At 28.7% G+C, this 141242-nt stretch overlaps 2 protein-coding genes across 7 annotated transcripts; one reads left to right on the forward strand and one right to left on the reverse strand.

Moving 5' to 3' along the window:
• Window positions 1–46091: 46091 nt before the first annotated feature.
• Window positions 46092–68866, reverse strand: LOC129965636 (zinc finger FYVE domain-containing protein 1-like). Of its 3 annotated transcripts, none has more exons than XM_056079701.1 (13): window positions 68031–68866; window positions 66965–67243; window positions 64108–64330; window positions 62802–63013; window positions 61580–61642; window positions 60728–60825; window positions 59784–59892; window positions 59590–59687; window positions 56816–56933; window positions 55759–55929; window positions 53057–53216; window positions 52825–52941; window positions 46092–51924 (listed from the first exon to the last, which is right to left on the reverse strand). In XM_056079701.1, the coding sequence occupies exons 1-13, from the start codon at window positions 68661–68663 to the stop codon at window positions 51698–51700; spliced, it is 2508 nt and encodes an 835-aa protein (XP_055935676.1). In that variant the 5' UTR covers window positions 68664–68866; the 3' UTR covers window positions 46092–51697. The 3 variants fall into 3 exon arrangements, with proteins under 3 accessions (XP_055935676.1, XP_055935675.1, XP_055935677.1); XM_056079700.1 differs by having other exon boundaries at window positions 52825–52965; window positions 68031–68865; XM_056079702.1 differs by lacking the exon at window positions 61580–61642 and having other exon boundaries at window positions 52825–52965; window positions 68031–68864.
• A 411-nt stretch (window positions 68867–69277) lies between these two features.
• LOC129965738 (ubiquitin thioesterase zranb1-B-like) lies at window positions 69278–91199 on the forward strand. 4 transcript variants are annotated; one of them, XR_008784235.1, is made up of 14 exons: window positions 69278–69488; window positions 71728–71786; window positions 72771–72960; window positions 73782–74123; window positions 76741–76926; window positions 79548–79832; window positions 83013–83205; window positions 83294–83365; window positions 84017–84215; window positions 84810–85054; window positions 86183–86412; window positions 87485–87721; window positions 89613–89726; window positions 90902–91199. XR_008784235.1 is itself a non-coding variant. In XM_056079872.1 (14 exons), exons 3-12 carry the CDS (start codon window positions 72796–72798, stop codon window positions 87713–87715), a joined length of 2148 nt encoding a protein of 715 aa, XP_055935847.1. In that variant the 5' UTR covers window positions 69278–69488; window positions 71728–71786; window positions 72771–72795; the 3' UTR covers window positions 87716–87721; window positions 89613–89649; window positions 90902–91199. The 4 variants fall into 4 exon arrangements, 3 of the variants coding, with proteins under 3 accessions (XP_055935847.1, XP_055935846.1, XP_055935848.1); XM_056079872.1 differs by having other exon boundaries at window positions 89613–89649; XM_056079871.1 differs by lacking the exon at window positions 89613–89726.
• The last annotated feature ends 50043 nt before the right edge of the window (window positions 91200–141242 follow it).

The following is a 141242-nucleotide window of genomic DNA, read 5'->3' on the forward strand; positions in this document are numbered from 1 at the left end:
TCCGATGTCGCGCCAATGCAAAGGTGACATTGGCAAAATACGGGCGGTGTATATCAGATGGATGCGATGCTTGGCCAATCGTTTAGCGACTTCTCTTGCTGCTTGGGATATATCTTATATATATATATATATATTCAGAGAAAGAAGGATAGAGACTGATAGGGAAGTCTCGTGATTGTTTGAAACCAGTTTGAACTGGTTAATGACTTAAATTAATTAAGACAAATTATGACTTAAAAATAATAATGTTCTCAAATGATAACTTGAAATGTACTGTTGGGACAAGAGTAATTGTTATTTTGGCCACTAGATGGCTGCACCTGTCAAGCTGTTGTCTGCAAATCGGCTGAATCATGTTTGACATGGTCATAATGAAATCGCATAAATTCTATTTCATAAAGTAACAAATGTCACATTTATTTTATTTAAAAGCAATTAATTATTGTTAATTTTTATATTGATTTTCATAATTTATATTTCTGGTTTTGTATTTTTACTTGTATATCTTTTTAACTGTGATGCAAGGTTAACTGTAAACCAAACGGTGTTTGTAAAAAACGTGGGTTTTTTTTGAACCACTTGCAGTCGCTGTACTAGTGTGCGAGGTGTTGGTAGCTGAATAAAGATCCAGTAGATGCTGAGAAAGTTTTGTTGATTTATTTAAACAAATCACGCAACCTAATCAATGAATTAATATTTAATTGAGTGCTAGTAATTGAGCACCTAATAACTGGTGACCACCTAATAGTACAATCGTAGATTTCCTTTTAATTTTACTTTATTATTTTTCTTTTTAAATAAATTCACAGTAAGAGAAAAAAAATTATTCCCTTACCTTTAGAGATTTCGGCACGATATCCGTTGGCTTCAGCTATGTATCTAACTGTCATGTGCCTTTTTCTGTCTTCTCCAACTGCATAGAGTCCTACTACCGTTCCATTTTCAAATCTTCGTTGAATATGCAAATGTAAATCCCCATTTGGTTCTTTGACCAGATAATCAAAATAAAAAGTCCCAGAAAAATTCTGGGAAAAAAGTGTAAATGGATTACACGTTTCGTAGATCATTTCTAAATGATTAGCTTTAAAATATTATTTCTGATTATTTAAAGCAATTTTATAGACTTCAATTGGATTAAAAAATTTTCGATAAATGTCTCGTTAATGATTTATATTTGTTTAATTCTGCTCAATATTTTTAAGTCAAAAAAGAATGTGGTATTGGAAGTAAATTGGAGAATGTATTAGAGAATTATTGGAGAATTATAAGTTTCTTTCCTATTTCTAATATGAAATGAATACACAATATTTACTGTTAAAGATATTATTTATTTTGTTTATAAAAACCCTTTTACTGCATTACCTTCTTCCATCTCTCAGGAAGCCTCATTATACCATCTTTCCAATATTGTTATGTTTTGGACAAGAAAGAATCCTCGAGGTGCACTTTCATTCCGCTAATGGATTTAAAGCGCTTATCGCGAAAAAAATTTTTTAAGGGCAGAAAGAAGTAATAATTAGTTGGTACGATATCTGGAGAGTATGCAGGATGCAGTAAAACATCCCAATCTAACTATAAGAGCTTCTCTCTTACGACTAATGCAATTTGTGGCCCTGCGTTGTCATTATGAAAAACAACGCCATGTCGGTTCATTAATTATGGCCGTATTTTTGCTGTGGCAGCTCCAGTTGATCTGGGGGCACGGCAGTGCCCCCGCCAAGTCCAGCAAAAACAAGCGGCATGCCGTACCATCCTTTTCTCGAAATAGTTCAGGCTATTTTAGACCCCCTATAACTTTGTTGTGAATAAAACTAGAAGCCTGAATCTTCAAAAACTAAACAGGCATTATATAAACACGGTATATTTCAAATTTCATTAAATTTGAACCGGTAGTTTAAGAATTGTAACTAGTCAAAGTTTGTGAATTTTGTCACTCACTGACTGACCGATCATCAAAACTCTAAGGCACTTCTAGCAGACATAGAAACTTCAAATTCAGAATACAATTAGTGTTTAGTGTATAAATCAAGAAAAAACTAAAATATGCGTGTAATAATGGACTGATCGATAAATTTCTCGAAATTTCGAGCATTATCCATTTTGTCGGCAAATTCGTCGCCAAGTCGCCAAACGGTCGCCAAGTTTGTCACCAAAATCTGGGATCAGTGGCTCGGCATCCGACAGCATCCAGTACAGATTACTGTTAAACGGTCTTTCTTATGATGATACTATTCGCGCTGGAAGCAAAATTACAGGTTTGTAACAATATCTAATTTGAAATAATTCAATTTGAAGCTGTGGAAGCTGCAAGCGCAATTGGTGACTTTCAGAGAATCAATCTGGAAGAAGAAGAGCAAACTGATCTTCAAAGTGTGATCGTAAAACTTAATGCCGATCAAAAAAGAGTCTTCGATATGATCACAAATAAAATGAACACAACTGATAATAACGCTGACGTTTTACGCTATTTTGTGAGTGGAACTGGTGGCACTGGAAAGAGCTTTTTAATAAAAACTCTGAAAGTTTGGGTTAAGACGTATTTAAACAAAAAAAAGTGGCAGTCAGTGCTCTAACAGGAATAGCTGCATTCATTGTGAATGGATCGACTATACATAGACTATTGCAGCTACCTGTAGAACACAAGCAAACACCAAAGTACAAGCCACTTTCTGATGAAGTGCTTCAAGTTCTGAGATCAGATTTGAAAGAAGTAATGTTGTTTATTATAGACGAAGTGTCGATGATATCCAATGTTACTTTAGCATATATTCATTTACACTTATCTGAAATATTCGACACAAGCGACGATCAAAATGGGTGGTTTGGAAAAAAACATCTCGTAGTTTTTGGAGATCTCTTACAGCTTCCGCCGGTAAGAGAATAGTCACCTTTTGAAAAACTATCAACTGCTGAAACTAACAAGTTGTTAGGTTCCCTCAGTATACCGAATCTGTGGATTGAACTCTTCATATACGATGAACTTACAATTAACATGCGACAGTTCAATGATTCTGACTTTGTTGAAATGCTAAATAGAATAAGATTAGGTGTGACTACACAAAAAGACCATGACTTACTCTCGACTAGATTAATAACTCTCAAATCCAATTCAAATGAAAACAGATTAATTGAAATAACTGAACACCTCTCCAAACTTCCTGATGATACCGTTTGCTTATTACCTACAAAAAACATGTGTCAACAATTAAATACTGCAATGCTTTAATCTCTTCCACAGCCCGAAATAAAACTTACAGCTGTAGATAGCATAGATTGCCCCAGATACCTAACAAAAAGAGCTCGTGAATACATAAAAAATATGAAGACGATGCTTCTATGACTGCAGGCCTGGAAGAGAATAAAATTATAAAAATAGGAGCAAAAGTCATGTTAAGGCGAAATATCGTTATAGTGCAAAGAGTAAAGGTTGATCCGGAAAATACAAAAATAATTAAGAAAATATACATTACATTTAATAAAGAACATGTTTACGAGCTTAGTCCGGTCAAAACTAAATTTGAAATTATTAATAGAGCTTATGTTCATCGCGAATAGTTTCCCATATGTATAGCCTATGCTATAACTATACACAAAAGTCAGAGCCTAAATCTAAATAATGCACTGATGGATATCGGTTCTGCAATATTCACATCCGGTCAAGCTTATGTGGCACTTTCGAGAGTTACAAGTCTAGATGGCTTACATCTAATTAATGTCGACTTTGGAAGTATTAAAGTGCAGAAATCCTCAATTTGTGAATACAACAGACTAAGAAGCATTTACCGTCCAGACTTGTCAAAAATAGTATCATCAAAGCTTACGAGAAAAACCCATAGAGACAGGGAGTGGGCTTTGAGAAAAACTGTAGCTGAAGCTCAAGAAGTAGTACCGGAAAAGAAAAAAGAGGAAGACTACATACAAAAATAAGAAAAGGACTATCTACAAAAAGAAATGAGATGCCATCAAAAACATAACTTGTAAAAAAACCAAGTCTCGCAACTCAGTTCTTCTATTGTAAAAAGTTGTGAGATCCATGTAATACCAAGTCGGTCAATTTATTCAGTGCCTACTTAAGGGTCCTTCTGTCTTAAGTTATTACGTAATTAGCTAACCTAACAACATCTTATAGTGACCATATCGATATTGAAAATCTTTTATGGTTTAAATAAATAGATTGACTTGGCCATCGCATGCAAACACAATGTATCTTTACATTAAATTAGATTACATTAACATATTATATTAAATTAGATTGTTTAGTGCGATTGCCAAGTCAATCTATTTATTTAAACCATAAAAGATTATCAATATCGATATGGTCACTATAAGATGTTGTTAGGTTAGCTAATTACGTAATAACTTAAGACAGAAGGACCCTTAAGTAGGGACTGCATAAATTGACCGACTTGGTATTACATGGATCTCACAACTTTTTACGATAGAAGAACTCAGTTGCGAGACGGTTTTTTTACAAGTTATGTTTTTGATGGCATTACAGTATTTCGCATAATTTATGGTTTCACTTTGAGGAAGGAGCTCGTAGAAAGTTGCTCCTTTCCTATTCCACCAAATGGATAAAAGAACTTTTTTGGACTGTAGTCCCGGCTTTGCGACAATTGAAGGCCTATTGTCCTTACACTAAGCGCGTTTTCTGTGCACATTTTCATATAAAATTCAAGTATCGTCTCCAGTGGCAAGCCTCTTTTAAAACGGCCATTCATAGCGAGATGAGAAAGAAACTTTTGTTACACCCTAATATTATGTAATTTATAAAATACAATTAATGTGAAATGTTTATTAATATATTGTTCAATATCCTTTATTATTATTAACTGAATTTTGCAAGAACATACTTTTGAGTACCATCTATTTATGTCGTATATTCTACTAAACCTTAGATTCACCCTGAAACATTTCATAATATTGCTCACACGATTTAATTTAAACCTCTCAACTTAACAATTTTTGTAAAAAACGCAAACGATAATTTAAAGAAATTCTTTCAGAACTCTTTTTTTTTCATAAATATTTGTTTTTTTCATTAAAAATTCTTTTCTTACAACTGTGAGTGTTATTTTGTTCCACAAGCAAATTTTTCTAGTTCCATATCAATTTTACGAAATAAAAGAATCTGATGTTGCAGCATTTGGTAATTACAGAAGTTTTATTTACAATATTTTGTCGATACTAAATGCTGATGCAACACATAAAGTCAATCTGAATAGTAAAGCAATTTGGCTGCAGAATTAACATAATATGAATGGTCATCGATGAATTCATTTTACCATCGATGTATATAATTTTTAATTAATTATAAATAAATTTTATTTGTAACTAAGTAATAATTTTTTTGGCTTCAAAAGTAAAAATATAAATATTTTTAATCGAATTTTAACTGTTCAGTTTTTAAAAATAAATTCTGTAATATAAATAAAGCGATGTTTTTTTTCTCTCCACTAGAGGTCGCTAAGAGACCTTGGAGAATGTCTTGTTGGCAGTTATAGGCCCTTCCCTTCAGTTTCTTGTTGATCTTTAAAAAAATTGGGAAAAATTATTTAGCATAGAAATAAAGAGTGCGCGTGAATTCTCAATTAATAATTTTACTTCAAGTTTTTTTGTCTTGTTTTAAGGGAAAAAATAATGTTTAGTAATCTTCAGCAGTGATTTTTTCCAAAAATAATATTTTCCATATTTTCTAAGAAAAAATACTTCCTTATTATAAAATTATCTATGAAAATAAAATGAAACAATTCTCATACTTGTTTTACTTGACATAAATGTATTTAATATTAGTATAATAACAAATAATTAATTACAAAATTATTGATTATGCTTCTAATTACCAACTAATTACATTATTAGAATGATTAATATGATTTAAGTCATCAAAAATGAAAAAAAAAGAAGTGAAAACAAGGAAACATTTTAAAATTAATTTTAAAAAAGTTATTAAACCTATTCCTGATATTCAATAGTATACATTTTACTTTTCAGTTACATATACTAAGAAAATGTTTTAGTAGTAATTTTTTTAGAAAATATACAAAATATTTTAATTGAGAAAGTTGAAATATTTGATTACTGATATCCTATTTTTACTCACACAAATTTACCGTTTTACTGAATTTTATCAAGTTAACGTCTTGAACAATTGATTGTAATAATCAATTGTTCAATTGCTTTGAATACTGTTCTTACGTTTTTTCTCATTCTCCCTGATGAATTGCTGTTCGTTGCTGCTCGTATAAATCTCCCAGGTTCACTTTCTTTATGTTTCTCAGAAACATGTCTATTTGATCTGTATTTATAAGCAAGCTCTGACGATTCTCTCACGTAAGCCACAATGTTGTCTTCATGCTGAAACAAACTTTGATCTGCCGCCGAAGGATAAGTTACAACCATCAAGATGACTGAAATCTGAAAAAAATATATATATACTTATATAATGTATGTGAATCCAAAATTTACTATACCGGCATAGAAATGAAATATAATTTATCAAAAACAACTTGTTTATCTTAAATATACGTTTTTACTGTTAAAAATAAGATTTAAAATTTCAGATTACCGCATAAAAAAATCTAACACATATAAGTATTGCATGGATTTAAATAAATAGGGTTTTAATATATCACGCAGTTTTTAATTTTAAGTATATTTCGATGTTATTGTATGTCTTTAATTCAAAGAAATTTTCTGTGACACAGTTTATTTACAATAATATAAATACCACAAATTTAAACACACATGTTTGTTTTAACTCAATATTTTATAGATTTGCTATTTTTTTAATTTTAATAGTTATTTGAAGTCTATCTTAGGAATACTAGATTATTTTTAATGTATATTGTAGCATCTACATTCAACAGCGTATGAATTCTGTATATTTAAAGGTAAATTTTGAAATATTATCGGTAAAAATTCTATCCTAAAGTTGCTTCAAATAAATATAAAATAATAGAAAGAATTAAGGATTTCTTTCATAGTTTGGTGAATAAGGCATATATCTCATATTAACAACTATTTATGTAAACTACTTTTTCCATCTCCATCAAAGGATTGCAATTTTCGGAAAATTTAATAAAAATTGAATATAAGAGAAAATTATTAGAGAGCAAAAGAGAAAACACTAACGGCAAATTTTTGTTGACAATTTTAACGATAAAAGTTTATTTTAAATTTCTGAATTTTTAAATTTCCATAAGATTTGACGAAATTTCTCAGCGATCAACCGAATAACAAAATCGAAAACATTGCATAAATTAGAAAATTATAGAATTATAGTTTAATATAATTTCTTTTATTTTGTTCCTTATTAGATTGCAATAGAAGACTGATAAATTAAATATGATGGAATTATACTAAAAATATAATTGTTGCAAAAATATTCATTTGAGATAAATCGATTGTAAAAATAAGTTTATTAGGAAAAAAACGGAAATTTCCAAGAGAAAAAAAAAATTTAAATGTTTAATAGATATTATATAATACATTAATAAACAACTACAATTTTAATAATTTTTTAATATATAAATTCGTAATTATAATATAAATTTTAATTTATATTATACAATTATTTATATAATTATATCATTTCAATAGGTAAGTAATTTAATAAAACATAGTATATCACATTTTGGAAACAAGAATTCTTCTTTTAGGCATCAAAATAAGCATTGTAATCCTTATCTAACATATTGAAATCTTTGAAAATTTCATAATTCATTTTCGCTTAATTGTGTGCATTGTACGCCAGTTAAGCTCTCAAATGAGTTATTGATCCTAAGAAATATTGACTTGCGCTCCTTGAAAGCATGAACCTACTTAAATAACAAAAATAATTCAGAAATACGAGTAATAATTTGAAATTTTTTATTCTTCGACTGAAACAAAATAAAGTCACATTTTGAATCAAAGTCACATTTTGGGAAAAAGAATTCTTTAGTAAGACATCAAAATAAGCAATATGATCCTTATATAACATATTGAAATTTTGAAAAGTTTAGAATTCATTTTTGCTGAATTGTGTGCATTGTTCATCAGTTAAGCTCTCAAATGAATTATTTACCTTAAGAAATATTGACTTGCGCTCACTGAAAGCATGAACCTATTTATATTAATAAAAATAATCCAGTAACATAAATAATATTTTAAAATTTTTGATTCTGTTTCTAACTGAACAGAAATAAATTCGAAATACAGACAATATTTTAATATTCCGTTAATAGGAAACAAAAGGGTCGAAGGATTAATACCATCTGGAGATATTCTGAGATCGCACTGTTTAATATAGCAGATGTGATGTTTTCATGCTCTTTATAGGATTTTTTTCAAATTATTACTTTCAAAAAATTTGAAATTACAAAAATTAAAATTTTTAACATTTTTAACAGTATATTTATTAACTCACTCAACATAAAATATAATCTTTATGTTTAGATAGATTTATGGATCATCGGAAGTATAACCTATCGCTAATGGTTTAGAAATTAGCTATTGAGCTAAGGTTAGAGTGGGTATTCTGCATATTAACGACTATAAATGATTAAAAGAGAAACAGGGAAGTAATTTATGAAAATATCAGTCAAAACATCACAAAATCTCAATATACAAAATCTCTGTTTATTTCTAGCGTAAGTGGCACAGAAATCGCTTTTATTTCTAATTACGTGATGGCAGCAATGAAATGTAAACATATCGAAGTGCGAAAGTTTCATCAGACTGCTTTATACAGCATTTTTATAGTTATTCTTAAATCAAAACTCTCTAATTAAATAAAATTATTATATTATAAATGCTGCTCGCTGTGTCAAACACTTTATTCAGTCAGAAAATGTAAAATAAATTAAGGAATAAACTTTAATCGGAAAATTTAAGAATCGAATCTGAAAATAGGCTTACTCATCACTATGGATACTCGCTATGACTTACCTACTGGAAATAAATGAATTCTAAAACTATTAATTTCCCAAAAAGGTTTTTGCATTATCTTAAAACTGAAAAAAAATTATATCTATAAAGATATCGATTTCATTTCTATACAGTTTCTTCTATTCTTTTAATAAACAATTCAAGTTTTATTTACAATGTTACGATGCTTTTATTGTTGGGTTTGACTAAGTTTGATTCGAAAAAAGCATTTTAAGAGAAATGCTCTCTTTAGTTGTTTTTTTAATGTTATGTTAAATTCAAACTCATCCATCAAAATATTCAATCGCGTGCTTTTGCTAGTGTTAAAATTAAGATTAAAAATTTACTTTTTTATCATTAATTTCGAAATAGTATTTTAATTTCCGCTTATATTTTATAATATATTGTCACAAGTGCGTAACAATAATTTGCTGCAGAATGATTCTTTTAAAGTCCTCATTTTAAGTCGTATCAAATAAATTGAAATTTTGAAAAATGATTTCCATATTAATCATTTAATAAGCTAAAAAATCAAAACTCTTGTCCAGCAAGCTGGTCGCTAAAGGTGGCTAGTATCGCATAATACAAATATCTTTTAATAAACTAAAAAGTTCGAAAAATTTACCTTAATGAGTACCATTATGATCAAGTAATCCAGATTCCAATAGATAATAGTCTTTGATATATTTCTACAACTCTTATTGGTCTGAAGACATAACTCCGTTGCTTCCTTCTTGTATATGAATGTTCAAAGGTTAATCTGAGCAATGGAATAATCACTAATATGCAATACCCAAACACATTCTGATTCGATACCTGAAAATGAAGTTTCCTTCTTGAACTTAAAGGTCGGCACCTTCAGAATATGTAAAAATTTTATTTGCATTTTAAATTTGAAAGGCTTGACTAATGTCTTCCTAACTATATAATGTCTTTTTTTTTTGTTAAATTATGTACGCTGTGGAAAAAAAATGTCTTCAAACTCTATATAAGAATTTCAACATTGTTATGAGTTTGAGGAAAGATTGTTTCTGATGTATGCTAATAATTTCAATAAAAAAGAAGATTCAAGAAAAGAAAACACGTGACAAAGAAATTGAGCACAGCTATGTACGATGCAATTAATTGTCCGCTTCTATGAAAATGAACAGAAAAGTGTTGTCGATATGTATTTAAAAAATGAGAACCTTTCAGATAGAAATTTAAACGATTATTGAACACTAGCCGCCTTTGACGATTATTTGGTTTATAGGGATAAATAATTGCTAAAATTTTCAATTAAATATTTTATCGAACTTTATTTTATTGGCTTCTTTAAGAAAATATTTTTTAATATCAGAGTTTGATTGGTATGTAATACATACTGTTTTAAATGATTTATCCGGTTTTGTTAATTGTATTGTGGATGTCCTTAATTTCCTGTCATCCCGATTGAAATTTGAGTTTAAATTTCAAACTGAAGTATTGAATCTTCAATTAACGGAAAATCTTTTTGTTGAAACTAAATATGTTTTTAAAGAAAATATGAAAACAGAAAATAGCATCATTAATTCCTATGCGAACGGCAGAATATTTTTATAATGTATGCAATATTATTCAATAAAAATTTCTCTAATTCAACATAGAATTCAATTTACTACAAAAAATAATGCAATTCTCATGTGATAAGAACATAATATATTCTTATTCATACAATTATATCATAGGAAAGAGCAGCAGTCTTAAATACACAAAATAAATACATTTAAAAATTAAACATTGTGAATTTAAACCTTAGCTGTAAGTACAACATAGTTTCAAAAAACACATTAAAACGCGCACTTTAAACAGAAATTTACCCATATGGGAAAATAAGTCATGTCTTCATACCTACATCATGAACAACGGTGGAAGAATCCAGGATGAAATATTCATAGAATCAATGAAAACGATTTGAGTTTCATTCCAATAGATAAATATATTGGTAATTATGCCTGTGAATTCTCGTTGTCTATTGGACGTTAATAAAGCTGAAAAAATAATATTGGCAGAAAAAGAAAAAAAATGTTCAAACAAATAATTTGTTTCTTTTATATAAATAATGCTTAATAATGTTAAATAATAATTTTTTTTCCTTCAAAGTATACTCTCTAGAAAATGTCTGCGTACAAATCATAATTCTGGCTACTGTACAATATCAAAAATCAGTTGCATACTTCCCTACAATCGTCAGACTGAAACCCCATTGAACATTTATGGAACTTATTGGAACGTATGTTTCGGCAACGTAACAAAACGTCGAAAGATAAACTGAAAAGAGTGATTATGATGGAATGTAATACTTCTTTCATTCACACAAACATTTTATCTTCTGTTTAAAACTATTTGAGTTTTTAACTGTCGATAGAATACTAATGTGCAACGAAATGCATATTCGGTTCTTTATACAAAGGATATGTATAAAGAAAATTTTTCTAATATTATCCTATTATCTTTGATGAAAAGAAAAAAAAATCTGTTGTTTATACATTATATAATCTCGAAATTAAAGAACATGTATATAGAAGAATTTCTAATATCTTATTATCTCTGATGAAAAGGAAAAAAATTCATTCATACCTCAAATGAAAATGCAAAAATGATCACTTCTTAATATACATGTTGTCGATAGTCCTTGCGCATGTTAGAATATGTAGGAAAAACAGCGCTGCCCTAGCAGCTGAATTTTCGAATTTCGTATTTTTCGAAATGTATTATAATAGTAAAACTGGTTTGTGGTTTTTTTTTCCGAATTTCGATCTAAACCATTTCATTTCTTTCCAAAATTCAACGTTTTTATATTCATCAATTTCACTATAGTACAGTTACAAACAATAACGGATTGAAGTACTTTGCTGTCCTAGACACATTATCAAACCTTGTTTCAATAAATTTGGTAATTTAGGTTCACATTTCACTTCTTTTTTGACATGCTAAAGCCCTATTATAGATTATTTTTAAAAGTTCTTATTAATTTTATGAAAATACATTTTTTTTAACTTATTTTTTATGATGGTATTCTCGTGGTATACCGTGGTCTCTGCATAGTATTTTCGTTTATGTTTCACATTGTGTTGAATGTGTTTATGACTGATCTAATAACAAAGTTAATGTAATGAAACATATAAGAATCTGATCAATTACATTTAATAAAGCATTAATATTTTATAATTATTAGAATATTTATAAATTTATTTATTTGCAAGTTTATTTATTTGGCAACTAGAAAAACAAAGTTGTGTAATTGACCCACCGGGAGCCCTTTTTCATGATGTTCGTCTTAAGCTGTGATCTATTCTGCCTTGTTGGGAATCGGCCATGATTACAAAAGTGGAAACACTAAAAATTGTTACAGGTCTCTATTGAAAAAGTCAATGAAATTCATGTTATCTCACCTATTTAAATTTCAAACATATAATTTTTACAGACTGGCATTATATCTGTAATTTATAGTATATTTGATTTAAAATCAAGTGAAACATTCTGTAAAATAGATAGTTAGACCAAAAGCAACCAGACTTTACTTGGACGTTGACTACTCATTTAAAAAAAATTTCAAATTATTAATTCAATTTTTAATTAGAAATTAAAAATAATGAAATTAGTACATAGAAAATTACATTAGTATTAGAAATACAATAATGAAATTAGAGATTATTCTATCTTATCCTAGTGCCATTTATTCAATTGCTGCTGAATTAAGATCAAAGAATGGAAGATCTGACCTCACCCAGAAGGAACAGTGTACGTAGGTCTAGTGCAATTTCGTAACATGCTCTTTTAAAGATATGGAGAAATCAGCGAGGATAATCTTCCTTTAACTTTCTTACTTACTTGCATCCCCCCCCAGAAAGGCATAAAATTGTGGATCTTGAGTTAAGACACAATTTATATCCCAACGGAAAACAATAGTTAAGAAATAGAGAATTTTATCGAGAATTTAGCAGTTCCACTTAATTTAGCGTACTGATGTGTATTTTGAAGATTCTTTCTCTCATCGATTGAAAATCTCCCATCGATCACAAAATCGCATGCCAGTATCACAAGCCCTTATGAATTATTGCTTTTGCATATGTGATACAGACTATCAACCATTTGATAGACTTGGTTCAAAATTTGTGGTATCTACCTTTTACATGCTAAACTTAAGTATCAAATTTATCTAATTAATTCTTTGCCTTTTGTTTTTTTCTAGTTCTCTTGCAGTCAAACAATTAGACAGACGTTTCGTTGTTATATGAATGGATTTCGTTCTAAATTTGATACATCTACTAATTTGGTTTAAAATCACTACTGCCGAATTTCATCCGCAAGTTTTCAACATTTTCCAATACTACGTTTATAGATAGAATGCTGAAACAGGTTTCTTTTTTACGTAAGGCAGACATAATGCCAAAGTGAAGATATTAAATAGTTATCATAATCTTCACTGTAGAATAATTTATAATCATTTTATTCCCAATTATGTAGAAGAAAAGTCTAGAGTGCCTTTTTATAAAAATAGAAACGACTAATTTTATGAGATATGAGAAATGAATTTCTAAGATTTATAAACGCAGTTTAAAATGAATAGAGATTACTAGTTCAAGTTAATGGTACAATGCATAGCTTTCAAGTAGAACGTTCGATATCTTATTCAATTAATTTTTTTCTTTAACATTTAAGCATTTCAACATTTTAGTAAGTGATAGGATTAAACTTTAGAATGTGATATATATACTTTTGTCTAACTCTCGGAAATCTCAAACTATCATTATAGACCAAAATAAATGTTGACTTATTCAAATTGAGTCTGTTATATTCAGTTGATCATCGCGAACTCTTTCAATGCATCAAACTTGTGATTAACAAATGTTCATTCTGTAATTTGCAAACATAATCGATCAAAAATAATATTTACTAATAAAAAAATCATTCATGAATGATTCGAGATAAAGTACTTCCTCTATATTCACAACTAGGGATTGCAATACCGGACCAAAATTTCAATACCGGTATTCGGTATTTTTTAGACCTCAATACCGGGATACCGGTTTTAATACCGGTATTAGAAATTTTAGAAAAAGAAAGAAAACGCAGGTGTTTCTTTTGTTTTATTTGCCAGTTTTATTAGAGAGGGTAAATATCAAAAAAAAATTGTAACTTATAAATTATAACAGCATATAAAGAATCACAAAAAAGTAAAGGAACAACTTATTTATTTAAATCACAAAAAAAGTGTAAATATCACTATTCAGTCTGTGGTACTATTACAAATTTTTGAAATGCGATCTTAAAAAACATAATGTATCAATTGTACTGCCTTTAAGCCTGAAAAGTAATTTTGTGTGAAAATGACCAGCTGTCGAAAACGCTCTTTCGGCATCTACGCTAGTTGGTGATACTGTTAGCAATGCGCGATATACTTTTTCCAAGTATTTACCTCTAAATCCCTCATTTTCAAATAAATCAATTTCTTGTCGGATGGTTTTGGATATAGCTGATTTCTGTATTGTATTTTAGTTCGTTGATTTTTTTAAATTTATTTATCGCTAATTCTAATTTTTGTTCTAGAGACAATTCCTTTTCATTATCCACATTAGTGTCATCATAATCTTCGATAACTACCGAATTCTTCCGAATGTGGATAGATTTGTGAGTAAAAAATTTTAAGAAAATTTACTATAAAAATCAAATTTAAATTATTTTCTTTTCATCTTTCTCATTTTTATTTTAAAAATCATTATAATTATGTAAATACCATAAGACATTTTCTATTTCCGTATGCCTTTCTTCTGTGCGATTTTTCAATGTAATACATAATTCTTCTGATAATGATGTGTGCTGTTATTTCATGACTGCAACATGAAATTTATTGTTGCATTAGCTGTTAATAAATTAAAATCTCTCCGACATAATGCCTCTATAGTCAGTTTTATTGGAAGTAGAGCTGATATAGTTCTGGATATTAAGTCGAATTCACTATCTGAAATTTAATTTACAGGTTTAAATCGATTATTGCTTTTTGGATTGGGTTTCTAAATTTCAAAAATCGGGAATTCTAAATTTCAAAAATCATTAGGAGTAAACTGTTCCAACGTGTCTTAGAATCTATTATTAACATATATTCCGTTTTATTTTCAGTTAGTATATATTTTTGTAATATGGCATTTTTTGTAGGGGAAAGTTTAAATATCTTAACAATTTTTCGGACTTTATAAATTATAGGAAGCAATTTTTGATGGGTTAATATTTCATCCTCATTAGCAATATCGTCTTCAACAGTTATATTGTCATTATCTTCATTGTCAATATCACTCTCATTCTCTTCAAAGTCGGAATCCGAAGTTTCTATATCCACAGTATTTGGATTCTTCTGTTCTTTATTTTTTTTTTTGGACATCTATTACTCCTATTTGAATTCCATGAGAAAAGCACAATTGCTAATTTGCACCAATCAACTTTCCAACTTTTTTCATAACTGTTGCTCCATTAGTTGTTACGGATACAATATCTTCTTTCAGGGATAATCCATGTTTCGCTAATTTAGATTTAAGCAATTCATTAAGCCATTAATTAGTTAATTAATTTCGCCCTTTAGAGAGACATAAAAACAAAAACGTATACTATTTTGCTATGTTGGCGATCCCTGAACATATAGTGGAGACAATTTAAAAAATTTCTAGTAAGTACCGAAAAACCGGTATTTAAACTTGTGAATACCGGTATTACGAAATTGTAAAATGGCTCAAAATACCGGTATTCGGTATCCCGGTATACCGGTATTGCAATCCCTATTCACAACTTCCATTTCTTATTGAAAAGAGTTAAAATAATCATCTTCAGACTCCAGTTTCAACTCCAGATAGATAGACTCCAGATAGAATTTATTTTCTATATCTTTTGTTTTCTTCCGCAATTGACATCAAATAGCATCACATAGTTATTAATAATCAATTTTCAGTCGTTCAAGGTAACATGTATGTAGATCAGATAACAGATTCTTCAAAAAGTCAGTTCTTTATTTGATATAACATAATGAACATTATGGAATGCTGCTGAGTTCTTTGAGTGAATATAACTCCCAATTACATAATAAATGATTTCAAATTACTGATTCATAATAAATGATGAAATCTATAGTATTTTTTAACATTAAAGGCCTATTACTAATTACTCCAAGAAACATATTGTTCGAGGTAGCTGAGAATCTTTTCCTGTCTCTCAGGAGAAAAATCCAAAAATGGAAATTAATTATTATTCTTAATCCTTGGAACCTAAGATACAAGAAAGTAAATGGATTTGGTATCTGTGGCAGCCAAATAATAACGTGTGGGTCTCAACGAGGAGGGGGGGAGGGGGAATTTCAAGTACATCTAAGAATCACTCTATTAGCGGACCTGAGGCAAGCAAAATAATTCTGTGTTAAATAATTGGGACATATTGGTGCTGAGGGGAATGTTAACCGACGCATTGTCTTCGCGGCTCAAAATTACAATTCCTGTACCAAAATAACACTACCGTTGTTTAAGACAGAATTTAATATAACTGAATAATGAAGTGCTTCTGATATGATTTTTCAGATTATAATTGCATACACTTTAACATTGCGAAGTATATATTTGATTTCTCCATATAAATTTCTGTAAGTATCTGAACATTTTACTTTATAAAAACTGATTATATACGGCGTCTAGAGATATTAAAATGTTTGAAGAATTAGAAAAAATTACTATTTCGGAAAAGGAAGTTAATCAAGCTCAAAATCATTAATATTACTGTAGTCATTTCCTAAGTTATTTCACATAAAACACACCGAAAGAAACTTTTCTCCCAACATATCAAACGAAATGGCGGAATTGTTACTTCCAAGTGTAATATGAGCTTTTATTAAGTTAGTTAACCTTCTGATCACACGAAAGAAACTGATTACAAGTAATCTCCAAAATATTAAATCTTTCAAAAAACAGAAGTTCATTTTCAGTTAAATATAAACTTCCTCTTTCTCTTCTCGGCCATTCCCCGGCTTCCCCTACCTCCTATCTATCCCTTGCTTTCTTCGTCTTAGTACCGGATAGAGAAAGATACTTTTTGTAGCCTTTGAATAAAGAAATCAAAATATTATTTTTATGTTTTGCGTGCATTTTCATTAAGCTATATTATGTTTTCTCCAATAAAAGTCATATTATTTATAATGCAATAAGTAATTGCACAAATATTTAAAAAATCATTTAGATATCAATTACAACTTTTTTGTCCTTCCCTTCCCTTTCTAATCGGTATTATTGACAATCATTCATTTGTTGGCTTGACAATAATTATTGCTCATATTTTGATTGTTAATGTATAGAAAATATTTCATCAGTCTCTTTTGTTATTGTTGTCAACAGCAATGTAACATCTTAAATGTTTAACAAAGTTATAAATTCTAAACAATCTAACAGAATAAACAATGGATTCCAGTTCTGTTGCTTTCTGCTAAAATTCATTCACTGTTTTACAACCGAACGTTGTGCGACTTTCTTTGCTGAGTAATAATGCTTAGTGCGCTTTTCGAGAACTTCAATGAGGCTTCGGCCCTCGTTGTGTTCCTCGTCTTAATGACGATTTGGGAAATACTAAAATATTTCCTTACCCCCAATTCACCATCTATTGGGGATGTAGATTCAAATCTCGTTTTGGATCTTGATACAGTTGTATCATCTGACCCGCCTGTACCCAGAGTTGCTGTAGTGCGCTCGCTTGTCGTTTATAAGATCTGCCGAGCTCTGGAGCTACCTGTTGAATTGGCTCCAATTCAAGTCCAAAAGGCTGAGACTCCGATCGTAAAATCTGTCATGGTTTACGAAATGTGCTGTGCGTTAAAGTTGCCAGCACGACTGGCTCCTATTGGAGTGCCAGTTGTGGAGTCATTTGCAGTTTACCAACTTTGCGTGGCCTTGGACTTGCCGGCTGAATCGTAGCCGTCGAGAGATAAGGCCTCAGTGCTGCTTCGTGACGTCATCATCACTAGGGTTATTCTCTACCGATTCGGGAATAGCGAACTGTTGCATACATCGTTTTGTCTCCATTTTAGATGGGGATTTATTTCCTTTTATTTTCAAAATTTGTTGGAAATTTTATTTTAAGTTCAAAGGAGATATACTAAAATCATAACGTTCTTTTTTCGTTGATATTAAAAATGCTAACTAAATAGAAATAAAAACTTACTTTGAACTTTAACAAACATGGGAATTTTTTTTATTGTCTATCTTTAATATAACGATTATTTAAGGAAAAGGGAGTATTTTTAATCTTTTTAAAGTAAAAATTTATGATAAAAGTATTTCTTTAGAATATAAATTTCAAATTTTTCAATGCATTTAAAGAATTTTGCCTGTTTTCTTGAGGGGGAAAGATAATAAATTTCTTCCATTATCAATTACATAATTTGAGAACTAAAAATTATTATAAATATTTGTTCTATTTTATTATTAAAGTGTTATTTGATTTCAAATATATTTTTCCGGAGAGAATATTTACAAATATGATAAACATATTTAAACTATTAGTGATTAAGAGTTAAAAGACCAAGATCTTGACGAAAAATAACAGAAGTGTTTTCTTACATTACTCTGTGAAATGCTTAACAAAACAAATCACACAGTTTACAAATTATCAGATCATGACATTCATGCAAACTCTATCTCTCCCCATGTCAAATGCTATGCCTTAAATAATGCATAAGTGAAAAATTTTACAGCATAATTTTATTAACTTCAAAACATCAGTGAAAGATTTTAGATTTTCTCGTTGATTTTACTATAGGCAACATTTTAAAATTATTTCTAATGTCAACATTCTTTTTTTCCTCACAAACACAAGGTCTACAGTGACAATCAGTTGATATAGCTTTTTTACCAACCTCTTTAAAATATAAAAATAAATTATTTAAATTTCTCAAAGAGGAAATTCAAACATAATATACAAAGATTTATTGTAAAGATAATCTTTGATAAATTGTCTTTATATTTCAGTGAAGTCTATATAATTTAATAAGAGAATAAAAATTCACTAACCTTATAAAAAGCCAGAAATTTCTGCTCAGTATTTGAAGATAATAGAAATGATAAAGTCCTAAAAGACTAGAGCTCAAGTGAAAGCCAGATATGCCTGGTCTATCACTTAAGCCAGACCATTGGGACATTTCTTTCAAGCAGCATATAATATGCAAAATAGAATATGTAATTAAAAGTATCTCCTGTATAAAAGAAAAATTTACATAAAAGCTAAACTGTAATTTCTTACAAACCAGACACGTCTTCTACATATGAAATAATGTATGTGCAAAGAATTTACAATAATCAGATTATTATGTCAGGAATGCTAAATTTTTGCTTGAAAGAAAGCTATTAAAACCAAGGACAATCTCTTAAAATATGGGGAATTTTAAATCCTTTATTGTAACTTTAAAATTTAAACTAAGTAAACAAAATTAATTTTTTTAGATACAATTTATAATATTAAAAAAAATTATTTTAGAGTTTGAAGTTTACGATTTTTTTTTTTTTTTTTGTTTTGCAGTTTGTTTCCTACACTGATTTTTTTCTTTACAGTAATTATTTAAAAATATATTTGTAGATGACCCCAGTAACATTTTGAGAATTTTTTCATCACTATGTTTATTATCACAATAATGTTCAAATTAAGTTTTCAGAATTTAAATAATTTTCAGGTAGTCCCAAAGCAATCTTTCTTGGATTTTCAGATGCAATAAAATCATCTTCAAAATTAAAACAGAGGTTTTTAATAATAATATAATTATGTACAATAGCATTAACTATATTTGGTGTAGGACAAAGAAGCTGGCCCCTGTCTAATTTAAAAATGAGCCCATATCTTTCATCAATTTCAATTGTCTTATCTACTGTTAAATTACTTTTGAAGATATCACATTTTATTTTCTTAACAGCAATAAATACACAATATCCTGCTATGTAGGTTAATGGACCTACAGGGGTGTTTGTGGGACCCCAAAAAATCCCCGGAAACTTTTACGGACTTACTACCGGCATTTTGGAGTTTCGAGAAGGGGGGGGGGGGGGGAGAAATGAAAAATTACAATTATGAAGTATTGAATGACCTAATTATAAAAATTCAATGAATTACTTTTTTTGCAAAATTAATAACCATAAATTTTCAAACATATAAACTACTACATTTTATGCAAATCTTTTAAATTACCTGAATTAATTCTTTTAAAAAAAATTATCTAATTTCTGCTGCTTTTTTTTTTATTTTCTGATGTTTGTGGGCTTGTCTTTCTTTTGTGGTGAACTTCATAATTGCAGGAAGGTTGACTTTTATTTTCCTCATTTACAGTTGAAGAAATTTCCTCGGGAACTGCACATGCAGAGGTAGAAGCAGTTTGCTTTTCTGCTAATGTAGAAGGTTTTTCAGAGACTTTTATAGGTGACTCATCTGAAATACATGTTTTTAAGTCCTCTTGATATGTTTTCCAACTTCTGTTCATATTAAGTAAGAGATCTTTGTGAATTGGATCAGTCATTGGATTTTTTGAGCCATATTTTTCACATGAGGTGTCTTTAGAAGCCATTAAATCATATTTAATAGTCTGCACTGCATCTATTGAATCAATCTTAAGAGAGGTTCTATAGTCAGTGACAAGTGTATCCATTAAGTTGAATGCACTTTCCACTAATGGGCCATGGAAGCAGCTAAGGCAGGCTTTGACCAATTTAGCCAATGTAGGATACTTATAATCATTTGTGAAATCATCTTTTAAATTAAAAACTTTAGACCAATATTTATCAATTGTACACTTGACTTGATTTCCACTTTCATCAGATGTGTAGAGCATTTCTTTTTTGATATCAATATCACTCTGGTATAACCTTATTTCAGCTTCTACTTTTGACTTTTCATTATCACTAAAAATATGGGACATAAAAGATGATAATTTTTCAAAAGCTAATATTGTACTGGTTTTACCTCTTAGCTCTGGATCTAATGCTGTAAAACTAATTAGATATGAATTTTTAAGGGGTAATTTCTGTTTCATATGCTGAAATTTCTAAATGAAATTCTCTTGCGTACATAAATAAAAAAATATTTCAATAAGCGAAACGAAAAATTTACACGTGCATCAATAAATGAAACGAAAATTTTACACAGCGAAGAAAAAAAAGTTCCGAAGCGATCAATGACAAATAGCTAATACGGCGAAAAATCCCCCTTCTCTACTTATTGGCGCCACGCCAGTAGAGATAAGATCTTTGAACCCAGAGTCACGTTATCGCACATCTGGTCGAACGAAATCTCCCCCTTTTTTTTCTGCCGCGCCTACTTGCCGAAAAGAATCCAGAAGAGAATGTCCGAGAACCGGGGGAATGAGTCATAACTCGCAATAAGGAAAGAACAAAAAAGAAGTTTTTTCCCCCTTTTCACGCATTATCACTGCCTTTGGAGAAAGAAAGGAAAAGTTTTCACCACACACACTGACCTTGCGTTTTCTACTTTAAAAGCAAACAAAATTACCCAGATCAAAATAAATAATTCATTAATATTCCTACTTCCTTTTGAACGACGAATTCCGGGGTTTCCCCGGAGCACAAACACCCCTGGACCTAAAACCTCCCTAACTTCTTCTATATCCTCATCATTAACTTGAATATTTGGCCAAAATGAAAGAACTACACTTTCTTCATCTACATCACCAAAATCTTGCAAATCATTATTTGTAATTAAAACTTGACCAAAAGTTTTGGAAGATATACCTAATTTTAATAAAGAACGTATTCTAATCTTTTTTTCAGTTTCAAACAGCTGCCTTATAGATATATGATAATTGCCACCTGACATTTGTCGATACAGACCAAACCTACTTTCTAAATTATCTGTATGAAATTTTCCTGGCAAAATAAAATCTAATCCAAACTTTTCTTTACAGTAAACAGCTATCTCTGCAATAGCATTTGTGGTTACTTTTAAGGCAGCATGTGTTTCATTTGACAATCCACCAGTTGTACAGCCCATTTCTTCCCATTTGTTCAACCAATTTAAAAATTTGTCAAGAAATTGAACTTTTTCATCATTAACCATGTACAATAGAGGTTACTTAAATTTATCATTTTCTCTTAAACCTATACTAGGGGATTTTAAATTCATAACCTTCCACCAAGTCAAGATTATTTTAATAAACTCAGCTGTATCTGCAAAATGTTGAATTTCATATTTATTGCCAACCTCCTGCAATGCCCCAACAGTATGGTCATTAAAAACCTGTTAAGGCAAGACTGACATTTTGTCTCTCAAGACTTGAAGGAGATAATGCTTTTAATGTTAATTTACAGTTATGTTTAACTAAGTTATTAGCATCAACATTATGTAATTTTCTAAGTGACGCAAAAGAAGCTTGGTGAAAACTTCTCTTCATGTCTTTTCAAAATTTGGGGGAAAAAATGAATTACCATCATTTTTTTGGTTCAACTAATTGTTTCGTACACTTTTAAGTAAATGCACTGGATCAATCATGTAAAACAAAGGCCTTTCTTTATCACATGGATGAAGATAAACCATTCGAAATTGTTTTTTCTTTTTTGGATCAACCTGAGTATCAAATTGGGACATTGCACTTCTGTTAATGGAATTGTTATCACTAACAACAGCAAAGACAGAAAAGCGAATGTTTTCTAACTTATTGATTATTTTCCTTATCATGCAATGCAAATCATCATATTTTATGCTTTTAACTGGCCACACATGTACAACATCTTTGTAAGAAGAGGTCACACTTGAAATCAGAAATACATGTGCTGAGTTAGCCAACTGGCCATTATTTTTTGAGAGACCAACAATGTTTCCTGCTTTATAATCAACATATGGTTTTATGTGAATCTCATCAAACTGCAATATAACTTTTTTTATCTAAATCAGATAAATACAGAACCCTCTGACTTAAATAATTTAAAAAGTATTTTTCATTTTGTTCTAACTGAGGGTTAATGCCTGGTGATGAGCATAGATTTTGCATTGTTGTTCGGTGGGGCAAAATAAGTTTACTACTTTTTCTAATAAATTGATATGCATTTGGAGCCAAGCCATACAAAAGTGTACAAAACACCAACATCTCTGGGGAATATGTTAATTTTCGCATTTCTTTTAAACATAGCTGCTCACCTATAAATTGGAAAAAAGGATCTTTATCACTATGCATCATGATCTGACCCCAATTCGGAATTATTAGCATTTCAAACTTGATAATGGTAAATACATGTATATTATATAAAATAAATAAACAGCAATAAATGATGCTCAAGAATCAATAATCAAGCAGAGCAAAAATAATTAATAAAGAAAATTATCTTATTAGTACTAGATTCTGTTTAAAAGTAAGACCTATTTCGATATCTCATTTTTGAAGAAAATAAGATAACATAATTCTTACGTTATATCATGAAACGGGGATTTGAATAATATATTAATAAAATTGACGAAATAGTTTACATACCTTGCTGTTCTTGCTGGGTTCAAAATCCTTTCTGTGAATGGCGGCAATCCACCGTTTTCGTAGATTCCCATCTTTCGGGAAATTAAAAACTGAAACTTTGGGCCCAGTTTTATAATTTCCTTTACAGTTGGGTACACAACAAGTGAATGGCATTTTATAATCCACAAAACTAGTGATGAGAAAAACGCAAAATAAAATGGCTAAGATTTCACACTCAAACAGAGCGGGAAAACAACGAAATGAACGAAACAAGAGTCAGAAGAAAGGATCACGGGAGTAACCCTACCGGATATGACGTCAGAGCAATAAAGAAATTCTTCGCTGCAGCCTTATCTCTCGTCGGCTACGGCTGAATACCGGCAGCGGCAGAATGCAGTTTAAGATCAGAACTGTATGTCGATGCTGTCTTAAAATCAGGACTGTCATCGGATGTTGAAGGGAGGGTTGGCGGGCGGGGAACGAGAGTAGCACACCTCCACGTGGTGTTCCCTGGGCAACGGGGCAGTTCATTCAAACTGCAACGGCTAAGATGCTACTCGAATTTGAAAACATAAATAAAGAATTTATTGAAACATAAATAAAGAATTTGTTATTTAGTCTGACAAAGTTTACACTCTTATTTTTATTATTATATTTGTCATAAGTCATTTCATTACTATTATCTTGTTTGGTGTAAAAATTCATATATAGTTAGCACACCATTATATTGGGAACGGATGCAAAGATTCCAATTAAGATTAATTAGAGTAGCTATTGAAATTCAGTGCCTTTTCATTGAAAGAAGGCTTATTATTCTTTGGTATGAAATCTGAGGACCTATGCTTTTTGTTTCAAAAATTATATTTGACACAAAAAAAAAAATCAGAATTTGAAAATCACTTTTGAAAATTACTGATTCCTTTAGAAAAGGTTTTATACAAGATTTACAAACTCAAAAAATGACCAGAAAATTCTAAAACAAAACCTTTAAAAAATTATGAAACAAAAATAGGTTTCTGAACAAGCTTAGTATTATTTCTAATATTCAAATGTTGAACTGAAAATTATCAGTAATTTTGAAACCTCAAAATTAATGTTAATTTTTGAGTGAATACTGAACAAAAGCGATTTGCATTATATACTCTTCTTATCTAGGCAATACAATTCATCAGTTGTTTAAGTTTCTATCAGTTTCCTTAATAGAAATAGAGTTCTTTAAATATTTGAAACTTTCATCCTTTTGTTTGCAGTTTCTTTTAAAAATAGTCTTTTTTGAAACATAACATTTGGTAAATCGTCATTATGAGTTTTAGTGTTTGAGGAGAAATCTTCGTTATTACGTCCAATTTCGATATCATAAGTTAATGAATATAATCCATTCAAAGACGATTATCTGATATATTCCTTGTGTTATCTTTGAATTTATTATATTTCCAATCAATATTTATTTGCAAATGTAGCAAATTGAATATCTAAACATCAAGAAACAAATGACAAAAATGATTAAATTTTCTTATGAGTTTATTTATGTAATGTTTATTTTCTAATTTTTCAATATTTTTTAAAATTTTTTCTGCGCAAAACTTTCTACAACAGATTATATTTTTCACATGAAATTCCAACCGATTTTATTACTTATAAAATATTGAATAGCAAAAGATTAATCTAGTAATGAAAGCTAAAGAGATCTGTTTTATATTTGTGAAGTTTACAAAATGAATAAAAATTGAATTTGCAAAATCAAGAAAGCTCTAGGAGAGATGAATCGGACAACTACGTCTCTAACTACGTTATGTTTCTTGGACCTGTTATCTGTTAAGAAAGTTCCTGTATTCAATGAATAAAAAAATAAGAAACATTATAAAAACAATATGTTTGACAGTGTGACCGAAAAATGGACATAAAATTATGTCTAAGCGATTTAAATGAAATTAAATATAGCCAGTATTCCCGGCGAACAAGCAAGTCACCAACACGGATAATATATGAGTAAAATACAATTCAAATCATACACACAACGTGGATTTTTTATTTCGCTACCTTTACCGACGACTTGAGATTCCTTCTGCAGGTCCTTTGATGGCCCTTAGGACTCCATCATAGTTTCCGCCCATGCTGTCGCTACGTTTCAATCATTCAATTTAATCCCTGTGCCTTCGAGCGATTTAAAACAGCCGCTTATGGTTTTACATCTAATTACATCCAAGGAATCTGCAGCAGTGTTTATAAACGGCCCATTTGAAAAATTACCGCTACTTGATTCGGAAGTTAAGCTTGACTATTTATATCATTATGATATAATTTTTTAAACTCTAGATTCATTTAGACTAATTTTAGGAATGCCGTAGAAGTTGACTGAAAATGTTCTGATGAGAAGGAAAATAAGACTATTATTTTTGAGAGCATAATCATGCTTTGAAAGGCTCTGCAAACATTCCCTTTGTATTCAAATTCATTTATTAACTATCTACTCTCAAAAACATGTGAATTTACTGGGATAAAATTTCATTATTATCCCAGTATATTCAAAAATAGGCATAAATTTTCGGATAATTGGGATAATGGGTTATACGAACGAGCTTATTTGGAAAAGAATATATCGGTAATGATAAGAAATTTTTAACCTTTATTTATAATTATCTTTATTTTCCCACGCGTTTTCAAGTACCCGAAAAAACTATTTTCTTAATGTTCGTCAGTAAAAATGTATTCTATTTCTTGAAATATAATATATGTATTTCTATAACTGTTTAATACCTTCGCTTTGGAATAATTTATAATAATTTTATCCACATTTTTGTCGAGACAAGTCGAGAAATGAGCCCTTATATAAACAGAAATGTCTGAATATTATGAGAGATGAGATAAAAGTATATAATTCTCAAAATTTTACTTTAAAATCTCTGAAGAGATATTGAAGACTCATGACACCTGTAAAAAGATATACATGAGGAGCAAAACCTTGGTACAGTAGGCAGATACCAGAGACTTGATATCCCCATGTTTCAGATATTTTCGGCTATGCAGCATCATATATCTTCAGGCCATAACTCCACTATCTTCAAATTGGTCTTTATTCAATAATGTTGGAGGGATAAATGCATGTTGCATAATGCATGCCAGAATTGTTAATCAGAGAAAAATCAGCTTTTATTAGTGAAGAAGCTCTCACCTCTATTGCTGGTCTTTCGAGTTTCTAGTACACCTGGAAACTCGGTAACTAACGAACAGACTTTAATAGAACATACCATTCTGAGTGTCTTGAAAACAAATTACCTCTCTTTATATACTTTCTTTTGTGTGGAACAAAGTAAAATACAATATATGTTTCCCAGCAGTCTGTTGTATGTATCTTGTGATTTCCTTCGCTTTCTCTCGCATGTCTCTTATCAAAGAACAATATGCCTATGGTACTACATCATTTTAATTCGTGGATAATTTAATAAGGAAAATTGTGCGGACAGTATAGTAGCTCCAAGCTCGAGACATAATGAGATATTCACACTTCACACAATTCACAGTTCACACTAGCCCACTTCATTTTATAATCTTCCTACTGATTCAACTTCGTGTAAAAAGGAATATCATCTGCAGAATTGCCCATTGGAGTAACAGGTAAGGAAGACAATTTTCCTTCAAACACGTAAAAACCCGAAAACAGAAATCTAGAAAATATTAAACATGCAATACCCTTATGTTGTGGCCATCATTAGATAAAATTCAAATATATAAGGGGAAATAAGATGCAGTTTTAAGAGATAATTACTTTTCGATACATTTCGGGAATTGTAGATAACACGAAGACTTTCTGTTCCGGTATGATTCTTAAGAAGTTAATGTGATGAACGGAACAATACTGATGCTCAAACGAAATCTGATTTAATACTCGAAAACTTGTTCTCTTCTTGAATTTGGATTTCAATACCTTGAAGATATGTGAAGGTTAAGCTATTTTTATTCTCAAGGTTTGAGTAATATCCAATTTTGTTAAATTATGGCTACTATGGAAAAAAAGGGCTCACTCTTCTACAAAGAAACGTATTGAAAGTGTTTGCCGAAATCTCCATCAAGAATGATATATGCTTGCGTCTTTAAACACAAGACTGTTTCTGATCAGAAAGCTAATAGATGCGTATGAAAAAAAAATCTTTGGAATCTCTGTTTAGTACTCCGGAGGAAGTGTAAGAATTAAAAAATTCTACAAGAAATGTGTCATTACGGGGTACTATAAAAAAACAAAAACAAAAAAAACAACAACGAAGTATTAGAATGTATCTGAAAATTGAGAACATTTCAAATAAACATTTTATATATGCATACATTATCTTTTTTTTTGTCTTGCTTTTTGAGAGTAAATTAACTTTCATGCTTAAAATAACACCTTTATAATTTAAAAAAGTATACACTTTGATGAACATATAAATACAAGCAAATCAGTTTTCAAAACTTTTCGTAGCATAATTATCTCAAGAAATACAGGTTTTTTTTTATTGTAAATGTTTTTTCTGCTGGATGCTATATGGATTTCTTCAAAGAATTTCTTATTCATAAGTAACATCAAACATTCTGAATATTAATTAATTAAAAGATAAATTAATTAAAAGTTAGAAACCAAATGATGAATTAGCAGTTCCATCTGAAAATGGCCTCACTTTACAGAAAAGACGGTCACTTACCTTTTGTTAATTTTCTCATGCTAAGAATTCCAAAAAAATTATATAAATTACAATTTGGAAGCTATTCGGGAATGATTAAAAATAATTCCAGTGGAAGCAAAAAATCAGGTAAAGTTGAATTAAACGAAATAACCTAATATATAAAGACGGTATGATTGCTTATGCTCAAATATATGAATCATATATTTCTGTTCAGCTAATTGGTTATCTGTCCCCATCTTCCACTGGTTAATATATTTTGCTTAATCTAAATATTTAAAATAATAATGAAAAGTAATGAACCTGTCATTCAGATAAAACTACTTGCTTCATTTTGCCAATTTTTACTTCATATGAACGATCATGACTTCTACATATGTCTACATGGTACCCTCCATTTTAGAAAGAAATAAAAAGAAAACATGGTTCCATAATGCCTTCTATATGGAGAAATCATGCGACAGAGTTCGTCAGCTAAAACCAAGAACCAATTTCGAGAATTTTGGTTTCATACGAAAGCTTATATGTCAGCCCATAGATATGTCATAAACAGTTTTTTGTCTTTCATCATCTCCACTTTCAGAAAAAAATTGAAAAAACAAATATTCCCTGTACCTCCTCTATAGGGAAATCTTATGACAGAATTCCACAGCCCTAACTTTTGAACCAATTTCAAGAAACTTTATTTCCTATGATTGCTTTTTAATATGTCATTAATAGTATTCTGTATTCTTCCCCCCCCCCATTTCGCTAAATTTTGTAAAAGGAAAATTTGGGCCAAATCTGTCATTGTGTTGTTTATTTGTTGGTATGTTTTTTCATAAGCATGTGCATGCAACGACTCGAAATTTCGACAATCTAAATGAGTAGCGAAATTTGGAAGTGATCCATACACTAAAATGTTTCCTCTTTACAGAATTTAAACTATAGTTAATTTCGAGGAAAAACACAGTAGGATTACTTTCTTTGGAAAACAGCAAAAAGTTTCAAAAGAGATTTAAAAAAATTTCTCTTACAATTCCATGAATTATGTCATCATCATCAATCTTAGAATGTCTTCCATTTTAAACCTTTATTTACTGAATGGAAATTAATTCCCGTCAGTTTTTTTTTATCGTAATGTGGTAATTTAAGGACTTTGTGACACCATTGGGAATTACATATCCGCTTTTGAGATGTTTGTTCATCAATTACTAACTGGTAGCAAATGTTTAATTCTTCTTGGAAGCATGTGAATTAGATACATAAAATTCTCATTTGTTTTGCATCTTGATAAGTTATAATTTGTTTCTCGATTTTATGTATTTTTATATTATTAGAGAATTATTTGATAAAATTATTGCTTAACTTTTTGTGTCTTTCAAATTGCCATTAAAATTTCGATTATCTCCGAAAACGAATATTATTATAAGAAGAAAAAGCTTCTGTGTAAAATCCAGTCAGAACTTCGAAATTCCAAATTATTTTTAATGTAGTTAATGACCTCAGTGACGACTTATAAAAATAATTATGCAATATGGGATTGACTTGCACCTAGATGCGCATTAAAAATGGTTAGCGCAAATTTTTAAAACTGTTTAAACAATCTTACAAAATACATTGACCTAAATAACTTATCTTTCTTATAAATGTTATGAGCATAATTTGCGTAATTATTCAAAATAAGTGTCGCAAATATTTTTAAAACTTATGTGTGATATAATTTGGGAAAATGCCAATTCAACTCAAACACAAATTTCGAACGAAGATTTAGTGTTAGGTTCTTGGGACCATGATCTAAGAAATTTTGCAGAATTTTTTTTGGAAGCCGTGTCATACGAACCAATGCAGAATGAATCATTCAATAAAAGAATCTACCTAAAAAAATTGCTTCCGAAACTTATTTCTTTCGTTCTCATAAAATAATCACTCTAAATGTTAAATCCATAGTATATGGACAAATTCTTTACAATTATTATTATTATTGTTTTTGGGTTTCCACTATTATTAACAGACAACAATTCAGAGTAGAAAATATATGGCTTATTCCTAAAATAATGAATTTGGTGGTAAATTTTTTTACCATGGATTAATGGATATCTTTAAAAAAAAATGCAGCCATACAACTAAAGTGGTATAAATTATTGAGTAGTAGACAGCAACTATATTCCTCAACTCACCATACTTATTTGATTTAAGATTAGTCTCCTTTGACGACCAGCTAATTCGCCGAGGATATTGGTTAGATTTAATTCCAATTCCATCCCTCCTGGTGGCGGCTTTCAGATTGCTATCCTTACCGAAAGCGGCACGCCGGAATAACAGGTTCAACCTTAAAAATGTCGCGGTTTGGTCAAAAGGATTGCTTTCCCCTTTTGCGGTCAGTTCAGCGCTGCAGGTGGGAAGTGATTAGCAAATTTCATGCTGTGAGTAGCAGGTGTTTCTTATCGTAGTCTTTCGATTTCTAAGAGCATTTTTCTTTCAGTGCTTAGGAAGAGATTGACAATAACATCGATTGAAAATGCGAAAATGTGATTGGTTTTTTTAGAGGTTTTTCGATTATTTTATAAAACAATACATAAAATTTATGATAGGAATAAGTTATTATCATGTTTATTTTGATACTAGTCTGGTTTTTATAAAATGAAAGTCCTCGTCTAATATTTTTTTCATTGCAATATGTTTCGCAAATTATTTTATTCCGTAGTACTGTGAAATTATTTCTCGACATTACCTGCAAGTGATTTAATTTTTTTAAAAAACTCTTTCAGCACATTGCCAATTTATTTTAATATTTTAAAATGCTTGTTTAAAACATTAATTGTGATAAGTAACACTACGTTATAACTTTGTTTCTTCAGTATTCAAAAAAATAATTGTGTAATTAGGGAATTTCATGCAATGTTTCACTTTCAAATATATCGATTTTCAGTATTTATCTGCATGATTAAAATTTTATAATTAAATATACTGTACAATATTTAATTGGCCAGTTATTTAGTAATGCTGAAATAACTGGTCGATGTGCCTTATGACTGTAACAAATAAAAATAATTGTCAAAATATTTCTTTGTAATATTCATGATACAAATTTGGCCTGGAAAAATGACTCAAATAATACAGATTATTTAGACTCATAATTAACCATTTGCAACTGGAATTTTTTGAATACCTGCAAATCAAGTTCCTACAGAATATTAAGTACTGTTTTAAAATAAATTACAATTTTTGAAAAATCTCATTTTTAAGTTTTTCATGTTAGAATCAAAGCTCTTACTATTTTGCAATCGGATAACGACAAACCGTGGGGTAAACGAATCATTAAAAAGAAAAATCTGAATTTAAAAGCTTTGCAAATACAGTTGCATTGATCTTTTTTACTTATTACTTTTACATTATTTATTACTTTTGGTGATCAGCACATGTGTTACGTCGAGGTTACTAGCCAATATAAAAATTTTAATTAAATGTTTTCTTCAGCAAAACATCTTGAAATTTCAAATTTTGATAGTCATATAATTCATACTATTGCAGACTCATTGTACCATTCTGTATTGCAGATTTTTTGAATTTTCTGTCAGCTCCTTGACAGTAATTCCTTAATTTAAAACGGGAGTGAATAAACTTCAATTAATGCAAAACCTGTTTTGTTGAAACCAATCAGGCTTATTAAATTTCTAAATACAGGGAATAGAATCATTCAGCAATAAAGTTTTATGTATATACTGAATATTTCTTTTTAATTTTTGAAATGACTCAGATGATTTCTCATATCTCTTATTCAATAAAAATTTCCAAAAATTCCTTCTTATTCTGTAATAATTTTGAAAGTTATGATGGAATACACTTGAAAATCTCATTTTATTTTTAATTCATAATTTTTAAAAATTTTCAGAAAAAAAAAACATTTTACACATTTTCATTTTCTAAGATGCATATTCCACTAAGATATATATATAGAAGATCTAATAGACGCCACGCACAAACATTCGTCTAAGTTAATAATAAAGATGGACAAGTGTGTGTGTCATTACTTGTCTGGTTGTATTGGTACTTTTCAGACCAGACAATTTGAAATAGAATTACAAAATCTGCATCTACATACATTGGACAGTGGGAATCATTTCTTTAAAATTTTAATTAACCCTTTCAAGGGACAAGGGAAGTATGCTCATCACCAAATTCAACAATTTTTGAATAAAGTTATGTAAGTTGGCATAAATTCTTACGAATTTTTCAGTAAGGTTTCAATTGTAGGTTAGAGGTTTCAATTGTTTATCTCAAATAAAATGAAGTGTCTTGATTTATTTCTTAGTTATTAATTGGAAAAATTAATTAATAAATCAGATTAAACTGTTCTAATAAGTTGAATGAATTACTTTTCCTAGGTCAATCTTAATTTTAAAAACATTTTACTCCAACATGACTAGGAAAAAAAGGCCCTTTAAAGGGTTAATAAAAATTATTAAAATTTTAAAGTTCATTCGAAAATATCACAGTAGAAAAATAATTTGTACATTAATTGTGAATTCAAATTTTTTCCCCCACTTTTAATTAAATTAAAAATATTTTAGCATATTTTAAAAATATATTTTATTTTTGAATTGAAACTAAACGTTTTCATTGTTATCCTTATATTTCATTCTGGCTTTTTACCCATTGATGATGATTTAGTTAAAAGATTAAAAAGATCTAAGCTAAAAGCAAAGGGGTAAAAATTTCTTTACTGAAATACAAATAAACCATGTGGCTGAAGAGAATACTCCATAATTAGCATCTCAATAAATAAGACACTAAAAGTTCAAGATCTTAATTTTACCTCAAAGAATGATTTTTCTTGGTGATACATTCAAATGTATAAATGACACATTGTATAAATTATATTAGAATAATTTCGTATTTTATCGCTGATAAATGGTAAAATTTTAAATAATTTTTAATTAACAGAAGTTTTAATTAAAATTTTGAAAATTTCCTCTCGAGGTGAACGTTAACAGTTTTCTAATTATTTAATGGCGAAGTGCGTTAGCTCTAAGTCAAACAGTTTGATCTGGAGATCGCCAATACGAACATTCATATTCATTATAATTAGAGATATTCGCTACTTTAATAGAAATATTCGCAAGCGACCTTCATGTCTGACACCCTTGTTCAAACTAGTTCTGTTTTTAAAAAATGAAGATCATATCCCGTCTTGTTTGTTAAAAATCACATCCAGTGAACTCGAACTGACCAAACAGGAGAAGAAAATAGTCTAAATGCCAGTTGTACGCATTAAAAATTTTTTAAATGCTAACATATGAGATAAAATTAGATCAAGGAGTTAAAATAATGGCAACAATTTTAAAATTATTTATTCTCACATTTAACTCACACATTCACTCACTTTCAAGTGGATTAAAATTCGTGGATTAAATTACTCAGCATTAAGAGTAAAAATGTCAATATAAACCACTTTCATATAAACAGAATCGTTCGATGTATATATAAGATTGTTCAGTGAAATAAGATTAATATTTCGATACAAAAAATAGAACCTTTAAAAACTGAACTTATATTAACTTTGAAAATATTATTAAAAACCAGAGGAAAAATATAAAAACAATGAAACTTATATCTCTACAATGCTTACATTTTTTGTTCAAATTCGTCAAAGAGTGTGAAATTCTATAAGGTTTAAAGAATGAAACAAATATTCAATTTTCATATATAGTTTATTACGTTATAAAAATAAGGATTTAATGTAACGAATACTAATCTTTCCGAAAAATCGCACTTTAATATATTGGTTCTATATATCTCCCCGTTTTGAAATACACTTATTAATGAACACTAAAAAAAATAATTCATTAAAAGTTAAAAAGTTTCGTTCGTTAAGTAAATTCTGTAAATAAGTTTAGTGTCTTATTTCCAAAAATAAGTTGCATAAGCAATGTCAATTCTAAAATCCTTAAATGAAAGCACGCTATAAAAAAGAAACTTGTCAAATTTTAATTATATATTTTTTATTTATTTTTTACATTAACTATTTTCTTATGCTAGAAAGCTTTAAAATCTTATGTTTCAAATTATTAATAATAATACGTTTATGTATGTATTCATTCCAGGTATATATTTTCATACTTTCAATTTTATTCTCTTTATTTAAATTTCATTTTGGATACGTAATTATTATCAAAATCTCAAAAGTAACGCCTCAGAACGTAAGCGAGATTTTAAAATGCTTAAAAGGGCGCAAGCAGGAAGACATCAATCATATCGTCCACTGATAACGATTCACTTTTCCTTATCTCACATTCCCTTCTCATTATCTCACAGCTTGAGATTGGGGGTAGGGAAAAACTGGAACCCGTAAAAATACGGGCAGTGACAGTTTTAAGGGAGTTCTTGTTTCCGTCTATAGACGGGTCCGCCGTTTTGAAGGGAGAAAAGATTCCGTCTTTTTCCGGGGTTGCCGCTTGGAGGGTTAAATCGTTTAGATAAAATTCATGCCATGATTGCGTCAAGTTGTCAGACAATAAAATCGCGATGTTTTAACCGTCTTACAAATGTTCTATTTACTGTATATATGAACTTTTACCAATGGAGACAATTCTATTACCTCATAGAGCTATTATGTCCTCTGTCTCTTAAATTTCGCAATATCACTTTTCTTATTCGTCCTGAAAACTAAATAGATATTAAACAGAATCTTTCTTTAGCTTTCAACAGTGAAGAAAGACGCGGGAGTAAATATTTTATAAAACAATGAAAATGATTTCAGTTTCATTCATAACAATGAAAAAAATTGTCGTGAAATACACTTAAAAATATGTTTAAAAGTTAATTAAATCTAAACAAAAAAAAATTGCAGTAGTCAAATTGAAATAAATAAAAAGATTATTTTTTGGATTTTAAAACAATCCAAAAATTATTTTTGTACAGGGATATTTTCAAAAGTTATCCAAAAAAAAAAAATCATCAAAATCTAGCTTATTTTTTAATTAACAAATTCTAATTACATTTAAAAAAAATTGTAATTGCCTTTGAGGTGCACATTTTTACCTCTCAAAGTACAGACAACCAAATATGACAGCTTTAGGTCAAGCAGTCTGGCCTATAGAAAGCCAACACGCACAGACACACACATTTAACTTTTATTATAAGCAAAGAGCGGGATGTGAAAGAAATAGACTAAAAAAATTATATTAGGTTTTATTTATTTATGAGAACTTGAAAAGTTATTTTACAAAACAACTCCAACAAGAATATTTTGAAAATGCTTAATTTGCTACGTGTTATTACAAAGTTTGAATTAAGTTACTTCCAGAACGGCTTTCATCTTTTTCGCAACTGAATACAAGAGAGCTGCTTGTCCAGGAGGAACCCTTTCCAGAATATCATCTGTTAAAACAAGCCATAACATAGTTGCCTTAAATTTATCTTCTACACGGTTGAAACCATTGTAATGAAAATGCCACACTTCTGCTTCACACCAAGCCTGATCGGTATTTGTGGCTTCATCCAAGTAACCTCTCTTAATACAATCCGAAATGAAAGATTGCTGATCCATCTCCTCGTCCGATTCTTTATCAAACTGTCTTGATACTGAGTCTCGTTCTCTTGAAATAAGCTTCTTAACTTTGGCGAGAGACGATTTTCTCAAATTATCCAAAATGGCCAGAGATCTTCTGGAGCTAGAAGATGCGGCAACTTCTGGTTCGGGAGTTTTGGCTTCTTTCTCTTCTTTTGACAATAATTCAAAAAAAGTTATCATGTCCACTTCTGAATTCCAACTGTTGTCACAATGAAACAGTGACTGGATAGTAAAGTATTTATTTTCGGTCGACACATATCCACCTGGTAAAGTCACATCTGAATTTGGCAGATAAAGAACGACATCTAAATAGTTACGATGAGTAATCATTTCGGTTTCATGCCATCTAGTAATAACCACGAAAGCATAATGATTAGGGCCCCATTTTGGCAAAGCTCCTTTGCCTCTAAGGCCAGTCCGGCCAAACGGGTTGAAAGGCAAACCTTCTGCATCTAGTTCGTATTCAAATGGTTTACCGAATTTTCCAACAATCCAAGATTTGCGATCCAAATTCATTCCAGCGGGGCTCAAAGAAGTCTTGTTCCATTTAAAAACAGGCATTTGAAAATCCTCACCTTCAATCTCACGCTTCATTTGAATATCTATATCCACAAAGGTGCGCAATTCAGAAGGAAAATCCTCTTTCGGCATGTTATAAGCAATAGGATCGTAACTTTTCCAGGAACGATCCCAAGTCACATGATTGTCCGAGACAGGAAATCGAGAGATATTTGTGAAAGGATAAGGTGATATCCTAGAAAATATTTGGGGCACATTTTTAGCCAGAAGACGTTCCTTAAGAGATACTTGCATCATACTACTTGTTAAGTACTTGTGGGCGTTTTTTACTTGGATTTGTAACTTTAATAACATGGATTCCAAATCTGTTATAGATTCTCTTTGCTGACGAAGCGCATCTATTAGGGAAAAAATTTGCACCATGTGGTCTTTGGATTTATCATCCTGGTTATTTCCTTCATCGAATTTCATATCATATTCTGAAGCTAAACTTTTCCAATATACATAATCATTTTCATCTAGTAATAATTCCTCATCTTTCTGGAATTTTTTAGGCCGAAAATAATCTCGCAGATACTCAAACAGCATTATACAATAACTTATGGGGCTAAATGGAGCTGGAAAAGCAAGGCGACTGGCAAAAGTTACAACCAGTTCATATCTTTGATATTTCCATATGTAAGTTCCTAATGCTCCCATTTTCATTTCTGTATTGCTGAAAAGAGCAAGCAGTATTGTGAGCAGAACAAGTTTAAGAAAAAGAAAATACTGCAAGCCAAAAATATAAGGCCAGAAACCAGGATTGGGGCACTCCGGTAGATAATACCGTCCAACTTTGCAAACATTTTCGGGTATTCCTAAGAAGCCATTCTTATTCGGATTTCTTGGCAAGCGAATGCATTTCGGATCAGGCACTCCGAAATGATCGGCTGGTGTGAGGAAAAAGGCAATCATAGCATCAAAGAAAGTTCTTCTGACAAGTTCTCCGTTAAGAGGATAATCTGGATAAATCGTTGCATGTATCACGATTCCGTTGCTTATAACAATCAAAGCTGTGACGCGCATAAAACCTGTAAAATCAACCAGCGCCATCCTTTTAATGCGACGCAACATAGGTCCAAGAGCAGGAGAAATTGGATAGGCTATAAAAATGACTCGATAATAAAAATACAATAGAGCTATGCATAACATGACCTTAGCATTATAAGGAGATATAAATGATGGATACCAAACAATTCTACTTAAAACATAGCAAAATAAAAATATAGACATGAAAACAATTTCAGCAGACTTGTACACTAAAGACATGCTTGAATACTTTCTTCCAAGAGTTATGACTTGATAAATAGAATCCATTATAATAACAGAAGTCCAAAAGAATGTGAGAAAATCAAGATATAAACTACCGCAGGCTGGCCAAATAACAGCTAAACTGAAGCAAAATAAAAATATTAAATAGAATACTTGTGAAATCCAAAATTTTGATATAGGAGCGGTATATAAAAAGTAAAGCCTTTGTCTAAAACTATACTGTTTAGGTTTTATTTTATAAGATGATACATTTTTTTTAGATCCAGAGCCTTTGTTTACTGAAGATGAAAGATTTCTAGTAGCATGAACTTTTAATTGCTGTCCATTGTCAACACCAAAATCTATCCATAAATACATGGGAAAAATTAAAAAATTCGTTAGAATTATTTTCAACCATAATGGAATCGTTACATCTCCATAAGGTAAATCCCTCACTTTTATGTTTCCCATAAACATATTGTCTAGATATTTCTGACAACAAGAATTGGCTATAAATCTACGATCTTTTGCAAAAGCTGCTAGTTCAATCAGGGGTTTGTAACACCATATCGGATTCCTTTCACATAAAAGGTCTAAAGCTCTAGCAGGAAGAGTATCATAGCATTTAGTAATTACATCTGTAGCAATAACACTAAATTCCTCTGATTGTTTCTCCATTTCATTTTTTAAACTTAAATCACTCACATATGGTGCGAGGTTACGAAGTATCATAGAAGATATGAGAGCTAAGTGAACTGGTTGTTCTGAGAAAGTCCAAAGATTTTTTACAAGATTCACTCTGTAAGAAAGTATGCCCCACAAAGTTAATACAGCAACTGCTTTTCTTTCTGCCTGCTCAGGGGTCCGATTATCATAAATTCGGCGAGAAAACCAATCTAATTCATAAGTATTTATCAAAGATGGTATACCAGTAAGGTCTTCCAGAAGCAAAATAAGTTTGTTATCAATGAAATGCCTCGATAATTCAGTTGTTGGACCATATCCTAATACACTTTCCCAAATAACACTTCTAAAGAATTCGCGACTTAAAGAATCTTGAAACAACTGAAGCAAAGTTTTGCTGTCGAGAAATTTATGCAACTCAAATCCACGACTGAGGAAAATAGAAACGAACTGTTCTCTTTGAGGTTTAGTAAGTGCTCTGAAAAATGTTTCATTATCGATATGGAATTTGCTTGTTGGGTCTTGAGCAAAAATATTTCTTGAAGCTACATTTGGGCTATTCCAATCCATAGCTAGAAATAGATCATTCTTTATCTGAAAACTGTCTTTAATTTTTTCCGTTTCCACCGATTTGAATAGACTTCTCAAAAGATGAGACGTAAGTGGCATGAGTTCATCTTCTAAATCTCGAAGTGTTAATATGGTTAGAAAAACTTGCTCTTGTTGCTTAAAGTGTCGAAAACAATCAAATATCTTTTCACAAAAGCCCTTTTCCGAGAGGTTGAATTTTGACATGTTTGGATAAAATTGACTTATCTTCTGACATAGCAGAGGTTTAAGGGTGACTTCTGTGAATTCTGCAATATTTGAATTATCTGGACGACAAGTAATATGATGGTACGTAAAAGCCAAAATATCAGCCAGACCTCCACTTCCTTCAACTACTACGACTGGCAAGCGATTCTTTAAGAGACCTAAAACTAAATGAATATCCGAAACTTCTCCTTGAAAAAGAAGTGTTATAATGGGAGTTTCATAAGTTCTAACTGAATCCAAATCGGAATCCATTTCTCCCTTCCGTTCAAAGCGCAGTTTCTCTCTTAGACATTTTGCAAATCTCAGCACAAAATTTTGAACTTCTTTGAGCCGTTTATTATGGTCTTTAACAAAAATAAAATAATTAAAATATTTACTTATTGTATGCTTTTCATTTGTTGCCTCAAATGCACTTGTGTTTGATACATTGTCTATAGGCTCCAACTTCTCAATGAAATTTAGAGAGTCTGAAGGGCTTATGCCTATTAAAGCTGTTTCTGGAAAAGAAGAAACACTCATTTTGTGCATGCTTTCTAGAAGAATTCGTCTACGAGATAATTCATTAGCTAATGCCAAGCTCAAATCTTTGCAGAAACCTGAATATACACCGTTGGTGCATAACCACATTTCTGTTGTATTTAAAGCTGTTATAAGACCTTTAACAAGCAAATTCTGTATCTTTCGATGATTTTCGGACAAAGATTCTTTCGTCGGAGCTATGACGAAAAGTAGGATTTTCGGCAGTGGAGCCCGCCATTCCTCTACAAGCAAAGATAAAATATCTTCCACAGACGTATCATGTTCAGCCAACGCAAAAGGCATATGTTTCACATCAGATCCATGTTGACCAAAATATAATCTTCCTGAAACAATTTCTTCAGGTTGCGTTTTAATTTGCGACGTATCTTCAAATGTTTCATCGAAAGTCTTTTTAAAAGTAATAATTCTTTCAAATGGACAAGCACCAAATTCCACGTTAACAGCCATTTTTATTCTTTATCCTCGAAACGGCATGTATTTGTTATTTCCAAATACTGAAAAATAGGTTATGAAATTTGTAGAATAAAAATCGGGAACATTAATTAACATATCTTACACATCCAAGTTCAACAAATTAATTTTAGCACGGAAATGTTATTAAGAATAGAATCTAAAAATTCTTTACAATAAAAAATAAAAGAAGAAATATGTTCAATTCACTTCAGTTCAGTAGTGCTTTGAGATTTATTTTGTCATAAGAAAGGAGATTTATGATTTGCCATAAGAAATATGAAAAAATATTATGAAGATGCAAAAATAGAAAAAGCTGAACAATTTTATCAGAAATTATCTAGTTGCCATGGTAATGAAATGAAATTGCGCATATTTTCTTTCCACAGATTTAATATCAAAGGTAATGATTTAAGTAAATTTATCACCAAATTTTGAAATTTTTGTGTATTTTTGCATGACTTTCAAACTGGCAAAAAATCTAAGTATTTTTAAACATTAGCATTTCCTACTTTAGAATAGCAAAAATATATGGTGAAACTTCGCTCCAGTGATTGTCGTTCATGCAAAAACCTCTCAGAATAAAAAAGTAAAACACACAAGCACATTTTTTTTATTTTCAAACAATAAACGTTTACTTTCTCTTACTTGAAGCATACAAAATAGAGAAAGTATCATAAACATCAAAATATTCGGCCTACGGATTTTAAATATTCTTCATGGTTTAGATCTCCATGGATCCGGAAAAACAATTTTTGCTCTCTGATACAGAACATATGACAGTTTTATTCTTTCTTAAGTTTTTTTTTAATTCCGTTTTTTGCTTTTCATCTACTACCTCAAAGGTAAAAAATTCAAACCTCAAAACTTTTATTTAAAAAAAAAAAAGAACAAATGGCATTAAATAATAACTTCTGAATAATAAACCAAATAAAAATTTTAAAAAATTATATAAAAGGTAACTATATATAAGTACATAATAAAGATAATACGAAAAGAAGCACTTGCAATTTCACTTCAAAGATTAATGCCGGGTTTACACTCGGCCATCTATAAGACGGACAGTCAGAGCCTGATTAAGACAGTGGCATACGAGGCAGTTGCTTCGGGCTTTGCCACATTAGGGGGGGGGGCGAATCGAATAGAAAGTTTATTTTACGTTTGGAAGGGGGACTTTATAGCTATTTTAGGTTCGAGTCAATTTTCTTGTTATATATCTACAATGAGCTGAAAAATTTAAATACCTCCATAAAATTCGGTTCTTCATTACTGAAGTAGTAAAGCAGAAGGAGGGGGGAGGGGACGAAGAAGTTTTTGCCCCGGGCCCTTCGGACAGTGAGCAGCGCATGCGCAGAAAAAAGTGGATTTATGTTTTCTAATTTCATAAGGCAGATTCAGACATTCCATGCTTGGCTATAAATTGTTGTTTTGGCTTCCCTGAATTTTCCTTTTTTATTGTGCATCGTATTAAAATTATGGATATTTACACAAAGAAACATGGTAAAATAAAAATGTCAACATGCCTAAATTTGGAAATCCATAAAAAAGAAATGCAAATAAAATGAAAAAGAACACAACCTAGCATCAGAAAGAGCAAAAAATGTCGGAATTAGTTTATGATAAGTGATCAATTTTTTCATTCCAAAAAAAAAAAAAAAAAAAAAATTCTACAAACGCATGCGCAGCAAGAAAAAATACAATACAGCGGCATGTAGTTGCCCCGTCAGGATAATTACTTGCCATCGAACCGAATAGCATTTTTCAGCCTTTCTACGAATACGCTGCTGACTTGTCTTATAACTGGCCAAGTCTAAACCTGGCATAAAAAATAACGCAAGCAAAAGAATTAAATCACGTGCAATGTCTGAAATTTTCTGAAGCTGGTCATTTTCCCACAATGCTGTCAATAAATGTTTCTATTCTTTTATTTATTTAACTAGTTTCCTTCAAGCTATTAAATTTTGGTCCACGTGTATATCATTATTTTCAAAATAAGGAAATAAGTAAGTATACAAGTTTGAAGACTCGAAGCTTTTGAATGCGGTTTCGGTTGTTTGTTTTTATTTTACTGATAAACGAAATATTCGAATTAACTTATCCTTTTTGAAAAGGGCGTAATTGCTGCTTTCTTTTTTACTTTTGGTTTTTTTTCTATTTATTTCTTGAAGGAAACAGGTCAAATGTATCCACTTTTTCCTCTTAGTGCTGATTTTTTCTTTTCACTAAGCTGAACCACGCTGACTGTAAAAGATACTAATAATGATTTTTTCTCAGTGAATTCAATAGTAATAAATTGAAAATAATTCCACAAGTTATTGAGAAAAAAATTTTTAAAGTGCTAAACCTACGGACAAACTATATCTAATATTATTTTTTCATATTGTTTTTGACCCAAATATTATCATATCTAAGTCCAAGATTCTTCAAATGAATTCTTTTCTATTGCAAGCATACATTGAGGAAAAAATTAACCGATACTCAAAAATTTCAAATATGAAATTAACCCGACAAGAGAAAATTATCTTTACGACGCAAGATCCAATTTGTGCTGCATAACAGTAAAATTTCGAAAGAATTATGAACATGCCTGTCACAATGGAAGCAAAATGGTAGAATATAACGTCTCGTTTTGTTTTGTTTTTATTTGACATACTTACCTAAATACCCTAGGAAAAATAGCAAAAGAATCAAACAATCATAATGATACAGAAATCATCGAAATGCATCGATTTTTAAAACAAATTGAAAAGCGGGAAATTTCAACTGTTCTTATCATCATTTTTGGAAGTTTTTTTTTTTTTTTTTTTTTTTTTTTTTTTTTTTGCCAGATTCAATGAAACTCAGGTTCACAAATCAAAAAAATCCAACCTTTTACCGACTGTCCAAGGCAATGTGCAAAATGTTCGGTTTTACCCACCAGACAAAAGCTAGCGATAAAACAAAAGTATTTCATCTGTGCGGCACATCTCATGGTGGGAATTGTCAGAGTCACCAAAACTGTATCAATTCAAGGTGCGCACAAAGCTACGGTGAAAGTTTGTCCTTAATACTTGAAAGAACAGCAGATATTGGAACTTAAGTGTCGAAATCACATAACAATAGATGAGGCGCGTAGAAATTTTAATCAATGAACATTCACAAAATATTCTACGACCATCAAAGCGAATACGACAATTATCGAAATCTAAAAAAAAAATTGATGTTAAAATAGATTCTATTATTCAAACTATTAAAGAAAAAATGGCACGGCAATCAAAACTTTTTTTGAAATGTTCGAAAAAACTGTTGAGACTCTTTTAGAAAAGTTTTCTAATATATTTAATCAGGATTAAAAAACTGAGACGACGATTCAGAAGAAAAATGCGCTTGCAAACCTCGTCAAATTTAACGCTGTTCCTCTGCAGTTGAATCCAAGTATCAACAGTGAAAAATTTGGAGCTTAATTTTTTCATTAAAATGGTTTCCTTTCTTTTTCTTACTGTCTTTAAGTATGTTTTTCTTTTTCCTTTCCTTTTCAGTCTTTACATTTTGCTCTCACTCTTCGCTAGGTTGTATCCAACCAACCTTCCAAAATATTATGGAAAACGTTTACAGATGGTACAACTACTGGAAACACAATATTTGTTCAGAAAAATGTTCCATGGTCGACCTCTCAAAACGAAAGCTCCATTATGCCTCGGACCACTTACGCAAGTTTACTACTGCCTTGAAAATAAACTATAAAATATTTACGTTTAACCTTTTCAAAAATGGAATTAACTTTAAGAATCTCCGGTCCAAAACATTTAGAAAAATCAATGTCTTAAAATGTATCGCCTACAAAACATATGATACGATATCTGCATATGTAATTTATTTTTTTTATAGTTGTGAAATTACTAATAAATTTTCTAAAATTCAGGTGCAAGCCCGCAATACCATTCAAACAATGACTCTCAGATTGCTCTTGGTCTTCCTAAATGGACTCCAAATGTTACCTTGATAAAAATTTCTGATCAAGAAATTCTTCCGGATAAAATCAAAAGATGGGCTTCTCAGCTCTTTATCAAACAAATCGCAAATGGTACTCAGTTACCTATATATGATCAAAAATCTAAACTCGGCATCCAACTAACTAAAATAGATGAAATTACGATTGCTAGCATGCTTCAAAAATTGGACATTTCTGCTTCCTTTCCGAGTTTAATTTTCAAAATAAATCAAAGACTCTTTCAATCATCAAAATTCTCTTTCAAGAAACACTTAACAAAGAATTTCAAGATTATTGTCATCGTCGCAAATGCATCCAAATAGCAATTTATCACCTCTATTGCAGGATTATCAAACACGCAATCTTTTGGGTATCGAATTCCATCTTTATGGCTGAAACTTTAGCAATCTGAACTTGCTATTAATAAAGCTCGCAATTCCAGATAGAAAAAAAAAAGGAGAAAAAAAGTCTTGTTAACAGATAGTCCTTCAAGCTTTGAAAAATTTGCCAAATCTCCTAGAATTATTCATAGAATAATTCTTATTAGAATAAAAAATCACAACAAAAAAAAATCGTACTCCAGGGCATTCAAACATTATCTGGAATGAAAAGACGGATTATCTTGTAAAAATGTAAATGAGTTATAACCCTACTTTGAGTGATAATTACTGAATGTATAATGTCTTATTATCAAAAATACTCGCTTTAAAGTATGCAACAAATTTATCAAAATAGCAAGTAACAAGCTCCATTCATTATTTCCCTCATCACATGGCTTAAAAATAGAAGAGAAGATGTAATAACAGCACGTCTAATTACCCGGATGATCATCAACCCAGCTGTACTGAATAAATGTGGACTTTGACTTTCTTTGAACCCTGACTGTCGCTTCCCTAATTAAGAAGAAAAAAAAAATTATGCACTATTTGAAGTATTCAATTCAAAGAAAAAAAACCTTTGGAGCAAGTTCACTTTAAATCACTAAGAAATTTCGTAACTTAAAAATTAAAATTTTATTCCAAAAAAAAAAAAAAAACTTTTTCACAAGCGCATTTAACAAACTTTTCTTTATTAATTGAAATTTTTCTTCGGCATTAGGCGAGAACAGCTTTTGCTGCGAAAAATCCCATATTTATATATTTCAATATTAATAATAATGGCATAGAAGCTTTATTGTAATTTTATTTTAGCAATATTAATATTTGGCCAATTTTTTTCGACATTACAAATTTCATTTCCAAAACAATATAATTTTGCATAATTAAAAAAAAAAGCCTTTCCCCCCCTGCCCATCCAAACGTTTAAAAATCTAAGTATTATTAACCCCTTAGCTATTCTGTTCTCCCTTATATTTACTTAGATGGCACCTTCCGCTTCGGAAATATACTGTTCTTAACGTACAAAGAATCTATAGGATACTTGAAATGTATGAATATTCCATGCAATTTTTGCATCGATAACATTTTAGAATCATTATGCGTTTCAAAAACGATAATTTAATGCACACGTGAAGCATGGTGATTGAGGAATTAATAATAATAATAAATATTTAGGCTTTCGAAATTTTTTTAATCATTATTAGTAGTAATCTAAATGATAGTGAAGATCGACAAATTGCAGTAGAAAAAAAAAAAAAAAACTTCAGTGAGAAGGAAATAACTTCTGATATATCTAATGGGACATATCAGAACCTTCCATATTTATTTGAATTTATGTTTCCATTTTTTAAATTTTTTTTTTGTAATTCTAATTTGTTTATCTCAATATCATGCCGTATATATTCTGAATAATAAGAAATAAATGAATTCTTATATAAAAGCTACTGCTTTCACATGTTCAAAAAATTAAATGCACTTCAAATACAAAAGTTGTTTCAAATAAATGTGTAGTCAAAGGGTTAAGCTTATAAGGATACTCCCAAAAAGAATTGGTTTAAAAAAATTTAAAAAAAAAATGCCTTTTAATTTATTTGTGAGCAAAGGAAATCGATTATTTTCAACACAGACATTTTGCATTTATAAATAACTTAATTACTTTATTATTATATGAGTGAGGGTTATATATCTTAAACAAATAAACAAGAACTAAGTAAATTCGTCAAAATGATTATAATGTAATTAATATTTGTCGTACAAGACATACTACATGAAAACAACAATTAAAAAATAATGTCATTTTTCTCAAGTTCTGAGGGTTTTAAAAGAAAAACATAGGTACTTGAAAAGAAAAATCTTAAAACTTATGTTTATTAACTAGTTTAAAATACAGTGCAATGCATATCAGTAAAACAATTTATCATAACTTCATGATTAAAACCTATTATGAACAATCCAGAAGCTCTCACTTTTCTGCAAAAATATTCAAGTGACAGTACAATATTCATTACTTGCCTTTCATTTTATTGTCAAAATTAGTTAATTTTTTTGCATTAAGTACAATTAAAATATGCTTATTGAGTAATAAATATTGGTAATTGTTTATTTTTATGACCTCCAGCTTGATTTGGCGATTTGCAGATTACACCATGATAATGGGTGTACTTATGGATTTTGAAATTACACCAAAATTGCCAAATTCCATTATACATAAACTGTTAAGATAATTACATTTCTATGTTTACTTGGCTATTTCAACACCTCTTAAAGAAAGTCAGAACTTAAATTTCTTTAGATGTTGCCTATTTTCAGATGCTAACAAGATCGCCAATACTGAGTAGACAGTCGCCAAATTGGAGATGATTTAATATTTTTTTGTCAACTTATTGTGGGACTGTAAAAATAAACAAGTACCTAAGAATGTATTATTTTAAAAATAAATTTCTAAGATATTGGGAATGTCACAGCATTTGGGAAGATATTGCAAAAAATATCATATTTCAGTCTCATTATGCCTATTTAAATAATAGTTGTGAATTCTGTATCATTCATAAAAATTTTACAAACTTATATACATATGCAGAATTTTACAAAACTATAAACCTATTCTGTTTTCAATGTATCCTTTATAAAATTCTTCACAAACAGCAAGACAAAAATATTTTTAACATCTATAATCCAATAATTTTAAAAGAAATATAGTATGTTTTAATTTAATACACAGTTCCATTTAATTACATTTCAAATACCAGTTTCCACAAAAACTGAAATTTTAAAAGAAGTGTGGATTCTAAACAAATAAAAGTTTAAAGAGAAAATTTTACAAAAATTAAAAAGCAGAAACAAATTGAATAATGTAAAACTATTTCACTTTTATCTCGATAAGCAAAACAGGTTTATCTTATGAAAATCATTTACTAGAAATCATAAAAATTCATACTTTGCAAATAATATGGATAATAAATCAAAATAGAAAAGAAATAATGGAATCCATTTAAATTTCAAATAAGAATGGCTTATTTTACTATAAATAACAATCATATACAATCTTTTAGAACAATTTTCTATTACAAATATGTTTCTGAGCATAGGAATTTAAAAAATAAAAATGAATATTAACCCTTTGGATCCATTGGGTTAATTATTTGGTATAAACAAATATGGACATATCAGAACCTTCCATATTTGTTTGAATTTGTGTTTCCATATTTTTTTTTTTTTTTTTTGTAATTCTAATTTGCTTAAATTATCTCAATATCATGTTGTATATATTCTTAATAATAAGAAATAAATGAATTCTTATATAAAAGCTACTGCTTTCACATGTTCAAAAAATTAAATGCACTTCAAATACAAAAGTTGTTTCAAATAAATGTGTAGTCAAAGGGTTAAGCTTAAAAGAATACTCCCAAAAAGAATTGGTTTAAAATAGTTTTAAAACAAAAAATTAAAAAATTTGCTATTTAATTTATTTGTGAGCAAAGGAAATCAATTATTTTCAACACAAACATTTTGCATTTATAAATAACTTAATTACTTTTATCATTGCTAATTTTTAACCATATGTTTCTGGTTTTGGAAAAAATTAGTCAAAATTCTGCCTCCCATCTCTCTCTCTCTTTTTTTTTCAAAATTTTTTTACTCTTGCCTTTTCTAATCAATTTATTTCTTTTTAAGCAATCATAAAAATACTATAATCTTATTTATTAAAGCATTTCTAATCAAAATAAAACTGATTCATTATAAAAATTTTCTAATTCGGTTGCAATTTTGTACCAAATTCTTTAATTAACTCTACCAGATGGGGAACATTCTAGAAGAATACATTTTCCTATCTCCACTGATATAATGTGTAACTGTAGTTAGAATTTATTATATAATCTAATTTCTACACATACACATTATTATTGTTGTTGACAGATTAATGACCTATATACAGTCACTGAATACTTTTGTTTCACAAGCAATTTTGATTGTTCTTATATTGAAAAATAAAATAACATTTAGTTTTGAATTTTACTTTCACATCTGGGTTGGTTTTATTGATGCTTTTGTCTTTTTAAAACAGTAATAACATTTATTTAAATAATCAATTTATATCATTTTTTTAAATATCAAACCAAAATAAAACCATATTTGCTGTTATCATGAAACGTTAACAATGTTTGAACAATATTACTGACCATTAATAAAACTATTATGAAATGTTTTTGCTGCATTTAGATCTATGCTATATGATTAGCTATTTTATAGATGTAGAATCATTTAATATAAAAATGGCATTAAGTAGCATATTTGTACTTCATTTTATTTTATATCTAACCTTATCTGACAAAACCTGCAAGAACAATAGCAACATTGCAATCATCTATGCAGTTATGTTACATCAATACAAATGCTCAGCAAATATTTGCCTGAGTACTCAAACACTTAAACCTGCAATTTAACAGGTCATAATGCTTAATAATAATATAAGCTTATATTGCCTTATGTCAAAGCTAAAATTTAACAATATTCTTGTATCACACAGAATGGAGTTAATTCAAGTGACACAAATATCACTATACAATTATTATCGCTTAATGTTTAGCTGCACATGGTCACACACTGTTTTGATATCACATTCTTTTTCTTACCAACAAAGTGCAGAATGAATTCCCAAATTAAATTGGTGCAACACATTCAAGATAAGTTTGATTTGATTCCTTTTCAGAACTTTTTTCTTATAACCTGAAATTCTTTTTATTACGATACGAACTATAAAAAATTATTAAATACTAAGCAGTAATTTAGTTCAACTTCATTCTAAGAATATTTTGGTCTAAAATGCATAATATAGTGAATATTAAAAAGAATAATACAATAATATATTTACAAATCCAAGACTAATTCTAAAATTTAATTATTTACAACTGTACAACAGCTTATGGAATCTTATTTTTGTTACAAAAGATGGCAATATTTTTTAAAAAATAATATACATTAACTTTCACTGGAAAGTTTATTCACCAATCATCATCAAATGGGCATTATGTTCATTACAACCAAAATGAATTGCATTACAGCATGTAAACATAAAATTTAACACATTGTTAGCAGAATATTTCTGCAAATCCAAGATGGATAGCCATCAATTTTATCAATTTGCAAGCAAAATTACATTTTAAATTGAACAAAAACCTTTTTGAACAAAACTTAAACAGTTTTTTTTTTTTTTTTTACAAACTGGACCTTCAATTGGAGTTAGAATTTATTTTTTAATTAACAATAATAATACATAAGATTAAATTTTAAAATAAGATTTTCTACTAATTTAGAATATACTAAATTTTTTCATGTTTCTCACAACATAATATATTTTGTAGAAATTGTCTAGGCTATGGCATAATTCTAACAATAGCGAAGAAATGAAAGGAAAGATAAATTTAATATAGTTATGACTTTGGTCTTCCTTTCAAAACTAAATCCTCAAATAAACCATTACCCAAATAATACATCTAAAATCCAATAATGCACAATGCTTAATTCAGTTCCTATACTTTAGTGATAGCATATGTTTATTCACTTCCTACAAAGTGTTAAAAGAGAAATTTCTTTATCACTCAGTATACAAGAAGACTGATATAAAAAGAATGATTTATATATAATAAAAAGATGCACCATTAATATTTAATAAATAAAGATTGCATATGCTTCACAGTCCTCAACTGCACAGTTTTAGAAAAATAGATTTCTATCACAATTAAAATAATTTTCTTTATATATCTCAAACACTGACATCTAGATTTTAAGGAACATTCCTGCTCAGAAATTATGGCATAAAACCCCCAAGATATTTTTTTTTTTGTAATAACTTAATGGATAAAATAAAAATTAAATATTTAGCAATCTATGTAATCTAATATTAAAACTGAATTAAGTATGACTATATTATTAAAATATAAACAGAAGTATGGAACACAAAAATAGATAATTTATTTTTGCACTCGCAATAAAAGTGTTACTATAATTGATGATTAATTCGCAAACATTTTCTGATTTAATATGATCCTGATTTTATATAAATTGATCATTCGTATAATTAAAAAAGCAAAAATTTTAAGATTCAACACGAAGCATGTCAAACTCATTTGAAAATCCACCCATATAAAATGTTTCAATGAAAATTCTGTAATGCAACTTCATTAAAAATATTCTAATAATTAAAAAAATGTACAAATATTTATTGACCATTAATAAGAAAACATGTTAATAAATGATTATTCATAAGGTATCTATGAAATGATGACATATGTCCAAAATTGAAATATTTCATTCATTTTTAGCACAAATATTTATACAGTAATCAAATACTTACTATAATATCTATTAGATTATTAGATTTGTATCCTTCATTTATATTGCTTAATAAGAACAATTTGATTTAAAGAAATTAAATTTATTAAAATAAAATTAATTGTTGCTTTACAAGATTTATTACATAATATTATACATCAAGAAGTGTTATGTACAAAAAGTAATAAATAAGCTACCTTTTTGGCTTCTTAAGAAATAAATATAAATATGCTTGACAAGGTTTGGTGAGTTAAAATCACCTATTTCAAGATTTCGATTATTAGTTAAGCGAATTAGAAAATTAAAAAAAAAAATTATCAATTAATCCCAATATAGAACAAGACAAAGTTCTAAACAAGATTCTGGGAACATGTCTATTCGTTGATTTTCTCAAAGGCATAATACCTCCCAAGCCCAGAGGCAAAACTTTAGCTTCTAGTTTATCAAGATTCAAATTAAAACTAGAACAAAAAATATGATTATAAATATTTGTAACTAGTTTTTATGTTTTATTTTATTTCTTTCATAATTACATAACTTTTATGCTTTACTTTTGAAATAAACTAGTTTTGTTTTCTTCTAATAATTTAAGTCCCTTAATATTACGTAATCTTCCACTTTGTTTATTCTGCCTGAACTAACCTTCTAATTTGACATGCTTGTTTAAGAATATTTTCATGCAATCTCTAAGTTTAAATTTTTTTAGTAAATTAAAGAAATGGTTTTTCTTAATAGAAAAGTTTAAAAATATATTATTGTGATATTAAATTATTTATTATTACAGTATTAAAAAATGCAATGATTTTATAAGGAACTTAATTATCCCCCCTCACAATCATAAGGCAATAAAATATTCTGTTTGATATACAGATAATAAAAATTCCTGTAGAATTTTTTACATTGTTTCTGCAACTGTTTTTTAAAGAGTGAAGGGGAGGAGATAAAAACTAAAAAGCTCTCTAAAATGATAAGCAGTCATAAGTCATATCAACATACTCATTGCAAATAGCATATTCCTTTTCCTACAATGTCAAGAAAATTCATACAATGTACAAATATATACAATGTACTAAAGTTTTATTTTTAATTGAACATAGCTGAGGATTCCAAAATTCATTCTTCACTGCTGATGCAGGTATCACAAACACGTACAGGGTAATTCCACCCTCTGGAATGCACCGGTTTTCTAGACTTGGAGCAGTCTTGACAAACACCTTCACCACATGCTCGACAATGGTGTTTGGACACTTTAGGTCCAAACTCTGTTTTACATACATGGCAGTGAGTTAATTCATGGTCAGGAACCCAATAAGATGGGCGAGCTGAGTCTTTTATAAAACCTTTTAAAAATACAAACATCAGCTATGAAATACATAGACAGTAAAGCAAAAGTAATAAAAAAGAATAATTGATTGTAAAGTAAACTTAGGGAAAATCAGGAATGATTAATCACATAAATATTTTGTATATAGATATTTCGGTGCCATATCAAAACATGTAAATGTTATTAGAAACCAGATAGTTTTCCCAAATTTAGAGAATGTCAATGATGAATATCTATTTAAATATTTCGCCTGCATATTTCTTTAAAATCTTAAAATTGATTTATTATGCAACCAACAAATAATTTTAAAAACCAGATTGAATCTCCTGAGCTTTTAGTGACCTTGACAATGTCATTGTATTCAATTATCAGTTTCTATTACTTTTGTATTATTAGCATGACAGCAATTAATCATCACAGATGTCAATCTTAGCTAAAATTTTATTATGTCTGTCAACAATGTGTGTGTGTGCTTTTGTAATAAGTTTGACATGACATGATTAATTAAGCTTAAAATTTATAAAATGGCATGTAGTTAAGCAAAAACCTTGCTAATGGCATATGGTTAATACATCAATGTCTAATTTTCTCCTAAATTTTCCTAGTTGATGATTTATGTGGACTATAAGTTTGGCAATCTTCCAGTCATATAGAACATATGTGAGGAATCCAATTGTAACTGATAATATTTCTCAGAATTCAATAATATTCCTTTGAAATAAAAATCATTCATAAATTTTCATTTCACTTCAGTTAAAATATAACAAGGCTAATTTAGTGAACATTTTAATTCTAAACTACTTTTAAGCATAATTTTGTCAGAATTTATAGCAAAATACTAATTTAAATCAAAAAGTAAAGATTTAAATCATAAGCAAAGTATCACAAGATAAATAGGAAAAAAAAAGCAGCTTACCTAGAGGATAACTAACAGCTGATGCCATTGTTCCTAACGTGGTATGCACAGCTTCACCAATTTTACGAACTGTTACTTCTGGAGGATTATGGAGATTCTGCACATTCGAAACATTGTCTGCAACAAAGCCTTTTTCACAATCTTTGTTGGAAAAGGTGTGAGAGAAAGAATAAATGGAAGTATTCAAAAACAAAAAACAAACGGCAAAACAAAATTAATAATAGCAATATACCATTCTGAAAGCATTTCTTGCACACACGAACAGGTGAGGAGCCCCATGTTGGAACAACTTTCGATTCTGAAGCACATTCTTCACAAAATCCACCTCCACACATTCGACAATGGTGTTTGGTTTCGAGATCTTCAAATTGTTTGGAGCAATAACCACAATGCTGAAGGGAAATATATATATATATAAAAAAAGTTGTTGTATTTCTAAAAATAGCAGAGTAAACCAAAAGATTAAAAGAAATTCAAAAGCAAAACAGGATTTGCATCATTGGCAAAATATATGTGGGTGTAACAATTTTTTTTAATATCCATCATGATTAGAAAGAGAATAAGAAGTAATTTCATTATAAGATTATGGTTCATAGTATATATTTTTCCTTTGTTAGAGAAAAATACTAATATCAACTATATAAATTTATTTAACTAATATTATTATGGACAAAGTGACGAATCACAAATATGATTGTTCTACAGCTGTTTTAAAGGATAATAACCAAAGAAACTCTGCATAATTTCTTATGAATCCATATAATGATTATTTCTGCAAAGTAAGCCCATTCCAGGGGTGTTTGTGGAACCCCAAAAAATCCCCTGAAACTTTTACGGACTTACTACCGACATTTTGGAGTTTCGAGAAGGAGGGGGGGGAAAAATGAAAAATTACGATTATGAAGTATTGAATGACCTAATTATAAAAGTTCAATGAATTACCTTTTTTGCAAAATTAATAACCATTAATTTTGCAAAATTAAGACCTTTCAACCCAGGTCACGTGATCGCACATCTGGTCGAACGAAGTCTCTCCCTTTTTTTTCTGCCGCGCCTAATTGCCGAAAAGAATAAAGAAGAGAATGTCCGGGAACAGGGGGAATGAGTCATAACTCGCAATAAGGAAAGAACAAAAAAGAAGTTTTTCCCCCCTTTTCACGCATTATCACTGCCTTTGGAGAAAGAAAGGAAAAGTTTTCACCACACACACTGACCTTGCGTTTTCTGCTTTCAAAGCAAACAAAATTACCCAGATCAAAATAAATAATTCATTATTATTCCTACTTCCTTTTGAACGACGATCCCCGGAATTTCCGGGTATCAAAGCTCAAAATCCCCGGAATTCCGGGGTTTCCCCGGAGCACAAACACCCCTGCCATTCTGATTAAAATATGCATAGATCACCTTTCTGATAGCAGTAAACCAATAATAAATGACACATATATTGTAATTTTTATCTTTAGCTTGCTTTATTCAATGATGTAAGCTTTAAAAACTTCAAATAACACAACAATATTCTTTTATGGCACTTTCAGAATTGTCCCATTGAATATCTATACCATAACAACAGTATGGATATTGAAAGGAAAGCAATTTGACTGAGCAATTTTAATAAGCTTGGACAGACAAAAAAAAAAAAAATCTGCATATTTATTTGCAGTTAATTATATGTAAATAAAATAAAAATATGAAAGGATGTTTCAAATCAGGAATAAAGATATATTTCAAAATTATATAGTTAAAAAGATTGTGGTGATTTTTTGTCCTGTTTTTGCTGTTATTAGTGGTGATATATTGGCTGTTGCGCCTTATCCATTTTTTTTTTTTATTGGCTGATTATTTATCAGCTTCCTTTATTTATTGGCTGATTATTTATCAGCTGCATTTTTTTTTTCTTATTGGCCGATTATTTATCAGCTTCATTTTATTTATTGGCCGATTATTTATCAGCTTCATTTTATTTATTGGCCGATTGTTTATCAGCTTCATTTTTTTTTATTTATTTATTGGCTGATTATTTATCAGCTTCATTTTTTTATTTATTTCTGGTAGAGGGCGCTACAACAGTTGTATGAAGGTTTTTTTTTTTGCGTATGACGTCATCGGGTCACCAATGTTGCTATTGGCGATAGGCGAGGATCGAACTCGCAACCTTTGGGTTCGTAGCCGAGTAACAAGACCACTAGACAAAAGAAATTTCTCATATCTCGTAGCTGTTATCTGGCTTATAAAGCGTCACCACAAGATATCTCTAAAAGAGATTACAATAACTTGCCCATTACGGGTTCAGATAAAGAATTTTAAAACTTTGTCATAATTCCTTTTATTTACTTACATCAGCAATAATTTCCAAAAGTTCAATTACCACCAACTGATCTTTTTCTGGTGAGAATAATTCGAATTTCACAAATCTCAAAGAGACAAATACAATTTTAATTAACTAGCCTTCTTGCTCTGGTACAAATCAATGACAAAAATTTATTCTTTCCAAGTAGGAACAATGACTGAATATTTTAAAAACATAAGCATTTCTTTGGGTGTTAAAAGGGAGGAAAAAAACATCATTTGTCAAATTAAACCATCCTTTTCTCCTCCTCCCTCAAATTCTGCCTTGTTGCCAAAATTTGGAAAAGAAATCAAAATTGCTTCATTGATCTCTGTCTCACGATATCAAGAAGACATCACTCGACTATAGTCCTTTTGAGGGAAATGGAAACAGACCTTTTTGTCTTTGAATGGAATGTGGTTTCATAAAAAAAGATGCAGTATAAATTCTTTTATGTTTATTTTAATTATTCTACTGAAGCAGCCTTTCAATACAATACCTCGCTTTCGATTTAATTAACATCACAATTTTTTAAAACCATACACCTATATCATTCTTTTTTCATCCATCATTAAATCAATGCTTCAGGAACTATAATGTATACTCACACTTATATTAGAATTCTTAATCCAATATGAAGGAGCAATCTGATCAGCAACCCAGCTAGAAAGAACTTTGGTTGGCTTGGCCCCTAAAGTAGTGACTATTTCAGATACAGTTGACAAATTATCTATAACATATTGAGCAGTATTTTGTGGTGCAGGTGTAGAACCATCAAGCTGTAATGAAACATACAGAAGTTGATCTATTAATGCAATGACATAACTTCCAATAACACACGTTTTATATTTAAATATTGCTTTTATTTGCTTTCTTACGCTATTGTGGAGGGAAAATAGTATGAATCATTTTCACTGGCATAATGCCCCTGATAGGCCTCGGCCTTCCTCAGTATTTCATTCTATATTCTTCTGTTCTTAGATAATGTTTCCCAATTTGTCATCTTAATAGTTTTCAAGTCTTTTTTCAGTCAATCCAGCTAAGTTTGGTCCCCCTCTTCTTCAAGTACCAAATGATTTAGCCAAAAAAATCTTTGTAGTAGATTAATTGTCATCTAATCTTAAGTGCCCTGCCCATTTAACCTTCTGTACTGCTATAAATTTAATAAGATATGGCTCTTTAAAATAATTTGAAATTTCTGAGTGGTTCATCTTCAACAATAATTATCACATTTAATTCTGCCAAATATACTTCTTTCAAAGATAGAAAGAGTCTTTATCTTTCTTAGTTATTGTCCATGTTTCAGAAGCATATGCAAAAATGGGCTTAATCAAAGTTTTGTAAATGAATAATTTGCTTTTTCTGCTGAAATTATAAATTTCTAAAAGCATCTGTCAGTAAATATGACTTTGTTGGGAACCTCTGTCATTATGTTAAAAAAAATCTTTAATGAGTACAATTATTCACTTTTAGAAGGAAATCTAATATAAGAACATATTTGAAAAAAATATGTAAAATTAGAATTGCAATTAAAAGCATAACAATCCCATAAAAGTATGTAAATATTTTATATTTAAAATAAATTATTTTAATATGAAAAATTATGTTTGTCAATAATGGAAATAATAGAAAAGCATCATTTATTATTAGAGCAGAAACACTTACCTGAGGCCATACATGACAGATTTCAGTGCGAACACAAGTTTCCCACGGATTTTGATTGCCATACCAATACTGACGACTTCTATATATTACTCCACACTTGGCACACTCAAGGATATATCTAAGTGGTAATATCAAGTTAAAATCAACTCTAATAGCATAAAGCTTTAGAATTCATATGCATAATGAAAGACATGACGAAAATCAACCAAGAGTAAATCCTATAAAATTATAAGTAAATAATTCTTTTAGTTAAAAACACTGAAAAATAATTTATTTAAAAAAAATCACATTAAACTCAATTACAGTACAAGAAAAAATTAATGACATTAATTTGAAACACATAAGTCTAAGGCCATTTCACATTCCCAATCAAGAGAAAAACAGTAATATAGAAGCAAAATTTTAACAAATAAATTACACTAGAAAATTAATGTTAATAAATAAATAGCATAATTAAACAAATATTTTAGAGTGAGGAAGTTGAAAAATTTCATTTATATAAACTTATATTTCATTTTGGAAGAATTTGTATGAAATCATACAAAATAATGAATTACTACATTTCCTTGTGAAATCCATTTGTTAATTATTTCTTAAATAAAAAAAGAATAGTCCCATATTATTTAATTAAAAGAAATTCCAACATTTTCCATTTTTAACTTTTTTTTTTTACTAGCATTTTCTAAAATAATAATTTCAGGGGGGGGGGGCATAAAAGTATGAACAGTAATGTTTGTTTGACCTATATTTTTCTTTTAATCTTCATAAATTTTGAAATTATAAAGTTATTTTAGGTCAACTTGTTTCATTTCTACCAAGAAAGAATATAAAATTTCAAATGACATGGAAAATCTTTAGGGTATCATGCTGAATTTTTCAGCTAAAATTGAATGATTTAATATTAATAGTAATAATAACAATCATTTGCACCTCACTTCTTTTCGTTTACCCTATAAAAGGAGGGGGGGCACTGTAATGATAGTTCCAATAGTTTTTGACTGTATTTACATTAAATGCCCTGGACTGTCAATTTTTTTTAATAAAGTTTTTCTTATTCTGCTGATTTCAGTTTCCTTCTTTTTAATAATGTAGCAAAAAATTGAACTAAAATATTTTAAAATGGAGATTTATTTAAACAGCAGGGGAAAGCTAACTTTTTTGCATTTCTATCAACATTAAATTTAATCTAGCATTATGTAGTAACTGAAATATTTGAAGATTTAAACTTTTCTTCTAATCATAATAATCATTGTTTTGAATCTTCTGTCTTATTTTTTTACTTCTAAATAACAATAGTTCATTTGATTCAGATATTTTAATCTAAAAAAAATATTCTGTTGAAAAGTTTTAATATATATTACCAATTTAACTAAATGATTACTATTAATATTAATCCAGCTAGTCAACAAAGGGAATTAATTCTAAATAAAAAATAATTAAGTAAATTTAAAATAATAAAACACATATTTGCATTTGTGGTTCCTTCTGGGTGTTTACTTTTCAACTATGGAATAATGTAATTTACCCAATAATTATATTTTCATTTCTACAACAAGAGACTAAAAAAAATTATAAACAACCAAATCTTGAAACAGTTTTAAAAAATAATAAAATTAATAATAAAACTAGTTTAGACATAAAACTGAACAATGATTCTTATTACTATTCCATTTTGAAACAAAGTAAATGTTATTTTGGAATGGGGATAATGAATATGAATTATAGTCAGATAACACCCATTTTAATGCCACAAGCTAGAAAATGCTTGAATGAATAGAATCTTACATTTGCATTCATTTTTTATCTTATGAATAGAAAGTACCGAGATCATCAAATTATTTCAACTAGAACATTTTGAAGAATTTCCATGTTTCAAACTTCCAGAGTTTGAAAGATCTAATTTTGGAATTATGACTGTGAACACAATAACTTAAAACCAGACAAGTGAAATTTAGTACAAGGTCTTCACAATGAATTTGTACATTTCAATCAAAATTAATTCATAGGCAGTTTTGTGTTTTGAATGCAAACTAACTACAAAATGTTTTAGTTGCTAAAATAAAGATCTGTATCCAATTTTGAAAACCCAATCCTTCAAGTGATTGATTGTCTATCACTCTGAATATTTGCATGCAAGCTAACAAAATAATTCAAAACTACAACAACTTAGATAAATATGGTATGTGATCTTGTTACTGTCAATGCAATTCAATGTCAAATTTGTGTTTGAATCAGGCAACAACAACAACAAAAAGTCAAACTACATGCTTTGTTTTTTCCCCCACTATACTACAATACACAAAATGTGACTCTGAATATATATATAATTATTCCCTTCTCACATTCATGACCTTTCTCAAAGTCCACAATTCTCATGTGGTACAGGTGGGATAATGTTTTGATTAGAAAATATGGGATCAAAATTTCATAGAATACCACTCCTGCAGGCTATTAAAAAATTCTGATATTCATAAAAGATTATGGGGTTTCAGTATAATATGAGTAAAAATAAACAAAATAAAATGCTGTAAAAAATTAGGATACCACTACAGAAGTTATGCAATTAAAAAATATAGAATAATCACAAATATCAGATATCTATATACATACATAATAAAACACAACAAATTAAAATTAATGGATTTTTTTATTTAACATAACAATAACAAAATAATTTCTTAATTGAATAAATGATACTTTTATATAACACGACTACAATAGTATAAGAATCTAATTTGGAAGTACTAATTAATAAAAATTTAAATTCCACATACCCAGCCCAAGCAAACTTTGCAATGCCTAACCATGAAGAATCATTGTCCTCCATAAGCTTTGGGGAAACTACAATTTTTTCTCCTCTCTCATAACATACCTAAAATCGTAAAAGAGTGTTAATTGTCTATATGAATATAAAAATAGCATTTTAATTTCCTGATAAGGCATTTTAAAAATGCTGGAAAAACATTACCTTGCACAAATATATTCTGTTCTCAAATTGATGTTGATAGACACATTGAGTAGAAGATGCATGAGGTACATCATCTTTTTCATGATTCATACTATTGGTGCAACGAGATCTAAAATAATATTAAAACCTTTACAAAAATTCAAAAAGATATTTTCTTGCAAAGCTAAAAACAAGTTCTCATTAAAAAAAAAATCAGAATAAAAGAAAACTGTGCGACTTTAAAATAGATTAGCAACACTATTTATTACTTACAGAATTTATCTTCCAGATTTATTTCAAAACATAATCAAATTGCAATTTTTTTTGTTTATTCTTATTGAACAACTTAACATGCTTGCATTAAAGTAAAGTAAGAAATTAATGAGATTTTCAAAACAGATTTCAATTTATAGAATGTAAAATAATTGTAAAATATTAAATGTCCTAATACAAGAAAAAATATTTTTATTTTACAAAAACATTATGAAAATTGTACTTTAACATGCACAGAACAGAAAAGAAAAATCACCTGCAAATCATAAATTATAAGTAATACAAACAAAAAAGTTACCAATTAAAAATGTAAATAAAAAAAATCAATTAAAAAAAACTGAATATTCAAATTAAAAGTTGATATCTATTATTTTCTAAAACAAAGAAAAAAAATTATATGTAGCGCGGGTTTTTTTTGTATATTTTATTTTAATAGAGAAGAAGAGCAAAGTTTAAAAGCAATTTTTATGTTTTTAGAGCATTTCTATATATATATATATATTAAAGCTTAACTCTATATTTTGGTAAAGAAATATATATATATTAAGATACCACATTTTAGTTTAACAATTGATGTAAAACATGTTGCTCTTATATTTTACATTTTTTCTTTTATTCTTATTCAATACGAATCTAGGAAAGTAAGCTTGGTTTCAAACAAATACAAAATATTAAAAGCAGAAAATGCTTACTTGCAAGATTTACAATGGGCAGAGCAAGTAAAATACTGGTCAGGAAAAGTATTAGGAATAGCTTTGTCAATATTTCCACTAAACTTTTCATTTAAAACCTACATTAAAAAATTAAGCATATCAACACAGGAATGCAATTTGTATGTATTTTAAGTTACTCAGTACATATATATGATAACATGCTTAAATAGTTATTATTATAAAAAATCTCCAATTAAACTTGGTTACTCTTCATAATACAATCAATTCAAAATTAAAATTTCTCTTAATTTTTAAAAAAATCCTATATTGTCGTTTCATATTTAAGTGTAACCATGCAAAATATTTTGAATAGCAATAACATTTCCTGTTCCTGACAATTTTAAGGAAACAAATCTATAGTTAATAAGTTACATACATAAATGTAAAAACATGTAAGATTTCAAAACAAACAGTATATTAAAACATTTTACAATTCAAGAATTAAAGGTCCTATAATCCATTTCATTTCAAAAATTTATATAAAATACTTATGACAAGGCAGAAGTGTTAGTTTAAACAATTTTATCAAGCAACCAGACATGTAATTCATCCTAAATCGAATGATAAAATATTTTTTAAATGCTCCCATTCATCAAAATAACTAAAGAATATGTAATAAAGAAAAGCACATTCTTTATAATATGCTTTAGACAATTAACAGTTTGTGAAAAAAACTTAATAGAAAAATTAATTGATTGCAATTATATACAAAAAATCTGTAGTGTAACATATTATGCTCAAAATGCAAACCCTCATTCTCATTATGTTAATTTTTTTATTTTTATAAATGCCTGTTAGAATGCATGCCAAGTAATCTCATTTTAAACTTACATAGGTGGATTTACTTAAGAAATTCCTCAAAGTACGATCCAAACGTCTCATTTTTAGAGTTGCCTATCAAGAAATAGTATCTAAGATTCTGATATTAATAATTTAAAAAGAAAGCATAATTACTTATTATTTTTAAAATCAAAATTTTAAATAAACTTTAAAAATAAATATCAGAAACATCCCACTTGAAACAAATGAAAAGTATGACTTGTATTTCTTAATTATATTTTTGAACTAAAAATTATTTACAGAAAATTGATACCATGCATTAAATTTATTCTGAAATTTTCATTTGTGAACATATCAAAAATAACTTTGCTAGTTGATAAAGAATTAATCTATGTTCCAGTTGAGAAAGAATTAATTGCTGGTTCATTTAAATAAAAAACACTATTATTAAACTAATTATCATTGAATAGCAAGTAATAATTATTTTGGTTATATGTACAACATTAAAAGCTATTTTGATTACCTTAAATTAATTTTCTGTATTTTGAAAGTATATGATAAATCATTTAATTTTAAATGATAAAAAAAACTGACAATACTTGACAGATCCAATTTATATAAATTTTTAAGCATGCAAATATTAATTCATGTATGGAGATTAATTATTAATTAAATGCATTCTACTGTTTCCTGCATAGAATACTATGTAGAATTTCAGAACATTAGTCCTTTAGAAAACAGCCAAAAGGAATTATATTTTATGATATATATTAGTAAATTTTTTTCTAAAATAATAGAATTAATACTAGTTTTACATTTAGAAATTTAGGAATATTATCAAAGTAAAGAAAATTAGGAATATTAGGAAGTGAACAAAATAAATTTAATATAACTATAACATTATAGTACTAGGAGTCATCAAAACATGCACAAATTTTTAAACACAGGTAATTTAGGCAGCAAATAGCTTCATAAATATTCATAGTGGCAACAAAAGATTCATCATGACAGTTTGTACCTCATTACAACTGACAGATACATAAACTGCAGTTTAATAGAGTTAAAACATTAAAAATAGAACCAGTTTTAATTTTTATGTTAACTCAATCATTTACATTATCCTGATCATTAAGACAAGACAAAGGTAGCTCTTTACAGTATGCTAAAAATGTTAAAGTATTAAGAATATTCTAACTAAAAGAGCTATATTACTATTATATTCAAGCAAACAACTTTTAAAAGCATGCTTAAGAAGTAATATACAAAATTATACCTTCAAAACTTTAAAAATAACTCCTGGTGCTCTGGGAACTCGAACAGTAGAATTTTGAACATGTTTTTCAATTTTCTGTCTAAGCTTGTCAAAATTGGTTTTCCCCGAGTTGCTGCAGATACCCAAGTACTCAATACTACTGAAAGCATCTACTTTAAGTCCATTGTCTTGAAATTTAGCTCTCAAGTACAATTCAGGTTCAAGATTATCATCTGTCAGAAATAAATAATAAGTTTAATTTTATTTAATAAATAAATAATAATTAAATAAAATTCATTTTATTTAAAAAAAAAAGCATTTTCTTGTTATAAAATATTTTTAATCTTATTTGTTTAGTTAATTTTGAGTAAATCATTTCAATACCTTTGACATTTCTTACTTTAAAATTTTAACAAAAGGAATTAACTGAATTTTATTGGTACTTTAAAGAAATTTCTCACTGAAGAAGTAGCTCACAAATAGCCCTTTATTTAAAACGTATTTTAGTATTTAATGTCTCCACATGACACTTTCTAAGTATAAATTTGAAGACAGCCAAACAGCTCTGGTTAATAATCAATTACCATATTATAGTCATTACAATATATTCCAATTAAAGTAACTGACATAAGCCAGTATTACTTATATGAAATATAAGTGTTATAAGAGAAAGAGTCAACATCAATCAGCTGTCTGCCAAGTACAAAAATAAAAATTTCATAATTTTATATTTTTAATTATTTAAAGTTTTCAAAATCATAGAGAAAACTTCAAGTTTAATGAAAATATCTGCAAGAAACTGTCATGGAAATACATTAATCTCACTTAACTTACAAGCACTGATTCAATATATTGTCATATTGAAATAAAGTCAAGAACAAGATTCTCATTTCCACTGTGAAACAGCATCATTACACATAAATACATATAATTATAAAAGGATATACTGCCAAAGTAAACTATGAAAAACAATTATAATATTCTGGAATTGAGTTTTCAATTATTTTGATATTTCTGAAATTTAAGAATATATATATATATATTCTTATTTTTAAAAATTTGTGCAGCATAGCGTAACTTTTATTTAAATTATTCAAGCACTTCCAATGATTTTTTTAAGTGATGTATGCTATGCAATGTTGCATATTTTTAAAAAAATGTCACAAAATAGTCAGTATTAGTCAATTCCAAATAAAATCATATGCATACATACGAGTTACTAAGAATTTTCTGTATATTCTTTACAGTGCACTAATTTAATACTGAAGAGCATCATTTTATACGTATTCATCTATGTATATCATATAGCAAATGTATTTTGGCATACTTTTAGACAAGACTTCAGTATACTGAGTCTCATGAAAGATAATAACAGCAGGCCCCAAAATTGACAAAGGTCCATCCACATTACACCGGGCGCATGCTTCTTCTAATTCTTGTGAAAAATGCTTTGTATATGCTGCAGATGCATCACCCAAGAATGAAAACATGTCATTGTGAAGTCGCTCAGCACGTGTGCGATAAATTACTATATCAGAAATTGCCAACACCTATAAAATAAAAAGTAAGAATGAAAAAACAATCAATAACAATTATTCACTTCAACAATTTTTCTTTGAACAAATATTATTAGAGTTTTCGAAATTAAATGCACACGAGAGAAGATAGCACATGCTTACAAATAATATATAAACATTTAAATATAATTTTCAACAGAATTCTTTTATTTTTTACTATATACTTATTAAATATGTATTCAAGATAAGGCCTGGTAGAATTAAAGATGCTAATAAGAAGTCCTTGAAAAATATTTTAGATAAACTAAAATTTAATGAATTAATTATTTCAGAAATAAATTTGAAAGAGGCATACGTTAAACTGTCCACAGACAAATAAGTTAAATAATAAATGCTTCGACACAAATATACTACAATTCTTAAGACAGTTTACAATATTGTCTGGCATAAAAGGGAATTATCATTTATATAAATTAATTAATGGATAATTAACATTTATATAAGCATCTTAAGACTTATTATATGGTAAAATTTGAAATTAAGCATGCTAAAAAATTTAAATTTATAAATATTCAAAACACTAATTGAACTTCATTTCCAGACAATGCCAATGCCTACTCAATATATAATATTGATTATCTGTAATTGTTTACAAAAAAAAAATCAAAATTTACAGCTAACTTGCATTACCATAATTACAGAATCAGCAGCAGATGAAATGACAAACATTAGTATTAATGCAAAGTTTATATTACCAACTGTGCAAACAAATCAAAAGTATTCAAACATTAACTTTAGATACTTATTCAATATGAAACATACTCAGTCATCTACAATAAAAAGTAACATGTTAAAATACACTACTTGTCAAATTATTACTAAATTACAGAAATTAAATAATTTATAAAATCTTTTATAAATTCTATGATTTGTCAGAAATATCTCTTGCATAGAAGAAATATTACCAGAAAAAATAAACAATTTAATAAAATTAAGATAAACATATATATTCATTTTAATAAAATACTAACTAAGTAATGAGCAAAAAAGATAGTTGCATTTAAAGGAACACGAAGCTCACAATTACTTTTTAACAGCTAAAAACATAACAAAAATATGGAACTTTTTTTTATAAATTGGTTTATTAGTTCAATAATGAGTATAAAGAATGCTTCATGCACAATAAATTATATAAGAGAAATTTTGTAAGAATTTACATAACTTCAGCAAATGTCAGTGTTTCCTAAAATTAAATCAGACTCACCAATATCTTAGAGATATGAAGAAAAGAAATTCAATTATCATGCAGTTATAATAAATCAAATTGCAATTCTCTTTGCCACTTTTAAATATCTTTGTCCTTGATACCATTAGTTTAATTAATTTTTCAACTTGCAATCACTATAGGATTTTTTTAAACAAGTACTCTTGCCAACATAATGGAACTTGGCTAATTTGAAGATGTTAAGTCACGATAAGAATTTGATTTTTTTTTTTTATAAATGAGTATAATAACAGCTTTAATAGATAAAAGATAATCTATACTTATAATAAAGCTCAATGTGTGTGTGTTGGCGCTCTACAATCCAGACCATTTGACCTACAACTACCATATTTGGTACATGTATACCTTGGAGGTCGGGAATGTGCAATTGGAGTCCCTTTTTTTGAATTTTTAAATAGAATTTTAATTATTAATTAAAAACTAACTTCCTTGCCAAAAAAATCTTCATTTCCCCAGCACCAAATGAGTAGGGCTTCAGTTATTTTTCCCCACGCTAATGAGGCTATGCTTAACATTTTTCGGCCGATTATTTCAAACGATTCTGTTTATTTTCTTAATGTTTGATGCATTTAAAATTAAACATTGTTCATTGATCGATCTGCTCATGATTACTCTGAGAAAATTTTGTTGACAAATTCTTGAGATATTATATAAATTAAGAAAGATATTCTTTACTGACCATAAGGTTTAAATGCTTAGTGACTCTGTTTTCAGTAATCATACTATTAAAAAAATGCTTTGTTTCAGAAAAAAATATTATTATATTAATTGCAGATTAATCATTTCCACTTTAATTTAAAGCATAAATTCTACAGGAGCTAACAGAAAATTAGAGAGATGCATATTATGTTATGACTGAAGGCCTTTATAATATTATGAGTGAATTATATGACTATCAAAATTTGATGTTTTAAAATATTTTGATGAAGAAGCTATTTAAGTAAGAATTACATAAAATATTTAATTATTAAAATTTTAACGAGCATTAAAATTGGCAAACTGGTTGGTCACCAAATAAAATAAACATAACTATACTTACAAAGTTTTAAAATAATAATTTGAATAATTAAATTTTATTACTACCATAAAACTGTTCGGATATAACAAGAAAAAACTTCCAAAATATACTATATAATTATCATCATTTTTTTCTTTCTTTTTTGAAAGAGAAATTTTTTTAATAACTTTTTCAATGAGTGTATATTATAGCATTAAAATCTCCAAAAGGATTATGAGCTTAAAAAAAATTAATAATAGCTTTTGATTATGTAATTTTTACCACTTTTTATGCAATTTTTAGTTTTAATTAATTTTTAGTTAGAATTTGAATTAAGCAAGTTCTACTGCACTCAAATAATATTTATTTTTTGTTCTGAACCTACCTTAAGCAGCATCCGAGCTCTTTTGTTTGGATTTGATGCTTGTCCCAGGAATCCTTCTGTATCTATTGTAATAATACCCAAGGAAGGGCAGTATGCTGCCCACACTCCAACAGTACAGGATTCTTGAGCTGCAGATGTCTGGAAAACCTCTTTTCCATTGTAGAAAGTATGATTTAAGGTATATGATTTTCCATCACCAGTATTTCCAAATATAGAAACAACTTTTAAATGCTTATTGCCACAACCTAAATATTCTATAAATTGTTCAGCATCTTTAACCTGTTTAAACAGAAGAAAATATAATTAAAAAATTATAAACATTTTTGTTTATTAAGCGATAAAGAAAAAGAGTGATGTAGAAAAAAATTCAAGTAATTACAATAAAAATATTAATTTCAAATAAAACTATCAACTATATAATCATTTTTAATAACAAATCATTAATCATTTCAAGTTGTTCTGCTTATCTGTTTTATTTTATTTAAACTTCTTACATCATTAGCAATTATAAATTAATAAAATCTTATTATTTAGTTTCAAAGAATACTATCTACCAATCTTTCACCAATCAATAATAATTTAATATAGATATTCATAATAAATATTAAAGTTTTGATAAGGACATACATTTATTTTAAATGAACTAAAGTGAGAGGATAATAGTTATATCAATCATGAAGAATCAGAGAATAATTTATAAAATGTTTTAGTTTCTGACAGAATGAGGGGATATTCAGATTTTCATCCATTTACAAATATGAAAAATTCCCTGCCATGCAGTTTATTAATATGCCACTAAAATAGAATTTCTGTGCTATAATAAATTTTAAATTATATCAATATAAATCTTTATATATTGAATCAATCCAAATTTAAAATACTAAATCCAATTATGAATGAATTTATAATTGGTGTTAAATTCGATAAAAAGGTTTTAAATAAAACATAGTATTTGAGATTCTACATAAAAAAACATGATATAAATATAGAATACACATAAAAAAAAATGATTGCCAATAAATAAGAATCAGAATGACTTAACTCCCTAGTTCCGTTTTATCCTTACCTGAAGCTGTTCTTTCTCATTAATAAGTAAAAAGCTCTTGGGTTCTTTCGGAGCATTCTTGCATTTATATTTTGATTCCAACTCGTGTTCGAGAAAGTCAGGTAATGAATCACCAATATTGGAACTTAAGGACATCATTTTTTTGATATCCAAAGGAGACAAATCCTCTCCGTAATTAGGGGTATTTGTTCCTTCAACTAGTGGTAAATATTCGTCTGGTATCTCATCACATGAGAGGAATTCATCCGACGGATTTACAAATTTTGTCCTTATGTGAGTTTTGTTCGCCTGACAATGAACAATATGATCACAAACAAAACAGTAATTACAGCTACACTGGATGCAAGTTAAATCCGCAAAATTCCGATCTTCACAAGTACCTTCACAAAGTTCTTCGGACGATGGTTCCGATATTACTTCTCTGTCGTGTAAATTTAAACGAAAATCTTCGTGTAATAAAGCTTCGCAGGCTTCACACTGATTAGAATCGCACTGTTTACAATAAAATACAGCATACGGTTTGTTTCCTCTGCATGCTAATCTCTCGTCACAAACTTTCCTAGAACTTCTTACCTTTGTTGCTTTAAATTTTAACAAACGCGAGTTAGCTACAGAAAGAGGTTTGGTAGACATCAAAGCTGAGTTGCGTCACTCATGACATCGATAAAAAAAACAATTGCGATGACATGCTCTTAATCATCAAATGGAAACAGAAACGAAAAATGAATATTTTGTTGAAGGTCGGAAGTTTACCAACATTACATGTAAAAAAAAAGCTAAGTCACCTCGGTGCCACAGAGATTCACAACAAAAATACAAACCAGGAAAGAAAGTCTTAATTTATTTATTTTTTTATTTTGTTGTTTCGATATATGACTTCAGCATAAATATATGATGAAATCACACAAAAAATGTTCACTTTTAATTTTCGAACCAAAAATAACTATAAAATTATTATTTAAACATTCTGAAAATATATTTACTTTTGTTACTTAAAGAACAATTTTTTTTCTTTTTAAAATGAAGCTAATGTACGTGATGCATTAAGGATACAAGCAAAATATAAAGAATTTCGGGAGTAAAATAATTATAAATTTATTTTACTCCCGATACTTTATAAAAATTTATTTTTAAATATAAAAGATTCTACAACTGTTTTATTTATTGATAACAAACTTTCTAATTTTAATTCGCTAATAATTGTCTCACTGTTTTCGGTTTCGAAATAATGATTTGTTTTTCTTGGGATCTGAAGGAAGTGAGGTCACACTAGCTATAAGCTGTGCGACTTGGAAAATAAATGGATTGAATAAGCTTAATTTTGCAATCAACTGAAAAATTATTTCCTTTTATTTTTCTGTGATATTTTTCGTATATTTCTGTGTGATGCATGTACAGCTGTTGTATTTAAAACTTCGATTATCGAATCTTTCAAGCCTCAAAACAAAGTTGCATCTGGTAAAATAATATTTGTTTATATAAGCCTAATACCCAGATTTTGTTTTGTTTATGTTTTGAATTAAAGTTACTGTGATGTGTTGCTAAACAGTTTTTGCAATATTATGATCTTCATTAATAAATTTTTATTTCATATATTGATTGTTAATTCTTAACTTTTATAAGTGTTTACTATTAAATTAACTTGCAAATTATGAGATAATGCGCATATTTAAATATTTTTTTAAATTCTATTAATATCTTTCCATTCACTATTACGAACTTTTTGTAGAGAGTTTATTGCCACTCTTAAGTCTCTCTCATTTTTTTCTTTTTTTCAAAAATCCTTCAATGATTCACCGTTAAGTGGCTAGATAAAGCTTCACTTCGATACGTTGGAAAATTCATTCTCATCTTTTATCGTTCTTAAGAAATGTAATTAAAAGATGACTCATTTGTAAATTTTTTTTAAAGCCAAAAGTAATTATGCTTTTAAAAGGATATACAAATTGCATTTAAATTCAATATAATATTTGATTGAAACGAGTGTGGTTTAATGTTGTATACATTTCCTATATAAGAAATTTATTTTATTTACAAAATTTTAATTAATATCAATATAATGGGCTTCAAAGTTTAAATTAATTCTGATAAACTAGTATCAGAAAGATATATATATTTTTTTTGTTTTAATTATTTTGCCAGATGGACTGAATTTTGTGTTTATATTAATATTTGTTTTTAAAAATTGCTGAATTTTATAAGAAACGTCTATTAGTATTGAAAATATTAATCTTTATAATTTTATTTTTTAATAATTAGAATTTTTTTTTCTATTTCATCATCTTAGTTTGACTTAAATTTTTTAAAACTAATCTTTTTGATTGTTATATAACAAACACCTTTGCTTTTTTTTACATGTATTTTATTTGCTTTTGTAAACTTCTTTATATTATATGAATGCTTGATAATTTATTAACTGTAAAACAATGTAATAAACCTACCAACATTTATAATATTATTTTCAAAAAATTGAAATTAAAATAATGTAGTAATAATGTTTCTGTACATATATTATAAAAGGATATTCTTAATTGTCTTAAATACATTTTTTAGCAAATATATTTCCATTTTTTGAAAAATACCTATGTTTTAAATGGGTGAGTTTTTAATTTTTTAGCCAACTGAAAAAGAAGAGAAGTGTAGTCAGTATGTTTGAATTATATATAATATAGTTTTGAATCAAATATAATGATGTTCATTTAATTAATTTTCAAAATTAGTGAAATATTTATTATAAATGTATGTTTTATAAACTAAAAACTAAGGGAGTATAAAATTAATTTAAATAATTTTTAAAAACTAAATAAATTTATTAGATTTTAAAATTTTTCAATATTTTTTCATTATGAAGTAAGTTTTGCATTTAGTGTATTGATTTAGTATAAAAAGGACCATAAACTTCTGCCAAAGCTCACTGTGAAAACTTCTCTAAAGAGAAGCTGAATGTTTCTCTACATTCAGCTTTAAGAAGAATTACAGAGTATCATTCAAACTTTTGACAACAGTTTTGAGTATATTATTATGAAAGGTTTTTTTTTTTTTTTTTCCATGCATGACAAGAAATGAATTATTAGTTTAAGCAAGAGCATATAAGTAAAAGATTGATATATGCCTACTGACAATCTTTGGAATCCTTTGCAATGAAATAAAGATGATTCTGAAATATTTCCTGAATATTTTTTGAAAGAGCATTTTTATAGATAGATAAAGTTTATTGTTCAAAAAGTAAATATTCAAATTACTATTTAAATAGAAATTTATTAAAATTATGATTTTATTGTTGCTAATTAATTTTAATTGTCTAGAGTTTTTTTTATATAAATCATTATTTTATTCTAAATGCATAATAGCTAAACTCCTCAATTAGTATCAGTTGTATAAAACAATTAAGTTATTATAAATGAAAAATTATAAAATTTTCATCTATGAAATTTCAGTTCCTTATTTAAAGGAATTTTGAAATGGTATATATATATATATATATATATATATATATATATATATATATATATATATATACTTTTTTATTTTTATTTACTTATTTAATTTTTTATAGATATTTTGATAGATGCTTTTTTTCTGTTATATAAAATTATACATTATATGTTATGACTGAAACTTTGTGTAAAAACTGTGATAAACTAAATACTATAAATAATTTTTATCTTATAAATTATGAACTTATTGTTCATTTCAGATTTTCTGATGATAGAGAATTGAATTAAAATGGATCTTAATTTCTCACCATGAATCTTAGTGAGTTATTTTATTTTTAAATCCTTATTAAATTTTCAATACATAATTTTTCCCTTAAACTTTCATTGCTTGCACATTATTACAGTATTTAAGGTAATTTTATATTGAACTTGTTACTGCAAATGAAATTAATTTAAAAAGTGAACCTTTACATTTATTATTCTATTGAAACATTTTTAAGAATTTATTCTCTGTCTTAATTTATTCTCTTTCATTAGGTCTATTAACCATAAAACTATTATTTCCTTCACATATATATTTAGAAATATTAGGTAAAATTATAGAAAATGAGTTTTAAAATTATTGAAATGAGATAGTAAACTTTTCCTATATTTCATGTTCAATTTTAATTTCAGATTTTATAGTTCCTCATACTTTTTTTTTTTTTTTTTTTTAGTGCCATTAATACTAAAAGAATTTTTTTTCAATAACCTATATTAAATGCCTGCATTATGTATTTTCTGCATTTAATTGTTTAACACTTTTTAAGTTTTATTAGGAATGCATATTTCCAATCTAATTTTTAAGATATAGTACTTATATATTAGTTTTTTTTTTTTTTTGATAAACAAAACCATTTGAGACTGTCTTTTGAAGGAAAGGACATTTTTTTCATTCATATTAAATGTACTAAAAAATAATGAAATATTTAAAAAAATTAAATGATGCATTTGTTATTATTATTTTTTAATATTTGAATTAAATAATTCTTCTCCATCGATATAATTTAATAATCTAATTTAAATGAAAGCACTTTCTTCATTTTGCAAACCTAATTCCATTGAAAATTCTTAAAATTTATTTCACCAATAGTTTTAGTAGAATTTATTTAACCTAAATTTATAAATGGTATAAAATTGTTGTACTTTTATTCTATTTCATCAAAAACGTATTTAGAATTCAATTGATTAAAGTATATTAATATAATTTTTTCTCCTTTCTTGATTTTCTTTTCTTTATTCTTAATTATGCCTATGTTTCCAGATTCTCAGCTGCGGGTCCTTGATCAATGAACCAATCTGGACAAGGTGATACGATGAGTCAAGATGAATCAAAATGGACGTGCAGTATGTGTACTTTCGAAAATTGGCCAAAATCTATTAAATGTACAATATGTCGTTCCCCGAAACAATCACAAATTATTACTCAAGACAAGCCACAAGACATATACATGGTACATAACTATATTTCTATTTAAGAAAAAAAGAAAATACATGTATGTCTTTATATAATGTTGAGCAGTCTAAACTATGTATCATAATTCTTAAATTGGCATTCTTCGTTAATTTCTTTTTGTTAAAAGTGATAAACCTGATGAAGTTTGTGTTTGTTATAAAACAATAAATAATAATTTTTTCACTAAATTTACTTTTATTTAAGCATTTTTAACTTGCTTATTTTAAAAGTAAACAAGTATTAAATTCCTAATCTTGCATCCAAGTCAATATCTCTGTAGCACAATATTCTATTTTTCTTTGTCTTTAATTTTTTTTTCTCTTGAAGCAATTGGGTTTTTATAAAGATTTTTTTAAAAAGAAATTTGTGTACTAAAATTTTGGAAACAGTTGTATTTGCAAATTGTGAAATCTTTTCCAGAATCTTGAAAATTTTGAATATATCTTTATTTTATTTTAATTTATGAATGCTAATTATAATATAAGAATTGAAAAGCCTTTTTATATATTTAAAATCAAAAGCCTTATAAAGGTGGCTTTTTGCTGGTGTTCATTAAACTGATGTGTAATGAAAAAAAATTCTGAATTCAAATGCTCATTCAGCATTTTGTAATTGTTGGATTAAATTGATTTTTTAATACCTTACAGTTTTAGGACATTTAAATAAAGTCGTGAACCTTCATACACTGTTAGTTAGTCTACATTATTTAAATTTTTTTAAGGAAATGCTGATTAATAATTTATTTTATTAATGAGGGTTAAGTTAATGATTTTTTTTTCATTTTTTATTGTTTTTTATAATGTTTATCTTTTTTGACAGATGGCTCCACTTATTTCTGAAACTTCCAGCCCACCAGCAGCACAAGGTAGCAGTGCTTCATCTAACCCCCATAATAAATGGTCATGCCCTACATGCACATACATGAACTGGCCCCGTTCTACCAAGTGTACACAATGTGCCACAAAAAGGAAAACTAGCCCCCCACCTGAGCCTTCAAATAACACTTCTTCACATGATCAATCAAACAATGTTTCAACAGATTCCACCACAGCATGTGTTCTCTCTGACAACTATTACAATGACAGAAATAAATCTTGGAGTCGCTCAATCAAATGGACTTGTTCAACGTGTACTTATGAAAATTGGCCCAAGTCTATTAAAGTAGGCTGTTTTCTTTCTATTAAATCTGAACTTTAAGTATATGACCATTTGGGTATATAAATAGACTGGATCAAAATGAAAACCTTGATTTCAAAGTTTTCCTTTGCAACAGATTTTTTGTAAAAAGTATATACTTCATAAGGTAATGTGCGTAAGCTTTGAATACAAATATTGTAGATGTTCAATTTACATTTCGTATATTGTGACTTTTATAAAGTTGATTTTTCAGTTTTCTGTAGCATTTATCTCTGCCCCCCCTTTTTTTTTCTCTTTTTATTTTTATTTTGGAATAGAATAAATGTATGTGCTTGTAATAAATACTTATTTGAAAGTCTATATCATAACTTTTATTGCACCCCCTTAACAGAGGATGCTACAGATATGACAAGAATTTCATTACAGATTTGATATATGTTATATGACAAAAGGGCTATATATTCAACATTTGTGATAATTTTTTCTAAAATTGAATATAATGATTTTTTTGAAATATGTATATTACAAATAATTGCAAAACTACCTGTTGCACAGCAAAACTTTGTATTTAAAAGGACCTTCATTTTAATTCATCTTGTGCCATACATATATACTAAAAGCAGTTTTCAAATGAAAATTGTTGATTGACAGATGAAAATAGTCTGTTTAATGCTATGCAAATGCTTTATAATAATCTTCATTTTCGTACATTATATTCTTTTTTCTTGTGCAATTCAAATAATTAAAGTCATTTGCAACAAATTGTTTTAGTTGGCATATCAATATTGAAAAATCTGCCTGGAATTTTTATTTAATGATAGAATTCTAGAGTGATAAACATTATTCTTAAATTAAACAAATTTCAATGAAGTATATTGGATAGAAATTTTATTCATATCAATAGAATATCTTCAGAAGTAACATTTCTAAGCACTATTTACTTAAAAAATTTTATTGGCCATTAATGAATTTAGTAATTAATTATAATAATGAATTAGGTTAATAATTACATTAATGAATAATAGTAATTTGATTACATTAAATTATTATCTGTTGCCAGTGAATATATTTACTTGGTACCGGAATATTGATACATTGCTTACATTGCTGGTCCATTATCTACATGTGCCTGAAACATTTCATAGAATAGACTTTCAAAGGTAACTGATATTAACTAGATAAAAAAAACACTATTTACTTATATTTTATGTGAAATCATTACATCCTTTTATAATATCTTAAAATTCTGCATATCTGAAATTATCTTGACATTCTATAACTTGGAGTAAATAATGATTATTGATTTGATCTGTGAAAAAAAATTGTGTACAAGTATTTAAATAAAATCTAACAGCAATCACAGACTAAAAACAACTTGCTGAAATAATTGGAGACAAATCTATGGAATGATAATAAATTAGTTACTGATTTTTTTAAAGTACTTTGTAGGATCAATTCTTGAAACTAAAGCAATACATGTTTAGACAATTTAGCTGAAATACACAGTAAAGAATCAAAATATGTGCTGTAAAATAAATGTTCGAAATTTTCATTAATTTTTAAATCAAAAACTATTTGGAATTTTGATAAAATTTAATAGTTTATCAGTAAAACGAAAATGAAATGAAAATAAACACAATTTTTATACTCCCTTATAATGTAAAAAATTATCTTTTTATTGATTTCTGGTTTAACACAACATACAGTTTTTCCTCAAATTAAAAATAGAATTAATTTGCTCCATTGATTCCTATTTTTGAAACAAGTTTAATGGTATTTTTATTAGTTTAATTAATTTTTTATCTGTAATTAATTATAATAAAAATGATTTATACATTTCTCTGGATATTAATCATTAATGATCTTCCATATCATTGATTTGTGAGTTCATTGTTCTGTCATCATTCATTTGTGCATTTAATGATAATTGTTCATTAGATTAAAAAGTAAAAAATCACAAATTCAAATGTGTGACATCAATGTACATATCAAAGATTAGTATCATATATATTAACTAATAGATTAATGTATTGAGAAATCTATGTTTTCACTACTCTAAAATAACTAAGAAAATAAAATCTTCAAGTTTTAACTAAGCAAATTTATCTTTAAAAAGGATTGTAACTGTTATGTATCACCTTTAACCCTCACCCCCTCAAAAGAAAATTATTTTTAACATAGAAAATACAGGATTAAAAAACTAAATAAACAAAGAAAGTGGCTTAAAACCTAATTAATTTTTATGAAGCATTTTTATAAAATTATGCTTAAAATATTTTATTACTTTATTAAAATTTCTGTGTAATTGTATACAGGGAAGTATTACTAAAATATTAATTTTGTTTGATTTTATATTTGTTTTTATGGGTTGGTTTTTATTACTTAAGCAAACTGCGAATTGCACTGTCAAAATTATGCAAAAATTTAAATATAAAAAGTAAATGAAAGTTGAAAGTTTAAAAAAATATCTCCTTAACATTTTGTTTTGTTAACTTCAGAATTACAAGAATTCCAAATTTGGTACCTTTTATATAAAGTCATTTTCATATCTTCTTAGCAGACAATGACACTTTACACTTCGTTATTTTAAATTTTTATTCTGAATGCCTCTGAAAAATTTATTTTATAATTTCTTTTTCAGTGTGTTTTGTGCCACACCCCTCGTCCCAAAGTGGATCAGTCCTGTCAGACACTAGCTGAAAATGATGACAGCAGGTCTCGGCAACGTGTCAATCGATGTGATGTACAAAGTTCTCTCTATTCTTCTGTTAATTGTTTAACTATACGAAGGAATGATCATTTACCATCGGAAACGACTGAAATTCAGGTATTCATTCTTAAACTGTAAATGAAATATATGCTTTGCACTTTTTTCATAAATTGTTTCAAAATTAATTTGCAGTCAGATCTATTTTTCATTTCTTTATTGTTATTAATCTCATTTTATTTATTATGTTTACAATTCTTTTAAGAGCTAATTTATACAGGTGATTGTCAATATTTACATGCATATTTCATAAGAAATAAAATTAAAATATAAACCATTGCTTATTTCATACCTTACATTTCAAAGGAAATATAACTAATATATTTTTGAGAATAATACATATTCTATTTCGTGCCTGTGAGTAAAAATTTTCTCTTGATATAATAAAAACCATAAAATAAAAATTTGCAAAAAAAAACAAACATTGGAGCAAAATAATATCTTTAACCTCTTGTAGTATAATATACATTTTGTTAAAATTAAACTCAGATGCGTCATTCATCTAATCTCATTAGAATTATGTTGGAAAAAAAGATCAAATAACCATTACAATTCCCTTCCGATAATATATCATTGTCATTTGGCACATATATAACTTGGAGAATGGAAATGTGTACTTTGGTGCAATTTTTTTTTTTTTTTAATTAAAGAAATGAGCTGGACAGAAATTAATTAAGAAATAAGCTGGGCTTTGTCATTTTTCTGAAATAATTTCTGAAAATATTATTGCACACAAATAAATGTTATGCAATTTGAAAATTTAAAAAATTGTCTTTTTAATGACACCAATTTAATAATTGTGCATTCTTTTGAAATGTGAGAATTTTTATTAATTTATTTGCCTAATTTCCAACAATAGATTACGCTGATGATCCGAAATTAAAACTGCTTTCATTATTTCATCAAATATTTAATCTTGTGGGGTTTTTTTTTTTTTTGTCTTTGAAAGCTGAGAAGAAAGATTGTTTCATATCTATGTAGTTTAGAAAGAAAAGATGAATTTACAATGTCACGAAATTTAATAAATAGGGAGCTAGCTGTATATGTATATTTTTTATAACAATATGATATAGAACTAATCTCCATTTGAAAGGTTCATTTACACAATAAATGGAACATATGCTAGATAATTGAAATAACATGGATATAATCCCTGACAACTTTGTGAAATCTTTGATGTGAAAATATATTGGTATTATTCGATTTATCTGAAATAAGATACAACCAATATCCCGTAAGAACCAGCTTGTCACTAAAGATGTCTAGTTTTTAAATAAACTGATTTTTGATAAATGGAACAATATATGTCAGTTTTCCTAATTCATCTATTATATATGTAAGTAATCTAAAAATCAGCTTAGCTAGAACTATTAACCATCAATCATCATTGTCAGCCAAAGACAAAGACAAATAGAATAATTATAATCTCTATAGAGTGAAAAACACATATTTAGAATTCTCTTTTCTGTTCATGACTATTATAATTCTAAAATACAATGAAAGAAAAGATAGAATATTGTAATAACAAAATTTTTTGATTTTTATCAAATTTTGGATAAAATTTGTCAACAAAAATTTTGACTGCTCATGTCCATGTGAACTCAGTAGTCATCTTTAGAGTTGAAATTTGGTGTGTGGGTTGGTATCCAAAATTGTAAATGAGTCAAAATCAGTGATTTCATAACATGCATGTAAATTTATTAGCAAAAAAATTGCAATAATTTAGATGCCTGAATTTTAATATGTGAATCAGAATTGTATGTATTAAGTTTTGAATCCTATTTGTCAGTAGAAAGATGTTCATATTGCATATTCAATCTTTTGCTTTGTACTAAGAATTTCAAAATGCTATATTGTAGAAGTAAATGAAAAGGATTAAAGTAGAACATTTCTATTGATTATTTACAGAAAAACATTGTTTTTCTTTTCTCGAAGAGTTAAAAACTTTGCTTTTGGACATAAGGGATGTGAAAAATTCCAAGCTATAAGGTAATGTCAGCTATAAAAAGGTTTGCCACCGACAGTTTTGCTACGGATTAAAAAAGTATACTGAGTAATGATGGAAATTCATATTGAAAAGTTAAGGCATAAATTAGCAAACTGTAGCCTATAAGATGGCTTTATCAGAAGATAGTAATCACAATATTATGCATTCATACTGCATATTATATATTTCAGTGGCTGCCTTGAAGGAGTTTTCCTAATCAATAGACACCATCTTTTCAGGGCATCTGTTACTTGTCCTGAAATAATGGCATTCAAGCTTCATAAACTGGTCAGCTATGTTCACAAAATAAAAATTTATAGGATCACAGGATTTTTTTTTTATATTTGTTTGTTCCAAATGAATATGTCAAGATTATTTTCATGAGTATCACTAATAGAATTAAAGACAATATAAAAATACAGATCTTGTAATTTTTAGCTGTACATTTATTTACTCAAATAGCATAAAAATTTTATAAAATATATAAATTATAATTTATAATTATAAAATTTATAACATTTTTTTATTTTGAAATATTTGTCTGTCTTTAATGCTTTAAAATTAACTATTTGGCCATATGGAATAAATATTCTATATAATTAGTGCAATGATACTAATTTATTTCTCTGATTAATTATTAACAAATAGAAATGTTTGAAAAATGCTGTCCATCTTATTCATTTCTGTTTTCTAGGTATCAACACCTTTAGCATGTGCTAGTGATATTTCCAGAACTCCTAATAACTACATAGAAGAATGCCGTCTCAGAAATTCAAGACGAAACAATCGTGAAGTGGATTGGACTTGGTTAAATGCTTGCATAGGAGTTGTAGATGGTGATGCAGAGCCTGTGATTGAATATTTATCTGTGGGTGGGGATCCTGGTAGGCAGCTGAATGCAAATGAAGTTGCTTTGCTTAAAAGACCTTCTGCATTTGATGCTGGATACACTCTCGTGCATTTAGCAATTCGATTTCAGGTATCATTGATTTTGCTTTCTGCACTTCATATTTATTCAGTTTATCTTAACATCTGCATATTGTTTAGCTTAATTAGGTTTAATTTACCTTTGAAGCCACTTTAAGTCTGTTTTGAAAAGAAATTTATAATTTTGAATCCTGATCAGATAACATCTCCTTCTCTCTGAACTTATATGCCACAAAGTAGTTTGATGTTTCTATTTTGGTCATTTCTTAGAAAAGATGAGAAATTTAACATTTACAGATTTGTATAATAACCTCTCTAAATTGATAGATTTTAAGAAAACAGTTTTAAACAAATTTATATTATCTCTCAATATGCTTTATTAAGCTTTTGCTATATTATCTCAAGCTAATATTTTGCTTTTGGATTTTCCAGTTGAAATTGAGTATTTTCTAATTATTTGTGTTCTTCAAAATATTATTAATGTTGTCTAATTGTGTCCCTCGAAATACTATTAATGTTTCCTAATTGTTTTCAATTGAAAAAGAAGCCACATAAAATTTGTATATGACTATTTTTTTAAAGATTTTCGTTTAAAAGTCCATTTTAAATTAATGAATTTAAAAGAAAAAATCTTTGTTACAACAACACTTGCAATAAGTAATTCACTTCTACAAAGTTGTCATTTTAGCTATATTAACTACATTTGCTGATCAACCTGCTCATTAATTATATTGATTATGTTTAATTCCAATAAAGTATGGTCTTCATGATTCTCTGAACAAAGGATTTTTTAACATAATTATATTTGACATTTAACCTTAATTAGAAGAAGTGAGCTTAAATTTAAAAATTGAAAGGATTAAAGATCAATTCCAAAATCTTTAATTGGATTGAAATATTGTTGTTAAAAAAATACAAGGAAACAGAATAATTCAGAACAAGACTGCATGTATTACCAAATGTATTCCATTATTTATTAAATATTCAAGTTGTTTTGTTTATCAATAATCAATAGAAATTCAATAATGGAAATCAATAATCAATACAACAAGGAAATCTTTTGAATTTACATTACATAGATAGTATCTTCATTGCTTAGCTTTTATCAATAGAAGAAAAATGAGCTATTAAATATTTACATTAGCAATTAAAAAAACTTGAATATCATGATGATAGTGTAATGTATTATAGCAAATTATAAGTAAATTAAAATTACTTAATTTTTATAGCATTGTGATTGCAACTAAATTTGCTCATTTAGATTAGAAACTCTGGAATTGGAAGATGTGATAAAAATTATTTTCAAGCAACAATATTTTCCAACCTTATTCCCTCAAAATTCCAAAATACTGTATAACTTTTTATTAATTTAACATTATAATATTTTTTATTAGTTTTATTAATGATATTTTTTAAAATCAAATATGTTCTTTTCAACTTTCCAAAGTAAGTTGTGCCACTTTGGGGATTCTTGATCCAACAGTCTTTTCAGTAGTGTCATAACAGATACACACCCTCACAGCTTGCTTAATTATTATCAGACTAGTCATTTTTATTGGCCAGCTGGCTATATTGATTACATTTTTAATTTCACTTAACTCATTTAGATAAAACTTCATTTCATGATTCTGCCTAATATTCAGACATTGAAGCTGTATTATTTTAATAGTCTTATGAATGTTTAGTTTATTATGCATATGAACTTTTATATATATGACCATTTCCATCATATCATAGCACTATTATGTCCATTTCATCTCTCTTCTAAATATAGTAGTATTGTATTTTCATTTTTTTATTTTTATTTTTTATTTATCCTATTGACCCTACATAGATATTAAAACAGAATCCATCTTTAGCTTTCAGTATTGGGAGAAAATCATGCAATCAAATATCTGATGAAACAGTGAAAATGCTTTTGGTTTCATTCACAGCATTGAAAATATTGTTGTGAAATACTTAAAAATATAAATATAAGTTAATTAAATCTAGAATAAAGAATTTTAATGAAACCAAATTGGCATCATTGAAAAGATTTTAGATTTTAAAATGATGCAAAAATCATTTTTGTGGTATTAGTATTATCCCATAAACTACCATCACAATAATAATCAAATCATGGCTTATTTTTTTAATTAATTAAAATTTCAAAAATTGATGAAGTGCACATTCACACCCTCCAAAGTGTATCTGTGCCAAATATTTTAGCTCTGGGTCAAATTTGTGTTTGTTAAATATTGTTTTGTGGAATAATTATTGTTATAAAAAGGATGGCATTTTAAGAAATATTATAGACGCTTTTTACATGTCTTATTTTGAATATTATTGTAGAATTTCATTATTTGTTTACTTCAATGTACAAATCAAACTGAAATCAGTATTTTATTTCTATAAATGACTTTCCACTTTAGTGGAAGTATTAAGTTAGGTCATCAGCTATCACAATGAGAAAATAGTAATAGGTAATCTACTCATGCTTACTTCTGTTTCATTCATTGATAGGTTAAAACATTTTGCAGTCCTGGGTAGTACATGTTATCTCTTTTAATAAACTGACCAATTTAGCTCCATAATTCAACACATTATTTTATTGAATTAATATACTGATGATATACTTTAGGTTAGTATTTTTTAGTAGCTTTATGAAAATTATGTTAATATTTTCTATGTATATTATATTAACATAATTTAGTAACAATATTATATTTTCTCTGTATGTTCTGTATATTTAAGCTAAGATTTATATTTGAGTGCTTATAAATAGTGCAATTATGAAGTGAAATGAAACAGATAATAACCTGGATAGATATAATTATATTTGATTAAGTGATCATGTAACCTAATATTTTCTAATATTTTTTTAAACAAAGTATTAATATTACCTAACATTTTCTAATACTTTCAATTTATTTTACCCTTATATTTTACAGCTCATAAAATTTGAATATTAATTGATAATTATTTGAATATTATTGATAATTATTATTGTTTATTGATAGTTGTTTGGTTTGAAATCTGCCATTGATTTCATATTAGATCTAATGTAAATTTAATTATTTTGCTAGATATCTATAACTGATATAAATCTTAAGTAAAACTATAAATTTTCATTGAAATAAAAATTATACATTGGAATTTTTTTTGAATTAAAATTCATCATAACTATATCTTTTTTTAGTTTCACCTATTTAAGAAAATATAATTTAGATTATTTTTTTTCCCCCATGTACAGCGTGAAGATCTGTTGACATTGTTATTATCTCATACCGAAATGACAAGACCAGCTGCTAAGAGAGTTCCAGCAGATATAAGTCGGACATTAGCCTCAGACATTCGCCACATGATAGCGGCTTCCTTGAAGCAAAGAAGAGGAGAATTTCCTTGTTACTTTGTGACAGAATGTGTTACTTTTTCCCTGCCCGCTGGTAATATTGTTAAATTGTTTTTATGAAAACAAATATGGATTTCTGAATTTTAATTTATATTCATTTCAAATTTAATTCTTTTATTCAGAAATTGAAGACTTCAATCCTATAGTACAAGAAAAATTATTTGATGATCTTCTTGATCGTGATGCTCAGAAAGGTATAGTAATGAATGTATAAAAGTCTTGTTTGTTTTCTCTGTGAATATGCTTTTTAATCTATGCTGTTACTAAATTATCTTAATGATATATCAAAGGTATATTTTATTACATGAAAGGGATGTTAATTTATTTTTTTTTATCATTGGATAAAAAATGAAACACAACTTGTTTATAGTATAAATCTTATTGAAATCTTAGGTGATATATATATATATATATATATATATATATATATATATATATATATATATATATATATATATATATATATATATATATATATATATATAAAGTTCTTTAAATATGCAAATACATATAATTAATTCTATTTACTTGAATTTTAAGATCTTTCTTCCTTATGTTGAATTATTAAAGGAGTGAAATTATATGAAATAAAAAAAAAATCAGGGTGACTTTGAGAGTGTATTTTGCTTTCTTTTTATAAAATGCATAGTATCATTCTTAATTTTTTTTATAGTTGATAGACTTCTTATTTGATTTTTTTATCACATGTAGTATTTTGATTAATTTTTTTAACCAGATTTGCTTACTATATTACAAGAGAGAGATTATATTAGTTTATTATATATACAAGAGCTGTTACTCAGTATTACTATAAATGGACTTTTTAAAATTCTTTATACGTTCAGAATTGGAAGAAGAATCACCCATTATCAATTGGAGCTTAGAACTTACAGAACGCTTGGGTTCAAGATTATATGCTCTTTGGAATCGAAGTGCAGGTGACTGTCTTCTAGATTCTGCTCTCCAAGCAACATGGGGCGTATTTGATCGAGACAACACACTCAGGCGCGCTTTGGGAGAAAGTTTATGTGAGGCAGCTGCAGTGTAAGTACAAATATTTCTTTATGATGCATCATAAAATTAAATGTCTATTAATAATACATTGTTTTGCTTTCAATAATATATTTTCCTATTTTGAAATGGTAGTTAATAATGATTAATCAAATTCTGCTTAATTAGTTTAGCTCAATTAATTAAACATGACAGTTGGAAGTTATGCTTGGCTAAATTAGGATGGAACTCTTTTGAACCATGATTCGATGATGAATCTCTTCTGTCTTAACTCCCATAACTGGGTAGATGTTTGTTCCTTAAGAATGTAATATCCGCAACAGGCTTTTTGATGGAATTAAATTTCCAATTTGGGATCATTTGTTGCAGAAGCCAAGACTACTTCTAAAATCCAAAATTCAACAAAAAATAATTTTCTAATGGAGAATATTCTATTATTTTGATTATTACTTGATTCCACATTAACTTGAGGAGAATTAGCTATTAAAGTTTTTAATATTGTATTCTTAGAATTATGATAAAATAAGTCATTCTATCTTTTTTTAAATAAATTCATATTGTCTGCTTTCATAAATATTTTTAAAGATAGGTCATAAAATTGTTACAAGGGGAATTTTTTTGTTACAGGTTATATCCCCGGTGGAAAGAAGCAGAGACTCTCCAAGCAAATCTTCTTCAGTTCACCCTCGATGACACCCAGTGGCAAGAAGATTGGGCTATGTTATTATCCCTGGCCTCCCAGCCTGGCTCAGCTCTTGAACAAATGCACATCTTTACTTTGGCACACATATTACGAAGACCCATTATTGTTTATGGTGTCAAATATGTCAAAAGCTTCAGGGGAGAAGCCCTTGGCTATGCAAGATTTGAAGGTAGAGATTATGACTGATCAGATGATGCATTTATTTTTACTGCTTTATAAAGTGATTTATGGCACATAAATTTTACTAGAAAAATTTCAAGACTAATGTTTTTTTAATTTAAAAAAGTACAATTTATAACTGAATAATTAAAAAAAGTTATTTGGTATGATTCTTTAATATTTTTATATATTAAAGAAATATTATATAACAGCCTTATATTTAAGTTGGCGTTTATTTTTGTTGTTGTTTGTGTGTATGTGTTTTGCTAAATATAATGGCATACTATTAAAAGGAGTCAATCTGTTATAATGTTAATTTCATTAGTTGTATATAAATATATTCTATTATTTTATCCAAACTTCCTATGACACTAACATTCTTATAATCTGTCTACATGGGAAATCTGCATTTTTAGTATCATTTTTGTATAGCTGAGAAAGATCATCTAGTGTCCATAAATTCAGAATATTTGAAAATTGATTATAGTTAACAATAGATGTGTGTGCATGTGCACATTGAATCTATAATATACATGTACTTATATTGTAAGTAAATTTTTGAAGCTGAGAAAAATATTTTTTTTTTTTTTTCAAAAAAGTATGCCTTAAAATGATTTTTAAATTAATAAATTGATTATTTATTTAATTAAAAAGCATATATTTGCATTATTCAAAAATCATTTTTTGAAACTTTTTAGAAAATTGAAATCGAGGAAAAGTTATATTTTTTAGAGAAAATAAGGAATGGTACTGGGTATCTAATTTATGTGCAGATAAGTTATAGATTGAACCATAATATTTTTTCTATTTTTAAACACTGTATATTTATTCTCTTTTCTATGAAATAACTGTTTTATCTAGCATTTTATCAGATGCAATGTAACTTTATTACTTGTATAGTTATAATAAGTTAATTATCCGAGCAATAATTTAATGTTAATACATTAGATTATTGCTGTCCATGCCTAATTGCATGCTTATCATGTTTATTTTGTCTTTATTCTCTTAAATAAGTTATATTTCCTTCATATTATTCCATATTAGAATAATTAAATGTTATAAATCTATGTATTCAAAGTTGTGGCAATTTCATTTCTGATTGCTTAAAGTAATTCATTAATTTTGATTTCAATTTCAGGAATCTACTTACCTTTGCTGTGGGAGCCAACGTTTTGCTGGAAGTCTCCTATTGCTCTGGGTTATACAAGAGGCCACTTTACAGCACTTGTTGCTATGGAGCCAGATTCAGAGGATACACTGGGAGCTGGCGCCAATACCCGGACAGGAGATGATCTTAGAGTGATATTTTTACCTTTAATGACAATGGATCATCAAAGACTTCCGGTGCATTTCTTGACTCAGGAGGAGGTAATTATCTTGATTCGAGCGTTCTATTAGAGTGCTAATGATTTGAATGGTAGCAAAAAATTTTTTCTGAAATAAAAGTCTCAAATTTCATCAAGACCAACGGGTTTTTTTTTTTTTTTTTTTTTTTTTTGAATTTGCAAAAACTTCCTGAATTCTAATCAAAAATAAAGTTTTCTTATTTTCCAATAGAAATAATCATTATTATGAAGCAAAAGCACTTCTGCATAACTTTTATTTTATTTTTAATATAAAAGCTAATCACTTTTAACCTGCTAGAATTTTGGTGATAGTATTTCTTTCTCATGTCAAATAGATATTATTCCTTCTTGGAGAACAATTTTATAATGTAAAAGAAATTTTATTTTATGTGTGGCTCTTTATTAAAATTGGAATAAATTTAAATGAAGAAATCTGGATTTAAAATTAAATTTGTGAAATTTAAATAAATTCTAAACTTTAACTTGAATCTACAGTAATAATAATAACCTCCTGTTTGTTAGCAATGTTTTGCATCAATTCTTCCTCTCTTTAGCAGTTCTGAATTTATTGATAGATCCTTGATTAAAACTGAATTTAGTGGAAACAATTCTTTGAATCTTATATTTTCTGATGTATTATTATGTACTATTTTGCTATTTTATCTCTATTTTTTAACTGGTATATTTTTGATAAAAAAAAATTACATTTCTTTTTAAAGCCTTCTCGTTGCAAAAATGTAATATGTTCATAAAACTGGTTATTTTTTGTTCTTGCTCTTGACCTACAGTTTAGAAAGTTCTGTTTCCCAACATGATAAAAAAATATGCTTATTATAAAAAAATTTCTATTACAGATGTTAAAAAATAGACTAACAAAGTATTTCAACCTATAATAAATGTTACAGATTGAGATGTTACTTCTTAATTTTGAAATTTTGAGAGTTTTACTTACATTTCTTGTTACTTGAAATTTATTTCTTTTTCTTAGTTCAAGTAGGAATTAATTTCTTAAACTTGCTTACTTGACGATTTTATAATCAGATAACTTAATTTTAAAAATTAAAATTTAATTTTATTAACATTTTTATATTCAGTTGGGACGTGAAGAAGAAATCATGAAGCAGTGGCTTGACTGTTGTGTGACTGAGGGTGGTATTTTGGTGGCACAACAGAAGATCCTGAAGCGACCTTATCTTGTGGCACAAATGATTGAAGAGTGGCTGGCTTTCTACCGAGGCCTTATGCGGCGGCCTACTATCCATCACTCCTCCCCAGAATCTCACACTCAGGTCTATTCAAGTGATGGAGATTCTGACCAGGAGTAAAATGGAGTAAGCATTTTTACTGATTTTCAAAACACCAAATAAGAATTAAATTTTGTTTATCAAGATATGATTCAATTTATGATAAAAGATTTTACCTTGCAGCCCTTTATTTGCATTATTAACTAATCTTTAATTATAATCATATAGTACATTTACATACAACCTAGCTTCTAACATATTTAAGTATAATCATTTACCTTAATAGTTATGTTTAATTCATTTACCTTTTCCTGCATGTTTAATGCATTAAGCATAATGCTGATGACTATCATTGACCATATTTTATTAGGCACCAGTAACTGACAATATAATTTTATTTCATGCCTCATCAGTGACTAATTTTGTATTTTTTAGTCAGGCCACATTAGTCACTTTTAATTGACAAAATAATTTGTTGACTGATAAACATTTAAAAAAAGTACTTTCTCTTAATAAATTTTAATCTGGAGATCACAAAATAATTCTTTTAAATGCGTCTTTTGTTGTCACAATCTTACATATATCTCTAGTTGCCTGCATATCAAAGAAATCAGATATCAAGGGTTATATGGAAAGGATGCTAAAATAGGCTTAGCAACATATTTAATTTGTGCTCAAAACTCCATAATCTAAGCTTTAGTTGCATCCATTTTTACTCTGTATGAAGGAAAAGTATCTTAATTGTCAAAATTTTGACCTTGAGATTTTCGTATCTGTTTGTTTATACAATAATTCAAAAACAACATTAGCTAAATTAATCAACTTGATGCATATTCTTTATATCAAAATTTATTTTCTATACCAAACAATGGATGAAGTCTGCAAAGAAGTGTCTGTATCTTGGTTTGTCTTGAATGTTTAGATTTGTTATTGTTGCAATGCATTTAGCTAGATTAATGAGATTTGTCATTTTGATTTATTTGCAGAAGTGTGTAGATCAGTATATTTGTATGTATGATTAAACTGTATGTGTCAGATTTTGTACCAAATTTATGAAAAGGCAACTTTCTGTTGCTCTGCCTGTTGTGTATGCAAAGGCCATAATTTGAAAATGCCAAAATTGTAGATCTATATCTAATTTTGAACTACCTTCATCAAAAAATTGTCTATTTGTTAGCATACGGGCTTGATAATTCGAAAATTAGATAAATCACATTTGGTCTCTCATTTTAAACCGAAATTGTAGATTGAATTATATTTTGGGGCCACTCAATCAAGCTGAAAATATTTGATATGCCAACTCATTTTTCTTTGCCATACTGCAACACTGCTCATTAAATATAGCATGTTGGGTAAGCATATAAGAAAATCAAGGGGAAAATATTCTAGTCGGTTCTATTTCACCGCAATAATTACTAATTATTAAACATTTAAACTTATTAAAAATCAAAATGATGGCATTTTCACTTTAAAATCTGGCTAAAGAGTGATGTATGTAGTTGAAAAATTTTTAGGAGTTGGGAATATGTATTGACTTCTTAAGCATAACACAAAAAGAAATAACAGACTTTATTTGACATAATGATGAAATTTAAATGTTACTCTCCAATAAATCCATTAATTTGCAATTGCTGAAAGTTATTTATTTTATAACAACTGTGTTTTGAAAACCACAATTTTATGATTTTTTTTAAATATGGTGCTTTAATTATTTAATAAAATTGGTTGGTAATATTTCATTAAAGAAACTTAATGATTCTTCCAAACCAATTCATAAAAACTTCGAATTTTTGTGAATTTTGGGCTAAAAAAAATCAAGCAAAAAGAAAAATTAAGATTTTGAATTTTTATTAAAATTATATTTGATGCCATTTTTTTAATAGATGGACATTTTTTTCATTTGTTCCTGATTCAATTAATGAACATATTATAATATTTCTTGTCAGTAATTTAAAGATTATTATGTTGCAAATTTCAGATCTTCATTAAGAAATGAAACATACTGAAAAGACAAGGTAAGAAGACTCAATGAAGTGCAACGGAAGAAAACTTAAAACTTCCCTACATACAAAATATGAGGATCCAAAAAGTGGTAGGAAGATTCCATCAGAATAATAGACAGATTCAACAAAGTGCATAAATATGCTAAACATATTTGTAAAAATATCTAATTTTATTTAAGAAAATATCAGGAATAATATACTCCTACCCTGTTTTGTTGACACTTTATTGAATACTTACTGAGATCTTAATAAATTTATTATATTTTATAATATTTTCGATTTTAAACAAACATCATTTGAAGAATTCATAGTGCATTAATTTGAATCTGAATCATTTTTGATTGTGTAAATGCCATTTGCAGAAATTAGATATTAATGGAGCAATTCTTCTCCTTTTGTTGAAATCCCCATCTGTTTTTGATTTATCCTAACAATCTTTTTTAAATGTCTTAAATCTCGCTTTCTCACTATTTTTTTTTTTTTTAATCTGAATCCTGCATAAGGACAAGTTTCATAGGTTATTCAGAAACTTTATACTGTAAACTATTTACTTCTATAAACTTTAAACTATTTATTTTTCTTCCTTCTTTGTACTTATCACAATATCATAGCCTTTAAAATTCATTATAGGAAATGGTAATTTTTTTCATTTGACTTCTTCGCTTTCAATATATAAAAAGAAAAAATTAATGTTTCATTTAATAAATTCATAATATTGCAAGTGTCAACAGAAATTTAACATTTTTTTTTTAATTATAGAATTATTAGTGTTATCATTCTTGGATATTTAGTATAATTTAAATAAAAATTCTTATGGAGCACTTAAAAAAATAATAATTTTATAAACAATTAAAATTTTGGATCATATTTTATTTTATGCATGTTCTAACCTTTTCCATTCAAGTGGTACAGATAGTGTCTCACTAACCATTAAGAGTTTACTTCCCTTATCCTACGTATTATTATATCACACTGTGCTTCATGCCAAGTTTTATTATTGATCACAAGGTTACTCGAATTTTTTAACAATTTGGGAAAAGAATAGGCATTTTCCTATTTTTTCTGGCAAAATGCTTAAATATATATATAGAAATCATCTAGTATTGTCAGAATTTAAACTAAGTATAAACTTCATGCATATCTCAAATTCAAAAGGTATTGTGAGAAAAATTTCATAAACAATTATGAAATTGCATTCATTTCTGCAGTTGATTGGGAGATCTGATTCTATTCTTGTTATTAATTTGTGTTTTTTCTTTTACAGGAGGGGCATAGATGGAAATTGTAAATACTGCATTTCATGTTGGTTCGTCTGCGAGTGACTATCCCGTCCAAGAAGGGGGACTATTTTGTGTCATAGCTTCACCCTGTACATTTCCAACATAGTGGACAGATTCAGCTATTTTCTCTAATCCTGTACAGATAGCAAAGTGTGTATTTATTCAAATCTTAACTAGCTCCATATTTATTGGACATTCAATAGAGATCTTATGAATGGATTCTTGTACATAGTGATGGACATTTGTGCAGTAGATTGTAATTAAAATGGAATGAGAGTTTTAGTATTTTTATTTTATGATTGTTGATTTGTTTTTCAAGATTAATCTACTTTTGAAAGAAGACAATGCTCAGATTAGCATGAGTGTGATATATATCTTTGATTGTTTACAAAAGAGTTAACTTTATGTATGTTTTTACTCTGTACACTAATTTTTTTTTTTTTTTTTTTTTGCCGAGTTAGGTGCACAAATAAATAATTACTAAAATTATAGATTTCTTCTCTAAAGCATTTGAATAATTATCCTTTAAAATATATTAAAGTTAATAGTTTTGTGATTCTTACTAAATATACTAAATCATTATCAAGCAGATTCTCCTTAAAATCTTATTGAATTGCTGTTACTTAAACTAAGATAGTGTTAAAATCATAAATACTTTAATTTTTTTATAATTCAACCAAAGAATAAATTTCTTACTACTATGATATCATTGATTTTAAGCACCTGGATTTAAGTTCTTTCATTGTTATTTCTCAAGTAATTATAATAAAAGTTTAATTTAAACGATTTTGAGTGAAGTTTTCTTTACTGTACTTGCAAAATGAAAACACCAATTCATATATTGATTTGTGCTTCACATGAATTATATATAGTTGTTCATGTATAATTTGACGCTTCATAAGTCTGACACGTTTAGCTTTTTTTTTTTAAAATAAGGTACTGTTTATTTTTATGGCTAGATTTACTTGGCCATTTTCAGAATACATCAAACTGCCTTATACATAAATTCAGTCATCTTGGCAGTATATCTAGTTCCTTGGTAGGAAACATAAAAATAAACAAGTACCCAAATGGGAAACATGAAAGGGAAAACAAGCAACTGTATGTTGATTTTGAATAATGTAAAAAATAAGCTGCTTCTAAGATTTTGTAATATTTATTATATATAGTATACTAACTGTTATGCTCAGTGCTGCTTGGGATGAAATTATTTTCATGTTTTTTTAAATAAAATATTATTTATTTAATTGATTATTGCTAACTCTTCACTAAACCTTCAGTATTTTTGATATAGTGTAAAAAATATTTATTGCAAAGATTAAAGTTATAATATATCAATTCAGCTTCTGAAAGCTGTAGAGAGTAAATGATATGCAAGAGAAGGTAAAAATATATTTAATGTCAGTAACACTCTCTAGAGCTCTAATATGTCTATAAACAAGCACTTTCTAAATGCATATATTATTTTTAATACATAAAATCTTTTTATATTAAACAATAATACAAAATATGCTCAAAAACTTACTTTTTGTAATTTTAAATATAAAAGATTTGTGCATTATCTAATTGTTTTTAATTAAAATGAGAAAATCTGTTGGTCCAAAGATTTTTAATATCCTGCTGTTTCTTGATTATTCTAGACTGCTCCAAATGATGATTAAAAACTTCAAAAAGCTCATTTTTTTATAGTTGTTAATAATTATTAGTAATTGTAAAAAATTAGTTATTAATTGTAAGTGACGATCTAAGCACGTGTTTACAGCATGGAATATGAAAGCCTTTTTCAGCAGCGAGTTTTAATCTTCATTGACTGTTAAAAACAAATGGATATGTTTTGAATCAATTTTTAAATAATAAAATATTTCAAAATATATGAATTAGAAGAAACATATTTCAAAATCAATGTGATAACTGAATCTTATTTAAACATCTGTCTATTTTTAAATCTAATTTACTAAACAAATCTTGGGCAGCACCATGTTGTTTTTGCAACTGTGGGCATGTATGATGGAAATATAGTTTTTAATAAAATGAAAATTAACTGTTTTAATTCATTCTCATGAAGCTATCACTGAAATTATCCTTAGTATTATAATATTTATGAATTGTTATAATAATGAAGATTTGAAAAATATTCAGTTCAGTAGTTTGAATGTCTATAGATTTAAAAAAAAAATCAGGGTCTCAGTCTTATAACTAAATTTATTGTATAATTTTGTAATATATTAACCATTAATATGCTTCTATAATGAAACTTTGATTACATTTTTCATATGTTATTTTATCATGTCCAGGTTCATTTGTAACCATTGTAATGATAATTTATTTCATTTATATGAAGCAAAGCTTTGATTACATGTCATTTTTAAAAAGAAGACTGAGAGCGAAAACTGTTTTTAAGTAGTGTATGAACTGAGATGCCAATATGATGACTTCAAAAGTAATCACATTGATGAGTTAAAAGAACGAATTATCTAGTGATAGTTTAAAAATAATGAAAAAGAATGTTAAAAAATTATTTTACCTTCCTTTATAAATACATCGAATATATTTTGTTTGTTAATACTCTAAAGATTTTAAAAAAAAAAATTAATGAATTTAATTTGCTTTATAATGCTGTACTTTATGCTTGCAATCATCATGACAGACAATGATTAAAGAACTTTTAAATAAATGCTTATAAATGCACTCAAATCTTATAAAACAAGAAATGTGCTATGTAGAAATATATGAAAGGTACCTTTAAAAGATTTTAAAAGTTAACTGAATTTCCATTAAGTCTATAATAATGAATTTGTTAATTAAGATTTCAGTTATGCATCATTCCATTTTATCTTGGTCCCTTGAAAGACATACAAACATTGCTTTATTATATTTTTGCAACACAGATTTTACGTTTAAAATGCATGTTTTTAAATAGACCTCCATAATCTAAAAAGACATGGGAAATATCAATTCTAAATTTTTAATAAAAAGAATCTTAATTGAGTATTTATCTATTATGATGTCGAAAAATTTCATATAGGAGTTTATTTACTTGCACATCCTTCTGGGATTATTACTTCCAACATAACAAATGAAACTGAAAATTCATTTACTGGGAAAAAATTATGATCTTACATGTATGTCAATAATTGTCTTTCCCTTTTTTTCATGTTCTTATATACAAAGAAAAAATAGTTTAAAGATTGTATTGAATCATCTCATTTTAGACTTATAATCTTAAAAAAAGTGTGTGTGGTGGTGGTGGGGGGTTACATCTGCTAAGCAGCTGATCTATGATGGAGATAGTTTCAAACTTTTGATCATTAAGCAAGAAGATGCATAAGGGTGGATTAATTGTAATAATTGCATGTTGATTTGTGTAACAAATATTTTTGATTTGTGTAATAAATATGTTCATATATTTTTAAAAATTACCTCAAAATTTGAAATCTCATTTTTTTTTTTTTTTTTTTTTTTTTAAAGAATTGCTATACACTGCATTAAGAATGAACTGCAGGTGAATCTGAACAAAATAAACAGAGTCCTTATTACATGATATTAACACATTAATTTTCACAAGAAAAGACAAATGAATACATTATTTATGCAGTCTATTTTTTCAAAATGCTTATTTCTGGCAAGACTGGTGAGATTTTGTGATGTTATTTCAGCAAAACATATCAAAAGTAATTATTTTTCCTGTCCCCCCCCCCCCCTGCCTTTTGATTGTTTGAGATTGGTATATTGTCAAAATGTATAAATATTGTATGATAAATATAAAAGATTTTATAAAATTCATTAAGATACTATCTTTGTGATCAACACTAAGTTTTAATGAAGGAGCTTTCATGCAACTGTTTGATTAAATGATGTTTCTCTTTTTGAGAATAAAAATCAAACCAAAGTGTAAAACACAAATTTCTAAATAATTCTTTTGAAATGATAATTATAAATTTAATATGTAAAACTACAGTTTTCAAATTCATTTCTACTTTTTTAATAACACATTTGCATTGGGGTACTCAGCAAACAACTTTACATTAGCATATAATATCTGATTTTAATAATTTATTAGTGAGGTTCTGTTCCCATTTCCAGTTTTTAATCTTTCTTCTCTCCTGACAAAAAACTTTTTTTAAACGGGGGGGGGGGGTAGATAAAATCAGGAACAAATATTTAAGGCTGTTTATAGATGTATCTAACTTCGAAACTTCGAATTTAACTGAAAATTATCACTGTTTGAAATTGGCACTTATCAATTTGAAAACAAAATTATGTTAAAATGAAATATTTAACTAGAACCAATTGAAATTAAGCAGCATTTATGATTGGATTATGCTTCCATAGATGGATGATAATTGTAAAAAAAAAAAAAAGACAAATCTTCTGTCATTTTGGTTATTATGATTTGGTTTGTTATGTATTGCAAATCTTGGTTTGTAGTTGAAAACAAACTTTTGAAATTCGTGTAGCGTTATATTGAAGTTGGGGAAATTTTGAATATATTTATATGCAAATATATCAATGGTGATATACAAAATCCATATAATATCTTTCATAAAAATACATTAGACCAAGAATTGCCTAGATTGCAATTGGCACTTGACGTTTAAATGGGAAATCAGTAAAACATGAAAAAAAAAAATGGGTAGGTAATGGTTTGCTTTACTCTCATAACGAAATAAAGGGACGTTTATTTTTCTGACCGCCAAGATTAATTGATAAAAAATGGAAACTGTCGCTAATTTGGCGATTAGAAGTGGTCAATTGCGATCTTGGCGTAATTTAAAAATTGCCAAATAAATTCCGGAGTCTTTGTAATTAACAAGTACCAATATCAATAAAGTTCAAGCTATTTAATATAATGAATTTAAATAATAAAAAATTTGAATAATAAAAAAAGGCAAGGTTAATTCTTTTTGGCCCATTCATTTTTAATTTTACTTTCTTTATTTGATAATTTTTTCTGTTGAGAATAAATATTTCCGAAGGCATTTTAAAATTATAAAAAATCAAAATTGCGCCATAAACCCCACTGACTATCTCCCCCCCCCCGATTTGTTGATATTAGGGAAAATGTATTCTCCATCTTTGCATTCTTGTTGAAACTGATCATTTGTATGTAAACTATAAGAACTAAAAATAGAGCCGTTCAAAATCAAAATTTTAAGTGTACTACAGGATACTTTTCATTATTTGTGTAATAACTCGGGGATATATTCAATAAAAATCTCTGTAAACAATATAACATCCGATACATTGAAATAAAAAAGGAATTCTCAACCGGTTACATTAAAGAACGACAGTGTTTAAAAATAAACGCACTTCAAAAAAAAAATATTTTTGATTGTTGCTTGCAAGAAATTTCAAAATATTTAAAACATATTTTAAACAGAAATCTACTCATTATGGAAAAACTAGCCGTCTTTAATGATCCATTAGTTCCTCAGGAATATTGATTATGATTAGTCCCTATTAAATCTCTTTTGTTTAACTTAATATTGACGATTCCTTCACAAAGAATCAAATTGTGATAGAAATTAAAAACATGTTAGTGAAGTGTGTGAAATACCGTGAAAGTTTTGCATACTGGATATACAAAAAATTGAATAAGCGTTTATTTCCTTAAATATTACATATAAAAGAATGATTTTAATTACAAAATTTCATTAAATAAAATAGACAATTATATAAATGCACCTTGAATTCGATGAAAGCTAATATATATTTGTGTGTTTGTAAGCTTACAATTTTTTAATTAGAAGGCAGTTTCGAAGACGGTGAAGAGACTATTTTCTGACGTCGTTTTAGTTCATCATGGGGAGGTACGCAGGAGCGTGTACATAACACAGAGCGGAATAAGGAAAAGCTCATGAACATGTTATCCCTGATCTTATATAACTTGAGATATTGATAGGGAAAATATTTTTTCGCTGCGCTAATGCAGTGATATTTAGATAAGGAGTTTTGCTACACTCGCGCGAATCAGGCAAGGGAAACACAGGATTCTTTTTAAAAAGAATTTGTGAAGTCAGCGGTATTCTATCCCTTCACTCGGAGTATGAGAACGTGGGGCTTTTAGCCGATTCAGCAATTTTACAAAGCTTCTGTTGAATTAATTAGATAGAAAAAGTGGAATGGGATCAGGAAATAAGAGAATATTCTAGAATGAAGTTAATATGGGCTAAATTGAGCTAAAAATTAGGAAATTAATTTTAAATTAAATTTAAAATATCATTATATATATATATATATATATATATATATATATATAACCAACAATATAAAAGCGTCAAATAATAAAGAACTTTTCTTCCATTAGTCTATACACACAAAGTTTCACGCCTCTATCTACAAAAATTTCATACATTGTTCCGTTTTCCCCTTTCCAGCTGTGGTTGCCATGGAAACCGGCGCATGCGCAATTTTTCTAGAACTTTGATTCTTTTTTTTAATGCTTATCTGTTTAGATTTGTGATGTCTAATTAGAGATGTAACTGTGAATATGTATTCGTGAGTATCAATAAATGCCATTCTGTATTTAATGGTATACTTGATTATTGAGAATTCGAAAGGGGGGGGCGGGTAAAAGTAACGTAAATAAACAGAGTTGGGCTGTGCAACGTTTCACTTGATAGAATGATTAGCGTTTCCATCTCTCTCCGAATTATATCTTCTTTTTTTGTTACTGTTGAATAATCATAACTAGTCTTTTTGTTTTTTACCGTCAGTTCTGTTTATTTTGCTTAGAGTTCGGATACATTTCGCGTACTTCTTTCTCCTTTTATTACAATAAACCATGGTTTCGGTTTATTATGGCTGGAAAGCGCGATTTGTGCAGGAAAAATGTGCTCAAATTATGAACGAACTAATAATCTAAAAAGGTAGAAAAAATGACGACATTAGAGAATAAACTATATTTTTTGTGATTTTTTTTTCCAAAGTTATGCTTAAGAGACGCAACCCCCCCCCCCCCCTCCTGCGGGACGATTCCTTTCCCGCACTCTTCGTCCCATGCGCGCGTCTAAGGATAGAGGCCTCCCGTTCCGAAAGGGTTAAATATTTTGCAAATCTAGGCTGTACATATTATGGGGTTCTTTTAATAAGATGATCATTTTAGTTTCAAATTTCAGCATATTTTTAGTACGTTCATAATTTATTTTACGTTAATACCAATTATTTTATTGACTTTATGAATATTTATCTGTTTTTCCTAATTCTATTGTAGCTCCAAACTTCACGACATGCATTTTGGTACACAATAATGTTGAATGAGTATTTTTAGTAACCATTATGAGTAACTCGTATTTATTCACAATAATGTTGAATAAATATGAGTGAATGACCACAAATAACGTAATAATGATAAGTAAACACAATCAGCATATAAGAACTTACAAATTATACTTCATGAAGTGTTAAAATTATCATTACATTTTATCATTCGTAAAATTCATCTTTTAGAAATTTATTTATTCGGCAAATAGAATTTTTTTTAAAAAAATCAACTTGCTCGCGGTCTTTTTTTATCTTAGCAGCCATAGACAGCTGTCTAATGTGTCTAGTGGAAGTTCACCACTGTAAAGGATACAGATGTCTAAGACACCTGTAAAACCAAATAATGGTGCTTTATATTACCAGAAGAGACAGAAATTTTTAGGGAAATATAGTTTACCTAATTTGTTTTATAACCAGCCATATATAATCAAAAAGTTTTATTGAAATTTTGCTATATATTATTATATTCGTTGCGCTGAATAGATAATCGCTATCAACAGCACGCCGCTGTAAGTTTAACATGCTTGGTGTAAAGCAAATGCTGCACCTGTGTGGTTATTTATTTGAGAACCACCTGTGTAAATGTTGATAGCAAGTCGGAAAAATTAAAGGATCTTTGAATAAAAATTCTATCCGTTATGCTAGAATACATAAATATAAAACGATAATCCTTTTAACTGTGTTTCATGTTTTTTTATCTGGTTTTAAACAGTTTTATTTCATTTAATTTGCTTTCACAGATTCAGGACATATTTTGACAATATCTGACTCTGACTTTGGAAAGTAACAGTAATGAAAACACCATTACTGTAATGCTTCAATGAAATAACGGCGTCAGTTTGATTCTAGTTCTAAAATTAATCTATTTTAAAATTTCGGCAGATTTTGTGAACCTATCAATTTTATATAATTATTTATTTCTTTAAATATCAATAAATTGTTCTTCGTTTAAAATTGCAATATCAGAAAAGTGGTGAAAAACTTTTCAAACTTCCAATCAATTAGTTTATTTAAAAAAAACTTCTACCTGATGCTCTTTAGGGTGCTAAATATTTTACTTTGGTTCAATTTGACTTAAACAGTGCAAAAACTTCTTTGATATGCCGGATGTGACATGCCCTAATTTAGTGATAGCTAGTCTTTAGATAACGTAGAAAGAGTTTTTTTTTTTTTTTTCCCCTCTCTTTGGAATAACGGAATGCAAGTTTGTATGAGAATTGGAGTTAACCATGGCTCCACATTTCTATTCCATGACAAATGTAACAATGTTTACCATTTGGTAACTGTATAATGATAAAGAAAAAATGAATAATCTTTGAATAGAATTATATTCAATGACTAAAAATGGCACACTTCCAAACCGAATCCCATCGTTGGATATTGAAATTAATCATCAGTAATTTGTAAGATGTAAGCAGGTGGTTTTTTATATATATATTTCTACACAATGTATACTATTACTTTATACAACAATGTATGTCGCAAGGATTACAAATTTGATGAATTGATAAACCTCAGAAGTTCGCCTAAATATCCATCAGCTTTGAGAGCCCAAGAAAACAATTTTCGGAATCCATGTCAATGATGAGATCCCATTACAGGTTACAATGAACGGTTTCTTTTGTCTTTGAAGGCGAGTGGGCTCTTGAAATCTAAAAGTGGCATCTGACGCAACAATGTATGGGTATAAATAACATTTTCCGATGTTCCACGGCAGGTGGTTTTGCTGGATTGTACAGCTGGATTCTTTGTGTTGAAAAATGTTTTAATTTGGCAACACTTGTGGAGCCTTCACTTCATGAATAGAAATATGTGTATAGAGGTTTGTTAGAAACCTGCGGTCGGTGAATTCGTAGTGATGAACTCCAGTTCTTGTTAACAGTATAGAAAAATCCTGTGTGTAATATTAACATAACGATTGTGCTTAATTGGCTGAGATCTTTGACGATATTTTTTTCTAATGAATTGTCGACTATTGACCTCTTCCGGCGTTTTTCCTTTCTTTATTAATAAAATTATTTCTATTTCAAAGATATTTTTACAACATATGTTGTATTGCCACAGCATAATCTGCTCCAGCGGCCTCTAGTATTTGAAATCCAACTTTTTAAATCTCTTTTAATCTTGCTTCGGTTTTTTTTTAAATATTATTATTATTTTTTTAATGAATACTAAAATACATTTAGTATACTTACATGTAACTGCGTTACATATGCATGATATTTTACCGCAACTTGTACAAACCTCTTGAGACTTCAATCCTATTTAGTCAAACTCATGAGGATCGGTAATAAAGTGGATATGCCCATAATAAAAAAGGTATGCCCATGATTAAAAAAAATAATTTAAAAAAAAATGTGACATCTTCTGTTAGTCAAAGCACATACGTGGAATCTGAAATAAAATTCTGGCTTAATTTCTATAAATGGAGATATGTTGTTTTACTTTAGTATTTTTAGACGAAATTGGTCTATATTTGCGTTCCTCTAGAAGGAATCCCGGGGAAGCCCTCTCTACCACATTAAAAAATCTCGACCATTATTAAAGCGCATAATGGATGAAGAATCGATTTTATTATTTCTTCGATTCATGTTACTCAGTAACGTCATGTCTTAACCCAATAGGTCACTGGCAGACTTCTGTTGATTGTAGAATGCTGAAAGATGAATCGATATCTCATATATGTATGATCATACTTGTGATATTCATACTTTAAATTATTATGGAGATCCCTCCCTTCCCTTGTAATAAGAATATGCTACGTAATTGTTGGATGTGGTATTATATACCGCTTAACAGGCTTATATCTTACGCTTGGATTTCTCTATGAAAGGAGTTATTGAATATAATTAGAGAAAACTTTGCTTGAATTTTAGTTTCAACAAACAGGTCCAGTTGTCTGTGCACTGTGAAATATGATTTCAACAACAACAAAAGCATGACGTTTTAGCACTATGTCTGTCATAGTCTAGATCTGCTAACTGAACAGTAATGAAACAGATCCGATGTTTCTGTACAACGAGCGATGCCATCACCTGATTTTTTTCTACATTGATTTCTTTTTCTGGGGTCTTAATGAAACCCCTTTAAGCACAAGATATGACATTTCTACGATGTTATACGATATTCTGAACGTCGGCCAATATCGTAAAGATAGCCTAACAATAGTATAGGGCATGTTGTGCTGATAAAGACATCTCCGTGATTACGACAACCCTCTAAAGTATGGCAAGAATCTTCTTGAATGTAGTGTGGCATTAGTTATTCATAATTACTCAAGAATAAAGTTTTTATCATCTATGGTAATTTCAGAAATAAATCAATCTCTAAATAACGATGAGCTTGCATGTTACTAGTTTGGTTCAGAGAAAGCGGAAATAACTTCTCCTTTCACTTTTTCGTATACCATACGGCAACGATTGATCATGTAATTCGATAATACAGTGAATAAAGTCGTATGAATATCAGAAAATTACATTTTAAAAAGGATGCATTTGATCTTAAATTTTATAAAGATCTGCAGATCCAACATAAGTACAACATGCTGCATTCTATCAAAGCGTATTTTTATATTTTTGAGTCGTGTTCGAAAACACATGAAGACACAAACTGATAGTTCACACTTAGATAAATTTCTTTCAAAATTTGATGTAGGTGTACAATTTTATGTTTATATAAATGTTTTATGTTTAACCATGTTTTCCGAAACATGCATGCATCTATTAGTATTCCACAGCTCTTAAAAAATACGTTTCATAAACCATACAGTCTCTTTTAAAACTCGGTACTCTTCCGTTAACCGGGCTCAAGCGAAAAATCGCCAAATAATGTAGAATTCCACCAAATTTCTTACTCCAAATTTGCGCTTGGTTCACAATTGGCGCCATTTGCGCCCGGCTAACGAAAAAATACCTAAAACTCTTTTCTATATTGTTCAATATGAAGAATCAAAAGCAGCATTTCCGGTGTGTTATGTTTCATTGTTTTTAAAAAAGTGGGAGTGGTACTACTACTATTACGACCCTTTACAACTAGTTTAAGAGATTTGGGAATGGTAATTTAAATTGAAAAAAGGAAAACTCCGGCAATACTCCAACAACGATAGATACGGACCTTATCTATATTACGGCCATTTACAAGAGATTTAGAAAGGGCAATTTTGACTTGAAAAAAGAAGGTCCCAGAAATATACCATTAACGACGGATACGGAACTAATCGGGGCCATGTGCACTAAAAATCCATGATATAGCGTGAGCGAGATAGTGGATATCACTATCATTCCCAGTACAACGTCACATAACAACCTGACGAGGATGAGGTAAAGTTTGGGTTCCACACATATTGACGAGAAACCGAGCTCATGAACCTTGTCTCTTCATGCGATTTATTTCTACAACGATATAAAATATGTCCTTTTTTTAAAGAAGCTTGACACTTGAGTGAAAACTTGGATTTTGTATCAAAATGTGTATCGAAAGCACATTTAGTTTATTGACAACGGACCTTCAATTAGCGGAAAGTCTATATTTCAAAGAGCGAAAGTTCTTTGGTTCATTTGGTGGAACTGAGGTGGTGTAGTCTTTCATGAGCTACTTCCTCAAGGTGAAACCATTAATTCTGTCAAATCTTAGCATCAGCGTGATGCATTGAAAATCACCTTAACAATAAAAGGCCAGAATTGTGAACAGATGAAGTGTCCTTTTTTTCATCACGACAATAACAACACGCACGTTGCATTGGTTTTAAAAGAAAAGCTATTATAGCTTATTTGAGACGTTTTACCATATCCTCCGTAGTGACCAATGTACATTCTCTCTAGAGGTCTCTTTGTTGTTTGCAATTGCCCAATATCATCAAGTGACGTTTGTTCCTTCGTGCTAGATCTGGTTCTTCTTCGGCGGCTCCATTAAGTTTTCCGCAAAACCTTTGGCTAGGTTGGGATATTGCTTGCCTATCCTCCATACTCCCTAGATCTTGCTCCATACGGCTATCACTTATTTCTGCCATTGAAAATATATCTATGATAAATGGTTCCAATCCGAAAGCGAAATAAAAATGCACTTCGAGGAATATTTTGTAAGTATGCTCCAATATTTTCGAAAAGAGGGAATAATGAGGCTTATTAAGAAACGTGATAGAACGGAACGGTTCATACACAACAAAATACTTGGAACTTAAACAACAAATATCATATATTCATTTTGCAAGATAAGGGGGAGGGGAGTAGAAACTTGCGGGACACCTAAATATTTTCTCTTTGATAAGGAAAAAAATAAGAAAGAAAAAAATTTAAAAAGGGGAAAAAGAATTTCAATGATAGTATAAAAGTAATTTAAATACTTTCGAAAGTGTTAGCAGCACCTAATAACACACAATCAGTTTGACCGATATGATCCACTTATTTTCGCACTATCATTGTGACCCATACATTGTCAGCCACTAAGTTATGCGCTTTCAAATACATTCCTTGTGCAACAAAGCCTTTGAGCTATTTGTCAAGGAAAGAGGGGAAGATTCAAAAGCAAATATTTTCCTTCACAATGCATCCGACTCTATCAATAAGCGGATTAATCTTTTTCAATGCAAAGAATACAGTACAAAATATTTGCGAACCTTTACATGCTTCTTTTTGTTTGTTTGTTTTTCTCTTTACCATGAACCTCTTCTTCTTCTTTTATTTATTCATTTATTTTTTCCACTTTCTTCTCACTTCATGTCTTTACTTACTTGAGGGAACAGAATCTCATCAGCATTCAGTCGCGCGTGTCTGTCCCTCTTTCGCGCAAAAAAATGGGCCTCTTGGGGCCCCAAAGAAGGCCCCACTGTTATAAAGAGACCTTGAGGCTAACAGGCTAGTTTCTTTTGTAAGCAGCAAAGGAAAAAATTAAGTGCAAATAAGGGAGAAAGAGAACTTTAAGCTATTGAATGTTCGAACGGCCAAGTTCTTTTCGAATTCGGGTGACTTTTTTCATTCCCTGAAGCCAGAAATGGAATAACATGAAAGATGGCTATTAAAATTAACAAGATTCTTCTATAAAATAAATTGCTTCTTTTTTATTTCACTTCAGTTGTTTTCATTAATAACTGCCAAGATTCGTAGACTCTGTCATCTATTCGTGGTAGTGGTGGGTGTTGTCGTGATTGTTTCTCGAATTTTTTTCGTCCTTTTTCTTAAGTTTTCCATTTAGAAAAAAAAAAGAGAGAGAGAGAGATAAAATATAAGATACAGTATTTCTAGAACCATTACAAAAATCTAACATAACGAATACTATCTTACGATTAAATGCGTTTACAGTAGCCTTTTTAAGGTCGATCCATTGGGCGTATACCCGAAAACTCATGGGGCCTTGTATACTATCTATCTTATACGCAGATCAGAAGTTGTTCTCATTTCGAAATCTTGCCGTTTCTGCCCTTCCCAAGATCATAAAAGAGAAGAAAAAATGAACAATAAATTGTAGTTGCTTATTTAAAAATAAATGCGAAGTTATTATAAACAGCAAATTTTAATATGGAAAATTATATGTTGCACATTTATCACTTGGAAAGTTACGAGAAAGAATAACGTTGAGCATATTCATTTTTATCATTGTACAAGAGTTCTTGTTTGCTTTGTATAAATATAATAAACACTTTTCTCTGGAGGAGAGGTATTGTTCTTATTTCTTTCTTTTGAGCATAGAGTTAAAAATTTTATGAACTATACCAGCAAACAGTGCTGAGCAAACGTATATTTACGAAGTTTTAAATAAACATTTAAAAACCAGCGAGAGTGGTCTCTCAAAAACTTTCTCGCACATTCTTTAATAAACTTGTCAGGCCAAAGAACGCCTTACATGGCATTGGCGTACAAAGCTACGAAATATTAACTTTTTGCATGAATTTAACATTTTTACTGAATCAATCGTGTGATCCTTGGCAAGATTTTTGGCAATTAAACCCTGTCATGCGTTAAAAGTGCACAAAAAAAACGAATTTCTGTTTTAGACAAGTTTTTCTCAACCGATTGAGAAAAAAAAAAAATGACGCAAAACTGCACTTGTAGTAACAAAATCTCATACCAAATTTGATATATTTATGTCACTGCGTTTTTGAATTATGGCGTTTACATGTTTCTGAAAATACAGACCGACAGACAATCAACCCATGGTTGGATTTTGCTCAAAAGTTGACAGGTGTCTACACGATAGTTATTAAATCCGTGCACCGAATTTTATTTATCTAGCTCTCTTTGTTTTGTAATTATCGTGTTAATTTATATTCGAATAGATGAGAAGACGAATTTCCTCTAAACAGATTTTACTCAAAACGTGATAGAGATCTGCAAATTTGTAGCAAAGACCGTAATTTCAACTCAAAGCGTTTTTGAGTTATATTTGTCACATGGCAGACAGACGGACATTCTCAAAAAATGTGTTTTTCGAACTCAGGGAAGTCTAAAACATGGAGATTTGTCAAATTTTCGAATTCGAATTTTTTGACGATTACTGTACTTACTCTATATTACGTATTTGAGAAAGTAGAAACTGCTTAAGATATACAATCACTTTACAATCGCCTAATCAATTGGAATTCCACAGAAAATTAATTATGTGAAAACTTAAATTTAAGTAAGACAATAGATAAATTTTTATGAAATCAAAGTAAAGAAAAATGAAATTTTATTAATTTTCTCTTGTATAATTTAAAATACTTATGATAAGGAAAAATTGAAAGTGGTATTAGTTTATTATATTAAAACTAAAGATTTTTTTTTATTTATTTTTTATATTGGGTTTTACTTTTTTATTCATTTATTTTGTATTCATTATCAAGAGCCAAATTCTATAATTGTGCCAGAGCCTTAAAATTCAAAAAGAGGCGCTATGTGTACAGATAATTTCTTCATACATAAATAAAGGAAAAACAGCAAACACCACGTAAAAGTTTCAACAATAAATTTAATTCAGCTTATCTGTTTTTGATTGTAAAAAGTATTATGATTGGCCCGAATAAATCTGAAAGTATTTTCACCTGGTTTTTCTTTACGAAATTACTACATAAAATCTACCAATATTTAGAAATTCAAAGAATATATTGCCGATATTATAAATGACGTTGTATAGCTTCTACAGAAATACTTAACACTTACTATTTCATATATTTCTATCAAGGCTGACAACTATTCTTGAACATAACTTTTTTGGCATTCCGAAGTCATTATAAAAACCACCTGGCCATGCATGCAAGCAGGTTTTGTTTTGTTTTGTTTCCCTGTGATTTAGCGGATGTTTAAAATTGAGATATAGTTTGAAAATAAATTATTTCATAGTTTTCTTCTTTTTTTTTTCAATTCTGGTACCAATAGTTAATACCATTAATTTGGCAGGTGTTATCGACGCAAAGACTCAAAAAACTGTAATTGATTCAGAAACAAAACCTAACTACTCCTGTAATAAATTTAATACCAATATTTTTTTAAAGCATTCTTTTATTGAAAAGTAGAATGTTTTAAATTTTTTTTAGTTCATCGCTATTTTTTAGTTTTAAATTCTCTATCCATTATTATAAATATTATGGAATTTTGATAAATTATTTTATCATTTACATTTGATATTTTTTATTACCAGGTGGCGTCACAAGAACAGAAAAAAAACACTTTGATGAAAGTAATAATTTAACGGATACTTAAGTTCTAAAAATAATAAAACAGTGTACTGCCATTGAGAAAACGTGCAAAATTTCAAAACAAAAAAGAGAGTGAGTATAAAATAGGCTACAAAATAACATTAAAAAAAGACATCTTCAACTTTCCTCCAATAATTTTGTCTGTTCAGATCTGAAACACATTGCATCAATGTCTTTTTCATATGCACAGAAAGAAGTGTTGGAAGTTCTTGCAAAATAAAACTTAAACACGGACGATGTGTTTCAAATCAAAGCGGAGGAAAATTGAAGAAAAATTGCAGTCTTTTATATAATTTGTTCCTATAAAATTGTCTCACAATGTATATTGGAAATCTATTCTTATCGTGATCAAGAAGTTAATTTTTAAATTGCTAGAGATACTTATTTATTTTTAGTAGGAAAAATGTTCTAAATTTGGTAAAGGATTAAAATATAATCCTTTACCAAATTTAAGTTGTTTGATTCAGTAAACATATTGCTGAAAAAATTACGAGGTCAAAATTACCATTGGGGGAAACATATTAGTCATATTTAATAAAATATTTTTGACAAACTAAGATTTTAAAGGGAAAAAAATTTCATATCTTTTGCAACCCAAACTGACAGTAACGTAAGTGTGATTTTCATAATTTTAGTTCAATTACCGCGACCTCAAGAAAGTGTGATGCGTTGATGGAAGGATCTTCCTCAAAAGGCCGATTAAAATGGTCTAAAATTGATTGAAATAGTGATTTTCAAAACTTCATATATATCGGTAAGGTTTATTCGTTATAATGTAATACTTGTTTTGTCTCAAATATTTTGCTAAGTATGATTAATAATTTTGGAAAGCTGTATAAAAATGAAAATTTTATAGTTTTTTAGCGGCATATTATTTACTCGAACGATGCAAAATATGATTCTTTGCATTATATAAAGGATTTTTTCAGGTGGAAATATGTATCTAACTGTAACAGTCTAGGAATTAGCTGTTGAGCCAAGATTAGAGTAGACAATCAGTTTTTTTTTTTTTTGTATCACTTATTTTGTTTCCGTCCTAACTGCAAAATGACGTCGTCTCATTTATTTTTCATATGAATCTGAGAAAGATGCGAAAAGTGGAAAACTCCGTTGTGTCTTGAAACAAACTTACACACGCACACACACACACGAGGTGTATAAGCTCAAATTTATGCTCGAATGCTCCTCTTACTCTGTTAAATATTGCGGGGTTTACTGTCATAAACCTGAACCCCCCACGGAGGGAATCAGGAATTATAGGCATGAGTCAGATGGCAAGGGGATTTTGGGAAAAATATTAGATCGGTGGCTTTCAAAGAGGAGTTCACTGCTCTGGTCTTTTCGAATTAGCTGAAGCATCTGTGAAGGATCTTCGAAATTTATGTTTTCAATATACGAAATAAACTAGATGAAAATCGGAGCTATAAATTTATATTGATTATTAGAAGAGTATCGCGATACTTGTGAGCGTCCCAGTTCGTTCCTGTTGTTATTGCGGAAGCATTCGCCCTGCTGTTGAAAAAAATTATCCATGACCGTATTCGTTTCTTATGGGTATTTCAGAAATCAAATGAAAATTGGAATAAACGTGATAGCGAACGTATAAACTGTATTCAACACTTTAAAAGACTATTTATTTTTCTAGTCATGGTATATTAAAATGTTTTTAGAAGTGAGATTTTCTAAATTAAAGTAATTCCTTTAGCTTATTTAATAAATTTTATTTTGTTTAATAATTAATTTGATTAATTAATAACTAAGTTAAAAATCTAGATACATCATTTCATATGAGATAAGAAACTGAAGCATATAAGTTTCTGTCGTATTGAGAAATTTGAGAGAACTTTTGCAAACCTACATAATTTCATTCAAAAATTTAAAAAAAATTAATAAATTTGGTGGTAAGCATACTTTACATGGCCCTTGAAAAGGTTAAAAAACAAACATCGAAAATGGAAGTCCGTACAGTGCTGCAATAGAAATGTAGCAGATAATCCGACATTTCAATTCTGACAAAGTTCACAAGTCATTGCGAGTCAAATCAAGTACACATCATTACATTACTGTAAAAAAAAGGTTTAACATATAATTATGACTTAATAAATGGTAGATTTCCTGTTTACATTCTTCTAGGAAAATAGATAAATTGTTTTTTTCCCTTCTTTTTTTTTTTTTTTTTTTTTGTTAGACGGCAAATAACTGAGAGTTATCTATATTAGTTGTTAATTACTATTTTCAACGCTTTTATTATATGATAAAAATAAGATCTTTTCAGAAATTGTTTAAAGAATTTGATAATGTACAGATATTCTTGCATATACAGTGCATAATATATATATTTATTATATAAATTATTATATATAAATTATTTATAAAGCAATTTTATCTGTGGATTTTTCCACTACTTATTTAATTTTTTAAATAAGTGTTCAAAATCCACCTATTTTTTAAAAAACTAAAAAGGTATTGAGAAAAAAAATTAATGAAACTTCAAACCTTTAATCTAAAACATGAATTATGATAATGTTTAGACTTGAGTAATCTATTTTTGTCTTACCCTTTATACTTGACTCCCGGGGGGGGCACCCCGAAATGAGGATGAGATGCTTCCGGCATGGTGGTTGGATCTCGCCACCCTGGAGGGTACACAAATAGGTGGGGGATCTGACTTCTCCTTTCGATGACGGGACGTACTTCCTTCGGGGAGGGTTGTACCATGGCCCCTATGACTCAACCACAGTTCCCGCCAGTGTTGCTGTTGTGGCAGTTCGGTCATTCAGCCTTATGGTTTAAATCCGTGAGCCTTCGTAGCGGGTCGGAGAGTCAGTTGGTTGACTTACCTTTTACACTTGTTGTTAAACATGTAACGGATATAAAGAGCATACACAAAAAATATATTTAATATTGCAGTAATCCACTAATAATAGTATAAATCCACTAATTCAAATTATGAAAAGTATTGTTGCAATATTAAAAGTATATTTTGAAAATTGTATTGAAATTAGAAAAAATAATTGAAACGGAAAAATAATCGAAAATAAAACTAATTTTCCTAAAAAGCGTTTTTTTTTTTTTTTTTTTTTAATTTTAAGATGGTGTAAAAATTATTTTTGTACATTGATAAACTCTCACATTGCGAGAGAAAACTTTAAAATTGTGATAATTAAAATTAATGACGGGACATAATTAAAAACTAATGAAAATTTTGAAAACTCTGTTCTATGTAAGCATTTATTAGTTAAGAAATAAATGCGAGCCTGATTCTTTTGTTTTAAGTCCGCTGTAGATCAATCATAACGACTTTTACATCAGGCATGTCACATGCCGTACGTCGCAATTTACATATACACATTTTTTATTTTTATTTTTCAACAATATAATTGTGTCAATAACATTAAAAGTAAGCACATGATCAAATTATACAAGACTGCATTTAACACGATATTTTTAATAAGCTTATTGAGTTTAAAACACATTTCGTGTTATTAAAGATACACAATTTTTACAATCCTCCGACACGTATTTCCAACTTTTAAAGAGCAAATACCGAAAAATCTCCACTGAACCGATTTTATCTAATTTGACGGTTGACAGTTAATTGTTTCTAGAGTTCATGAGCTCGCCAAGAGGGCGTGTTTAGTTATTTCTGATCGATTCCAAGAAACGGGAGGAGAAGCGAATGGATTGATCATTATATTATGGGTTGAACCATTACCTCTCGTTAGAGGTGTTTGCCCTTATTTATTTATACGACTCATATAAGCGATAACTCTTTTCCATTAACATTCAAAAGTTCTATTTAGTACTCATTAATACTGGCTGATCCAGTGAAGACGTTTTCTTATTTTATAGATTCGTCATTTCTATTATGCTGCTTTATACTGCTTTATGTCATTTGTATTATGCTGCTTTATACTGCTTTATGTCATTTGTATTATGCTGCTTTATACTGCTTTATGTCATTTGTATTATGCTGCTTTATACTGCTTTATGTCATTTGTATTATGCTGCTTTATGTCATTTGTATTATGCTGCTTTATGTCATTTGTATTATGCTGCTTTATGTCATTTATATTATGCTTCAAAAATGTTCCTTTAAATGATTACTTGGAGTACATTTCAAATTATTTTAATTCCTCTATCTGGCTTAAAACCTCAAAGGAAACTTTTTTTTTTTAAATCTGAAAAGAGATTTCAGCAAGGCAGCTCCCGAGGAGTGTAGCCTATGCAGCGGTACAGGCCATCGTGTGTGATAGGGCTCCAATTCCAGATCATAAATTTGAAAAATCGCGACCATTATTTGGCTTAAAAAATTGTAAATCGAGTTGAACGAATGATATTTTTGTACGCCAGTAATGTAGATCTAAATCCCTCATCGAAATTCAAAAATATTGGAGAATCCCAACTTTTAAATGGTTTTGTTTAACGGGAAAAAAATAAAATTTTTAATTCTACAGTATGGCGCTTAAATATTAAAATGAATGAAAGGCCGCATCTTTGAAAAGTGCTTAAATAGGGTTGATTGTAAAATCAAGAGTTACTTAATTTAGCAAGTAATTAGTTCTCGAATAATAAGTCCTCATGAAGAAAGGAGTTCGAAAATTTTCATTAAATCTTTAATTAATTAAAATTTTAACAATTTCTCACCTTAGTAACTTCGAAGCACATATTCGCGCAAGAGTAATTTTTATACTATTTTAAAACTAAAAAAATTTAGCTTTTCAGTGATCCAATTTCATTTTTGTTAAATATTTGCCCATTTTTAATGATCTTTTCAAAATTAATTTTAAACACAATTTTTAATAAAGATTTTTTTCTGTAAATTTATGCGCAAAATAGCAAGATTATAAATAATCATCATGAATTTTTTAATAGCTCTTTTAGAAGTAAGTGAACATTTTTCAGTTTATTACTATAAAATGCTGTTACATTTTTAAGACATTGCATGTTTTTTAACATAACTATACTTTTGCATAAAAAAAAGTTTTTTTTTTTTTTTTTTTTTTTTTTTTTGTAAATTGCAGATTATAAAAAAAATCTTCAACAGCTGATGCAATTAAAGTAACTGAAAACAAGGTGGACAAATCAAACCTAATACATTAACATGCTACTAAATTTTGGATTAGAGATTCGACTTTCTTTCATTCATTTTTTAATTAATCACTAATTTACTTATATTCGAATCAAACATTTTTTATTTCTAACTTTGTTTATCATATTTGCGTCTACATCGATTGAATTGCGTTTTGCAGAAAGTATAAACAGGAATGATTTGCAGCCACTTTAAAAGAAAGCGACGGATACAGACAGCCGGGAAAAAATAAATAAGTAAAATGGAAAGCATTTGAAGTTCCGAAGCGACAGATTGACCTTTGCAATAAATATTGCGTTAACCAGAGCGAGCATGCAGGTGTTAAAGCGTGTCTCCTACTTCATGCAATAGGTCGCCTGTCTGTTTACACAACACACAGAAGCCGAGCGTATGCTAATTTTGCCATCATTTCGCTATCGACGGTTTAAAATTGTTGTGCCTTTTTGAAAAGCAGGTTAATGGATGATTCAGCTTTAAAAGAAATGATGTTTCAACGTTTAACATTTTCTTTGAAAATAAATTCTGAAAGTTCTTTTGAAGCTGGGCTTTCTAATCATAAAATTTTATAAATTAAAACGTACCACATAAATTTATATTTTTAAGGAAATATCGATCTATCTATTGTATCGGCATTTGATGAAGTTTACATACAATCATTTGTATGTGTTTTAGTTCTATGTAAAGATGAAATAGGTTTTATTCATTGATTCTTGATTTTACATGATTTCAAATTTTATGTTGAATAGGACTTAATGAATTATGATCCTAAGTAAGGTAGCAAAAAAGAAAGAAACAATTTACATTTTTTTCTGATTTTTTTATATTACTTCTAGTAATAAAAGAGAATATGCATGCATCAGTGTCTATAGATTAGATTGTTAGATCTAGATACAGATATTTCTAAATTATAGCACAATTTTTAAAGAAAAATATATAAAAATTCAATGAGATTTTGCGTTTTTCTAAATGATAACTCTTGGAAATTTAATATAAAAGAGGTTTTTATGCATTTTAAAATAAGAAACGATTTTTTATGATGCTATTTTAATTGCCATGCAATTTTTCTCCCTAAGTTTTGATTATTTTTTCAAAAATATTTGTTGAATAATTTTTTATAACAAATTTTATTTTTACAATACAATTCAAACCGTTTTCATTATTTCATCAAATATTCAATCGCGTATTTTTTCTTTTGTTATTGAAAGTAAAGAGCGATTCCATTTTGACGCCGGGAATAAGAAAGTGAAGTTATAGTATCGCATAATGCTGAGCAATTAGAAGATAGAATATCCAGGCAATTAAGTTTTATTGGCTCTATGATGTCATGGGATTCGATTCTATTAGAAAGGTCTATGAGCACAAAAACAGAACCGGTGTATAGCGGTTGAAATTTGAACTTGAATATCTGTCAAAATGTTATGCTAAAAATATTGTGTTGAAAGAATCATCAACATCAACTTAAGCATATGAGATTTTATTGAAATTAAACATCACGAATAAATTTTAGTTAATTATTTTGACTGAAAATATTTAATCAAAATTTACCGTATAATCAATTTAACTTGTTTTTACTGAGTTACAGTTAATATTTTCTCAACTTTTATATTTTCTAAATTTAAATCATAACAAATTTTAAAAAATAAACATAAAATCACTTTTTTTTACTCTAGAAGAAATTAAAAGAGGAAAAATTAAAGCCCGAATACAAATCTTGAGGACATTATATTAGACAGAAAAACAATGATAGTGATATTTTTTTATATTTCTTAAATTTATGTGGCAACTAGGCGAATAACATCTTTTTAACATTCCTGCCTATTTTTTATTTTTATTTTGTGTGAAAAAATGAATTTGAAAATGCAATAAATAAAATAAGAAGTATTTTACAATAAGATGAAATGATCAATTATGAGCAATTTTCCTGCTAAAACTGAAGAATCAAATAGTAATTTTAGATATTCTTTGTTCTAACGTCCCAGTAAAAATATTTCAGGCGCGGTTCTGTGAATGCAGTTTATCTTGTATATATTTCTCATGAACATCAGTGCCTAGAAAAAATATGTAAAGCATTAATATAAAATAAATTTAGTAATTTACCTGGGCATATCAATAATGTGCTTGATACAATGGCTTCTGCAATCGAATGTGTATTTGTTCTGATATTGTTTTACATTTGAATTTTCTCAATGAAAAATAGTTATGGTTTTTTTTATAATAGCAGATTGGATTAGGTAGTGAGTAAGTGATTGTTAGAGATGAATTTTCGATTAGACTGCAAATTAGGGCCTTTGGACCGAGGAAAATTCATGAAAAAGTCTATTAAAGAGATGTTATTAGCCTATTTATCATATAAATTTGCAAAAAAAATAATAATTCTACGAATTTAAAATATTAGAATAATATTAAAACTTTTCAAGCATAAATGGTCAATTTCCAATGTTTTTTTTATTATGTTCATTAAGTTATCACAAAATTTATGAACAAATATAGGCTACATAATAATATTATATACCACACATTCTAGGATCATAAATTGATAAAAGCATTCATTTCCACAATTTCATAAAATAAAAGAAATAACAGAATTAATTATTAAGATGCTGTTAAATCAAAAATGTGTTGAAATATGAAAGTTAATTGGCCAGTTTATTTAAAAAAGGTTTCATAAAGTTCAATGTCCAGGGCTGCAAAATGCCTGAATTCGGCAATGCAACGAATGTTTCAAAATAAGTGTCTGCGATGTTCATTTTTCCCAAAAACTTTATCTGGAAATGATACAGATAAAGTAAATATGTAACCATTGTAATTTTCAATTCTATGTATCATATCAAAACTGAGTTCAACAATAATGCTCGCTCTTTCACAAATATAATCATTTATTTTTGCAGCCAGTTTACATGCATACACGAGCATAATAGCATAACACGAACAAGAATACAGACAATGATACAGTTTATATAATATATTAAATTTTGTAAGAGCACTAAAAAAAAAAGTTCAAAGGCCGTCCATTCACAGGTGATCAACAATTTCTATCAAGAACAGCTATAGTATTATGTCATGTATGTTTCACTCATGAGATGCTCAGTAACCATGCAAATGACATGAATTATTTTTATATTCCATTTCCAAGAACAAATAAAAAACCAGCCCGGAGCTCGAAACATGCGATTTCTAGATTTTTCCTCTATTGAAAAAAGAAACAAACATCCGGAATTTTGCAAAAAGTGTTAATAACCCGGTAATAAGGCAATTTTTCTTTATAAACCTTCTCGAAGAAAAATTTGTATTCAATAAATGGCAAGAAAGGATGCATATGTGCGTCAAAACGTTAGGCCAGAGCAAAATTATAATAATACTACTAATAACGAATAATTTGTAAAAATATTTTTAGAAAAAGTTTTTTTTTTTAATCAAGAATAATTCAGCAGCTGCACCCTATTTTTCAATATTGCGTTATTTTTTATTTTCAATTTAAAGAAAATAAAGACTCCCCCCCTAAAAAAAAGCACGCCATTGAAAGAATTGACGTGACAATAAAATTTGCTTGAACATCTTCATAATAAATTTAAAAAAACCATTGTCACGGATTTGTATCAAATCAAATCTGAAAAAGTTATTAAAATTAGAGGAAATATTTTATGAAAATAAAATTGGCATCATTTTTTTTTGGTTATTTAAGGTAGTATAAAAATATTTATATAAGATAATATTTTCAGAAGATATAACTGAAAATAAAAAACAAATTGTAGGGAAATAAGATTGGTATCTTTAAAAAGGTAATTTTCTCACAATTTAAAACAGCGTAAAAAACCATTTTTACGAGATAATATTGTTGGAAGATATTGTTGAAAATTAAAGAAAAAAAATTTTTTTATGATATAATATTTTCGGAAGATATAGCTGAAAAGTATCAACACTTGTTTAATTTTTAATTAATATTTGATTTAATTCACTTTTATAAGCTGAAAACTCTATAATCAACGTCCTCTTGTCTCGAAGTGCACGTATCCCTGATTTCATCAAGATTGGATTTGGATTGAAAGGCGTACAAACATTCATCTTTATATATATATATATAAATGAATTTTTGATATTTCAAATAAATCACCACGGCAACAATTTGAATAATGCTTTATTTTTGTTGGTAGTTTTTGTTACTTTACCCTCCGACGAAATACATTCCGTAGTAAAGAAGTGAAATAGCTGTATTTCACAGTTGACAAGTTTACGCCATATCGAGATACTTTCCTGTTTTCCAGCGTCATGCTCTGCCTACACTACATGCACGGTTTCAATTGTTTGTGTGCGCATTCTCTCAAAACACAAAAATGTTCCCACAGACACAAACTCAACTTGGGGCAGACATTTTTCCAGCCATTCAGGCTATTGCTCTTTAAGGAGAAAAACAACTTTGTTAAAACGAAAGTTAAATTTTGTTTAACGAAGCGAAACTCATTTAAAAGGGAAAGAGCTTTGTGAAAATAGAAAACTGACTTCAGCGTCGAGAGATTATTGTTCTAGACCATTCATATGTTGTGGCGAATTTGAGGTAAAAAAATAAAAGAAAAATTGCAATTTTAAATAATATTTTAAAGAAGGTTTCGCAAGAATCTGTGATTGTAAGCTTTCTCAAAGATCATAATATTCTTTTATTTAAATTTTTTTCAAAGAGTTTAAAAGCAAAATGAGGGTAAATATTTTTGAAAGGATTTAAAGAAAAAAGCAGAGTAAAAGCTCACAAAAACCTTAGGAATAAAAAAGAGACTGCAGCATACGTAAAATTTATGTGTTGAAATTATTCGAGAATCATTGTTATAGCTATTATTACTGCTTTTTCTTATACGAGAACAGCCATTAAAAATTTCGACCTCGACATGCTTTTATGAATCTTCACATTTTAGATTTCTAAGAATTCAAGAAAATCATTTCTGAAATCTTGTCTATCTGTCTGTGAACATATAATTCAGTGAATGAATGAGCGAAATGAATGTAATTTGGTAAGAGATCTTTCATCAAGATGGGCATGAAATTGTAGACGAAATCCATCTTCTGGACTTTTACTTTTCTGTATATCTGAATTTGAATACAATTACTGATGGTCTTAGGCAATCGACGTTATGAAGCACATTAAATGGTCAATCCTTCCATCTGACGCAAATTATTAATTTAATTAGAGTAATAATGAGTTTCTTTTGGAGTATTGATGTTAATTTTAGTAACTTGGTGAGGATATAAATTTTTTAAAATTTATTTTATCTCACGACTAAACGGTATTTACGTTTTGTACTTAAGATTATTAAATCGTTTTCTCGATGTTAGGGAATATTGCAGTTATTAAGTGAGTGTGATTAAACTTAAAAGAATTCGGCCAACAATACTTTGCAAAATGTCAATATTATTCTGATCTGTTATGATACATTACATTGACATTAAAAAAATTATTTTTTTGAAAACTATCTAATAATATTTTTAATCGACTAATTAACATGTAACCTCGCCGGTGTCCTGGCATAGGGCTAGCGCGTCTTCCCCGAGATCTGGGCGGCCTGGGTTCGATTTGCGGTTCGGGCATGGTTGTTCTTCATCTGTTCTATCTGTGAGATGTGTGAACGTGCCCCCCTGTAAAAAGGGGTTGTGCAAGCGAATGTGATGCGCGAGTAGCTAAAACGTACTCTTGGCTCTAGTTGGCCCTACTAAAACAAGAGACGCTCCCATGGCTTAAAATCGCCAACTTCGTCGGCGAGCTTGTCAATGGCAATTGCCATTATAAACAACAACAACATATAACCTCAGCCTAGACAATTGTCTAATCTGTCTAGTTTTAAATCCGTCAATTAATACTTTTACACAAAGACATTATGAGTTACGTGACGAAACAGGAGTATGAATGTATCAAGAGAATGTCCAGTCTTATGACGTCCTAGTCGAAGCCAGCAGACGTCAATGTAGGCTGCCATGAAGCAGTTCCAAGACTTAACGGTAGTTGATCTTTTTGATAACCGTCGGTAATCAAAAAGGTCTATTGCGGACAATCAATCAACCATCACGGTTTGAAATTGTGTATTGTATCACAAGAATAGTAGATTCGTTTAAAATTTCGAATAAAATCCGCCATTATTTTTTATTTATTTATTTATGCATTTGTGAACGTAACAATTCTAATACATAATAAACTCTATGAAGGATTGTAATGCATTATATTTTCATCTGAATTGCAGATCTATGTCTAATATTGGGATAATTCAACATATGGACAGACTCATGTTAAAAAATTAAATTATCGTTGCTTTTCATGATTGCACAATTATTTATTCGATAGTGAAGATTGTGTCCTGGGTTTAATGACTTGAAGACACATGTTGTCTTTTATGTGGTTTATTGGTAACATCAACAACAAAAGGCACATGAATACGCTATAGTGTAGTAGGCCTAGAGAACTACACATAAAATTTCTCGGTAGAGAGAGAGAGCCGAGATCACACTCCCCCTAGTACAGAAGTGAAGTTCTCTTCTACTGGAAAAAAAGAATATACTAACATCAACAGGGAGACCACGTGATATTTACAGGATTGGCAGCTAGCTCCGTCCAGGAAGACCACGTGGTTAACTGAATACTTAACAGACTACCTGTCTATTTGTTTATCCATTTGGCTGTGTGTAAAACTAGTTAATCTAGTCTAAACTTTCTCGCATTGTTTACAATAAATGCATTTGTGCATTATCAATTGTAATTTAGTTTAGTTATATTAACGTCCCGTTTTTAAAGTAACACTAGGGCTATTTTGGGACGGATCTCGTAATTTTGAACCTCGGTCAGATGACGAGGACAACAGCTTAGCTGATACCCCCCTCTCCACACCACACCACACCAGCGGGAGGACATTTGGCCCGGACGGTTTAGCGTGCACCAGACCCGCTTACACGACGATTCTTCGGTGGAATCGGGTATCGGACCTGAAACCCTACGGTTCCGAAGCCAAGACCTTACCACCAGGCCACCGCGGCCTCGCATTATCAGTCGTATACTATTGGCGAACAGAAATATGACAAAACCATCACCGTGTGATCTTTGGTGATTATTCGTTGGGTGCAGTTCATACACAAGCACCATAACAGAGAATGGACATTTTGAACTCCCCCCCCCCCCGATCAATTGAAACCAATATTTGATTCAGAAATACAATTAGAGTTATAAGATTCGAAACCAAATTTCATTTATTTTTGTATTTTTGAGTCAACGATTTTACCGCTCGAACGCTTTTTCTCAGTTAACACATTATTTACCGAATTATTTTGCCATTAAATTTTCAACTTTATTTTTGCTTGGTTTAATTAAATCTTGATTTAATTATATCATCAAAACGTGCAGCAGCTTATTTTTTAATGCTTGCAAAGTTTTAAATAAAACTTTTCCCTCTAGATTAATATATACATTTTTTTTTAATTAAAAAAGGGAAAAAAGTGTTTTGATTTTCATTCGTCAATCGACTGCAAACTTAAATGCTTTTTTTCTATAGCAAATTCAACCACTTAACGCAATAAAATTGTTATTTTGTACACTGTATAGTTCAGTACAGTTCGACTGGACAACAAACTACGTTAGCAATAAAGTCATGAGAAAATTCACATCACTGATTTTATCTAAAAATGAAACAAAACAAAAAAATAAATATGTGACACGCTATAATTGGAACTGAAAATTTGGAATCAATATTCTAGTTTCGTAACTAGAGTTATAAAATGATTTATTTTAAAAACTATTTGCAATAATTTTGGAGAACGTTTTGAACAAACTACGAGACTAATAATCATTTTCTTTTACCATTTATGGGCCAAATTTCTGCTCAGAAAAAGATGAATATTGAAAAGATGAAGAAGATGAATTTTGGTTTTGAAATGCTTCAGAAAAGAACAAAAATACTTTAAATTATTTTGGAAGTAATTTTTATCCCCAGTAAAAGGCCTCTCTGTATCTGAAACCATATCTACGAAACTTTGTTCTTGTAAAATGAAGAATCAATTAGTGAATGCTGTTGCACGTTTGAATGAATTCCTTTTTTCCCCTCAAATTTTGCTAAGCACTCTGTATTATATGCTAAATATTCCTTTTTAGTGTTCAAAATTAATTAGTTTTTTCTCTTAAACCTTTTTGCTAATTTCGACCCAAAAGTGTTTTGGATTTTTTTTTCTTCAATTTTCTTTAATTACGTTGATTCTAAATTTTTCTTCCCACCTTTTTAACTATTAATATTATCTTTGCATTTTGTTAATACTTGAAAATCGCTATCATTTAAGATACAAGGATATTTTACTCTTCGCTATTATGAAATATATTTTCCTCTCTAAATGAAGCCAATTTTACTACTACTACTATTAAAGTTCTAATACTTAAGTAGTAATTTAGTACTTTACTTTAGTACTAAATTACTACTTAAGTACTAAGTTAATTTTACTACTAGTACTCAAAAATTTAAGTTCATATTTAAGTTCTTGAATTTTTTTTTATTAATAGTAAATGAAAAATAAAATTATTTTTATATAGTCTCGAACCTAAATTGGATTTTTTTCTAATTTTGTATTTATTTGGTCAAAGGGACGAGATTCATAGTGTATAATTACCTTTATTATATAAGAAAGCGAAATGTAAGAAAGAAACAATTTTTTCTTTTACTTTCTCGTAAACAAAGTTTTCTACGGATTTTGAGAGTATCATTTTTGCGTCTAAATTTTCGATTTATATAAAAATCTTACATGAAAACCATCAAACTTGAAATCTGCCTGTCTGTTCGTTTGCGTACAGATGAGTCTGATCATCCAACCCGCTACAAGCTAAATGGTTGAAAATTTAACATGCACATATTTTTCACAGAAATCGTTGTTCTTCATTAAATTTGTAACCAAATCCACCGTTTGATTGGCTGTCTATTTGTTTGTTTATCGCGAGTAAATGAAATCGGTAACTCTAAAACGCAAAAAGAAATTTAAATCAAGTTAGGTATGTAGTTTTGTCACGTTAGTATGACTTAATGCAGATCAGCATTAAGTCATATCACTGACTCTCCAACCCGCCCGAAGGCACACGGATAAAGAATACTGAATAACTGGGCCGCCACCTTTTATGTACCCACCAGGGTGGCGAGATCCAACCACCATACCTGAAGCATCTCATCTTCATTTCGAAGTGAGACCTAGTCGGTAAAAGATAGTAGTTCCAAAGTATATTATTGACTGTTCTCATAATAAGAAACACACCTCGCTTTTACGCGCCACTGGGCGCTGATTTCACCAAAATAAAGACGAAAAGGAAGATGGAGGAGAGGATGTTTACATTTTATTAAACAATACAATAAACCTCGATTATAAGCGCAATGTGAAGGCGAAGTAACCATATATAATCCTCAGAATTACAGTAGTTGTATCAACAATAAATGCACAAGTTTTGAAATAAATTAAAACAGCACAGATCAAAATAAAAAATTTAAAAGTTTAAAGGAAAACCAAGGCCGCGGTGGCCTGGTAGTAAGGTCTGGCTAATGAGCCGTAGGGTTTCAGGTTCGAGACCCGATTTCATCGAAGAACCGTCTTGTAAGGGTCTGTTGCAAGTTAAATCCGTCAGGGTCAAATGTCCTCCCCCTGATTTGGTGTGAAGAGGGTGGTGCCAGGTGTCTTTCTCGTCATCTTACCGCGGTTCTAAGGTCAGATCTGACCGCGGTTACGAGGTCCGTCGCAAAATAGACCTAGTGTTGCTTTACAATAGGACATTTATATAATTAAACTAAACTAAAAAAATAAATTTAAAAAAAACGAATTGAAACAAAGGGCAAACACAAAGGTCGCCTTACAAAGGACTCCGGAAATGCGCTCAATTTACAAACTGCGTATCAGTACTCTGAAGATAAAATCCCCCAAAAGTCATAGACCTGATTCTTATAATAAGCAGTACTTGAAGATAAAACATCTCCGCTGGTTATTGTTATATTAAATTTTTTTTTCTTTTCTTTTTATTCTTCCTATTTTTTAAACATATTATATATTATAGAAAGTTATGGATTTTGCTTGCTTTTATCCTGTAGAGTGATGATATGTATGTAGTAAGAAGACCTTATTTCGGGTATTCTTTGTTAAATTTTAAAAAGACTGTTTTTCTTTTCTTTTTTCCTCTCTCTCTCTCTTCTTTTTCTTCTTTTTTGCAAGTGTTACTTTGAATCTACCATTTTATTTTAATTCGAAAATCGTGTGTTTATTGTTTATATAACTGGTTCAATTTTGGGAATTGTCGGTTTGGTTGCTACACCATCTAATTCTATTAATAATTGGAATTTACTGCATTAATAATATGTAGGTGGAGTAATAAGTGTAAACAGTTCTATCTTTCTCCCCACCACTATTTTGGTGAAATCAGCGCACCACGGCGCATGTGCAAAAGTGTGGAGAGTTTCTATATGTGACAATAGACAGTATTGATTAATCTTTCCAGTAAAAAAAATAAACTTATCTTCAGGTATATTTAAATATCTCAACCATAGAATCAATTTAAAAATCAGCGCAAGGAATTGCGAATTTACACGATATTTGTAAAGATATGCGCTACGAGATAATTTCATTTTCAAATAAGTGGAATGAATGTTCTTACTGCCGTTCATTTAACCATGTTAAAATATAAAAACTTTACCATCTAGAACTGAATATGTAAGAATGTAAGTTGTAATATGTTAAATACTTTTTCGTGGGTGTGTATCTACATTTGCAACCCTTGACAAACATCTTTTACAACGTCACCGCTGCTAAAAGGATGACATCCATCATATTAAAACTATTTTACGCCTTTACAAACTTGGAAAGAATGCTCTTCAGACTGAAAAGATGTATTAAAACGAAGGAAAAGTCATAATAATTTCGCAAAAAGTAAGCAAAAATTCATCAAATATGTTGTGAGAAAATAAACCTCGATTGTTTGTTTCTTTTCTTCCACATCCGTTGCAAGATTCCGTGTCCTTCACTTGAGTGTTCAACAATGCCTCTTTCAGTATTCCAAGTTCAGGAAAACAAAAGAAGAGAAATTTCGTCTTCTCAATCCTGAAAAATTTACGGCGAGGCGATGAAGTGTCTTTTGGGGGAATAAATTTGCAATCTTGTTACAAAAAAATCAGCATAAAATAGGAAGACGAAACCTTTTTTTCACCTCAATTTTCGAAATAGGTTTCCGATTTCGGTAGATGCGCTTTCCCTTTTTATAGCGTAGAATCTTTTTTTATTTTTTTTTTAAGTATGTTTGGTAACGAACGTTTTCTGTACACATTACAACCCTAGTTAACCGAACTAGAAGGGGTGGGACACGACCTCCATAATACATGTATTACGAAGGTTGTGGGTGGGGGCGTTTCAGATAACGGTTTTTTTTTTCAGTTAAGCCATTAACAACTATTACTGTTTCATATCTAATTACTGTATAAAATCTGAAATGTTTTAAGTGGAAAACGAAATTAAGCTTTCTTTAAAGACGAGATTGGATGCTTAGTCAAAAATAAAATTACTTTTTCAGAATCACCGAAAGTATACCAATACGTAGTTGGTAACATATAATAGCATATAAATAATTCATTAGAAAAAAAATCAGTAATTTTTTTTGCGGGGGGGGGGGTGCTTTCCTCTCAAAATATTCAAGCAGTAATGTCTTGCTGTCTTTTCATTAAAAAGACTTCAATCGCTTTTGTCTCATTGCACTGTCCAGCAAATCTCAAGACAACACAAAAATAACGATAACGACACATGCATCGTTGTTTCTGTGTTGCTTTAAATGAAAACGTATTAACGAGTTGCGTTGAGTCACAGAATCGTCAACGAACTTGTCAGCAGACAATTATCACAGAAGTGAAAATGATGATCGCGATCCGGCGACTGTGATTATTTGCCAAAACACAGTCTTACTTCGAAAATTAATTCATTTAGAAGATATAAACCTTTTCCCGTTTTTCTATAAGGTATCGGATACTTTGTGTGGTCTAGCTACGAGTGACATCGGATTGATTTGGCACGCGCACTTGTGAATTTCTTGCCACCGCAAGTAGTTAAAACATATAACTTGTATAATAGACATTTTTGATTTTTGTACTTAACAAGCTAGGGTGGTCTACCTGAAACTTTCTTGCATACTCTCCAATAGAGCTCCTATTTCCCTTCCTAAACCCCCTCTTTATAAAATCTTGGGTAAAGCCACCAATGTCTTTCATGGCATTGGTGAACAATAGTTACGAAACAAAAATCTTTAGTCTGAATCTAGCATTTTTATTGAATCTGTCGTGCAAATATGCACATTGGACATCTTTTTGCCGGCCGAATAACACCAAAATTTGAAACAAAACTACACTTGTAGTCACAAGATCACATATTTAATTTTATTGATTTAAGTGATTACGTTTAGATTAAAATGGAATTTTTAGGAATTTCTAAAAATAAACTTCATACAATCTTTTTGAAGATAAAACATTATTTAAAACCGTGATGCAATAAAAATATGTGAATACTAAAGCATTATACAGCAAAAAGAAAAAAAAATATTTTTTCCTGCTCAGCCTACCCATTATAAAAAGAAATGAAACGGCAGATTTCAGAAATAAGCCATATGTAGTAGTTTTCCTGAAACTTTCTCCAATGTCCACTCTCTAATAAATGTATTACTTTTTCTCTCCCCTCACATAAATTTGCGGACATTAAGCAAGCCAAAATATTACGAATATTCGACTATTTATTTTTAGAATTCTATTCAAGAGAGTTTCGTATTTGGTAATATCGAAAAGAAAACCGAACATACATTTCTGGTGCCTTTTTTTTATGCTGATTGAAATCAAATTTTGAAATAGAGTTGCAATTTTTATAATTAGATCACATCAGATTTCATTTATTTAAATCATTGTGTTTTGCGTTGTCACGTTTACATGTATGAAAATGTACCAGTCGACAGATGATCAACCCTGATGATGGCGGATTACAGATACACACTTTAGATATTAAATTTGTGTATCTAAATTTTATCTGTCTTGTTCTTTACATTGTACAGTTATCGGGTTCAATGCACTCGGACGGACAGACAAACAGGCTTTTTTGTAAACTGAATTTCGTTCAAAATTTGATACAAATTTGAAAATTTATTGTAAAGATCACATACCAAATTTCATATTTCTAGCGCAAAGTTTTGAGTTATCGTGCTGACAGACGGATGGACAGAGCGACAGATAGATATAATTCCAAAAATGTGTTTTCGAATTCAGAAAATTCTCAAACTTGCAGATTTATCAAAAACTTGAGTTCCAATTTTTGAAGATTTCCCTTCGTATAGTTTAAATACGAAAAAATAAAAATGAGTTGAAAAATAAATTTCACAATTTGGAAATCGCATTTTTCATATATCTGATGATTCTCTTGGAATAGTTCTTGCAAAGCAGGAAGCTGATTAAAAATGATGAAGTGACAAATTCTTAAAAAAATAAGTCGTGAAACAAATGGCGAAGATTTTCTCAAGTGTTTCGCAAAAAATAAATCGCATCGGAGGAAAATACACAATGTTAAGATTCAAATTAAACAATAATATTCTAGATTTAAAAACGTAAATGAAAATTCAACAAAATATCCATTAAACACTTCTGTTTTTTTGCATATGAAATATGGAAAGAGAAAATACGGCAATCGTTGGCGCTCATTAGCGTTTAATTTTTTGACCGATTTCTCGCCAAATTTGGTATTTTTGATAATTTTTATTCGTGACTTTTAAAGCCGTTTGCATCTATTTCTTATAGCCATCCAAGATGGCGAACTTCTGGCAAATTTTTGGATGGTTAGCACGATTTTGTCGTTCTATGCAAATAAGAATGTCTTATAGAGATTTTGCTGAATCTGTATAAAAAAAAATATATATATATAATTATGTTTATCTATCTGTTAACCTATTGACTGAAATACGCAGCAAACTAATATGATATTTGATAGGCATCAATGCTGCAGATTTTTATCACTTTTTAGATGAAATCTCTGAAAGAGTAATCTATCTGCTTACCTGTAAAACCACGTGCATTGGGCACAATAATTAAAAAATGTACGGAATTGCATAAGTGATCTAGAATAGGGCTTTATTTAAGATCATTGGCGTATACATTGTATTCTGTATTACTAATGTACTAATATTTTTTAATTATTTACAAATGTACTAATTTTTTTTTTCAAATCCGTCTATGGGTTAATTGCTGCCGACCTGTTTACTAGTGCTTATATGAATGTGATCTCAAGCTCTCTCTCCAAAGCTTTCTTATATACCCTCCCGCATGAAATTGTGTATCTTGGGCAATATGCACACTATGAGTATTCAGAATTTTATATTTAGAATAACACACATGAGAACTGTTAATTTCGTAGTTTCATTGCAGTATTATAGTGTGATGTCATCAAAGTACAGCCGAGTGAATAGACCAAATTTGTCTTTTAAATTGGTTTATTTATAACATCACAGTCGGACAAAACACACAACATAAAAAACATTCATAACAAATAAACAATAGGAAATTCATATATTAAAATATTTGTAAATCCATTCCCACTACCATTATCTTAATCCACAAGATAGAACACCATCACAAGGCATCAATACCTTTTACTTTCAACATTACATAACACAACACAACATCACACAGCACACCACGCTGACTCCCGCCGAAAAAAATCTCCGTCTGCCAAATGTACTACCGGTGTGATGCCATCACATTTTTGATCTACATCAATACGGTGCTGACATCTATCTTCTGGCAATTTTCCGGTCGAATTCTTTACAATAGTAATAGTATACTAGTCTTGTTCTTTATTATAGTTATAGCAAAGAAGATCGATATTTAAATATGCATTTTTAACCACATACCATTATCGAACAATTGTGATGAAAAAGCCGTTTAACATGTGATAGTTAGCAAATTTTTTCTGGCAATTAGTAGCAGGAATGCAATTAATATACCAGTACAAAAAAAAAATTGAAAACGTATCTTAGACGTCTTTTTTTTTCCTGACCGAATGCTACCACAATTTGACACAAAACTACAATCATAGTCACAAAATCACATGTAAAATGTCACTTATTTAAGTCATTTTGTTTTTGACTTACTGCGTATACATTCATGCAAAAGAGGGACCGATCGGTGATCAGTTCCTTGAGAGATTTGGTTCGAAGTTTTATTCAAATTTACACTTTAGAAGCTTTATCTCCGTACAAAATTTTATTCATCTAGCTCTTATCGCTTTTTAGGTATCAAGTTAGCTTACATACAGTAAGCCGGACACACAGGCTTCTCTGAATCGATTTAGTTCAAAATTCGATAGAAATAAATTTTTTAACCTAAAGCTATTAAATTTGGTATTGTAAAAATGTGCAGCACATAGCAGTGTTTATGAAATTTTAATTAATTAAAAATTAAACGAAAAGTTGGTGTTTTCCGCAATAACTTTCGAGACTATTATAGAACAAAAAGGATTTAAGTATCTTAAAATTCAAAAAATTGTCTTTTTAGTGATATAGGCCTTTTTGCTATATATATATATATATATATATTCAAATTTGAAATAATTTTTTAATATATTTCGAAGCGTATTTTACAAAATTTAATGATTCGGTGAACCTGCTTGTCGCCAAAAGTTGCTTAGTATGAAATAAAAATTATCGAAATCAATATAATGATTGGGTTGGGATATACTTTTTTAAGGCTTTTACCCCCCAAAAAATATACAATAAAGTAGTATCCTCATGACTTTTTGTTTTCTTTGATTTTCTCAACAATTTTAAATATATAGATAGATAAAGTTTTTACTGCTACTTAACAAAACACAATATTCTTTTGACTACAGCTGTTCAGTAGTAATGTAGGCTCAAGTCTATACAACAGTTTTTTGAGTTGCAGCTGTTTATTAGTAATGCATATTTATGTGTATTTCATCTAAGTCTGGCAACTATAGTTCATCCATGTCCCACAAGCCACAACATTCTTTTGGTTACAGCTGGCGTATACTCAGGAGTTTTATGTGAGGATGATGCACAGGCATCTTTTTTTTATGCTAAGAAAATTGTTTTAAAGTTTTAGAATTTAATATGTGTTTGAATTCATATGGTGAATATAAGGTACTATCTTTTATTGAAATCGCACGAATGGCATGGATTTTAATTGATCCTCACAAGACGTACATTATGTTTTCCGTGTTAATTTCGTTTTGGAATTAATTGTTTTCAAGGTTATGGAAACGAAATCGAATGATTTCTCCGGATACTTCGAATCTTTGTGCAAGTTTAATTTGGATTACTTTCGAAGTCTTCCTTACGTACGTCTCTATCAACAATGGGCGGAAACACAATCCATGACACGTTTTGGAAGCTTTCATATGCTAATAATCCTACTTACAAGCTAATTATAAGCTTATAAGCTGTTACATAGATCCAGTCTTGAACATTATCCGGAGCTTTGAGTTATTATTGTATTGATGAACAAGTTTCATGACGAGATATTCCCAAGCATAAAATATATACAAGATAAATATTGGCATCCATGTTGGAATTATAGTCCAAAGATTTTATCTGTGTACTTCCATTACTTCCTAAATTCACTCCTAAAACCATAAACTGTCATTCTTGGGTTGCACTGATCTTTAGACGCAGTTCTATTGATACTGATATATCTCTCCGGACCTTCTAGTAATGCTAGAACATGCGGCGTTCAAAATACACGTTGATTCTTCTTACCAAATTACGCGTCATATGTCACTAACAATATGATGCGGAAGTTCTTTTTTTTTTTATCTTGCTCTATTTTTTCTTCCTGTTATCCGAGGACTTCTCAAAGTAAAAAGTTAAATATTTCTGTTCAATGTAGCTCCCAGCACATGATTAATGATTATTAAAAATTTCAATTAAATATTTTGGGTTACTTGTTCGTATTAGTTCCTCCGCAGAATATTTGTAACCTTTAAGTTTTGATAAGCATTTAATGCACACTATTTTAGAAGCCTTACTCTATTCTGTTTTGGACTACACATTTCTTTGACTTTATATCTTTATACATCCAATTATATCACTGGAAAAAGTAGCCATATTTAAAAATGGCCGAACTGAAATTTTTTTTCGGCATTATTTGATTTTGAAGTTAAATTCTAATTGTAAGCATAGCAAAATTTCAAACATTTTTATTAAATTCATACTTAATACTAGAATCTACTCAACATGGAAAAATAAAACGAATTTTCATGATCATCAACAATGAAAAAAAAAATGCCAGGTTAAAATAATAATGAAAAAGATTTGAAATTCATTTCAATAATAAAATATATTATTATAAAATGTGCTTTTAAAAAGGAAAAAGAAGCTGATATCATTGAAAAGATATATTTTTTTAATTTTATGACGGTTTAAAAATTGTTTCTGTCCTGAAATATTTTCTGAAGTTATAGCTTAATTTTTAATTAATTTATATTCTAATTAAGATTTCCTAAGAGAATTATAATTCTTACTCTCTAAAATATTTAAGAACCATGATTGATAATTTCAGGGCAAACTTGAGTCTTGTAGAGAGCCTCAAACGTATTTATTTTTAATAGTTCTAGATATATTTTTTGACTGTATACAATATTATTCCACAATCATATGCATTATCATTTAAGTAGACGCAGTAGTAGTCAGTTTCTATAAATATTGACTTGTACATTTAACTTTTTGACTCTTTACTATATTATTCCTCATTCATATAGAGTATTATTTAAGCAGGCATAGTAATAGTAGTCAATTTTATAAATACTGACTTGTATATTTAACTTTTTGACTCTTTACTATATTATTCCTCATTCATATGGAGTATTATTTAAGCAGACATAGTAATGGTAGTCAATTTTATAAATACTGACTTGCACATTTAACTTTTTGACTGTACACTATATTACTCCTCATTCATATGCAATATCATTTAAGCAGATGTAGTAGTAGCAATCAGTGTCGATAAATACTGACTTGCACATTTAACTTTTTGATGTATACAATATTATTCTTCATACATATGCAATATTATTTAAACAGACATAATAATAGTTGTTAGTTTTGTAAATACTGACATGTACATTTAACTTTTTGACTCTTTACTATATTCTTCATACATATACAATATTATTTAAGTAGATGTAGTAGTAGCAATCAGTGTCGATAAATACTGACTTGCACATTTAACTTTTTGATGTATACAATATTATTCTTCATACATATGCAATATTATTTAAACAGACATAATAATAGTTGTTAGTTTTGTAAATACTGACATGTACATTTAACTTTTTGACTCTTTACTATATTCTTCATACATATACAATATTATTTAAGTAGATGTAGTAGTAGCAATCAGTGTCGATAAATACTGACTTGCACATTTAACTTTTTGATGTATACAATATTATTCTTCATACATATGCAATATTATTTAAACAGACATAATAATAGTTGTTAGTTTTGTAAATACTGACATGTACATTTAACTTTTTGACTCTTTACTATATTCTTCATACATATACAATATTATTTAAGTAGATGTAGTAGTAGCAATCAGTGTCGATAAATACTGACTTGCACATTTAACTTTTTGATGTATACAATATTATTCTTCATACATATGCAATATTATTTAAACAGACATAATAATAGTTGTTAGTTTTGTAAATACTGACATGTACATTTAACTTTTTGACTCTTTACTATATTCTTCATACATATACAATATTATTTAAGTAGATGTAGTAGTAGCAATCAGTGTCGATAAATACTGACTTGCACATTTAACTTTTTGATGTATACAATATTATTCTTCATACACATGCAATATTATTTAAATAGACATAATAATAGTTGTTAGTTTTGTAAATACTGACATGTACATTTAACTTTTTGACTGTATACTATATTCTTCATACATATGCAATATTATTTAAGTAGATGTAGTAGTAGCAATCAGTGTCGATAAATACTGACTTGCACATTTAACTTTTTGACTGTACACTATATTATTCCTCATTCATATGCAATATCATTTAAGCAGATGTAGTAGTAGCAATCATTGTCGATAAATACTGACTTGCACATTTAACTTTTTGATGTATACAATATTATTCTTCATATATATGCAATATTATTTAAACAGACATAATAATAGTTGTTAGTTTTGTAAATACTAACATGTACATTTCACTTTTTGACTGTATACTATATTCTTCATACATATGCAATATTATTTAAGTAGATGTAGTAGTAGCAATCAGTTTCTATAAATATTGTAATAATTAAGTTAACATTCTAATACAGATTGAGGTATGACTAATTATATTTGATAAAGCTAACATATAAAACATATTATTACTTTATTTTATTAACATAAAATGTGTGATGGTATTTAAATGAAAACTAAAGGAATAACTTATATTAATATACCTGACCGTCCCTTCCCCCAGTCTGATAACTACCAAATCTGCCTACTTTGTAATCACCCATTGAAGTTGACCAGAACAATTACCGAAGATGAAAGCCGGGGGGGGGGGACAAAACTATCATATAATAGAGGAATCGTTGACATATGTAGTATTTGGTTACCGTTAATTTCTTTTGAAGATAGAAAAGACTAATTAAACCATTTCAATTTTGAAAAAATTTCAAAATTTCAATTTTTATTTGCGCATTTTTAATCAAAATTTATATTTAAAAAAGTTAAAAAAATCAAAACATTTTCATTATTATAATTATTAAATCCTTAAGATATTAAATCTTTTATTATAATTTAAAAAACAAACATGTTTTTAACAAGTTATGTTTTAAAAATTAATTCTTCTAGACTATAAAATAAAGTGTTGCCTGGCAACCGTTGTTTTCAACAGACAAAAGCATAACGGATATTTTCAACAGGTTCTTCTGTAAAAAATAAAATTCCCATTAAAATGAAATATGCATTCTCTGCCTGAAGTTTTAATAGCTAGTTACTGACTTTGCGCAACATATATATTTTTTTTATTTAAAACGATTGTTAATTTTATTATTTTGTTGCAATGATTTTAATCTTTTCTTTTTCATGATCCTTGTAGATCTGTGGATAGAGAAGTTATAATTCAACAGGTGTTATTGCAATTTAAATTGAACCATTCATCTCCATTACCCGTTGAGTGAGAGAAGTAGCTTTCTTTTCTGTTTTTTTACTTCCATTTCAAGGTCAGCATTGGACATTTTCCCATCGGAATCGGTTTCGTGATATGGCAACCCTCAAAATCGATTTATTCACACCAGAAAGTCAATGGAAATAAACAGGAAAGAGTTCGTAGAATCTCGATTTTCTTCATTTCATCTTTCATTCTCTGAACTGCGCGGTACCCGCTTTAAGTTTAGAACGGGGAAATATTAGTTTAGATGGATAGGTTGCAAGAGCAACGAATCCTCATGGGACATATTTTGAGCATTTTAAAAGCGGAATCTAATACTATACTGTGAGTAGTTTATGCTGTCGTGTTGAATATTTTGTATGGTTACTTTCTTGTATATAAAGTATACAAAAAGAAAGTGTTGTAGTCGATCACAAAATTCGAATTTGAGATTCTGATGAATTTCCACGTTTCAGAATTTTCTTGAATCCAAAAAAATATATTTTTGAAACTCTGTTTGTCTGTCCTGTGAATTTTGATCTACTTTTGAGCAAATTTTAAAAAAAACACTTTGAGCTAGACGGGTGAAATTTGGTATGCATATTTTACATTTTCATGCATGTAAATGCGATTGTTCAAAAGTACAGTGACTTAAATAAATGAAATGCGTTATAGTATGTATGCTATCTTGAGACTGCAATTATATGTTTTTTTTTTGTCAAAATTTCTTTCCAATCGGTCAGAGAAAGGACTTTCAATATATATATTCCCTTTTGGCACTTATATGGTAGTATCATGCCATATATTATTCATCACATATCACATGCTAACAAGCTCTTTCGTAACTATTGGTATCCAATGATATGCGGTGAAATCTGCCAATAGTATGTGGTGAAAGCTTATAACACAGTTAACAGCTACGCTACACGAGCAATTGCTTTTGTATTGTGGTCATGTTACTGGACTGAGAACCGCAAAGTCCTGGGTTCTATCCTCACTCATACCAATCCGTTACATTGGTGACCTCGGACGATGAACCTTCAACCTTCGTACAGCTGTTTTGGTGCCATCTACCCGCAACCAAAGTCGTCAGACTCACTTGACGCAGCAACAGCAAACACTCTCGCACACACGCTCGCCATAACGCTTGGCGCTACTCAAGTGGGTACAGGCGCTTTAGATTCAACAACTAATACATCCCCACTCAACTTCCCATATCGTTTGTCTCACCGCCGACTCACTGGAGGGAGAGTCTGTGGTGAAAGCTTATAAGCCAGTTAACAGCTACGCTACACGAGCAATTGCTTTTGTATCGTGGTCATGTTACTGGACTGCGAACCGCAAGGTCCCAGGTTCTATCCTTGCTCATACCAATCCGCTACAGTATTAGCTTAATAAAGGTTGTCTTTTCTATAATATGTGCTATATAATTCTTAGGGCGAGATTCTCAAAAATAAAAATCTGAGCACACGTGGTGTTCATCTTCTTGCCCAAGGTCGACAACATAATGCGAAGATTAGAAATGCTTTGTTAGATTGTATGCGAGAAACTCACGGTGAGACTAGCGGCGCTAGATTTTTGTTGTTATATACTTGAGAAAACATTGTTATTGTTAGAAATTTGAATCTCGAGATTTTGATTTATCTTCATGTTTTATACCTCCATGAACCTGAAAAGATTGTATTGTTTGAATTATATTTGTCTGTGAGCGTCACCATGACAGGATATTTTGGTCCTTTTCCACGAACACCCGGGCAACAGACAGAGAAACTTAACGGCTTCGAGTTTGAGAGTTTACTGTAGCATAAATATCTGTCAGGATGATAGATTAGAATCTGAAAAACAGAAACAGATAGAGGAATAAAATTTGGTGTGCGTGATTAAGAGCAAAATTGTTATTCTGTATCAATTTGTACAAGAAATCCATCAGCGGAATTATTTTTTCTTTCAGTGAAGAGAATAACTGAAAAATGAGTCACATTTTAGATTAAATCTGCTATCAAGTTCATCGTCTCTATATTACCTTGGATATTGATGTGATTACTTAAAAATACAATAAGCTAGATAGTTAAAAATTCAGTGTGTGATTTACATACCCAAACTGCAGTTATTTGCCAAACTACGCGACGTCTAACTGCGACGTCTTCATAACTACATGAAGAAGCTAAGCTCAAAACATACTATAAAATATAAGAGAAGATTTCATAGTTGGTGAGCTTTTCGTCAATACTTTGTTAATCATTATCTGAAGGAAATAAAGTTTACGTTTTGTTGTTCTTGTTGTGGCTTATCCCACAAAATCAAATACGTATAATATGCAATAATTTCAAACTAGCTAAGTTCTAAAAATAATTTTCGAACCACTCTCCGGCTTCACTGTAACTTTAACTTCTAACTTGCGCAGATTATTTTTTTTCTACGGAAACAAAATGCTAAGTAGGCAAATTCCTTTCTAAAACTATGTGAGATCAAAATATTTTCTCATGTACCCTTTCCCCTGCTTTCTGTCTTCCTATTCGATTCGCTGTACTGTTTACCAGCATGCTTGGACAAAGAATCTTGATAACAAATTTAAATGGGTCTATTTCCTTGAAATTATGGAGCAAATATATTTGTAAATAATGTAAATTTGATGAATTATAAAATATTCGGATAATATTAACACTTGCCAAGTATGACTTATCAGATTCCCATCTATTTCGTACCATTAATTTAGTTATTACAGCATTTCTGAACACTGAGATCCTGCTTAAATACCATTGAATGCAGATATGAATGTCAAGTAACCATGAGTTATAATAAATTTAAAAAAATAAAAGCATGTACATTTTTACAGAGTAATTAAAATAAAACCAGTAGAAATGGTCTCACTGAATCTTTCTCGCATAGTCTTTAATAAAAATATTATCTCCGCGCATAAAGAATGTTGATTTCAGAGAAGACTATGAATGCTAAACTCAAAATTTTATTTTTAGTTCCTCACGTGAGTGTTTTGTGTTTCGTTTTATAGTGAAGAAATCATACATTTTTTTACATTTTCTTTTCTTAATCAAATGAACTGATACTGCAATTTTAGCAAGAGGATCACATACTAATTGCCATTTAGTAAATGTTGAATGTTTTGTGTTTCGTTGTATAGTGAAAAAAATCATACATTTTTTTACATTTTTTTTTCCTGAATCAATTGAACTGATACTATAATTTTAGCAAGAGGATCACATATTAAATGCCATTTAGTAAATGTTGAGTGTTTTGTATTTCGTTGTATAGTGAAGAAATCATACATTTTTTACATTTTCTTCCCTTAATCAATTGAACTGATACTGAAATTTAGCAAGAGGATCCATACTAAATGTCATTTAGTAAATGTTGAGTGTTTTGTGTTTCGTTGTATAGTGAAGAAATCATACATCTTTTACATTTTCTTTCCTTAATCAATTGAACTGATACTGCAATTTTAGTAACAGGATCACATACTAAATTCCATTTAGTAAAAGTTGAGTGATGTGTGTTTCGTTGTATAGTAAAGAAGTCATACATTTTTCACATTTTTTTTTCTGAATCAATTGAACTGATACTGCAATTTCAGCTACAGGATCACATACTAAGTGTCATTTATTTAAGTAGGTGTATTTTTAAGTTATTACGTTACATGCATAGGATTGTACAGATCGGCAGATGAATTTGTTTCAACAATTTTACTGATATGTATTTTAGATGCTGAAACTATGCTCCAAATTTTATCCGTCCAGATCTTTACATTTTTTTTATATATATTCCCTTTATATTTCATTTTCCCCCTTAACTTCTTAACTTTCCACATTATATTATTTTTACGGCTATGATTAGTTTCAAAACTGATTCAATGTATCTGACAGGATATTTCTTTCTTTTTGAAAGTGAAAATAATTGTTCGCATTTCCTGAGTTCGAAATATGAGCAGCGTTAAGTCTTTATTTCCTGTATTTACATGTGGTTAGATACTGCTTTTACATCTAAAGAGTACAAATTATTGAAGAAAACAATTTTCTTTTAAGGATGTGAAATTTCCAAATTTTGTTTTAAATTCTGTTTTTAAGAAACGGAATTTTTGATGTTGTTGAGGTTATGTTATTTATAAACAGTTTAAAATTTTAAATATCAAGGTGCTAAATTTTTATTAAAAAATTATAATATACTTTTCTGTTTGCTGCAGCCCAAAAAATATTTATTATGGGTCAATATGGCCAATGGATCACGAATTTGAAAATGCTTTTCTACAGAGAGGCTGCGTTAAAAAATTAACATTTTGAAAATATTATTAAAATTGTAGTTAAAAAGCATTGCTGCGCAGTCTCTAATTTTTATTTCAAAACACTTAAAGTTTACGCTACAAGTAAATGAACATATATTAATATGAAATTCTAGATTTCTCATATCATAGTTCAAGATGTACGAAAAAAGCATCTGTTGAGAAATATATATATATTTTTAATTTTAAGCTTAAAAAAAAACCCTTTTAAATACAGAAATAATGGAAAAGAATATCGGGAGTACTGACTCGTATTGTTGAAAATAATAAACAATACACACACAAATTTAGTACTGAAATAACAAGGAAAGTACAGAATTGTTTCAGTGCCTTTTAGAAAGTGATCGGGCATTGTCGAAGGCCGCAGAATAGTTGCAATTGCTGAGAAAATTAATTGAAAATGAAGAAAGAAATGTGCACTTGAGAACTACGGCTCTCTAAATGTTAAACGAATTTGCATTGGCAAATCTCCACCAGGTGCATGAGGCCGCTTACCTGAGAAGGGATCACAAGCAGATCGATTAAAATATTTTATTTTCTTAGTTAGCTTTTAAAAATACACATTTTATAAATAATAAAATATTAGGATAATATTAATATTTTATCAAGCATTATTGGCCAGGCTTTCTATTTCAAAACATTCAATTAGTTGTTGCTATATTTATATAACCAAACATCTGCTTAAATAATATTTGTGTACAAATGTAAATATTGGACAATTCAGAATCATAATACATAGATAAAAACCTATATATATTCACGCAGTTAATAAAAAAAATTAATAAATTATTAATATGCTAAAAATGCCCTGAAACATGATACTGAATTGGCCATTCATGAAAAGAGAAGTCTTATAATATCTAAATCAGGCTAGGTAGTGGCGTAGCGATTTATTGTTTAGCAAATAGAGTGTATCTGTAACATGGCACACTAAATCCACTTGCAATTTTTTTGAAAATTTTTAAAAAAGTAGAAATCAGAATTTTTGCATAAAAAGCATTGTTTAATTCTCTTCCTCAAATGATATCCTATATTTCGATTTATATGATACCAATGATAATTGTAAAATCAATACAGATAAAATTTTCAAATTCTTTTTCCATAGTTATCCATTTTCCTTTAATAGTTTTATGTGTACGAGCTTTACCCTAATGAGCTGAAATTCAAATATAACACAAATGATTCAGCGTAGATGCGAATAAAGGTGGGTTTACACTCAGCCAATTATAAGTTTCCAGTAAGTCACGCATGCGCAGATGGGAGATTGTGCGTGAGCCAAGACACCGGACCATAGCAAGTTCTTGTCTCGACGGCACAAGTGCTTGCTACTGTACAGTTTCTGTGCATGCGTGGTCTTACTGGATGGTTTGTAGTGGCAGAAAGTAAACCCACCATAAATAATGTATGTCCTTTATTTCATTTTCCGCAAGAAATTAATAACGGATTTAAATATATTGTTGCTTGCTTTGTTTTGACGGAGACCTATCACTTGTTAGCTCTTTTGGCAAAAAGATGATATTTTTATCCTTTGAATGTTTGTAATAAATATTGTTGAGTTGATATGAGATATGGATTTCAACATTTTTTCTTCCTATTTTTAAATTTCCATTTATGCAAAATCGTCAATTACATTTTCACATTTTTTTTTGTCGCATATGCTTGTCTATATCTATGTTTTATCGAGCGTAGCATTTTTTTTTTTTTTTTCTATTTTGTGAGCATATAAATTCTTGTCTTACAGATTTCTATATTAATCTTTATATTATTCGCGCGCCTTAAAGAAAATTGACGAAAATAGTTTGCATGTTTTTTTTTTTTTTTTTTTTTTTCAAGCTGCAATTATTATTTAATTTTTTATTATTTTATCTACAGTTATAACTGAACAATTTAATGACTCACAATAAATTTTTCAGATAGATTTATTTATAAATTGATAGATTTTATTTAAAAATAAAGTTTTTACCTTAGAAATATACCAAGCCGTTATTTCTTTCGCTTCAGATACATTTTAGAAAATCTTGTTTCCAAAAGATTGCTAATTTTTTAAAGTTTCCTTTTATCATTACCAATCATATATTTATGATACCTAACGCTGTATTGATTCCTAAGATTTTACAGCTTTGTTCATTAACAAAACAGAAAAATTTGTCTTCGAAAAAATAAAGCCCAAACTTAGGTCTTTAACCCACAGTTTCTCTATAAAAGCAATTCTTTAATTTAATAAAGAAAAGGTTGATTTAAATATTTAATTAATGATTTAAATATAATAATAATATAATATAATATTAATGATTTAAATATTTAGTAAAGCACTGCAAAAAAAGTAAAACGATTTTAAATCAATCGATTATTTTCAGATTTTGTTATAAATTATCTTTTATTCTGCTATAAACTTTCAATTATGTTATGTTACAGTTTTGTTATAAATTTTCAAACGAACAACCAGTCTATGAATGCCTTAAGTTATCATTTAGAGATGAATATGATATAGATGACGAAAATATTAAATTTTTTATCAGCTGACATTTTTTTAATGAAACTAGAAAAACAAGAAGGAGAGTAGACAGTTCTTGAGAAATAGCAACAATGAAAATCTTCACTTATGAAATAAAACGATTAAAGCTCAAAAATGTTATCGAAAAAGAACAAAAGTGCATGCTTATGTTTTGTTTGAAAATTCTTCTAATTAGGATTAAATCGTTTGGTCAATTACCTTGCCCTAAAAATTGTTTTTGCTGCTATGTACATGCAAAGGCAGTTTTTTTTTTTTTTTTTTTTTTGAGAATGGAGTGTGTGAAGACTACAAGAAAAATTAAACATAAGAATTTGAAAACTTTATTAAAATGTGACAAAATTCTCCATTTCTAAAGCTTTTTTTTTTTTTATTGAGGATTAAATTCTTTTTCATTTATCATTCTCCTAAAGATGTTTTTCTTGCTATTCTGAAGCTGTATATGTAAAAAAAAAAAAAGAAGGTAAAAAAAAATTTTAAAAAATGGCGTGTGTGTGAAGATTACAAGAAAAATTAAATTAATGCGAGTTTGAACACGTTATTAAAGTGTTCACAATTTTCTAATATTTTAACTTTTTATTGCATTTTTTTAATTAAGATTACTCATTTACCGTTCTCTTAAAACTGCTTTTGTTCCACACATAAATTAAAGCAGTAAAAAATAAACTTTTATTAAAGATGATATGCATGAAGACTTACATACGAAATCATGTCATTCATTTTTAAAAGAAAATAAATTCACGATAACGTTAAGGTAAATTTGCCTTCACCTGATGCATTTCAAATGCGCGATGGCACTTTTCAAGTCAGGAAAAAAGTGAAAGTAGTTAAATGACTTGCGCATTGATCTTTGTCATATCAATGTGCCTCTGTTATTGTAATTAATTACTGTAATAATTAGCTAAATGCAATAATTCCAAAATAAAGAAAATTAATGACGGAACGCATTAAAAACAACAAGAAAAACATGACAAAAACCAGTGTTTACTGCTTAATATATTCAAAAGGGATTTCAGTGGTAATTTATGGAGGGAAGCCAAATAGTAATAATATTGAAATGAAAGAAAATTTTAGAACAACACCTAGAGGAATTTTCTGAATTAATTCAAATTCAAAGGAATTTCACTATGTTTTACAATATCTTGCATTATCTAAATAATTGCTAATAGCAAATTTATTTAGTATAAAATTGACCCATTTTGATGATGATGATGATTTTGATAATTTTCTTTATAGAAAATACTTTTCGGTTAGTCTTTATTTGTAAATCATGTTTTCCACCAAAACAATTGTTACAACAACATATTCAAAAGTAGTACATTTTGATGAATGTTAATAGTCATTTTTAATTTAAGTAATTTTTTTTCGAATCTTAATTATAAATAGTTACTTTGCTTAAATCTTTAAAGAAATATTATGTAATTTACCTCCATTTATTTAAATACTGTATTTTGTTCATTCTCACATTGAATTGCAATTTATTTTTTAAAATAAACTTTTACTCAGAATAAAAGAGTAAAAATGTATTTAACATAACCAACGAGATTGATCTGGTTTCCTGAAACTTTATCGCATTTTTCTAGTTTCTAGCACTTAGATCTCTTTCTCTACGGTATATTATTAAATGCATGCCACTGGTAAACAATAATTACTAAAGAATACATTGAAGTGCGATGTTTGGCGACAAATCACTCGGATGCAGTTAATACACAAATATACAGTGTCTCACAAAAGTGATGGGACATTTGTGCTTTACAAAAGGAAACTGTAATAAAATAAATAAATAAACATGTACAAAAATTTTTTGGGTGTGTTTCATATTTAAAGTTAGTAACAATTATTACATAACATACATTTGTCAAAATATTAAAATATTAATTTAATAAAAATACGATTGTTTAGAACTTAGCAAAAAATGGCTCACATAAGTGATGGGACACTTACTTTTCCATCAAATATTTATCGAAAAATTTTACTTTTTAAAAGATTTTAATATTTTGTTGGTTTTCCTTTTACTTTTAAAACATTATTTAATCTTCTTGGGATGGATCCGACTAATTTTTTTGTGATTTCTGGTGTGATTTTACCCCATTCTTCTTGAAGCCCCGATTTTAATTGTTGTTTTGAAGAAATGGTGTGTTTGCGAATTCTTGCCAAATATTCTCTATGGAATTTAAGTCTGGAGATTGTGGTGGTGTTTTTATTATTTCAGGACAGTTATACAGCAGCCAGAGTCTAACGTTCAAAGCAGTATGCTTGGGGTCGTTGTCCTGGTAGAATTTAAAATCGTTATGAAGGTTCAATTTTCGTGCTGAAGA

Source organism: Argiope bruennichi, chromosome 4 (genome assembly GCF_947563725.1).
Source record: "Argiope bruennichi chromosome 4, qqArgBrue1.1, whole genome shotgun sequence".
Taxonomy (NCBI): Eukaryota; Metazoa; Arthropoda; class Arachnida; order Araneae; family Araneidae; genus Argiope; species Argiope bruennichi.

Coding starts and splice junctions, on each gene's coding strand:
- LOC129965636 (XM_056079700.1), bottom strand. CDS start 68,663: ATGTCTACCAAACCTCTTTCTGTAGCTAACTCGCGTTTGTTAAAATTT. Junction 67,244..68,030: donor ATGAGAAAGAACAGCTTCAG/GTAAGGATAAAA, acceptor CTGTTTAAACAG/GTTAAAGATGCTGAACAATT. Junction 59,688..59,783: donor ACAGAATATATTTGTGCAAG/GTAATGTTTTTC, acceptor TTACGATTTTAG/GTATGTTATGAGAGAGGAGA.
- LOC129965738 (XM_056079872.1), top strand. CDS start 72,796: ATGAACCAATCTGGACAAGGTGATACGATGAGTCAAGATGAATCAAAA. Junction 83,206..83,293: donor TACTTTTTCCCTGCCCGCTG/GTAATATTGTTA, acceptor TCTTTTATTCAG/AAATTGAAGACTTCAATCCT. Junction 85,055..86,182: donor TGGCTATGCAAGATTTGAAG/GTAGAGATTATG, acceptor TTTCAATTTCAG/GAATCTACTTACCTTTGCTG.